This window comes from Sinohyriopsis cumingii, chromosome 1, assembly GCF_028554795.1.
Source record: "Sinohyriopsis cumingii isolate HCF-2022 chromosome 1, ASM2855479v2, whole genome shotgun sequence".
Classification (NCBI taxonomy): Eukaryota; Metazoa; Mollusca; class Bivalvia; order Unionida; family Unionidae; genus Sinohyriopsis; species Sinohyriopsis cumingii.
In genome coordinates this window covers 32,320,303-32,464,481 of record NC_142961.1, presented here as the reverse complement: position 1 = coordinate 32,464,481, position 144,179 = coordinate 32,320,303, and the positions used below count along the sequence as shown (strand labels likewise).

Below are 144,179 nucleotides of genomic sequence, written 5' to 3'. Positions count from 1 at the left end.
TCCTGTTCAATGTTGTTGTCTACAGTTCCTTGTAGAAACACAAGAAATAATCCTTCGGTTTTTGAAATCCCAAAAATATTTTTACGAAATGTCTTATTTCAAGAATTCTGTATGAGCACAACAAATATTTCCAGAGAAACGAATTAATCTTTTAGAATCCAAATAATCTGAAGAAAAATTAACATATAATTCAAAAACTGGCTACAACAGAAGGAAACGACTTGACATCAAGCGTTTTTAGGCCCAGACTGTGAGATCGATCTCTAAACATCACTATTTAATCTAAGTAATGCGCAATTTTGGAAATGTCTAATTGCAAAAAAGAGGATCACGTGATCATGTTTATATATAAAATATCACGTAGCCTCTGTATCCTTATTACTCCGAGAATAAAAGTTGTTTACTTCACTAAAAGCTATTTACAAGGCGAGGGTCATATATCCAAAATAGCCACGATCTCAACCTTAATATTCCCACAATAAAAATAAATTAAAAATAACTTGTTCGCGTGACTGTTACTAATTTTGAATTAAGGTCAAGAAACAGGTCAGCTTTATGTTTACAAAAATGAAGAGTCAATGTCAAACTATTTTCTGGAAAAAATACTATTTCCTAGTAAATGAAACTACATTATTTTGACATATAATGACATTAAAAAATAAACAGATTTTAAAGCTGACAAATAAATAAATAAGATATAAATTAAGTCAAATATAAACAACAGTGCTCCAAAAGTGGGAAAATGTTAAAGAAAACTAGTCGAGCCGATTCCGAGAAACGTTTGGCTGTATAACGGATTTGGGTACACTTCCTGCCGTAAGAAAATTATATTTTGCGTATACAGTTGGGACATTACGTTCACTCTTTGAAGAGTTTTTAAAGGAACCCTTCCTTAAGATTTTATCTCTGTTGGATAGAGGCGACCTAAGAAGGACGTCCTGACAAATTTCGTCGATAAGAATCATCGAAATTAGCGGGTTCCTATGGTTATTGGGTATGAAAACTCACGCAGAATGCGGACAGATTCGTTAAATATTTGTAATATTTAAACCCCTTCTAAAAGGAATTTGATTTCAACGCATCTTCAGCTATATCTAACCCGGCATCGTTGCCAACATGAGGAAAAGTTTCAAAAAATTCGACAGCCGATTTTGAGATTTTCTCGGTTAGAAAAAAAAGTTCGGTATCACACATGCCGTATATATATATATATATATATATATATATATATATATATATATATATATATATATATATATATATATATATATATATATATAAACCAACTTATGCTGTAAGAAGATTTTACATTACGTATACCATTGGGAAATTATGTACCCCCATTATAGAGTTTTGACATGGACCCTTCATTGATATTTTTTCTCTAGGAAATAGAGTCTACCTACAAAGGAAGTCCTGACGAATTTCGTAGAGACGAAATAGCAAAATAATGGGCGCCTTAGGGGGTACCGGGTATGAATAACACGCAAATGTGTATAAACTGTATCTCTAGTTTGTACTTATGGGACCCTTACTTAGAGGATGTTGATTTCAACACGTCTTATACTGTTTCGAAATAAGACCCCTTTCTAACAGCAGAAAATATGTAAAGAAAATTAGTCAAGCAGATTTCGAGAAGCTAAAGAAAGGAAGTCGAGCAGATTACATGCCGTTAAGATTATATACATGTGGGCCACATTACATCCACTCTTTACACAGTCTTGACATGAACCATCCATGGATATTTTATCTCTAGAAGATCGAGTCCACCTACGAAGGAAGTCCTGACGAATTTCGTGGAGATGAAACTGCGAATGAAGGGGCGCCTAAGGAGGTACCATCTGTGAAAAACACGCAAAATGTGGATCAAACTGAGCTAAAACTTGATCTAACTATAAAATGACTTAGAGGACTTTGATTTCATCTAGTTTGGAATCAGTTCCCATAGTAGGAAAAGTTTGTAGAGAATTTGTCGCATACAACACATACCGTTGGAAGATTTTATTCGATGTATACAGTTGAGACATCACGTCGTACCCTATTTACAATGGAGGAAGTCTACCTACCAAGGAAGTCCTAATGATTTCGTGAAGAGGAATTGGTGAAATAAGGATCATCTTGCGGGTGCAAGTATGAGAAACACGTATCAATTGTATCAATATATGTTTACTAACTGAACTTCTACTTATAAACTATTTATTTCAACGTCTCTTCGGGAATGCCTAGCTATGTATGTGTTCCAACTGTAGGAAATGTCTGATTAATATTTATTGAACCGATTTCACGAAATTGTCCGCTAGATCAAGGGGTTGGATACAATGCATGCATTAAGAAGATTTTTTAAATAAATTTTTTACATAGACACTTCTTTGACACTTAATCTCTATGGGTCAGCGTCGACCCACGACGAACTTGTTCGAGAGGAATCAGCGAATTAAGGGGCACCCTGTGAGTACCTGGTTTGAAAAACACACTCACTGTACATCTAATACAGGGATCTCAAACTCCAACCACCCTGATGGCCGCATTAGGGGATTATTCATGGCCCAAGGGCCGCACCATTTTTGTTATCTCTCATGACACCTTGTGACACTAATCATTTTGCGGGGCACAGGATACGGCCATGCGGGTCGCGTGTTTGAGAACCCTGATCTAATATATCAATAATTTGCTGTAATTTGACGACTACTTAGGGGATTTAGATTTCAACGCCTCTTGGACAGCATCTAGCTCGGGATCTGTTGCAACAGTAGCAAAACATAAAAATAATTTGTCGAGCCGCTGTCAAGAAATTCTCGCCTAGAGAAATGTGGCCGGTACAGCACATGCCGTTAGAATGTCTTATTTTACGTATCAAGTTGGGCCCTTACGTCCCCTCTTTAAGCATCTTTGACATGGGCCCTTCTTTGACACACACGCACACACATACATACATACATACATACATACATACATACATACATACATACATACATACATACATACATACATACATATATATATATAAGAGGATCTTTTTTCGGTACTAAAGATGAAACACCCACCTTAAGCATAGATTATCTCAATACTAATTGTACCCTTACTTAAGAGGATTTTGGTTTCGGTGTCTGTTGGACAGTATCTAGTTAGGGACGAATTTTAACAGTAGAAAACATTTAAATGAGAATTTTCTAGCTGATTACGATAGATAAGGAGCTCATTGTTGTTGTTGGCATCCGTTAGTCTCGAGAGACGATGGAACTGCGTCCATGAGAGATGTCCCGGTTGGTGGTTGTGCAGCGTCTGATGTGGCTAAGTAGTCCAGTGCGATAGTGGCAGTCCCTGCTACACTTGCTGCACCTGAAGGTTGCGTCTGGTGTTGGTTTTAGCTGCTTCTTCTTCCTTTGTGATCATCTTTCATCAGCTAGCAAGCGTTGCTTGTCCTCTCCGGCTTTCAGACCAGTGATGAGAACATGTCGCCAGCTTGATCTGTCTAGAGCGAGCTCTTCCCAGGTGTTGACATCGATATCAAGGGCTTTCATGTCATGCTTACAGACATACTTGAAGCAGAGATGTGGCCGTCCGATCGACCTTTTGCTAGAGGCGAGTTCCGAATAAAGAATGTCTTTGGGGATCCGTCCGTCATTTATCCGACGTACATGGCCCAGCCATCTGATGCGGCGTTGGCAGAGGAGTGTGATCATGCTGGGAATCTTGGCACGCTCGAACACCTCGTTGTTTGTTACTCGATCGCTCCAGGTGATCCGACGGAGGCATCGCATGTGAAAGACGCTCAGTCTTTTCTCTTGTGAGGCGTACAGAGTCCAGGTTTCACTGGCATACATGAGAGTGCTTAGCACGCATGCACATGGTCAGCATGCTGTTGTTCCACACTCTCTGCGACAACCTGGAGCGAGAGGCTGTTGGTCATGGTAGAGCCGAGGTACATGAACTGACTCACCACCTCAAGTTCGTAGTTGTTGATGATGGTGCTTGGGGGGGGGGGGGTCCGCGTCCTGAACCATCACGTTTGTTTTCTTTAGGCTTATGGTTAACCCAAACACATCGCATACTTTAGCAAAGCGGGCCATCAGGCGCTGCAGCTCAGCTTCTGTGTGGGTGGCTAGAGCAGCATCATCTAATAAAAGTATGTCCCTGATGGTTACTTCACGCACTTTGCTCTTTGCCTTCATTCGTGAAGGTTGAACAGTCTGCCGTCTGATCGTGTGTGCAGGTAAATCCCTTCTGTGGACGTCTCAAGGGCGTGCTTGAGCAGGACTGCGAAGAACATGCCGAAGAGCGTGGGGGCAAGGACACAACCCTGTTTAACTCCACTGCGGATTTCAAAGGGGTCGGATGCTGAACCATCATACTGCACTATGCCTTTCATGTCATTGTGGAAGGACTGGATCATGCTTAGCAGCTTTGGAGGGCAACTAATTTTCGCCAGGATTGTGAAGAGTCCGTCTATAAAGGACAGGAAGAGGGGTCTGTGTTGTTCTCTGCATTTTTCCTGCAGTTGCCTGACAGAGAAGATCATGTAGATTGTGGACCTCTCTGCGCGGAACCAGCACTGGGATTCTGGGTATACTCTGTCAGCAAGCGTCTGCAGTCTGTTCAGGATGTCGCGTGGGAAAACTTTACCCACGATGCTGAGAAGTGATATGCCCCTGTAGTTGTTGCAGTCGCTTCTGTCGCCTTTGTTCTTGTACAGGGTTATGATGTTAGCGTCTCAAATGTCCTGAGGCACTGCATCTTCGTCCCAGCACTGGCAGAGGAGGTCGTGCTTTTGTGTGAGCAGCACGCTACATCCGCACTTGATGAGTTCTGCTGTGATGCCATCCTTCCCTGGGGCTTTACCTTGGGACAGTTTCTCTAAGGCCTTCTTTAGTTCGTCTACAGTAGGTTTCTCGGCCAGTTCGGCCATGAGAGGGACATTTTCAATGGCGTTGAGGGCATCATTAATCACGTGGTTCTCTTTGGAGTACAGTTCGGAATAGTTATCCACCCAACGCTCCATCTGCTTGCCGTTGTTGTGGACGGTACCGCCTGTGGCAGACTTCAGTGGTGCTGTCAGTTTCTTCGTGGGACCCATTGCTTTCTTTATGCCATCGTACATGTCTCTGATGTTTCCAATATATGCTGCTGACTGGATACTCTGACAGAGCTGAAGCCAGTATTCATTGGCACACTGCCGTGCTAATATCTGCACTTTGCTTCTGGTAGACCTGTATGCCTGTAGTGTCCTCTGGCAGGGGGATCGCTTGTCCTGCAGGTGAGCACTGCGACGCTCTTCTATGGGTGGCATGAGTGTGGCAGAGTTAGCCTCAAACCAGCCATTGTTCTTTGATTTCTTCTTACCAAAGATCCCTGTGGCTTTGCTAAATACAGTCTCTCTGATGTGATCCCATCTTTCTTTGGCACTGCCGTTGATGGGTTCTGAGCCAAACGTCTTGGAAAGAGCATAGGTGAATTCCTCATCCTTGTCTGGATTGATGTCTTGCTCTCATCAATGCTTGGTTGACCCTCTTGCCTAGATCGGTGGATTTTCTTTGGCTGAAGCTTCATTTTGCAGCACACCAGGGAGTGGTCGATGTCGCAGTCAGCACTGTGGAAGGTACGGGTAAGAAGCACACCCTTCATGGCTGACCGTCTTGTAATGATCAAGTCCAGCTGGTGCCAGTGTTTAGACCGGGGATGCCTCCAAGACACTTTGTGCTGTGGCTTTGTCTGAAAGAATGAATTGGTGATGATGAGTTCGTGGGACGAGCACATCTCTAGAAGGCGCTGCCCTTTCTCATTCATCTTCCCAACGCCAAACTTGCCAAGACAGGAGGGCCAAGAGTCATGATCGGCACCCACCCGAGCATTGAAGTCGCCCAGCAAAATCAAGTTCTCTTCCTTGGGAATTTTCTCGATGAGCCAGTTTAACTCATAATAAAACTCATCCTTGGTATCTGTGGAGGATCTTAGTGTGGGAGCGTAAACACTGATCAGGTTGAGAGGCCCATTTGTGGTGTGGAGGCGGAGGGATAGCAGCCTTCCATTTCCTTGTTGGCAGGGTTCTATCATCCACAACAGAGGGTTCCTGACAACGAATCCGACACCGAACTCTCTGGCTTCATCTGCGCTCTTTCCTTGCCAAAAGAATGTGTAGTTGTTTTCTCTGAGGGACCCAGAATTTGGTAGTCGTGTCTCCTGTAGTGAGGCAATGTCGACCTGGAGCCTTGCAAGTTCGTCGTTGATGACTGAAGTCTTACGAACATCACTGATTGTCTGGAGATCACTTGAAAGCCCAGTCAGCATGGTCCGGACATTCAAGGTACCTAGCTTGAGGACTGAAGTCTTCTTTTTTTTTATTTTGTTATTCCTTGGTGCAGTAGTTGCAGTCCGCTTGTCAGGTACTCGCGTACCTTAAGCCTTACGCACCCAGCAAGGCAGGCGAACTGTGGCGGGACGGCACCTTATTGGCTGGGGGCTGCCCAGTTTGAGGCGGGCGGTAGCTGTCCAGTAAAACATGTTGGTCTCTCCCACCGTCAGAAGCAGCCCCTGGCTTCTGGCTCTACGCCAATCCAGCGGTGACTTATAACCGGTAAACTGCTGCTTCCCGTATTGTGTCGACGCTGTGGAGCGAAGTTGAAGTGTCCTCTCCAGGGCACAAGCCTGGGCAGGGTGATATGTAGAATCAACTGTTGCCCATGCAGCTGATTCCTCCTCTCCACGCAGCTGATGGATCCAAGGGAAAGGACAAGCTGATACGTCATGGCACCAGCTGCGTCGCAGGAGTTGCCGAGATGACACTGAAATCAATGCCAAGTCGCCTCAGGGACTCCGTCTCCGGATTTTCTGTTGGGGTTTACTCCCTTAGCCTTTTCCCCTGAGAGGGTATACTCGCAAGGCAGCGAAGGTTTGAAATCGGAGTTTACCTTCTCTTAGATGGGCGACCACCCAAGGTTAACGAGCCCCATCTGCCCGAAGCATCTGGTTTTGAAGCGCTAGAACCTCGCCTGTCATCCCTTCTCCAGTAAGTTTAAACAGGTTCCGCAACTCGTGAAGGCCTGGAGCTGGATTTGGTTGTCAGAGGCTCTATCAGATTCAAGCCATTGGGAGATTTCCCAAGACTTATAAAGAGGGAACTAATGGCTCACATGTACATAATCTTACGGCACGTGATCTGCTCGACTTCCTTTGTTTAGTCGCGAGTTTCTCGAAATCGGCTCGACGAATTTTCTTCAAATTTTTCTGCTGTTAGAAAGGGGTCTTATTTCGAAACAGTATAAGCGGCATCGAAATCAAAATTCGCCGAGTAAGGTTTCCATGAGTACAAACTATTGATACCGTTTATTAACATTTGCGTGTTTTTCATAGCCGGTAACCCCTATGGCGCCCCATATTTTGCTGATTTCCCCACAACTTCACAGCTGCACTCTTTCTCCTGCTTCCATTTCCGCAAAGTTTCGGTAGTATTTCACGCCTTGAAAATATATAACTCACTCACCTAGACAGGGAACTATTTTACCTGCGCATCCTCGGGCCAGTGAAATTATGCTTTTAGGCCACATTTCACCTATAACCTTCCACCATGTCTACCATTATATCAACAACACAAGACGTCTCCAGACAACGGAACCGTCCCTTCTCAATTACTCTATTGCACAATGTACATGTCAACCATCACGAATACTACACATGCACTCACATAATCGTTACATATGGTTAGGTTTTAATACGGCCTACTCATCTCCAGGGAAACTTATGGTGCTCTGACCTGCACTCACTTTAAAATAAAACCATCCATCCTGGAATCTCATAAACACTGCAGTCTGTGATGTTTTGCCCTAGCAATTGGCTATTTAGTCGGGCTGAGGACACCGACTTCCCAAATTATATTAGTAGAGGTTCAGTTAGCGCAAAAGTTTGATACAATCTATGAACATTTTAATCTTTTTTTTTTATACCCGGTACCCATCGTTGTTTCCTATTTACGATATTCGTCAGGACTTCCTTCGTGGGTGGACTCTGTCGTACAGATATAAAATATCAAGGAAGGTCCATTGTCAGAGCTCTCTAAAGAGGAGACGTAGAGGCCCGCACTACTATAATATTCTGATCGTATGTGTTGTCCTCGACCTCTTTTTATTTAACCACGAATTCGTTGAAATCGTCTCGACTAATTTTCTTCTAAGGTTTCCTACTGTTGGGATTGGTTACTCTTTACCGATTGTCAAACAGGGGTTGAAATCAAAATTCTCCGAGTAAGGGTTCAAGTATCGCAAAGTTTGGTTGCAATCGGTTCATACATTATAACGGTTTTAATAACTGCTGGTATCCGTAAAGACCCTCTTACGTTTTCCGCTTGCATTAGACAAACACAGTCAAAAATGCTTTTGGTAGTCAAAGATATATTTGTTTAGAAGATATTGTACCATAATAAATGTCTATGTCGTTTTATTAGTGAACTATATGAACCAGATATGGACTGAAGAGATAATTTACTAATGGTCTTTGTTACAACTATCATATATTCATCTCCGGATTCCAAGAAATCGGGTCGACGAATTTTCTTTAAACTTTTCATACAGTTGGAAGAGATCCCTAACTAGATATTCTCAGAGAGGCGTTGAAATCGATATATTCTAGTTTGGGGTTCAATAATAGCAATCTTTTCAATCGATCCAGATTGTGCGTCTTTTTCATACCCGGTGCCTACCGGTTGTCCCCTTTTTTTGCTGATTCCTCTCAATGATATTCATCAGGACTTCTTTCGTGGCTCGACACTACTGTCACGGAATGGTGTAAATGTTGTTAATTAAATACATGTACTCGGGTTTCGTTTCTTTTTCTCTGTACAACGATACCCGAGGGTGATTATAATATGGTCTATGTATTTCGAAATCGTGAGTACGATTCGTCCTGTGCCACACGTGCAAGGTGCCTTTAATAAAGAATAACGAAAATTCTAAAGGTATAAATACGTTACTACATGTAAAGGACCTTTACAATACTAATGGTTTTGTCAGCAAGCGGCCTGCTTAAAGGATTCGCACAACTCCAGCTGTAGGGGTAGGTAATGTTTTGGGTTTTAAGTGATAACTAGTGTATTACCATATTTGCCTTTGCATGTTTGTTATAGTTTCTTTACATACCATAATGCGTGCATTTTTTATTCTTGTTGCAACGTAGTGCAGGACTTACATTGGTAATGTAAAGCTACATTTTTTAAAAAAGAATTGTTTACTATTGTCTTATCAAGCAGGGTTAGGTTTACTATTGAACCTCTGTTTTGTAATTGCCATTATAATATAATCCTTTTAACTTACCATGTATAACGTCCTTACGTTATGTCTGTATCAAGTTTAGTACACTGTATCGGGTATATTTTCAGCTGAGTTTTGATGGTAGGAATATCCGGGGTGTCCGGTGTTGTCAGAGTGTAGAAACGTCCGTGTGTCCGGAGCGTTTAAGGTGCCGGAGCGTCTAATGTCTAGCGTCCGGAATGTCAAGAGTGACTAAGGTGACCCAGCTGTAGAGCCGTCAAAGGACAGGGGGTCCGGAGGGTCTAATATTTCAAGTGTCCGGAGGGTCTAATGTTTCAAGTGATCATAGTATTCCGAGGGTCCGGAGTCTATATTGGTTGTGAAATTGATTCGGAGGAGCTGTGGAGCGGATATGGTGCACGGGTGACGGAGTGCATCTCCACACATGTATTTTTAGCTATATGCTAATTTTGGGTTAGTAAGACCCAGTGTATTATTCAGGACTGGAAGGATAGATTGTATATCCGTTCTTGTTTAGTGACATAATTTCGCTACCTGAGCGAATACATTTTTTTTTTTACTATGTGTAAACGCTTACATTGTTTACTATTTGAGTGAACTATATTCATCTTTCCATTATTGAATCATTTGTGAAATCATTTATCCTGTGTTTTAGGGTTACTGACCTAAATTTATTTGTACATTTTTTTTCATCTTTGAAACTGTGCGTTTTTTGTTAAATAGATCCAATATTTGGATTATAAATACGCACATATCTTCATCATCCACTACTCATATAAATCGCCACATTAAACCATATATCTGTGTCGTCAAAACGTGTTCTGTTGTTAATCCGAAATATCCCACCCGGTTATCTTGTTACAAATGGTGTAAGAACGGGGGTTCCTCTAAATTCCTTGTTCGAAAGGGTTTAATGTACAGGGAATACTCTACATCGGATAGGAAGTTCTTGCAATTAATGGTTCCCCAGAAATTTAGGGCACATGTATTAAAGGTCGCGCACGAGTCGAGTATGGCAGGTCATTTAGGCGTAAAGAAAACAACGGATAGGGTATTAAGAGAATTTTATTGGCCTGGCGTCAATAGCGACATAGCGCGGTTCTGTCGCTCGTGCGACGTTTGCCAGAAGACGATCTCTAAGGGCAGGGTAGATAGATACTCCGTTCAAACGAGTAGCCATCGACATTGTAGGACCAATATTTCCGCATACAGATAGGAAAAACCGATACATCTTGACACTGGTAGATTACGCTACCAGATATCCAGAAGCCATAGCTTTGCCATCAATTGAAACCGAACGTGTAGCCGAAGCGCTCGTAGACATGTTCAGCAGGGTCGGAGTGCCCGAAGAGGTTCTTACGGATTGTGGAGCGCAATTCACCTCAGATCTTTTAGCAGCAGGGGGGGCGAATCCGACAACTTTTTAGACAAAATTTGATTGAGGTTTTAAAACGACAAATAGAGCCTTCCTTCGAAATCTCACTTTTCAAACAAAAAAAAAATATAAAGTCTCCGTTTGGCAAATGGAGAATTAGCGTTTTTTGCTCGAAAACGCTATATTTCGCGACAACATCTCGTTGGTTTTCCCGTGGTAATCATCGGGCGTCCCGCGTCGATGTCATTTCCCCCCCTGCTGCTAAGTAGTTATTTACAACTAACCGAATATTGGTCAAGTCCGATACGATATCGTGAGCAGGGGGGGGCGAATCCGACATTTTGTCCAATCGTTATTTTGCTTAATTATTACTTCTGCACTCAGCGGATCCGGTGTAGTCAGCGCCGGTAAAAAAAAAACGACGTCGGTCCATCTTACACGACGATGACGTCATTTGGTTTAATTAATCTTTCTGCGCGTCGATCCCAGCGTCGTCAGCGTCCGGTAAACACAGCGACGACCGCGTCGATGTCATTTCCCCCCCTGCTGCTAAGAAGTTATTTACAATGATCTTACAAACAGAGTGATCACTAACTCCTCCTCTTGTAGATCAATTAGGTTATTTGACTGATCGGTAAGTCTAAAATTAATTCTTGTTAAAAACCGATTATGGCATCGCATATAGACCGGATTAATCGGGCTCTCAACGATTAAGAATCCGGGAGGGGCTGTTGGTGAAAATGAATAAAGGATATACCCCTGTTGAGCTTGATTTGATTGCTTGGTATCTACCTGGTAACTCCCTTCGATAACATCGCACACTAGGTTGATTGCTATCACCGATGCGATATTTACGTTGTATGGAGCAATATGCCTACCACCATCTCCGTTATCGTGTTTGAGAATAGTTGATGGACCGAGAAAATCATTAAGAGACTTTCTTAGTTCTGGCGCGTTGTATCCTGGAAACTTGAAATCGGGTAAATCGGCTTCTGTGATATTATACTCGGTTAGGAATTTTTGTTTATTACCATCGCTGTTAGCGGATATTATTTTAACGATTCGTTCATTGATATATTCCATGTCTGATATAAGTTGATTTAACACCTCAACGTGTTTTCGTGCTTTTGTTTTCCGTAGTTGTTCTAGTTGCAATTGGTAATTACGATTAATCTCGATAAAAACACTAGCGATATTATTTAAATTAACTGTGAGTCTGGTGAACGATTCAGGAGTTTCCTTATACTGAAAATACCACTGTATGGTATTCCTGTCTTGAAATATAAACCAACTGGGTAATAACGTTCTTTTTATAATAGACAAATCATCCAGATAACTGGGATTAATTTCATGATACGATTGCGCATTCGTGTGCAAATCCGCGGAGATTCCATTAGGTGGATTCTCGGGCCAACCTAGTATGGTTCTTATTGAACTGTTATAAATATCAACCATATACCCCGGTGTGCTTATTTCAATCGTCGACGATAACGTCGGTTCATGAACCGTAAGAGCGATTTTTGATTCTTTTCCTGTGATCGATTTTATCCTGCGTTGAAATTCTTTATTGGTTTGTTCTACTTGGTATGACCCAGTTGGTATTGTAACCTCATTCCAGTCTGGGGTTCCATCGGGTTTATTTGTCCATGCAAAAACCAGCGAGTTATTAGGTTGTTGTCCGTTAAATGCTTCCGCTCGGATATTAGGCCAACTGTGATATATTCGCAATTTTGCCAGCGCTATTTCCTTCACTGGAACCGGTGATGGGAAGTTTACACTGAATTCTGGCTTCGTTGATGTTATCGATATCATATTTGTTTGTACCGGAGTGGTGTTCTCCGCGATCCGTTGAAGCAATTGCAACCCTTCGGGGTTCAGCGACATTATTATTATTTGTCGTTTCTAGTGTTTAATATTAACAACCTGCTTGTTTTCAGGAGGATGTTTTAAGCCCATTGAAGTTGTTTCAGGAGAATGTTTTAAGCCCATTGAAGTTGTTTCAATTACGTGGTTTCCAGCTTCCAGTTGAAAATCCTCGATTTTTGACATCGCGGAGTCATACAACTGGACCATCGGTGAGAATTCAACATCGGATATAAACGAATTATCTATCGCCAAAGAGATCAACCCGGATAATTTCGAGTACGCGTCGGATACTATTTGATGTTTTACTGTATACTCGTTGAGTTTTTTCTGATAACACGATGATATCTTTCTAGTGATTGCGTTGCCGACTCCAGCAATTGTTGTCGCCGCGGAGATAGCGATTGGAACAGCGATCGGGGCTATCATGGTCACCGTGGATAAAATAACACCGGTACCGGCTACTATACCTGACACCGAGTACACGACCGCGTCGATGGTGGTTATTTTTCGGCGGTATTTTTTTATTTTTATACGGTATTGTTCGGAAAGCGTTTTCAAATTCGCGGAGAATTCTTTTACGGTATTGAATCGATATTGATGTGACGTCGGTGATACCTCTGATTCAATTACCTTGGTGGTCATTTTTATTTTAAAAGAGCTAGTGTTTTTAATTACTTAGATCCGCTACAAATTCCACATACCATGTAATGTTTGCCCCGGTTAAATGTCTATCGACGGCATAAATTGTAAACAGTTCAGCTGCGTCCTTGTCTATAATTGTTGATATTGTATTGTTAAACCCGGATGAACTCGACGATAATATATTAAAATGCATCATTGAAACCAGTGTCAATCGATAAATACCCTTAACAATTGCGGTGATTTTTACTGTATTCTGTGTAGGAGTCCAAGCGAATGATCCATGCTGAATCGTGTATACTGTGTTGATAGTGTTTTCATGAGGGATTTTTATTTTTGTTACCTCCGGTTGTCTGTCTTTAATCGCTTTAATATCAAATCTGATTATTCCTATTTCCTGCCGATTCGCGTATATATTTTTTTTGTTCGCTTCAATATCAGTTTTGATTGTTCCTATTTCCTGTGTATGCGCGTCTACACTCTTTTTGTTCGCTGCAATATCAGTTTTGATTGTTCCTATTTCCTGTGTATGCGCGTCTACATTATTTATGATCGCTGTAACATCAAATTTGATTGTTCCTATTTCCCGTGTATGCACGTATAACCCCGCGTTGATCGTTTCAACATCAGTTTTGATTGTTTCTATTTCCTGTCCATACACAGTGATATCATTTATAGTTATTGTAATTTCATCCGGTTTGGTATTTTTTTTACCAAAGAATTTATCAATGGTGTTATCAGCCCTGTTAAAATTTTTTCGTAACGTGTAAAATTGGCCCGACAGCGTTGTAAACTCCGAAATAGTATTTTTTAACGAATTCGACACGGATATATAATTGTTGTCAAGTGTACTTATTTTTCCATTTATCGTCAAGATGGATTCACCTGATTTAAGTCGTCCGTCATCGGTATACAACGCGATAGTGTTCTCGGCGGCATCACGCTGTCGTATTAAAACGTCATCCAGCGACACATTACTGGATTTCAATTTACCCTGGCGGTCTTGAAATACAACTATTTCGCCCGGGTCAACACTGGTTAAATTTAACGTATCAGCGATTTCATCCTCGATTAGTTTTTTTATGTCATCGGTGGCGAGCGTTTCCGTGGGTTTTTTCAGCGCCGAAACCGGTCGTCCCCAGATATCAATCATTATTATTGTAAAAAAAAACAGTGTTTTTAATTAACCCGCCGGGCCTCTACGACCCCACTAGTGTATTCGTTTACAACCACATGAGGTGGTTTCCGCGATGATGAAATAGCCGCGAGTACGTTCAATACCTCACGGCCGCATATCGGTGGGTCACTTAATTGTTGTGTTGGCAGCGTGGAATAAAAAACCCGGGCTGAACACGCCCGGATATACCGCATGAACTCGTTTGGCGGGGCTAACCCGTATGAATCAAAATAGACGATCGCACGCGGATCAATTGCGTATGCAACCCAATGAGTTCCCGCTCCGGAGGATTTATCGAGGTTAATTATACCGGTTTCAATATTCCTTGGTTTTGTCGGTAATTGATCCCTCATAAAAACACCTCTGAAGTTTTTTATCGCTAACGCGTTTGCGGCATCTATTAAATCAAAATTAGACATAGGAGTTAATAAACGGTTCCCGGTAGTCTTAGACCCTTCCCCGAGTACCATGAATACGGGGTTCCCGGTAGTCTTAGACCCTTTCCTGCTACGGGTCGTTTTTTTTATAGCCTTTCCCGGTTGCCTTCTTCAATGCCATTCCCGCCGCGGTACCAACGGCTCCTAACGCCGCTGCCTTCGCCACTGCTGGGGCCGCCGCGGCAATCAACGCTGGAATCGCAGCTAACAGCGGAAATATCCCACCGGTCTTTTCCATGTTTTTAATCGCTGCGGCCGAAAAATCTATTTGAACACCCTTTTTATTCTTCATCGCATCATTGAAATGTTTTATTTGACGCGCCGTTAACGATATCTTATGATTACCACCTGTCATCTGTGACGGCTTCAGCGTTATTGTGGTTCCACATTGTTTAGCCGACTTTGATCGTAATTTCTTGACTTGACCATCGGTCAACTCTACGCCGACAACATTATACGACATTTTTATTGTAAACGCGTTTATGTTTTCAATTACATGTTTTCCACTGGTGCATCAACGATTCTCATTCGTCCACCAACACCTTCCAACAGCATTGATTTATCGCTGAGAATGACAGCAACCGCTCTATAATCGGCAATAACGCCGCGAGTTACATTAGCTCGGAAGTGTATATCAACGACGGATTGTCTTGTTAAATCAAGATGTTCCAGCGAAAAGTAATAGATCGGATATAGTTCTTTGAAATCATGTTGTGATATTTGCAAACCAGTGTCGACGTTTTGATCACGACTCATATACGACAGCAACCGATGGTACACGCGTGCAATATGGTTTTGACCGTAATTAAGTTGTATATCCTCAGATGGTTCCTGCTGGCCGTTTATTCTCAGCGAGACGTCAGTAACGCCTAATCGATCAAATATCATATGGCTGGATAGTTGATTATCAACTCTCGTCATATCCTGCAACGCAACAAATATATGACGCGGAGCCGAAATGCCTTGTTGTGATGCCAGGTTCCATGTGAATACACCATTGATATTTGATTGCTTAGTATCTGTTGTTGTTGTTAGCCAACTTAGTAATGATTTTCCTCCCTGCTCCATAAAGGATAGCAATCGTGCCTCTGTGGTAATGGATGGAGTCATTACTGGCATCCACAATAATATTTTAGTTAAAACGACTTTACCAGAGTCATTATTTGGATTCGCAAGATCCGCTGGAATTCTCCAAATTGCATTTCTATCATCACCTTTTCGCACAAGCACCACGGTATGCTTTGCTCCGTAGATAACTTTTCGCACGTTCCTACAAAATCCAAATAAATGATGCAATGGAATCGCGCATGAGAAAGATCTACGCGGTCCTGTTAACATTGATATGCGTGTTGCAGCTCCGATGTTAAAATTAGGATCGCTGTTTATAATCATATTCTCAACATCAGCATCAGCGTTATTAGCATTATTTCTTGGTCGTCTTACCACAAATTGCGAGTTTCCAGCAGTGTTTCTAGTATCCTTTGCAAACATCATAGATGGACCCGCTGATCTTGTATAATCGTCGGAATATCTTGCTAGCCCGATTATTGTTGTAGCCACATCAACATCGCGTTCTATAGACTCGATCTCTCTTCCATCAATGAGATATTTTGCGCTCTCAAATAGCGCCATTACGCCGTTATTGACTAAGCCAACTTTGGTACCATCTGGATACGGTGCTGGTACAGCAGGAGTATCGGCCTCTGTTACAAGTTCTCCTTCGATTTCAATAAACGCTTCACACGGTAAAAAATATTTACTGGTATCATGGACTTGAAGTTCAATTCGCGATCGTATGTTGGGTTGTACTGCATGATAGGAATAAAATTGATAATTACGGACGGAATCATCCTTGTGCACTGGTGCGTCCATATCAAACGCCGGGTCAGCTGTTCGTTTAAACATTTTATTTAATAATACGCTGATGCATCTAAATCATCGTCGTCGTTTTAAACCACTCCCCGCTATTATGTTTGCGATGTCATCTTGATTATTGTTTACCAACGACGCTAGTTTTTCTTCCACGGCGTTATTTATTACTTTACTGACATTTGCAGGCATCACTGTCGTTGATGGCATCACCGGTGGTTTTCGTGAAAATCCTTTGGATTTTACCAACGACATTAGTTTATCTCGTGCTGCAGAAAACGCCCTTCCGGCGACATCTCCAATAGCGCTGATTCCCTTATCACGAATAACATCAATGGCCTTCATTCCTAATTGTTTAGCTAACGGCGCTACTTTTGGAGCCATTCTTGTAAATAACCCCGCAATGGTGCTACCGAGACCGTCTCCGTACCACGCGCGGTATACGGGCAATCGTGAGTTTACCACGTAGACGCTGACTGGTTTATCATGGTTGTAGTGTATAATCATCTTTATTATAAAAAACACCAGTGTTTTCCAATTAGTGATTGATCACCTCCCTCCCCACTACCGAATCATAAATTTTGTCAAAAACATCGATTTTCTCTAAATGATTTCCTGGGGTTTTCATCGGCGGTAAAAATCCACGGTTTTTGTCAATTTTTGTCAATTTTTGTCGTTTTTTGTCGATTTTTTGTCGTTTTTGGTTGGTTTTTGCCGGTTTTTGGTAAAAAAAACATCGATTTTCTCTAAATGATTTCCTGGGGTTTTCACCCGTAAAAAACGACCAAAAAACGACCAAAAACGACAATTTTATAATTTTATAATTTTTTTAATCATCCACTAACTCGTCTATGAGCGCTCGATATACATTAATGTCCATGATACCACCGGCAAATAACCGCCTGCAAATATCAGCGGCCTCATTGATTATTTCCGGAGAGTTATTTCCGGCTCGTTTTCCTCCGATTAGTATTTCTAGCCGTGATATATCACTGAGAACACTACCAGGACAAGTAACGTCTTTACCAACAGAGTATCCTTTTCCGTGCTTTGGTCTTTCACTTTTTACTTTATTGTGGAACATTATATAAATATTATCACGCGGTGGTAATTCATTTTTATATTTACTTGCTAAATACACTATTCTTGTCCAGTCCTTTAACGACCTTATATTTTTCTCGTAGCCGCTATTGATATGCTCATCTCGTGTGTCCTTAGCAAAATTTGTAACAGTAAAATCAACTAATTCTTCGTAGCCGAGATTTCTAATTGTGTCTATTGTGCTCTTTTTAAGCACATTACGGGGTATATTCCCCTCTTTCTCTATTTCTTCCGGTATTTCTTCCGGTATTTCTTCCGGTATTTCTTCTTCTGGTTCTCTTGCGGTGGCGCCTAGTTCTTCTTCATCGGCTATTGTAACATAAGGTTCTTGTGGGTCCGTTATAGCGAGTGGTGGTGGCCTCCGTGTTGTAGCAACCGCTATTTTCGCAGGGAGTGTTTCCAGAGACTTTTTTGTTTGCTCGGTCTGAGCCGCTATCTTTTCAAGCGCACCGAGGACGGGCACAGTTGCCGCCGTAACATCTTTGGTCGCTTTAGTTACCGGAGCAAAGAGTTGTTCGCTTCCAACAGCAAAATCAGTTTGTAGTTGTTGCCGCGTTTGAAGTTGTTTTCGAACCCTGTCTCGTAACGGTATGAACTTTTTAAGCGCTGCTAGCCGCTCTCTGGCTAGCCGAGTAGTAAGTGATTCGCCTACCATTATTGCAATTGCTCCGTAATTTCTAATTTCCCGCCGAGTGTGGCGGGGATATGTCCCAGGGGCTCCACGGAGTTTTCATCTATAATCCTTCTAATGTTTTTAATTTTATTAGAGATTTCTCGACGTCGTTCAAAAGCCTGTCCGAGTTTTTTTCGTACTGTCTCAACGGCAGTGAATAGTCCAATAAATGCATTTACGTCATTGCCATACAAGTTTTCATTGATCGTATATTGTAATCGCTTTATAAAAGAATACTCGCGTGGCAAGGTATATCGACCTTTCTTTGATTGCTCATTAATAATTTCATAATCAGACAATATTTTTTGGTTATCAAGCTTATCAGATAATTCAATTCCTTGATTTTTTAATTTTAAAATCTCGGTTAATATATTATTGATGTCTTCGATATTCATATTCTTATAAAACATCTTATTTTTAAATAAAAAAAAAATGTTTTACAAAATGAACCCCGCGTATCAATCCCGAGGTGTGTTAACATTCGATGAAACCGTAGGATAATTCGTTTTCTTCCGGTATTTCTTCCGGAAGAGACAATTTATTGTAGCGTTCGCACTGTCATGGTGACTTCGTCACGGTGACCTTGTCACTCGCTGATTTCTGTTATATATGAAAATCGAATTCTGTTACCCGTCTTTTTTGAGATCGCTGTTTGATATACTCGCTCTGCAACAAATCGTATTGAGGCTCTACAAATATCAAAATATTTTCCTGCCTCATTCATCGACTGAAATATTTTTTCTTCGTGCGTTATTGTATCAAATGACTTTACGCTTTTTGCTTTCTTTGAAAACTTACCAGTTTGGCTTTTTTTGGTATTCTGACTTTGAGAGATAGCTTGCAAGTTTATAAGAGAATTATCAGTCTTATTATTATTAATATGATCAATCACAAGCCCATTTTCGATTAATCCGTTGAATGCTTCAAATACAATCCTGTGAACATAATACTTCGTCTTTCCGGCACCAAACACCAAATACCCGTGATTATTTACGGTGCCAACTGGTTTCTTCAGTCTACAATTTCTAACAACGCCATCGCGAGATGCCTCGTATTTAACGAACACAGGATGCGGCTGAAATTCTTGGTTCATTTGTATAATAATACTACTTGTCTAATTCATTATTTGGTTTAATTATAAACCTTGCAATGTAGTCCTGAGGAGTTTTGATGACGAAGTCTGCGGTGGGGTCAATGACGGCGTTTTTTATTCGTTTGTCATAATAGCGTTTTAACTCTCTGTATCGCTTTCCGCCACAATTGATACACAACTGCGATTTTCCTCTTACACCAACGTGGCAAACCAAGCACGGTAGGGGGCCAAGAGAACCATTACGAACGCTTTGTAAATGATACCCGCAGAATTCACCTCTACATGATTTATTGCACGGGGTTGTCGACCCAATCATCAACCATTTGCAGTGATTCATTATACTATATTCTTTCATTTAAATACTTGTTTTAATTATATGGAAGAGTTTGAGAGATTAGCAGCAATTAAGCCCTGGAAAAATATTAAGTTCAATCTCGATAGAGCCTTCAAGGACGCACCAAAAGCGTCAATAAACGATAGAACCCTGTTAAATAAAATACGCGATTGTATCAATGAATTCAAGCGTGATGGTGCATCTCATAGTTGGTCAACATTTCGAATTGATGGTGTTGTTGATGCTACCATGAACGACAAACGCGCAGCAACGATAATATCACAACTTGACGGTAAAAGGTATTTCTTCAGAGTAAAATTCATTGTCCGGGTGGAATCAGGTAATTGGATCATACGTGATAAATTTGAACCGGTTCTCAGCGATAAGAAAACAGTCATTGTTAGCCGCGACTCCAAGCCGGGGCTGTTAACCGGAGTTGACAGACCATACTATGAACGAGCGTATCCTGAAACAGCAGTTGTCTATGGAATATACCCGTTAAATAAGAAACCTGATATCGGAAAACTAGCGCCGATGAAACAGTCAACGGGGATAAATTGTGTAGCAGAACGAGTAATAGAGCATTTTACAAATGCGTGTCGAGGAAACAAATTGACTGATTTACGACGTAGTAAAATAAACCAATGGGAGGAGACAGTGCGCGAGCGAGGAGCAACCATCAGCGACATAGCGAAATTAGAAACGTCGCTGAGATTTCCAATAACCGTTACAACGATAACCGGTGAAGTATTATATGAATCAAAGTATAAATCAAATGGAGCCCCAATCAAAATTATTGATCATAACGAACACGCGTGGACGCCCGCGGTCACAATATTTCCACGGGATAGAACAGTAAAGTATATCCCGGGGGAATTCCTGGGAGAGGATGGTTTTCTCGCGGAGAGGAAACTATTTGATGCTATTGCCTGCTTGTGTAAAAACGACCCTGTATCAGTGTGGTTACTTCGAAGCACTGAAAACGACATGGATACCTTTGATCAGTTTGTAAGACCAAACGGTGAATTATATCGCACTGAAGCATTTCACAACAAGATGAAAAAAACCGCCATGGAATTTGAAGAGCATGATGAACAACTGCTAACAAATTGTTTTACGATTCCATCGGTTGCGGCTCATGTTGCAGCAAGGAAAAATGCGTGGAGACCAACGCGCAAGGAATTTCTACCGGATGTACAATCCAGTTGTTTGGAATATTATCACGGTGGACTATGGAACACTGAATACAACCGCGACGCTATGATTTCCGTTGATATGGTTGCCTGTTATCCAGCGAGTTTTCTCGGGTATGGATCCGCCGCTGAGTATTTCAAACGATTTGGACACCCCAGACATGAAATGACTCGTGTTGCTATTAACGGACCACTGCCTGATTTTGATTTAACCGGATTCGCTCGCATAGTATCATTTGAATTCGCGGGAGGACTTCATCGCTGTTGTTATATTTGGATCGGTAGACACATGGCTGAAAAGAAGTGGCTGCCAATAGCGCTGCTACGGTATATGATTGACTGTAGCATGCTTGTATCGTTGATTGTCAGCGACGCAATAATATCATATCGGGCGCAGACTGAAGTCTGGTTACCAGAACCAGAGCGTCTAGATAGCATAATTGACGAGTCCAGAGCACACATTGATGCCGACGAGGAATATATCATCGAATGGTCCAAAAAGATATTCAACCAACGAAACCGCGAGGCAAAAGATCTCGGTAGAAGAATAATCGGTAAGTTCACACAAGGTGGAAAAAACTGCGACTACAAACGATATTGCTCACGGCTGATTATAGATGACGCAGAATATGATTTCGTAATCAAGGACGCAGTGGCAAAAACTAGATACGTGAACTGCAAAACAGCTCTGCTGTCCAATGGAACAAAGTTGGGTACAGTTGTTTCCTACAGCGATGGAGACAGCCCCGCGTATCCACATTTGAGGGCGTCTATGCTGGGTTACGCCGCTATCAATTTATTCTCGATGATAAATAGATTTCCCGACACCGCGGTTAGAGTAGCCGTTGATTCATTTTATATAGACGTAAAGTACAAGGGAAACATAGCCGAGTTTACTAGTCCGGACGAGAATTGGGGTATATGGAGAATTAAAAACGAAATACGACGCGATTATTCCCCGTCAGCAAATGTCACCGTTGAAAACAATTACTTACGCGGTGATAATTTATCAGAATGGTCTAATGCACCACCGTGTTCTGATCCAATTTCTAGACACAAAACAGTTTATTTAAGCGGCTGTGGCGGGTCAGGAAAGACGACTCGGGCAATTGAATTATTTCGAACGCGGGCAAGTATAATCGTGCTTACACCGACCCATAGACTAGCGCGAGAGATAAAACAACGAAATGTTGACGCCGTTACTTATCACAGCTTTTTTCGATACAGCGGCGGTGAGTGGACTCCTGATCGAATGGGGGAAAAATTTATTCCTGAGGTTATCATCTGGGATGAGATATGTACTGTTTCGTTAGATACTTTACAAATGTTTCTTGAGTGGTTGCTGCGCGCGAATACAGCGGTAATCATGTGTGGCGACCATGGCCAACCACCACCATTTGTCGGCGAGGGTCCACATGATTGGTTAAAGGGTTTTGTGGACTATTATGAAGAAACCGATACTGATTACCGAGCACTTGATGAACAACTGCGCGAGGTTAAAAAATTAATCAGATTACAGCCGGATAGAGTTCAATGTGAAATAATCCGCGAGGTGATTCCGGAAACGCCGTTAAATGAATTCTGGGAAACATGGAGACCAAACGATTTGATTGTAGCGAGTAGAAAGATAGTCAGAGACACACTTCAGCGGAAGTTGTTTGCGTTGCATAAGGAAAAGTTTCCAACGCGCCCAGTGCCGTTATGTTATAGACCCGCGGACACACGGCGGCAGAACGTTGAAGTTGAAATCCCGGGCCCGACAGCGTCAGGGACAAAAAAACAAATTCTTGTGCTGAATGATATCGTGCTCGTTGATATCAGCGTCGTCGAGGACGCGCTACGTGCTGATAAATCCCCGTGGACGCTAGGATACGCAACGACAATACATTCCTCGCAGGGATTAACCATCACGGACACAATTGTTTGGATGGTTGATAATCGCATCGAATGGTCAAATCTAGTCTATCTTGCAGTGTCCAGAGTACGGAGGATGAATCAGCTTCGAAGAATTGTTATTGACGAAGCCAGTGACAACGATGACATTATTGATGCTAGCGTCATTGATAGAAAACTCTCGGGTTACCGCCAACAGGATAAAAAAAAAACAGCGGCGTTTTGATATTGATGCCGAATTAATAATTGCGTTACGACAACAACAGAATAATCACTGCGCGAGTTGCAATTGTGTAATGCGCTGGCGTTATTTGGATAAAGACGCTCGCCAATTTACCGTGGACAGGATCGATAACAGTCTCGGTCATGTCAAAAACAATGTGAGGTTGACCTGTCTTGAGTGCAATAGACGCAACGGCGCTAGTTAAGACCACGCGGGGGTAATTGAGTATCATCAGGTATCACTTGTAGTTGCTCGCGAGTAAATCCGCGCTGAGGAGCAGTTGAATCCAGTCTATAGATCGGTGGTCTACCAGTTGATCGTGTTATCGTTGATATGTTATGTGTGGTAACACTCCAAATAGGATCAGTAGCTCTTTTTTTACCGCCTTCAAGCTCTCCTGGTTCATACAGATATCTAACAGTGACATCGCCGAGAATCGGCTTGGAAACGCTATCTATTTTTGATCTTCCGGGTATGTACTCGTATTTAATCGCGTCGCTGGGCTTCATGTTGATTGCTCGGGTAATCTCGTTATTTAACGCTGCAATTACGCCTGGTAATCTTTTAACCCATTCACGAGATCGTTTTTCCTGGATGAATTCTTTCGCGTATTGATATCCAAATAACCGTTCAGCAAGAGTCCGATTGAATCGTTCAACAATTGCCTGATCACGATGTAGCGCAGTATGACCTCGTCGTATCGCGACGCTATGATGTTTCAGCGTTGATAAAACAGCGCCGCGAAATTCATTACCAGGATCAACTTGTAATAGATTTGGCCAGCGCAGAGGACCCCTTCGGTAAATCCTCTCAAACGCATCGGCTACTTCAGTTGCTGACTTTGTTTTTAACGGCTCCGCTTGTTTGTATCGACTCGCAACATCAACTACGGTTAGCGCGTATTTGTAACCGTTGTCATGCGGCAGAAATAGTATATCAGCTTGATGAACTTCATTAGGTACGGTAACATCAAAGTGTGAGAAGTTGATTTGTTTAGGTGGTGGTAGATAGATTTGCCATATAGCCTGTTTGGATAACCAATTAGCCGCAGTGGCCTTTGTTACCTTTGCAGCGCTTGCGAGTTTACCAATTGCGGCCTTCCCCTTCCAGTATCCTCTCGGAGAATAATAGATGGATTCCATGTTGTTATTATAAACGCTAGCGTTTTCAATTACCAGCGCGAGAAGCTCCGCTTCCAATCATTAATTTACCTTTCATAGACGATTTTACCAACCATGAAGCCAATTTTTCTTTGAATGATTTATCAGGAATAGCATTTAACGCGTGAATTAATTTTACATCCGCGATATGACGCTGTTGCAGATCGCTACTTTTGTAGTAAGCAACATCATGAGCATGACACGCCTTATCGATAGCGTTTATTGGATACTCACCGGGTCGCGGCTGATTTTGATCATCGAGTCTGATATCTAATCGTGTTCCGGGGCCACAGTAGCTATATCCTGGGAGGTGCTTTTCTCCTGGATACTTTGCCCACGGTGTTCCGGGGAGTTTTGATAACTTGGCTGCAATATCACCTCCTCGCTTTTTTTTAAAACATCCCCGGGTCTAATAGAAATAAATCTAAATTTCTTTGTACCGCATTGTACACACTTACCAGTAAGCGCCGATCTGTTATTTCTCGTTGTAACGGTTGTCATATCATTTGTGCCAGTACGCACTCTACACTTCACACAATATAGATCCATAATTTATGTATAGAGATATGAATATAATTGATTTTTCGGCGACTAAAACGAGAGAACCAGTTAAGCATGTTGCAGCGTTACCAAACTCGATCCGGATGATTATCATCGGACCATCTGGATCCGGCAAGACGCAATTGTTACTCAATTTAATAATGAGATGGATGAAGTGAGATAAGTTGTATTTAATCGCCCCTAGCGTAGATGATCAACGATGCTACGAGGTGTTGAAAGATTTTAACGAGAATGCATCAGCGATCGCTGAAAAAATGTTATCGAGTTTATTACAGATATCAATGATGCACCAGGTATTGATGATATTGATGGCGACGTTAACAATCTAGTCGTGTACGATGATGTTATGTTAGACAATCAAAAAAACCCAGCTAGGATATTTTCCAGAGGCAGGCATAAAAACACCGACGTGATATATGTCACTCAACGATACACTCAGATTCCAAAAGTAATCAGAGACAACTGTAATATTCTTGCTGTATTCAACGGCGTTGATACACACACGCTACGAAATATTTGGCAGACATGGTGCGGCGGTGACATGGACTTTAATGGTTTTCGAAACTTTTTTAGTCATGCTCAGTCGACCCCACATGGATTTGTAACGATAAATTTACATGATCCTCGGACACGATATCGTATCGGACTTGACCAAATATTCGGTTAAATTGTAACTAATTATCATTGTAAATAACTTCTTAGCAGCAGGGGGGGAAATGACATCGACGCGGTCGTCGCTGTGTTTACCGGACGCTGACGACGCTGGGATCGACGCGCAGAAAGATTAATTAAACCAAATGACGTCACCGTCGTGTAAGATGGACCGACGTCGTTTTTTTTTTACCGGCGCTGACTACACCGGATCCGCTGAGTGCAGAAGTAATAATTAAGCAAAATAACGATTGGACAAAATGTCGGATTCGCCCCCCCCCCCCCCGCTCACGATATCGTATCGGACTTGACCAATATTCGGTTAGTTGTAAATAACTACTTAGCAGCAGGGGGGGAAATGACATCGACGCGGGACGCCCGATGATTACCACGGGAAAACCAACGAGATGTTGTCGCGAAATATAGCGTTTTCGAGCAAAAAACGCTAAGTCTCCATTTGCCAAACGGAGACTTTATTTTTTTTTTGTTTGAAAAGTGAGATTTCGAAGGAAGGCTCTATTTGTCGTTTTAAAACCTCAATCAAATTTTGTCTAAAAAGTTGTCGGATTCGCCCCCCCCCCCCCCCTGCTGCTCTTTTGGCAGAAATTAGTAGGTTGTTGTCCCTTAAACAGTTACGCACAACACCTTACCATCCTATGTGCAATGGATTGGTCGAGAAATTCAACGGCACATTGAAGCAAATGTTGCGGAGAATGTGTGCGGAAAGACCGAAGGATTGGGATAGATATATGAACGCCCTTCTGTTCGCATATCGTGAGGTTCCTCAGGAAAGCTTGGGTTTCTCCCCGTTTGAACTATTGTACGGTAGGACAGTTCGTGGTCCTATGCGCATACTTCGTGAACTGTGGACAGACGAGGTCGCGGACGAAGAAGTTAAGACCACATACCATTACGTAGTTGATTTGCGCGAAAGATTAGAAAGTACTTGTCAAATGGCGCAAGACGAACTCGCGAAATCTAGTCGTAGGTACGCCAAGTACTACAACCGAGGAACTCGGAGTAAAAAATTTGACGTAGGCGATCAAGTGTTGGTGCTTCTACCAACGAATAACAACAAGCTGCTAGTCCAATGGAAAGGGCCATATGAAGTCAGACAGGTGAAAGGCGAAATGGATTATATCATTGATATGGAGGGGAAGTCCAAGACATTTCATGCCAATATGCTTAAACTCTACGTAGCGAGACCTGGACAAACGATTGATAAAGGGATTTTGAATGTAGTATGCGTTGCGGTGATAGAGGATAGGTCTGGTGACGAAGCGGAATTCGTCTCCAGCACAGAAATACCCCTTGAATACCCCATGGACGTTGGTAAGGAAAGTATTGACCAGATAAATGTATGCCCTGAGTTATCGGAGGGTCAACGTACACAGATTATGGAGGTTTTGTCCAAATATCCAGATGTGTTCACGGACAGACCAGGCTGTACGGGTCTAATTCGACACGAGATCAAATTGAATACCACTGAGCCTATCAGGATTAAAGGATATCCGATACCCTTTAATGCACGGGAGACAATCAGCGAAGAAGTGATGAAAATGTTAGACCAGGGAGTGATCGAACCTTCAAACTCCCCATACTCGTCCCCCGTGGTGTTAGTCAGAAAGAAAGACGGGACCAACCGGTTTTGCATCGACTTTCGGCAATTAAACAAGATCACCGTATTTGATGCAGAACCAATGCCAGATATGGAAAGTGTATTTTCAAAATTGGCAGGTCATAAATACATTTCCAAATTAGATCTAAGCAAGGGATATTGGCAGATACCCATCGCCGATAATGTCCGCGAGTTGACGGCATTCGCGACTCCCAAAGGACTGTTTCAATTTAAAGTTATGCCTTTCGGTTTAGTCAACGCCGGTGCGTCGTGCGTTCGTCTCATGCGCAAATTATTAAACGGAACGGAAAACGTCGACAGCTTCGTAGACGACATCTTTGTTTACACGCATACATGGGATGAACATGTTAAGGTATTACGGGATCTGTTCGATAGACTTCACATTGCAAACCTTTCAGTTAGGCCTACTAAGTGTAGCATAGGGTATTCCAGTCTGGAATGTTTGGGACATCGGGTAAGTGGACTAGGCCAGTTGCAACCTCATCCAGATAAAATAGGAGCAATCAGGGATGCCCCTAGACCAGAGACAAAAAAACAAGTAAGGTCTTTCCTAGGTCTAATCGGGTTCTACAGGAAATTCGTCCCCAACTTTTCGGCTATTGCCAGCCCATTAACGGATTTGACTAGGAAGGGGCAACCGAATAAAGTTTCATGGGGTGTATGCCAGGAAAAAGCGTTTAACACTCTAAAACACAAACTGGTAAGTGCACCAATTTTAAAGTTGCCGGAAATAGATAAACCTTTTGTACTGAGGACTGATGCGTCCGATACGGGTCTTGGGATCGTTTTGCTACAGGAGCAAGGGGGGATGAAATTGCCCATTGCTTATGCAAGTAGGAAATTGCTCCCTAGAGAGGAAAAGTACTCCGTGATTGAAAAGGAGTGCCTAGGTTTAGTATGGGGAATAGGGAAATTCCATACATATCTTTTTGGGAGGGAGTTTACCTTGCAAACGGACCATCAGCCGCTTTTATATTTGAATAAAGCAAAGGTCACCAATGCAAGATTGATGCGTTGGGCGTTGTCTTTGCAACCATACAGTTTTCGAATCGAGGCAATTCGAGGGTCAGAAAATGTGGGAGCTGATTTTTTAAGTAGGGTGTAATTAGCAAATCATTTCGTTCGGTCTGAAAATTGGAAGTTTTAATAATGATTCATTGTTCACATTCCGTGATTGTTCTAAAAGTGATACCACTTTTTTTTTAGGGGGGAGGTATTGTCACGGAATGGTGTAAATGTTGTTAATTAAATACATGTACTCGGGTTTCGTTTCTTTTTCTCTGTACAACGATACCCGAGGGTGATTATAATATGGTCTATGTATTTCGAAATCGTGAGTACGATTCGTCCTGTGCCACACGTGCAAGGTGCCTTTAATAAAGAATAACGAAAATTCTAAAGGTATAAATACGTTACTACATGTAAAGGACCTTTACAATACTAATGGTTTTGTCAGCAAGCGGCCTGCTTAAAGAATTCGCACAACTCCAGCTGTAGGGGTAGGTAATGTTTTGGGTTTTAAGTGATAACTAGTGTATTACCATATTTGCCTTTGCATGTTTGTTATAGTTTTCTTTACATACCATAATGCGTGCATTTTTTATTCTTGTTGCGACGTAGTGCAGGACTTACATTGGTAATGTAAAGCTACATTTTTTAAAAAAGAATTGTTTACTATTGTCTTATCAAGCAGGGTTAGGTTTACTATTGAACCTCTGTTTTGTAATTGCCATTATAATATAATCCTTTTAACTTACCATGTATAACGTCCTTACGTTATGTCTGTATCAAGTTTAGTACACTGTATCGGGTATATTTTCAGCTGAGTTTTGATGGTAGGAATATCCGGGGTGTCCGGTGTTGTCAGAGTGTAGAAACGTCCGTGTGTCCGGAGCGTTTAAGGTGCCGGAGCGTCTAATGTCTAGCGTCCGGAATGTCAAGAGTGACTAAGGTGACCCAGCTGTAGAGCCGTCAAAGGACAGGGGGTCCGGAGGGTCTAATATTTCAAGTGTCCGGAGGGTCTAATGTTTCAAGTGATCATAGTATTCCGAGGGTCCGGAGTCTATATTGGTTGTGAAATTGATTCGGAGGAGCTGTGGAGCGGATATGGTGCACGGGTGACGGAGTGCATCTCCACACATGTATTTTTAGCTGTATGCTAATTTTGGGTTAGTAAGACCCAGTGTATTATTCAGGACTGGAAGGATAGATTGTATATCCGTTCTTGTTTAGTGACATAATTTCGCTACCTGAGCGAATACATTTTTTTTTTTACTATGTGTAAACGCTTACATTGTTTACTATTTGAGTGAACTATATTCATCTTTCCATTATTGAATCATTTGTGAAATCATTTATCCTGTGTTTTAGGGTTACTGACCTAAATTTATTTGTACATTTTTTTTCATCTTTGAAACTGTGCGTTTTTTGTTAAATAGATCCAATATTTGGATTATAAATACGCACATATCTTCATCATCCACTACTCATATAAATCGCCACATTAAACCATATATCTGTGTCGTCAAAACGTGTTCTGTTGTTAATCCGAAATATCCCACCCGGTTATCTTGTTACAACTACCACCTAGAGATAAAATGTCAGTGAAAAGTCCATGTCAAAACTCTTTAAAGAGGAAACGTATTGGCCCACTTGTATAATTAAGATATCTGCTTGCCGCATTTGCTGTACCCACCCACCCCCTTTATGTAGCTCCAATTTCTGGAAATCGGTTAAACAAATTCTTTCAATGACTTTGGCTTATGTTGGAACAGATTCCTGAATAGAAACTGTTCATCAGAAGTTGCAATCGAAATCGTTTAGGTACGGGTTTAATTCACACTAAGTATTATTAGATTTGCCTCACACTGAGCGTGTTTCAAACACCTACCCGTATGTTTATTTACCCAGTTCCAAGGGCTTTAAGACAACATTCGATGTCAACTGAGGGCTTACTAAACCCGTTGATACTTGAAATAAATATTCTCTAAGCACATTATGACCACATAAGAGAATTCTCCAATTTCACACTTGTATGGTTTTTTGTAGTTTCACGTTTACTTGAGCCATTAGTAAGCTTTCGAACACAAATACTAATATTTCGCGCCATGCAAAACAGGACGCGACCCCTACATCTAACACAACTAATTAATCCTATTTCAAATTAGTATAATATCCTAACCCCTTCCTCCACATAGTCCGTGATTTGTCTCTAGTCAGCTATATATAGCTGGCACCAAAGAGCACTCTTATTTCTGTAACTGGGTTAGAATAACGCCAATGCAAGCCCTGAAGGGCTTTTAATCTTCAAGAAGTTGTAACCAATTATGGAACTATAAATAAATAATGAATACCCAGCTGGCTGTGAATAAGGAATCGGTAACCAAATGTAAGTATAAATAGTTGATTCGGGAATAAGTAACTGGTTACTTATTCCTTATTCAATCGGTACCTGGTTACTTATTCCTTATTCAATCGGGAATAAGGAATAAGTAACCAACTTGACGTCAATCTTCATTGACCAGTACAAAAGGATTTGACCTACATCATAACAAGCTGCGGCGGGGCTCCAAGAGGGACAGATCATATCTGATTCTTTAACAAGACCCCTCAGGACTCCTCCACATCCAACTCAAGCAAAACAAATATGATTGAATACAAAATTTCCATTTATCATCTTATATGAAGAATGTAGTAGAGGGATCAAAACAGGAGATCATCATGATCCCCAAAAGGGGCCTGCAGAGATCCTTCTGCTATAATAAATGGAAAAACAGTTTCCTGTAATTTAACTTAATTTCAAATTTGAAATTATAAATAAGGGCGGGATGCTATATGAGAGATCATATAAGTGACACCTGAAAGAGACTTTTTTTTATTCCCTCCCTTATATTTTAAATACATAAATACAAATGATTTAATTTTAGACCATTGTGACTTGAAGATTTATATATAAATAAAGACGAGGCATGGGATGGAAAATCATACGAGAAATGATTCCCTTACAGGGATTTCATCCGCTACCCTCTTCTTTATAATTAATACAATAAAATTGAATATAACCAAAAATAATGGAAATTTCCATTAAGATACTATTGATTAACCTTAAAATTATAACTTGATAATGAGATATCACAGTTTAATAGAACTTTCAAATTTGGAAAGTAATTAAAATAGACGAACAATGACAGAGTTCATCTCAGACGTTTATTAAAGTTTCTGATGATGGAATCTCTGCCACAGTTGTATAACCATCTTATTTCAAATTCAACTCACTAAAACGTCTCCATATAAATGAAGAAGCCTGATGTAATACCAGCGACGTCCAGACGGACTCAGACAGACTTTTTCCATCTGGACATAGATTCGAGAACCAATTATTTCATTACAGAGAATCCCGCTGTTTGTTGGCAGAAAACGCTCGATTCAACTCTAAATTGATCTGTCGCGCCATGCGGCAATTTTGCCCACGGGTCATTCCATGAAGATGGGTCCGAAGCAAAATTTTCCCAGTGGTATACACTGAAATCCGTTCTTGAGGAAAACAATACACAATTGAATGCATTTAACATACTAAGACCTATCACATGTATATACGTTCTACGAACGTAAACAATTTGACTCAACCGAAATAGGAATCTAATGAATATCTAATACTACATAATGTATACATGACGATTAGAAGTACAAAGTACTACGGTACATCAATCAAAACTTAATACATCTCAACTCCCTGTTTGATAAACGGGGAAGGGAGAATTACCACGAATTAAGATATACGCACTAAAATGTGCCAATGTTTTGAACTATAAAAAACCCTCACCTTTTAAAAAATCCAATAATATACAGTATGCTATGGCATACTATAAAACCCCCTACACCACATACAAACATACAAACATATATACACACTTATTATTCTTATATACTTACTTAAAGGAGACCAGAAACCAATGGAAATATAGAATAATAATAAAAGTACTATAGCAGAAAACCTTATTCTGAAGTATCATCTGCGACCGTAATGCCAATATTTAAATATTGGCCTATCTTCTAGGAGCTGAATTTCCGTGACCTCGTATGCAAAATTTCCGCGCCTATTCGGTTACTTTCGGGATGTGACGTCATAGTAGCGACTCCAGCAGCCCAAGTGGGAGTTGGCAGAGTAAAAGACAATACCGTTTTGCGTTGCTTACGGGTGTAATAGAACATTAAGAAAAGCCTGTTAACATTAAAAAAAAAAAATCTTTTCCGAAAGATAAAGGCATAATGAAAGAATGGGTACATTATTACAAACGAGTCGGGGGCCCCGAGTGGCCGAGTGGTCTAAAGCGCTCACCGTTACGGATCACTGCCATCTCACCTCTGTCTGCGTGGGTTCGAGTCTCGGATTCGGCCAATGTGGATATGTGAGAAAGCTTGTCAGTAGCTTCTCGAGGGTCGGTGGTTCTTTCCGGGGATTTCCCGGTTTCTTCCTCCACCATTAATACTGGCCGCCATGTATAGCCCATCGCGTGCTGAAAAATGGCGTTAAACCCTACAACAACAACAACAACAAACGAGTCGATTTCAAAGCAACACCATACAGCACTATGTGCTTGTTACATTTCTCAAAGGAATGTTACGAGAGGGATCATGAAAAAATAGCAGCTCAAAGATACGCAAATGCTAGGCATAGACTAAAAGTTGGCGCTGTTCCAGACATACCTTTGGACATTTTAAATCCTGGGAAAAGTGTTAAATGTGTGAGTTACGAAAACAGGCAGAAGGACGACTAAGTGACCATAAAATGCAAACAATCAATCCACACATCTTTTATCTAAAAACAGCAGTGCTTAAAACAAATCTGATAGCCCGACACCCTGGGCCCCTTCTGGTTTTAGTTCCGGCCCATCCTGTATTCAAAGTGAGGTGCCCGTCAGGCTTGTCGAAACAAAAATTGTTTGCCTGAGGAAACTTTGATTGCGCTGGTGAAATGGGTAAATGTATTTTCAAGATGTTGACATACATGCCTTAACACGGCACAATCTAAATCAAATCACCACTGTCCTAGGTTAAATTTAGATTTGATTTTAATCAAATGGAAACTTTTCTAAAAATAAGATTCTAAACCTGTCGTGTTTCGAGAAAACACAATTTTCAGTATTCTTATAAAAATTAAAAAAATAAAAAAAATGCATTGTATACATGTAGTATGCATAAACGGTAATCTGTTATAATTGGAACTGATATAAAACTATTCCTTGGGAAGTTTAAAAAGCAGCGATTAAAAAAAAAAGAGGTCAAAGTTTCACATTAACTGTCTGACAATAGAACGGGGGGGGGACTATTACCCCCCCCCTTGCCCCAATGTGCGACCGCCCATTTGACGTGCCTTTTCTCCCTGTGATACGCCTTATTATTCCCCCATGACAAGCCCCTTTTGCATATTCTGGTCAGTTCTGGCTAAATTGCAAAATAGCTAAAGTTTTGATTTAAGTACGCAAACGATAAAGCCGGTGTGACATATGAACATAATCCTTATGCTTGCATTGATCTTGTGAAAAAGACTGCCCTTCGGACATACTTCAAAGAAACCATGTTCGACAGTGTGTGTATGCTTAAGCACCAGCACTTGATTACCAAATAAACGATGCCTATTTTGTTGTTACTTACGATGCCATTGACTTAATTTTAACAGTTCAAATCTGCAGTCACAAGTTACCGTACTTGTGGCAACTGTTTTTCTCACGTTTTATGCCCCACCTTATTTCCTTAGGTATAAGTCTTAATGCATGTAACACTGTTTGCCGAATAAAATATTTATTCAGAATTAGTTCTTTAGGGCCACATATACTGCATGGTATATTTTGTTTTATTCCTTGTAATTTAATCATGATAATTAAACTTTTCATATACGGTGGAGGAATGTCAGGTGTTAACTGGCCGAGTTTCTTTGGTGGAAATGGAGATGCGATTTTGTTTGCAGAGAAAATTTCAAAGTGATCATTCATTTAAGCTAATTGGTGACAATTTTATTCTTTTAATATTTTTTAATACTATAGTACTGTTGTAGTTGTTTTAAAAAATCTGAAATTTACTTGTATAATGTTTAATCTTCACGTTCTATTTACTGAAGAAGAAAAAAAGAAAAAAAAACTGTTGTATGATATTAATTACTTCGTCTAGTGCCGGTTTAGACGCGTGTGCGTGTGGTTTGAGTTTTTAACGTAGCTTAAACAATTTTTCAGTCATATCGCTACGATGTCTGCAGTGTGGCAGTTTAGACTGTGGATTGCATACGTTATATTTAAAACTGGTTTGGGGTTGTTTTTTTCTTCTGACAAATGAAAATTGACAGACATAATGTAATAATCGGGACTTCGCTGCGCAAAATTGTGAGATATAACGAGATCGGGAGGTAGAAGAGGAAATACCCCCAAAATCGGGAGGTTTTTCTCCCGGCTTGAGAGTTGACAGGTATGAACCGTCCGGGCTTGTGGAATTTCATTCAGGACTTTAGTTTATTTAAGTCACCAGCCCGGGGCCGGTGCCTAACAAATTTCTTTTAGCACTTACCAGTACAGTACATAAACTATTATATCAAATTGCAGATTCAACTGTTGAATGTGCAACCCAAATGAGGTCTCCTGTCTGCCTCGCTCGCCAATGTTTATGTTTGTATTCGAGGACTAGCTAGTATAGCGTCACGGTACCACGTGATCTGTCGTCTCATCAAAACTCGGAAAAACTCGGCAATTTACGGAATCGTGGTATCTTCCACGCAATATAATCACTACCCGCTTACGATATTTAATTTATAAACATTGCAGTCGAATTAAAATCTGTAGAGAAATTACATACGTAAAAGGAAAATTTTGATTTCTAGTCTCCTTTAAGAAAAGACTGGAACCATTTGATATAGATAAGCCAATATAAAAAATACATACATGGAAAAAAAAAACATAATAAAAAATAAAATAAAAAAAGGAGAAAGGAGAACAAGATAATAAAATAATAATAAATGGGACTTAATGACTTTGGCAAAGTCAACTAAATAAAAAACATAATAAAAAGAAAAAAGGGGGAGGAAATTGGCCCATGACATTAACATGTCGCTGGGACAATAGTACGACCCTATATCGGAAGTCCAAACTTATGGAACTCTAACCTCTAAAAGTCCTAATGGAGGTCGGAAAATACATAAGATTTTGGCTTCATGGGATTTAAAAAAAACTTACAAATATGATGATAAAAAAGAAATTAACCCTGCAAAATTTATAATTGACATTATTGTTTTATACAATGAACATATACAGATGTATTATGGGAGGACAGGGTCAACCCACACTAAATACACTTTTAGATATAATCAGGGTGTCACTTACAAGTTCTAACCAGCTCTATGTGCTGTGATGGGGCTAAGATGTGTCAACAATAGGCCGCATGAAAACCCTTGGCGGGCCGCATGAATGCCCTTGGCGGGCCGCATGCGGCCCTAGGGCCATAGTTTGCCCACCTCTGCTTTAGATGAACAGTCAATAATGTTTTTGGTAGTGAAATATATCGTTGCGTAGAAGATATCTAACACTGATCAACGTCAAAATCATTTTAGACGTGTGACTGTAGGAACCAGATATGGACTGAAGAGGTAATCTTAAATGGACTTTGTTATAACTGTCATATATTGATCTCCGGATTCCTAGAAATGGGGCCGATGAATTTTCATTTAAATTTTTCTACAGCTGGAACACATCCAAAGAGGCGTTTAAATCAATATCCTCTAAGTAGGGGTTCAATAATTACAATATATTTTAATCGATCCAAAATGTACGTGTTTTTCATACCCGGTGCCCGTAGATTTTTCGCTGATTCCTCTCAAAGAAATTCGTCATGACTAATGTCCCCTAGAGATAATTTGTCAAGAAAGGTCAATGTGAAAACTATTTAAAGAGGCGATGTAATGACACCTGTATAAGTAAGATATAATCTTCTTGCGGCATGTGCTGTACTGAACCCAACCCCCTTATGGAGCAACAATTTCGAGAAATCGGCTCGACGAATTTTTATATCTCTAAATTTCGCTTCTGGTGGAACAGATCCCTAAATAGAAACTATCCATGAGACGCCGAAATAAAAATTGTCAAGTTACGGGTTTAATTCGTACTAAAGTGTTGATAAAATTGATCGAAACTGAGCGTGTTTTCAAACCCCTACTCATATGCTTGTTTTCCCCGTTCCAAGGACTTCAAGACAACAGTCGATGTCAAGTGATGGCTTCCTAAACTCGTAAATACTTGAAATCATTCTTCTCTAAGCACATTTTGACCAAACAAGAGAAATCTCAAATTTCACACTTGTATGTATTTTTTTTGTTGTGTTTTCACGCTTCCTTGAGTCATTAGTAAGCTTTGCGAATCCGAATAGTATTAATTCACGCGATGCAACACAAGACACGACCCAAACACCTAACACAACTAATTAATCATATCTCAAATTACTAAACGTGTATACTTACCGTCATAATCTCTTCCTACACATAGTCCGTGATCTTTCTTTATTAGGCCTAGCTACATACAGCTGGTACCAAACGAACACTCCTATTTATCCAGCTGTGTTGGAATAACAACCAATACATGCCCTGAAGAGCTTTCATCGGTAATAACTAAATGGTAAACAATTACATACTGAATTGGGAATAAGGAATAAATAGTTCACTGGATGTGAATTAGGAATAAGTATCCACATGTATGTGAAAACGGTTGAATCGGGAATAAGTAACTGGTTACTTATTCCTTATTGAATCGGGAATAAGGAATAAGGAATAAGTAACCAACTTGATTTCACTCTTGAAAGAGTCAAATGTATGATTTTTTTATAAAAAAAAGTCATAGCAGGATAAGCTGAGAAGATAAGGCTACCTGGGCCAAGGAGAGACAGGAAAAGGAGAACGAGAAGAAACAAAATGACCTAAACCGCCTGCTAAATGGATCAAGGTGCAGGAGAAATTAAGAAAGATGGATCATCCCTACTGGATTCCCTTTGAGGAAGAAAAAAAAAGAGTCAGGAAATATAAGCCTTCATGGAAGACATGTTGGAAGACATGGCGGCCAAAGAAGGAGAAGAAAAAGAAAATGAAAAGAAGAAACCACAACGGCCCTTTTCATGGTGGCCGAGTCATACCAAAGATTTACAAAAATGGTACTAACAGCTGCCTCGCTTGGCGCTCAGCATCAAGAGGTTAGTGTTAGGACTGGTCGGCCTGTGTCAGGATAATGTGACTGGGTGGGAAATCATGCTACATGTCTGCGGCATGATGCCCCAGTGCTAGACATCAATATAAACTGCCACATTGCAGACATCGTAGCGATATGACTGAATTTGTTTTAAAGCTACGTTAAAAATCCAAATCACACACACATACACACACACCTTTTCATGGTCATTCATATCTCTGGAAAAGAGATACTACTCAATCATTGTTATAGGTGTTTTGTCCCTGTGTGGTGTGCATGTGTTTGTTTGCTTGTCTATGTTGAAACAAAAACTTAAAATCTCTGTACCATTACCCTTCCCGTTTTACCGCTATAACCCCTATTGTCCCTATAAACTCTTCCGTCCTTAAAAATCCTTCTGTTCCTATAAATCCTTTTGTCCCTATAAACCCTTTTGTCACTATAAACCCATTTGTCCCCTTAGAGTCCCCCGCATGTAAACCCTATGGAGAAACTTCACATTGATTTTAGACCGCTCCCAGTGACCTAAGTGGTTAGAGCGTCCGTTCCGGACGCGGGCGGTCGCGGATTCGAACACCGAACAAGTCATACCAAAGACTTATAAAAATGTGATACTAGCACCTGCCTCGCTTGGCGCTCAGCATTAAGAGGTTAGTATTAGGACTGGTCTGCCTGGTGTCCGTTCTGGATGCCGTAGGTTGCGGGTCCGCACACCAGACAAGTCATACCCAGGAATTATAAATATAGTACTAGTAGTAGCAGCTGCCTCGCTAGGCGCTCAGCATTAAGAGGTTAGGGTTAGGACTGGTCGGCCTGGTGTCAGTATAATGTGACTGGGTGGGACACTATGCCACATCTTCGCGACATCATGTCCTAGTGCTAGATATCACTATAACTGTCATACTGCAGACATTTTAGCGATATGACTGAAATTGTTAGAGTCAGTTAAAAAAAAAAATAAAAATAAATACACACACACACACACAATGGATTTCCCATTCTCTCAAAACTGCCTTTGTATGCCAATTTTGACTCAAATAAATACTGCCCCAAATAATAACATTCTTCACATCATATTTGTTCTTTTATCGAACCATATATCATAATGGAGGTCACTCACTCGCACTTGCAACTTTATCATACACACATTCTCTCTCTCTCTCTCTCTCTCTCTCTCTCTCTCTCTCTCACACACACACACACACACACACACACACACACACACACACACACACACACATGCACAAGAACAACGTAATCAGGTCGAGACTTCACTTCGCCCCTTGAGAGGAGCTGCATACCCTCACGTGTACAAACATCGAGAAAATTCTGATTTATCCTCAACTGACAGGCCAACTTTTCAATGCAGTAAATAAAATGAATCGCCATACATACTAGCATTGAAATTCTTTAAATGTCAATACAGTACACACATTCTATAAATTAAACAAGACCGGATAGATCCGGGTGATCACTACAAACAGCTTTAAGTACTTCCTCAAGATAGGACACATGCGTTCTCTTAAAAGGGAAGACCGGCCTTTAGATTATCATTCTAACTGTTGTACCAATTTTCAGTACCATAAATAATAATACGATAATCAATATATAGGCCGAAATGAAATTACCAAGCGGCCGCAGCATGCTGGCCATGTCCGGTATTCCGAAAAGAACTAACCTGACTCTTTTCGTTCAAAACGACGTCGTACTAGAACATTTCCCTAGTGATAAAATGATTTGGATGTACGTGTTTTTATTCGAATCGACATTCCTAAGATTGCTTGAATATTTGTGCATTTACAAAAGTTTTGCAAAGTACGTTTTCTAAGACTGACATAAATTAAAACAAATATGTATACATAATAATACTGTATTGTATAGGTCGTAAATCAAGTTTACTTCATCCAGGATTCACCCAAAATCCATACAATATCCAATTTTCATAATCGAATTATTGCAAATGTTCGCATTTGAGTTTAAAAATGGAAATACATCTTTATTTATATATGAAAAATAAACAAATAATATTAATGCTGCATTTCTTTTATTTGTCTTATTCATTAGTGTGACAAATGACCTAAGACGTCTAATTGCATAGCACAAGTCTGGTCCACAGATTGATCGAGGATATATGGCCAACTTTTCTTCATACATCCTTACGATCACATGACATAGTTTTTATACCTTACATTTTCCCCTTAAATTCTTTGAGTTGATAATTGTACAACAAAACTATTCCAGGACTAAATGTAAAGAACAAAAATATAGCGGGGTGGGATAAACACACGTCAAAATTATTCAAATGTTTTATTTTCACGCATGCTTTTCGATTAAAATATCGGCTTACTGGCTCGTTCTAACATAGTGAAATTTATTGCAGCCGTATCGTGATATTTAATATAATCGATTAAATACTCTGAAAGGCATTTTCTGGATAATATGTTGTACACATAGCTTCTCGTTATGAAATGACAGCGCTTAGGAATCTTCGAACGTAATGCAATGAATATAAGGTCTCCATTTTGGCATTATATGGCAGAGCCCCAAAAGATTATTCTCATTCGTTTGGTGACCGATTTTGACATTTAGAATGTGTTTGCATAAATTTATTATTTTAAACACAGCGATAACACCCAAACTGTGCAACGAAGAAAACAACGGTGATCTATAACGGTTAACACGTTCGATTTATAACATTGCAAAAATAAAATATACACTTCCAGGTAGTTTATTATCCATTGGGTTTATCATGATTATCCAACTTCTTTTAAAATCATATCAACTGTAGTATTTATTGCAATGGTGTTCGTACCAATTTATGAGTTTAATTCAGTTTTGAATTATTCGAGGTCTCTTATATCTGATTTTGCTGAATCAATTTTATCCCATATGAATGTATAAAGTCTTCTTATCTTCTTGAATATTTTTAAAATCTGTTTCTGTTGACTCTTTTTTCCGTACCATAAACTGCAATTCGCTGATTATTTCATAAGCTACATCGTTTTATCGAATTCGTTTGTATCACTTCATACCATACCTATATTAACAGATATTCCTTGCCAGCGTATTTCTTAGGCTCGTTTTTATGCTTTAATTAAGTTCATTTTCGAGAGTTAATAAAGTCCGATTACTTAAGACTTTAATCTTGTCGTTGATAGCTATTACACTGTACAATTCTTTCGCCAACTGTTGAAGTTACGTACTGGAATTTTATATAGGATTCCTGATTTCTAAGATATCAATCTCTAAGGCAACATTTCTCCTCTGCTCAACGACGCCTACGTTTGATTCTTGTCGGGGTTTATCTCTAACATCCTGCAATGATTGTAAAATGGTGGTTAAGATATTTAGTCGTTCTACGAGTCTGGTTGATGTTTCATTTTAAATTTGTTCCATGGCTGTCAGCTTACTATTAACTGCGACTTTCAACATTTTGATTAATTATTTTAATTACAAAATTATTACAGATTAATTGGCAAAACCTCGTTAGCATTAAGGATGTTAGCACTGCATGGATCAAATTTGAAGATATGTTTACAACGTTTTCGATGAGAATAAAACCAAACAACAAAAACAAAAAGAAACATTGGTAACTATTTAAATTCTGGACAATAAATATCTATAGCAAAGATAAAAGTAATGTTATTGTCAGGGACATTTTTGACAAGTTAGAAATCAACTGCAGAGGGATGTTACAGTGGAAACAATGTTTTGTAAACAGAATAAAAATAACCCAAAGAAACAATGGCCACAGTTGAAGCCCCATGGTTACAGTTCTAAATCAAAAGATAATGATACAATTATACAATTATAATGATATTTTGATGGTGGCAACTAAGATAGTCCCCGTGATATTGCACAAAACAAAACAAACAACAAAAAACACCATGTTAATACCTTATTCAATGATATAACATCTCTCTTGGAGAAATTACCACAACCTTCAAATACACTCACAACAGATCCAACAATCTGAAGAAGTTTTTCAGGGTAAGAAATGTGCATACTAGCACTTTTTTGTTTCATCCTATGTGGATTTTGTTTACAAAGAATAGAACAACCGTAACCACGTAAAGTACGGGACATGACAAAAGCCCAGCATACTTGTGATCGCTTGCTTCAACCTATCCGTGAGGATTTTGTTTACAAAGAATAAACTTAACCACGTAAAATACGGGCCTTGACAATAGCCCAGCAAGGTTTATGATACATGTTTGCTATACCTTTCTGATCATATTAGGGTCTAAACGTCAAAAAGGTTTAAAAACTGAGATCAAACTTGACTTACAATAACGCCTCTGACACAGTGACTCAATAAATTCTCAAAACAAGCACCAATTAGGACCAGGCATTATGTCTGCTAAAACGTTTTATTCATTTCGAGAAAACAGACAACACATTGCCAATATTAACAGTACAAAATCCAGACCTTTAACGATACAATGTGGTGTACCTCAAGGTACAATTTTAGGATCTATTCATCTTTTTGCGTTATGTGAATATGATAACTAGCATAGGTGCTGATTTCAAGCTTTTTATATGCAGATGACAGTGGCGTCATGGTTTCATATCATGTTCCTGATTACATTTCAAAAAGCTTGGGACAGAACTGGAATCTTGCAATCTTTGGCCCATTTACAACAGACACTCATTACAGTGGAGTAAGACGGAATGCATCATATTTGGCTCCAGGCAAAAGATGTTTTAACAAATTCACTGAATTCACAATGACCGGCATTGGCCACATACTTGATTCTGTATTAAATATTTCGGTCTCCATACAGATAACTAACCTTTAGGTGAATGCATTATCAATAGTGTAATTAAAAAATTAAATGCTAGCTTAATGTTTCTCCTTTGACAAAATCAATGTTTAGCACTGAAAACTAAAAATCGTTATGTTATAATGCAGTGTAATTTTGACCACATTTGTATCCTACAGTATGCTGGAATTAGAAAAAAAAATCATCTAAAAAAGGAACACCAATTACCTCAGAATAAACTATATTTATAAGTAACTTGTACCCAGATCAAGGGTCAGACAATACATATTTGAATGTGTGGCAATTATAAAATTGATGGATATAATAAAACAGTAAAAATTAAATCATGCTCATAAACATTTTTCTGACAAAAGTCAATCTTATAAGAGCCAATGATTTGTGAAAATTAGTTTTTGTTGTGGGGTTTAACGGCATTTTTTCAGCACAAGATAGGCTATATATGGCGGCCAGTATTAATGGTGGAGAAAGAACCCGGGAAAAAACCGGAAATAACCACCGACCAACGAGAAGCTACTGGCAAGCTTTCTCATGTAGCCACATAGGCCGAAACCAGTGAAAATAAGTAATCACCACAGTTTTGCTATTAGGAGCAATATATTTAATTTTGTTACCCATGTATTACTAACATAGCCTCCACAAGTTTCTTTTATGACACCATAAATGAATGGAAAACATACCTAACTGCATCAAAAATATTTCAAAATATAGATCATTTCAAACAGGCTCTTAAGACATGTCTTGTAAAACAAAACACGAACACATAGTTCATTGACAGTTTACTAAAATGAATTATTTTAGTGATACTTTTTATTTCTGAGATCAGCTTTTAAATGTATACACTTAACTGTAATTTCTTGGCTTTATCAAATATATAATTTTAGTCTGGAAATGTACCCTGCCCCAAAAATTTTATTTTTGAGGATCCATTAAAAATAAGTTTTGTAAAAGTGTATGGGTCATGCTTAGCAAATTAGTTTTCATGTTATGGTATGTTTTGTTACTGTTTTTTCCAGGTCAATGAAAGTATGTATATGTTTGTATTAAAGTTATATTTTACTTGAATAATGTAATATGTCAATGTTATTTATTAGATGAATGAATGTATTACTACTTGTTATTTCCTGATCCAACTTCAATAAATAGTATTATTATCATGATTATTATTATTATTAAAGTGCTAATATGTATCTATACAAATAGCTGATCAGCTGTGTACTCATCAGCTGCATTAATAATTCAGTTCTCATTTAAGTCTAACTTACAGCTTATTGAAAAATGTAGAAAAGTTCTCTTTTTTTCACTCTTCTGTTTTAAAAGTAAACTCACTAGGACCTCATAAAGATATTTCCATTTAATTAAAGGCATTCCAAAAAACTACTTTTAAAATTCACCTTAAGAACTAGTATTTAATCTGTTTATTGTGTCTCTTTGTAACATGCTTGTTATCTCCATCAACATTCATTAAGTCATCATTCTTCAGTATATCTATAATATGTTTCAGTTTTGTCTATGACTGTAGATTGTAAGGGTCATTTGTAAAATAATAAAAAAGACATAGTACATAGCTAACCTTTGACCATGATTGTAGATTCTACTTTGAGATAACAATCCTTTGTAAACAAGATGTTTACTTGGAATTGAGTTCAGGACCTTGGTATTGTTTTTCCTTGGAAACTCTGTTGTCTGATTTTTGTCTTGTTTGTAATTTATAAGTAAGCTGTTTACAGATATCTGAGTTCAAGATCCAGCCTTATTTACAAAATTTAGAATGTTCTAGAAGCAAACGTTTGGCCCACATCTTGGTCAGTGTCACAGAATTGTATAAATCCCTTTGTTATTTATTAAAAACATGTACTTGGGTTTCGTTTTTTGTGTACAACGATGCCCAAGGTGATTTATGTATATTGTACAATATTTTGAAACAGTGAGTTTGGTTCATCCTATGCCGCACATGTGAAGAGCTCTCAGTGGGAAAAACCGATAATCATCAAGTGCACAGATGATGTTGGGTTACATCGTCTGTATAAATACCTCACCATACGACGAAAACATTACACTACGGAAATGTCTCGTCAGTGAGCAGCCTACTTAAGGACTTGCAGATCTCCAGCTGTAGAGGTATGCGAGTTATTTATTAATTTCTTATGTATATTATAGGTTATAACTATTGTACTACCACATTTATTTTTGAATATTATCTATGAATCTCTGGCTTGCATAGTATACTGCAAATATTTTCTATTCTTGTGACTTTACAGGAGATCCATGTTTGCAATAAAGTTGCATTTTTATTAAGAAACATTTTTTACTATAGGATTCTTATTGGACACAGTAGGTTCACTTCTGAACCTGTTTATTGCTTTGTAATGTTGTGCAAATAATGTAATTTGTATAGCTTATTGTATATAATGTCATTAGGTGTTATCGTAAATGCCCGTGTCATTCTTAGTACACAGTGTTAGATTTATTTTCAGCTGATCCGAGTTGACCGGGTAGCAGCTGTAGAGCTGACCATAGCAGCCATAAAGCTGATTGAACAGTGTTTTGTTGGTTGAGTAGCAGGTGATCCAATGTTGCTGACCAATTGGTGGGCATTGATTGCCTGATTGACCAAGTGATTGAATGGTGGTCGGTAAGTACCTGTAAAGCTGACTGCTTGATTGACCAGTGTGATTGATAGCCAAATATTCTATTAGCCATGGGCTAATTTTGGGGTTTGTTATACCCAGTGTTTTGGGACTGTATAGATATATTGTATGATACATTTTACTATTTGAGTAAAGTAAATCATTTTTCACTATCGGAGTGAATACATCAGTTTTACTATATGAGTGAAGTACATCATTTTTCACTATTTGAGTGAATACGTCATTTTAACTATATGAGTGAAGTACATCGCTTTTACTATTTAAGTGAAACTACTTCATTCTTTTTGTCGTGTGAAATTACTGTCAATCATTAACCTTTGTCCTTGTACTATGTAAGGTCATTTACTTGTATTCACATTTATGTTACATTATTAGGTTTGTACAGATTTATGTTAATTTGTCCAATATTAATCATAATTCTTTTTTTACTCGAGTCAATCATCAATAAACATTTTATTTTTGTCACCAACAAAAGTGTTCTGTTATAAATCCAAACCCAACCCAGTTATCTCTCTAAAATACATCTAAAAGAACACTCTTAATGAGATTGTTAAAACTTAAGCCAGATTTCTGGTCACTCCATGCAGTATGATACTTTGTAATTGTCAACACTGCAATACTTCATACACTGATGTTACTGCTCATATGCTTATTGCGTGTTAAAAAACAGAAAGAAATAAGGATCAATATATTTGGTCGCATATTATCAATAATTTTGATATTCTACTTGATGCATATCTTCATAATATATCTGACATATCTTCATAATATATCTGACATATCTTCATAATATATCTGACAAACATTTTTTTGACACTTACCATGGAAAGAATGTCCATACATATGTACAGAACGACCCTTAAGTCTACAAATGACCCTGAGGCCTACAAATGACCCTGAAGTCTACAAATGACCCTGAAGTCTACGAATACTGTATGTCAGCAGCAGTATTTTCTGCAGGAAGCTTAAATGGATTCTGCATCTGATCAGACTGTTTGCTTGTAAAAATATTTAAAAGGCTGACAAAATGATGATAAATCAATGAATATTATCTATCATTTTGCTTTGATGCAAGCAACCTTTAAAAAGTATGCTTACTCAGTTATGATAATTGTGCTAACAGCATACACCCAAGGTGATAAAAGGATGTTGCAGAACAAAGGCACACTGGCACTGTATTCTGAGAAAATTCCCTCTTTACTCAAGCCAGATTTAAGGTTTAAACAATTAACTATCCTGGATTTTTGTTGGAAACAAAAGGCTAATCCAACAATTATAATCAAAAGGAGAATGAATAATGTGTGGAAAACTATAATTCTGTGTTGGTCTGGAAGACAAAATCAAACTAGATCAATGATGATCTACATTCAGAATATTAACCTATATAATGGTCAGTCTTTAATAAATATATGATAGTTGTGTGAAATGTGCTGGTGATGTGCCTATGTGATTCTAATTATTCGTGTGAAATGTGCTGGTGATGCGCCTATGTGATTCTAATTATTCATACAGATTACGTAACTTTGTAGGATCTTTTATATCACTGAAAAAAGTACCTCTTGAGCGTGTGAAACTAAATAAAACAACAATGGGTGCATAGCTAAATTGTGATCTGGAAGAAGGAGATTTGGTGAAAACAATGAATAAAACAAAATGTCTGAAATGTTGGCAGGTATTTTGTGCCAAATAGTTCCAAAGTACCTCTAAACATATAAATCAGGTACAAAGGTTCACATGTATCTCTCATTTCAACGTGACGTAACAGTGATGAAATTAACAACACAAAGAATGAACAAAATTTATGAAATAATAATACATGTAATAATAATTGGACACATTCTCTTTATATACTTTGAATGAACATTTTTGATTAAAAGTACCATGACTGAAATAATATAAATGGCTAAAATTCATAATGAAATATAAATCTTTTAGCTGTTAGAACATTCATTATCAGTTGCAAGTACTCTGTATTTTGTGTGAAAATTGGATTCTAATGAGTGTAACACTCGAAGGCAGGCTAAAAATTTATACTTCTCTCTGTCTCTGGACTTGATGCAGAATCCTGCATGTCGTAAGAGGCAACTTATGGTGGAAACCTGTGTGTCAAGGGATACATCATGTGATTACTGAAAAGATTTTGGATGTATGAAGAAAGTGTGGTTCCTATAACAAGACTGACCCTGTATTTAGGAAAATGACCTTTTTTTGCCCTTATCATGGTTTTCTTATGCTTTATTTGTGTGATTTTAACATCTTTGCGATTCATCTACTGTCTCATGGTGTATATTAACTTCTGGTTGGTGATGATTTAAGTAAAGTTTTGCCTTTACCACTGCATCGCACGTAAGAGCCAGCAATGTGCTAATTTGCCATGAAACCACATACATAATTATGTTGCAGAATTCCAAATGAGGTTGAATATAAATAAGTTATAAAATATTATCCTGTGGTTTAAGGTTAGAAATTCTTTAACTTTTTATAGTAACCAGATATTCTTGGCCTTTTTTTTTATATTACTTATATGCTCTTACCATAACATACTGGTATCAACTTAACTCCTGAAAGTGCCGCATCATTAAAATGGTCGTGGAGAATATTAACCTCTCCCTCGACAACTCACTCACAATGGTGTCCACAAACATAGACCGCACTTTAAGCAAGGGCGCAAGTTACTTAGTTACCTCTAAAAATTGAAAAATTCCACTTAGACATCAAGAAAAGCATGGGGGCGGTAGAGGGGGCTAGGGAACTGGGCTGCTTAATTGCTGAATCTTCTTTTTACAATCACCTTGATAATAATTGTTAATAACATGCTTTTTAACTAACATTTATTTTCAAAATATCCAACATGTGAAAGATCATTCCAACTGGTTTCAACAACCATCACATGTACACGGAAACATCTGTGCATTATGTCACTGCTTTTTGTTTTGTTGATTAGTCTGCTTCCCGGAGTGGTATAATATAGTGCCAAAACTGGAGTGAAAGCAGCAGGGAACTTGACTCACTGTTGATACACCACCAAACAGGATTCCTTTTCTTCAAAAACTAGCAATATTTATTTCATGAGACAATTGTCTAAGTTGAAACTCAATGTTTGTGTTGTTCAATTAGTACAATACTGACATAGTGATATCATTGGAAGTAATAGTAAAACTTTTTATTGTCCTTGAGGATATCTCTAAGTGCCAGTTCTGGAATTCTCTGAAACTCGCTTTCCCACAATAGTCTATATCTATTTTGCTTGGTTGCCTTGCTATTTTTGATCATAGCTTTGAAAGAGTCGGTTAATTTATGGTAACTTAGTTATGTTACATACACAAAAACATTTATAACAGTGTTCAATTGATCAACTGAAGTGAGTTCACCCAACATATGACTGGGGCTTCTAGAATTTATGTATGTAGGATTTGCATGCCTTTAAACTTTTCTTATAATCCACCTCCTTTATTTGATTCCAAATAGGTAATTTACATGATATTAAAAAGGAGGCCAGCTTTTAATTCAGTGAAACAATATAACAAATAATTCTGCAAGCCAGTTATCAAAACACAGTTGGCACTTTATTAGGTTCTCAGAGACATGCTTGCAGAGATAGCTGTTACAGTAGTAGTTGTTGTTGTTGTAGGGTTTAACGCCATTTTTCAGCACACGAGAGGCTATACATGGTGGCCAGTATTATTGGTGGAGGAAGAACCCGGGAAATCCCCGGAAAGAACCACCGACCCTTGAGAAGCTACTGGCAAGCTTTCTCACATACCCACATTGGCCGAATCTGAGACTCGAACCTACGCAGACAGAGGTGAGATGGCAGTGATCTGTAACGGAGAGCGCTTTAGACCACTCAGCCACTCAGGGCCCCCACTGTTACAGCAGATTGACACATTTTACGTTAAATTACACACTGCATTTATGATTACACTTAACAGGAACAAGAAGATATAAATCAAACACAAATTTCACTTAATAAAATTTATTTAATTGGCATTTAAGTATTAATGTACTGACTCCACTAGGCATGACATTTTCATTTATAGAAATTTCCTCGAATATCTTTAATTACTGTGAACTAAGAATGTTGTTTGGAAAGAAAATGTAACCAACTGTATGACTTCTTATTAGGAGTTGATAATTTCAAAATGTTGATTAATATTTCCAGGTCCAATCTACTATTTTTGACCATAAAACGAGCAATATATCAATGTTTCAGTTACCAAGCTTGATCACAATTTTCTTCAAGTTCAAGAAATAAGGATCAATTTTTGGAGTATTTCTGGTTTTAAAAAATGGGATCCATGCCTGACCCCATGTCATTAGCAGGATCGCAAGTTATCAGGGCACAAGTTATCGAGGGAGTGGTGTATCTATAATTTTGCTACATATCTGATGTATGGTCATCAGCATCACTTTAGTTTTGGCTACATTAATGACCATTCCATTAAGTTTACAATATTCAGGGAGTTTTACAAGAGCATTATGTATTTTTTCTACGGTATTTTTAAATGAGCTAATATCATATAAGGTGGTGTCATCAGCATAGAAATCAATCTAAATATTTATTGTATGCAAATATAGACTATTTATAAACATAAATAAATAGTAGATAAAATGACCTTGGTTATAATAAGTTCCCCTTCTATTATTAATAAGTGCCCCTTTTACAAAAAAGTTCCCTTGTTTCATCTCTTCTTAAGAAATTCCTAGCTGAAGCACAAGTCTTGTATGCATTTTTGGTGATGGTGGGATTTACAACATCTTAACATTTTATCTTCTGCCCCATTGGTGGTTATTTGCTTTTGTTACAGCAATTTTCTCAAGTTGTTTGAATTTGACCCTTTCATAAGCAGCTTCTGCCTAGCACTAGTACCAAAATGGTGCTGACATCCCAGTAAACCCAATACATAAATGCATGCACTCACAAAACAACAATGCTGAGCAAGATACAATATATGATATTTATACATGAATTAAATATAACCAATATAAGACCAGGCCAGATCAATACCTCAGCTTCAACTTTTTTCACTTCATTCCACACAGCATCGCAAATTTATCCTATCTGTAACTCAGAAACATTTCCGGTCTGAATCATTAAATATAACTTCAAGTACCTAATTTGTTTTACACAAAGTATCTTAAATGTATTATGTACTATTAGCTACATATACTGACAATGACCTCAAAATTTACTGAGTTACTGATAAGATAAAATTGCAACACTGTGTGGATTTAAGCTATAATAACTTCTGGTTTCATAATTATTAATAGTATCAATATAAGCTATTTCAAATCGCCAGCAATAGGGAAATTACATCATTAATGCTACAATGCTTTTTGAGGGGAAGAAATATACAGAGAGATGCATATATATTCCATCACATTTTTCTTCTTGCACCTCATGATCAAAATAAAATATGGCTTGCTATAAAAGAGAGAGAGAGAGAGAACAGAGAGATATTCCAGCACTTCGTGTTTTTTTCCACCTTATCACCTAGTTTAGCCAAAGCTTTTGTCAAAGAGAGAAAAGAATAATAAATTAAAAATAGTCAATGCAAACTATGAAAATATATACCATACTCCTTCAGGGTTTACATATTCACAATAGTTATATCCATATAGACTTCATTTAGGTTAATTCCCAAAATGACCATTTTGCATGCTATCTAATTTTCTTTGCAAATATAACCTCTCCATTCCCAACAAATAAGATTATTTTTTTTTAAGGTGCATTTACTCTTACTGTACTCAGGCAGAAATTGTTTTTGATCTTTGCTCATGCTATAGGTTACTATAAATTGCTGTCAGTCCTATCAGCAAGTTCAAAAGATGTCACTGGCTGAGAAATTTACACGAGAAACCACCTGGTATTTCCTTTCATTATATGGTACCGTATCCATAATACCCATGGGTAGCAGCTTTCCATATTATTAGCCTAACTCATCTGATCCAGTCTGCCAAATCTTGACCTCAGACAGGTGTTATCTTGGAGTGACTGAATACAGCCGTAGCATATTTAATTAGCATGTAAATACCACTACAATGCCGCAATGGAAGTGATAACTAAAACTAGAAGGAACTGCTTACCTAGTATTAACTGATAATGGAATATGGTACTACACTTCTGAAAATGAGTAAGATCACAGTCATCAAGTAAACAATACAGATTACCATACAATGTATATTACTAATGCAGGCTGCTAAAACGCAGTTACATCTGATGCACATTCATTTTTTATACTGATGATCATGTAACTGTTTAAAATCCTTCTCAACGTGGGGTCCTATATATCTTCATGCATGATCTCTTCCCCAAAATGAAATATTTTATTACACATTATTTTTCATATCTTTTGGAGAATATTGTTTCCATACAAAAAATTATGTGACATACTAAAAAGTGATTAAGATGATAAAATCCATATATAAGTTGATTTGGACTATAAAATGAAGCCAAGCTAAGACTTTTTGGTAAAAAGTATCATCTTACAGGTTGGCAAATATGGAAGCAAAACTAATTAACAGGGTATGCCAGACTGAAGCTTGTCGCAGTCATGAAAAGTTTCCATATGATGCAACATCCTGTATCAACAGTACTGTCAAGTTTTGGAAAAGCACTTAAGAGTTTGCTACTAGGCACTGGTTATACCAGATACAGGTCACTGTAACAGCATGTATCATAGAAAGTCTGTTGGAGTAACAATATGCCTGACCTGTTACATTGCTACCTTACCTGCAACAAAATGGTAGCTTATATGGAATAGTGTTGTATCATTACCACAGAAAATTACAAATAATCAAAATAATGAATATTATATCTTAAATATCATTGAGTCTCCTGCCACAGTTTTGCACAATGTCCAGCATTCATCAACAGGTAATGAAGGTTTTCAATATTTTTATGAAACCCAGTATACAGTTACTGACCAAAGTGTACTATGAAGCATATAATGTTAATGGTTCTACGACAAGAAAATCACATACTTCATTATATCTACTGATTTTGGTGAAAATAATAATTGTGCTTTTTAGTTCAGAAAAACACATTCAAGTAGGGTCTTTAAAATATTTGATGGCATGTATATCATTTGAAAGCACAGCTTCATCTTTGTTGCTTGATAAATAACTGGTGACATTGCAATTGTCCAGAAAATGATTATGCAATTTTGCACTGATATCAGTCATAGGAGATCATTATTACTTATATGTTTGTCTTTAAAGTCATCCAGCACTCCAGTCCAGTATTATCATCAGAATAGGAAGTTACTAGATCTTGTCCCAAGTTCAGAAAGTCTTCCTTACTTCAACCAGTCTTCATGGTGATTGCATCAAATATTCTTCTGATACTCTGACAAATTGTCTGTGCTTGTTCCTGATTAATAATAATAATAATAATAATAATCATCATGATCATCATCATCATAATAATAATAATAATAATAATAATTCAATGGGACTCATGATCTAATGGCCTAAAACAATTTGTAGGAAAGAAGTCTGTTTCTTTAGAAATGCATGCATTTGTTCATGTTACTGTATCCCAAACTATATTTAGTGTGAAAAAATCTCATACTAAACCACTGTTAACGAACCCATGGATTCTGGAGATTGGTTCTGAAGAGACATATGGCTGACAAACAAACAAACCGCATTTGATACCAATTTGTAACAATTTCTTTAAGTTATATTGTACTGACTCTAGGTCTTACAATATATAACAGAAAGAAAGTGAAAGCAACAATTTAAAATCAACAAGCAATTTATTTCCCTACAATATAAAAGAATGACGACTTACAATAGTGTGAATTAAATTCCAATAATCCTAAAAGTCCTATCACAAGTCCATAAATATAGTATGTTCTGAACAAATTCCAATAGTGTTGAATATCCTGATATAAAACAATGATGCAATCCAGTATGTCTTTGAACCTAAAATAATGACCTAATCCAAAAGTCAATGAGCACCTTAGTAATTCCAATAAATATTTTAAATAAATAGTTCCTCTCCAATTATATCTGATGTCAACAACACAACTGTAAACTCTGATCACAATGGATTCCCAAAGACTGATCTCAAACAGGAATTAACTATTTGTTTATCAAAACCCAATTTATACACATTTTCACTTGGCCTATGTCATAAAAGAATGTTAAGCAATCCAACAGAAAAATATAGTCCAAACGTAAACAAGACTAGCCTTGAACTCAAATGTAATGCAAACATTATCTTAAAACTTACAATCATTGACAAAAGTTAGCAATGTAAACATTTGTTTACAACTTATAATCATGGACTAAGATTAAAAACACAATATATATTAAAAATACATAACAATAGTGTGTTCACAAATAAACATAGCTGTAAAACTTAAGTATTTGATCTTGAAGCTTGAACCCTGGTTGATTATGAAACTCATCTGACATATGGCTGAGATGAACCCACACACTAGCATTGATTAAGAGAAAAGCAATATATGCAACTGTGACTAAAGAGGACTCTGTGTGTGTGTGTGTGTGTGTGTGATACGAATTTTTTACGTAGCTTTAACAATTTTTCAGTCATATTGCTATGATGTCTGCTGTGTGGCAGTTTATAGCGATATCTAGCACTGGGTCATCATGCTGCAGACATGTAGCATGATGTCCCACCCAGTCACATTATCCTGACACCAGGCCGACCAGTCCTAACACTAACCTCTTCATGCTGAGTGCCAAGCAACGTAGCTGTTAGTACCAATTTTATACATTACAGAGGACTGGTTAAAATATTGCTTTTTATATTTATATTTTGATCCTGAGTCAAAGATCATGGAAGGATGGTTTTCAGACCCATCCAAGATACTGTCTGCATACACTCATATACCAAGTTTGATCAAGGTCCTTCACACTTCATTCTCACATGTACTGGTTAACAGAATAATGAAAGTTGCCAGACAGCAGCCCATCAAACAGACTTGACTGGCCTTAATTGATAATAATAATATTAATAATGATAATGATAATAATAATATTAATGAAAACAACAACAGAAATAATACACTGATAAACAAGTTTCTAGGGTCTACTTTGAGCATACTAAAATGGTAGGTACATGTATATGTTTGTGGGTCCCCTACCTCTCATCATATGAGAAGAGACAAAGAGAGAAAAAAAACCTATCATGGCAGCTATCTGTTGCTAATACATATGGATATGATTAATTTCTGTTAATAAATTATTTAAGCACAATTAAAAATATCAGAATATAGGTGTAAAGAAAATAACAAAAAATAACTGAATAATTTGTTAAGTAGATATATTCTAGTATCCTGATGCCAATGTAGATGTTATATTTACAGATGTTTTCTCCAGAGAATGGGATACAGGTTTATGATCTACACCATAAATATTATAAAAGGTGCACCACCAAAACAATGGTGATGACCATGGCAGAAGATGCAAACAGGAGGTACGTAAGTGAAGGTGCGCTGAAGGCTTGCCACATGAAAAGTACACCATATATTGTGGCCAAAGCTAGAAAGTGCTAATGATTCATGATACTACACAACAAAAGTGCAGTCAAATCAGATAACTATACCAAGGTTCTTCCAGTAGCATAACGTGCAGACAATACAAACTCCCAAAGATACAAGTACTGGACCAAATGGATAATGGTGCCACCCAGAAAGTGCACTAACTTGACAAAAGTGTAATGACACTCAGTACATTTTACAACATAATGTGCACTGGCTCTGGCCTTGATGTATATATATATATATATATATATATATATATATATATATATATATATATATATATATATGCTCCCAAGGATGTACACAGTATCAAAGCAGGCTCTAACATATCGTATAAAACCTATCATATAAAAAAGCAAGTTTCAAACATGTACAAACAACTGCATTCAAAGTTCAGTGTATCAATTTCAAAGTTCTCTGGAGATAATCACATCTGCCAACTAGACCTTAAATATTGCGTGAATATGGCAAGGATTTAAATTTACTAGCAGTGACACAAGGATCTTCAAAAATCTGAACCCTGAAAGACAGGGTTTTTCCTTTCATTCATTAAAAGATACACAATACATTTGAATCTGGCTCTGTTTTCAAGCTCAATTTCAGAATTTTTGCTCAAGTAGATTTTATCCCCCAAAAATCGCTTGACTACATGGTACTGTATATATTGACTTATAAGTCAAGTCTGAATACAAACTGCACAGACTCAAATCTGCCATCACATAATATGCCAGAAGATCTGGCGCTATGGAGATTGTTGGGCGTAAACAGTAGAACAAGTGACACAATGGTCTGTGAGCAGATTATGTAATGGCAGATCATGGTCTATGTTGTTTGCAGCTGACTCAATTTAAAAAGAATATATGGTATTATTCAGGTAGTTACTGAAATTTAATCACTGATGGGACCAATTAAGTATTTTTAGTGGTTTACATTTAAAGGTTTGTAATAGATATATACACTAATGGCAATTTCTTCTTTTATAAAAAGCTTATACAGTCTGACTAAACATCCCTGTTTGTTTGTACCCCCCTTCCAATTTACATGACAAAAATGTTTAATGAGAAAAAAAGTGCACAGAACTAAGTCAACTGAATCAATGATTTATAATTTCAAACCTGACTGTGACTAGAATGGCACTAATACTGGCATCAGCTACACCTTTCATGCTTAATGGACTTTACATATCAACAAGGCACCATACTGCGTAACCTATGGGCTAGTTTATTTCCATCATACAACATAATGATGTATTTTATCCTATTTGGTAACTGCCGGATAATTACGATAATTACCATAACACTGAGAGTTTGGAATTATATCCCTTTGCAGACATCAACATAGAAATGAAACCGCTTGTTAAATCCACGTGAAAGGCAAATATGTTGTCATTCTTTAATTTTGCTTGATTTAATATTTTAAATATCAGAAGCAGACGATATATCTATGCACATTTGTAGTGAACTCACCCCTTTGCTGAAAGTGGACTTGTCCAGGAACTGGAAATGGATCTTGAGCATATCCGTCTATTATATTCAAAACTTCTGTTAAGCATGAAACACACAGACAATGACGGTGTTAGGGCCACTCTACACACAGTCAGGTTAGAAATTATAAACCAATGAATGAATTGACTAAGTTCCTTGCACTTTTTATCACATTAAAGATTTCCATTACTGAAATCAGTTGGGGGGTACAAACAAATGGTTTGGTATAGTCAGACTATAGTTCATTATGCACCCACTTTTCCATGAAAAACAGCTAGAACTTTGAGCCTAGAAATTGAAACGTTTACAGGAGTGCTTATTTCAAATGATATGTATGAAATGAGTTTGATAAATTTATATCTTTTGCAAATCCTGGAAAACAAATTAACGAAATGATGTCCTTCATTAATTTCACTTGCAATGAGCACAAATGCATGATTATTTTGATCACATTAAAAAATCCTTAAATACAATATGTATCCAATAATAAAACCAATGTCTGATGATAAGGTCACCCCAATACCAACCCACATTTTGACAAAATTATGGAGATACATTAAATTTAGAAAGAATATCGTTGTCAAATGATAATCCCACCCCAAAAAAGTTTTGATAAATTTATTTGGCTGGCTACATGGTCATATCATAAAACAAAAAATGTGATATGCCAAATGTGTATTCAGTATGGCTTATAAATGAAAAGAACTGTATTACCTCAGATAAGCACTGGAATACATAGCACTGAAAAACTGTCTTGGTGACTTGCCCGATCTTAACAGCAATATTATGTTTTCCCATGGCATCATCATACTGAACCACCTGAGCTACTGTATGTAGCGGATGGCGTTGGAGATACTCCTTTAAGTAAATGAAAAATTACTTCAATGCAATACATCAGTTGTTTGTTTTTTAAAGGTAACTGTAACACAGTACTGATAATACCATGCCAATGAAATGGAAATACATGCCTCTTCCAAAGACACCGACATGGCCAACCTAGTCTGGCCCAGGCAGGTATCTAACCTATAAACCTAAGATTAAAAGACTGACTGTATCTAGCCTGCAGACTGCAATAATCATAAAATGTAACTTTTAAAAGTTGAATATTAAACTCTGATATAAAGCTCTAATGTTCATGTTAACATCAACACGGACTTATATTTATCAATCTGCTAAAAACACATTAAAAGTCCTATTACAGAAGTCAATGCTTATATTTTATGGTGTTTCTGATCAGAAGAACTTCTTGTGTAGATTTAATTATACATGTACATACACTTAAACTGCTTATCGGTGAAGTGATTCATGGATATGAATTGTATCAATATCTGTGTTACTGATACCAGTATTTATACAGACCCAGGAATTTTGATGCAAAAAACCTCATTTAAAATATCACTGTTCTTCTGTAATAAACTATCTTTAAATACATCTTTATGAATATATTTAGACGTTAAAAAATAACCTTGTGAACTTACTGTATACACATGCATAAAAGTCAAGTACAAGTCCAAACAACACAGACCCATATCTGCCATTACATAATGTGTTGGCAGATCTGGGCCTATTCAGTTTGTTATGAGTAATTAGTAGCAAAAAAACACAGACCCTGATCTGACAGTGAAATATGTGATGGCAGATCTGGGCCAATACAGTTTGTTAGGATTAATTAGAAGAACAAAATAACACAGACCTGATCTGCAAGTGCAGTATGTGATGGCAGACAGGGCCTATGTTTTTTTGTGGGTGTTGGACGCACTTATAAGTGGTCATATAAGGTAATCATTTTTAATAATAAATTTGGGAAAGAAACAAACAAAATACATGTTTCTGTCAAGCCCACTTTGTATTCTGTGTGAAAGAAAATAACATTAACATTATGCCTGATGTAAACAAGTCCTTCAATGAGACTGATGTTCTTCTGGCTGAAAAGAATATACAGGAGTCCAAAATTAGACGATTTATTCTTTATAAATGCTGACTATTGAAACCATCTAAAATCCTTCAGCAACAAAAACAGTTTTAAAATGGCAACAATGGCAGCTATATTGGATACATGACTGACATCAATTTCATTTAAGACCAAATAGACATCACAAAAAGTCTTTTGGTTAAAACTGTCATACAGTCCATAATAACTACTCTCTATATCAAGTCTGTGTTATATGCAAAGAATAAAATGCTCCCTTTGCTGCTGTACTTCATAAATTAAATTGTCAGCCAGGAGTTGTGAAATTTAGATTTGCTGGGCTTTGGTTGCTTTGCAGATGGTCCATCCTTTCCTAAATCACAGCTGCATTTCAACTTTTTTCTTTCATAAAATGAATCACAATTGCATACTATACCAACTAATAAAATAATCATGTTTTGCATTTTATATATGAAGAAAAATGAAACTTCAAAGAAACATCACCACTGATCACAAACTTATCAATAATCTTACAGGCAGTTTAAAAACTGTCATTAAAGCAATAAGGTGCAACACCTGAATTACCTATCTTCAAATGAATCCAGATGTTCCACTTTACCTATGCAATCAGCCTAATGGGCCCTCACACATATTGGACATGACATCAAATAGAAATTAACAGCCAGTAAAGTCATCTGTGAAATGATGGCTGTTTATCTATGACCTCCTTCCCTATTAATTGCCCGTTTGACAATAAGCTGTAAAAACCGTCCCACAGATAGCTCTACTGGTAAGCAAGACAGTTTGCTATTTATACATGGGTTAGTCATATACTGTACATGTCAATGACTCTCTCAAGGGTTTAGGAGTCAAAACCATGTTTCTTACATGATACACTGTGTCATGGCGGTATGATATAACCATCCATTAAAAAGAAGGGATCAGATTTTTGGATGACTATTACAGCAGTCATGCAAGAGGTCAGACCAGTACGACTTCTATTTAGGAATAAAAATTCTGGTGACAACCCCTATGTTGACATGACTTTCCATTTGAGATGAGAAGTGATAACAAGATTTTCAAGATGGCTGTAGTGGCAGCCAGAATGAATACAAGATTGACACAGTTTCATTTAGGACCAAAATGATATTGTAATAAGTCTTTTGGTGAAAAGCCCATTTTGATATGACCATCTTTCCACCAGAAGAAACAAAAACATTTTCAAGAGGACCACCATGGCAGCCATACTGGAGGTCAGATAAGTACCATCATCATTTAGGACAAACTAGATATAAAAAGGTCTTCAGAATCTGATGAAACTCTATGTCAATAGAACTTTTGAGTAGCAACAAGAAATAATGATTGTTGCAACCAAATTGGATGTCAGATCAACACCATTTTCATTCTGAACAAACCAAACATAATAAGAACATATATGGCCATCCTTTCAGTTCTTCCCTTTCTAGGCCTCTCCCCAACATATACTCTTTTCTCCAGTTGAGTTATATAGAAGCTGTCTCACATACCTTAGGAGACCAGAGATGGTCTCTCCAGAGTAAGGGGATGTTATCTTCCTCCACCTCTTACCTATTCTCCACAGGTGTTACGATCAGGTAACATATTTGAAGAAGAAACCAATTTTTTCTTGTAAAATGTTTCTTCAATAATACATGCTCAATTATATTACACATTCACCCTCTCAGCCTCCCTGCAGTTACATAGCAGGTGTGCCTTCAGCTCTTGTAGTAACTGAAGAATTCATGGGACCTGGAAACAATCCCTGTATTAAGAGGAGATCACTCTAACTGCCACCCTGGTATGCAAATAACTTTACGCTTTTCAGCTCAAATGTTTTAGCCGGGGAGGGCTAGATTTGCATCACAGTAGTAGTTATCCTAAGGTATTATGAATAGGCGACATACTTGATTTGGATTAGGATTTTTAACATAGCTTTAACAATTTTTCAGTCATATCACTACAATGTCTGCAGTGTGGCAGTTTATATTGATGTCTAGCACTGGGGCATCATGCCGCAGACATGTAGCATGATGTCCCACTCAATCACATTATCCTGACACCAGGCCGACCAGTTCTAACACTAACCTCTTAATGCTGACCTCCTAGCAAGGCAGCTGTTTGTACCATTTTTGAAAGTCTTTGGTATGACTCGGCCAGGGTTAAAACCCAAGACCTCCTGCTTCTGTGGCAGACGCTCTAACCACTAGGCCACTGGAGTGGTTTGACATATTTAAAGAAGAAAATAATGATACAACAAGGAAATGATAAGTGGCAGTATGGTAGGAATCCAAAACATGATCTGAAAACAAAACACTTGGCACAAATTACCAGTGTGAAAAATGGCCACAGTGACCTATATTTTTGTCATAATGTATTAGTAATTATAATGCATCTTCTTATTAAGTCATCTGATTCAGAAGGAAATAGGTCAAAGAAACTTATCAAAACTTTAATATAGATATTAACACTTTTGTGAACTCAAATTTTATTTGGTACTATATAGCAAGAATTGAGCTGATGTGCTCTTAAACCATTTACATATGTGCCTACCGAAAGTACCTACCTACCCATCCACCAAACTACCTACCTACATAAATAAATTATTAATTATAGGCAAATGTAGTCTAATTTTTTGTGAAAGATACACTATTTCTCTTTACAAATCTACAAAGAATGTACATGGCACTAACATGACTACAGAGCATGCAGATGTTTTAAATCTACAGGTTGCAGGGTCTATTTAAAGATGATCAATTGTGGAATTCATGCTGAATTCTCAAAAAATCATGCCCAAAACTCAAATGAATGCCAAAAATTGTGAATTATATTATATTTGCTAGCCATACCTAAACTTCTACATTAAATACCTCCAACAGACTTTCCAGTGGACAGTTCTTCAATATTTACCTGAACCTGTCTGATATGTGTTACTAGATGTATTTTCCATTAAGGTACTGATTACATGTAGGGTCTATATGTACCTGACAAAATACTGAATGAAACAAGATATTTTCCATATTATGTTATTGTTGTAATGTAACTTTATTTCCACATTAATCTTTGAATATGTACTATCAAACACTGGAGTTAAGAGTTACATCAGAATATATGTATAATAAATATTACACATTATTCAGAGCATTTGTGTTAAAAAAATACATGTCCTTATTTCTCAAGGATTATTGAGCAGGAAAACTGAGCAATTACTGTCCATTTAATTTTAAAGGAGCAAATCATTTCTTTTATTAGAAATTGTCAAATTTTAACTTGCAGAAGAATTCGGGGCCCTGAGTGGCTGAGTGGTCTAAAGCGCTCACCGTTACAGATCACTGCCATCTCACCTCTGTCTGCGTCGGTTCGAGTCTTGGATTCGGCTAATGTGGTTACGTGAGAAAGCTTGCCAGTAACTTCTTGTGGGTCGGTGGTTCTTTCCGGGGGGTGGGTTCTGGGTTCTTCCTCCCCCATTAATACTGGCCGCCATGTATAGCCTATCTTGTGCTGAAAAATGGCGTTAAACCCTACAACAACAACAACAGCAGAAGAATTCTGAAATTTTGCAAACAATCTATAACGGAAAAACCAGACATAAATAAAAAAAAAGACAGAAATGCCAAAGTAATTGGAAAATCAGCCATTTTGATATATCATTGTTTCCTTGTTTACCTCTTTGATGTGAAATAAAAAAAAATATCAAAAATACAGATACACATGGGTATTAGGATTACTGTACAATAATTGAAAACTGAAACAGCAACTACTATAATTCAATATTTTTGAAAGACAAATTGTTCAATGTTGGGTTTTTTTAAACTTTCTGATATAAGTAGTTTGTGCGAAGAACAAACTTTTTTGCTTTCATACTATTTATGAAAAGTAAATAAGTAATTAATCACCTTTATCATTACTGATTCTGAATATGAATTCAATTAATAAATGACAGAAAAAATTATATAGATGTAACAAAAGTCTCTGATAGTCAAAACTGTTTACATATTTAAGTATGCAGGGCATTTACAAATTTGATATTGATCAATATAAAGAACATAAATTTATTTATTGCTCTATTAATATAATTGTCTATTTAAATTAATAATTTAACTTAGTAATAGTACTGTTCTCATAATAATGCAAACGAATTAGTTATGAAAAGTGAAGGTACACATTATTACGAACTTTAGCTGGATTGATTGATAAGGGCCAAACAAAATTTTTTAAATTTCTTTTGAAGACAAATCTGATAAAATTATTTAAATAATTCAAAATTTAGAACTATGAAATAAATAACTGATAAAAATAAGAATTCAATGAATTACAGCCTTGGAATTAAAAAAAGTTACCAATTTATACAAAATTACATGGAGAAAAGGTTTAAATTATAACAATCCAACTTTAAGGTACTCAACTCACAACTAGTGTTTTTACAATGATGCACTGTTGCACTAAATAATTATACAAATAAATTATATTTACAGTAAATGTGTACAAATACAGCTTGCACAGCACTGAGTAATATCAGTACCATAATGGCAGAATGTTACATGATACACGGCAGTACCCCTTAAAATCATAACTAAAACGTCTAAATTTTTAAAGTTCCATCTTTTTTCGAATGGGGTTGGGGGGATTTCTAATACATTTTCAATTCTAGAATATACCCTCAGAGTTGGATTATACTGCAATCTGGCCAAAAATATGGTTTCTAACATCTATTTCAATTATTCTTGTGTAATGCACTAGCAGATCTGGTCTATGAGTTTGTTAGGAGTAATTGGTAAAACAAGCATCACAAACACTGATCTGCTGGTTTATTATGTGATGGCAGATCAGGGTACATTTTGCTTGCAGATGTACTTGACTTATAATGCTAAAACGTACAGGAATTCGAAACATTACCAAACTAAATAATATGCATATTTAAAATGTGTCAACTAAGATAGAATGATACAAACATGGACTGCCATACCTTTCCTTTGATGTCCAGGACCTGCAATCCATATTGTGACACACTCAGTTTCACTTTGCTATCCTCCTGCACCGAGCTGGGCAGCTTGCCATCAATCTGTATAAATGGACAATGAAATGTATGAATTGCATTTAAGTTTACAGCAAGAAATTCACTGGCTTTACAGTCAGCACACCTTAGGCTGCCACTGAGGCCCCAATCAAAACATGCTGATTGATGGCCACCCCACTTGTTGTACACAATTTTCCTGTGCCCTTTGAAGGAGTTGTCACATCAAAACAAAAAACACTTCATGTCCTGGATTGGATGACGAGTTTCTCTAAAGGGGTTCAAGTATACAAGGGCTGGTTCATTTGCATAAAACTGGAGCAGTTCAGTCCCTCCAAACTGTACCCCTCTAAATAAAATCCTGCTCCTGTACCTGGTTTTTGAAAATGTTAAGATTCTGTGCATCAGATAATTTCAAAGTGAGTGTTTCTGCTAAACTGAAATGGAAGTTTTTCCCTGCATACCACTGCCACAAATCACCATTGCTCTATTTTGAGACTTCCCAACTCAATAAAATGCCTCATGGAAACATTCTTATTCCTATCAGTTGCATATGTGTGTGTTGAAATTTATGCAGAATACAAAAGTGAATGTGCTTTTGTCTACTTTTTATCTGAAAAAGATAAAGAACTTTATTATCAGTAACATGTACATCAAAATATTCTCTTATCTGACAACAGTACCCCTTCCATAAGAGTGTTTGTCATACTCCACTCCTCTGTCATCAACCCTTATTTGATAAGAGTGACCCTACCATACAAGGTGCCCATCTGACTCCACTCCTCTGTAAGTTTCCTTATTTGATAAGAGTGACCCTACCATACAAGGTGCCCATCTGACTCCACTCCTCTGTAAGTTTCCTTATTTGATAACAGCACCCCTCTCATGGAGGTTGCAGGTTCCAGACATGATTTTGGTCTTCCATAATAAAAAAAACTGAAAAAATTGTAAGGAGGGGTTTGGGGGTCCTCCCTAAAGGGGTATCGAGGGGCTGTGCCCCTGATCATAAAAAACTGCTCCTGGTGCAACTCATAATCATAAAATAAACCAAAATAATCATTTAAAAAACTAATAAACTTACCAAAAATGTTCAACTTGACTTCAATAATTTCACAATATTTATAGTCACATGAATTTATTCTCCAATACTATTGATGCAGTTATTTCATGTGCATGTCAGTGTTCACATCGTAATTGTCACAATAATTTCTCAAATTTTGCAGCAAATATATTATACTTCTTTCTTTTCATAACAAATCTGGAAAATAAATACTCTAGTAGTAGTACATCAACCATATACAAATAATCCTATGCATTCACTTGTCTTTTTCTCCAATGGGCACAACCTGTTGATATGCCAGTCAAGCTCTTTTTGTGGAGCAGCTGAGGGGGCGAATCCCACAACTTTTAGAAGCCTCCAAATGCCAAAAAAAATCCTTTATAAAACACGTTGATGTTATAAACGTAATTGTCGCTGCGCTGTTGTTGTCATCGTCATGAGAAGGGACACCCGTTACAACTTCCAAACGCCGAAATGGAGGGCTCTAACACTACGCCGTTGTAAACATAATTGTTGCCGTTGTTGCTGCGCGTTGTTGTTGTCGCCACCTCTGCTGTTCTCTAGCTGAAAATCGTATCTAACCCAACTCGATACCATGTTCGAGGATCATGTAAGTTTATCGTTACAAATCCATGTGGTTTTGCCTGAGCACGACTAAAGAAATGTTTAAACTTATTTACATCCATATCACCACTGCACCAAGTCTGATGTATATTTCGTAATGTGTGTGTGTCAACGCCGTTGAACAGAGCAAGAATGTTACAGTTGTCCCTGATCACTTTTGGGATTTGTGTATATCGCTGGGTTACATAAATCACATCAGTGTTTTTATGTCTGCCGCGTGAAAATATCCTGGCAGGATTTGATTGTTTATCCAACATCACATCATCGTATACGGCTAAATTATTGATGCTCCCGTCAATATCATCAATACTTGGTGCTTCATCAATGTCAGTGATAAATTCAATAACATCATCACCGCCGCTTATCGATTTTGCATTCTCGCTAAAATCTTTTAACATGCTGTAGCATCGTTGATCGTCCACAGATGGAGCCACCAAATACAACTTATCCCACTTTATCCACTTCATCATCAAATTAAGTAACAACTGCGACTTACCACTCCCAGATGGGCCTATAATTATCATTCGAATTGAATTTGGTAGCACTGAGTTATGTTTGATTGGCTCTCGTCGTTTTGTAGCAGAAAGGTCAGTGATCTCCATTAGATATATTATAAAATAATATGGATTTATATTGTGTGAAATGTAGAACACGTACCCCAACTGCAGACATAACAACCACTACAACAAAAAATAATCGACAAGCACTTACAGGCAAGTGTGAACGATGCAGCACAAAAAAGTTTAAATTTATTCCGTCAGGTGGAGCGCCAAAACCAAAGCCAAAATCAGTGTCGAGTAAAAAAAAAAGGAGGTGATATTGCAGCCAAGTTAGGAAAATTACCAGGAACTCCGTGGGCTAAATACCCAGGAGAAAAACATCTCCCAGGATATAATTACTGTGGTCCTGGAACCCGACTTGATATCAGGCTTGATGCCTTAAATCAACCCAATCCAGGTGAGTACCCGATAAATGCTATCGATAGCGCATGCCATGTCCATGATGTAGCTTACCGAAGTAAGGATCTACAAGATAGGCATCTTGCGGATGTGAAATTAATTCACGCGTTAAAGCCATCACTGATAAATCTTTCAAAGAAAAGTTAGCTAGCTGGTTAATAAAATCTGCGATGAAATCTAAGCTTGTATTAGGCACTGGTAATTAATTATAATGAAGTCAATTTATTATTCCCCAAGAGGATACTGGAGAGGTAGCGCAGCAATCGACAAGCTTGCCAACACAGCAGCGGTTACGCGTGATACTGCTAAGAATTGGTTATCCAAGCAGGCAATATGGCAAATTTACCAACCACCGCCTAAACAAATTCACTCTGCACATTTCGATGTTAGTGTGCCAAATGAAGTTCATCAGGCTGATATATTATTTCTGCCACATGATACCATTCGTCATCGAACATACAAGTACGCGTTAACTGTAGTTGATGTTGCAAGTAGATACAAAGATGTGGAACCGTTAGCAACTAAAACAGCATCTGAGGTTGCTTCTGCGTTTTAACGAATTTATCAACAAGGTGGTCTACGATGGCCACAGCTGCTGCAAGTTGATCCTGGTAAAGAATTTCAAGGCGCAGTATTGTCGTTGATGAAGCAACATAACGTTACCATCAGACGAGGGCATACTGCAATTCATCGTGATCAGGCAATTGTTGAGCGATTTAATCGAACACTTGCTGAGCAGTTATTTGGATATCAATACGCGAAGGAATTCATTCAGGAGAAGAGATCTCGTGAATGGGTTGCAAGATTACCAAGCGTGATAGCTGCACTAAATAATGAAATTACTCGAACAACCAACATGAAACCTGCCGTCGCGATCACAAAAAAAAAATATAAACTTGCCACGGCGTAATTTCCCGATGCAGCCAGTGCTGGGTGATGTCACTGTGAGATATTTATATGAACCAGGCGAACTTGAAAAAGGTAAATGAAGAGCGACTGATCCTATCTGGAGTATTACCGCACACAAGATATCTAACCTAACTAGATCCACTGGTAGACCAGCAATCTACAGGCTGGATTCAACTGCTCCTCAACGTGGATTCACACGTGAGCAATTACAAGTAATTCCCGAGGACACACAATTACCACCCCAATCACTTAACTAGCACCACGACTTCGATTACATTCAAGACAGGTCAGCATCACATTATCGCGTGTATGACCAAGATTGTTATCTTTTCTGTCTACGGTAAATTGTTTTGGGTGTTTACTCGAATACTGCCACAACATTATACAATTACTGCTCGCACAGTGATTATTCTGCTGTTGTTTTAACGCGTTAATAAATTCAACATCAAGGTCGAAATCGTGATTATTTTTTTTGTCACTCTGTTTGTAACCAGCTAATTTTTTTCTTATTATGTCGCTGTTGTTTTCATTATTAATTTCATCAGCCATTGACTCATCCAAGACAATTCTTCGCAGTTGAGATATTCTTCTGACTCTGGACACAGCCAAGTAAACTAAATCTGACCACTCGATTCGATCATCAACGATCCAGACAGTTGTATCACTGATAGTCAGTCCTTGAGATGAATGTATCGTCGCTGCGTATCCTAGCGTCCACGGGGATTTACTTATGTGCAGTGCGTCTTTAGCAGCATCAATGTCAACTAACACAATATCATTCAATACTAAATTCTGTTTCTCAGTCTGTCCTGGTGTATCAACATCTATATTCTGTAACCGCGTATCAGCTGGTCTATAACACAGCGGCGCTGGCAACATTGGAAATTTATCCCGCTAATTGAAATAACTGCTGTTGAAGTGTGTCTCTGACTATCTTTCTACTTGCAACTATCAAATCGCTTGGTTTCCACGTTTTCCAAAAGTCGCTCATTGAAGTTTCAGGAATCATTTCGCTCATGATTTCACATTGAATTTTATTTGGTTGTAATCTGATTAATGTTTTAAATTCCTTCAATGTTGCATCAAGTGCTCTATGATCATCAGACACTTCTTCATAATAATCAACAAAATCTTTTAACCATAAATGTGGAGATGGACCAACAAAAGGTGGTGGCTGACCGTGATCGCTGCACATTATCACAGCTGTATTTTTTGTTAGCAGCCAATCCAGGAACAATTTTAATATATCTAATGACACTGTGCATATCTCATCCCAAATTATTTTCCCAGGAATATATTTTGTTCCCATTCGATCTGAAGTCCATTCACCACCGCTGTATTTGACAAAGCTGTGATAAGTGCAAGAATTGACTCCTCGTTGTTTCATCTCCCTGGCAAGTCTGTGTGTTGGTGTTAGCACCATCATATCTGAATTTCGAAATAATTCAATAGCTCGAGTTGTCTTACCAGACCCACCCGGTCCGTTAAAAAAAACGGTTTTGTGTCTAGTGTTTGGATCATTTACAGATGGTGCAGAAGACATTTCTGATAATTCTGATTTGCAATAATCATCCTTAATTTCAACATCAGCGGATTCACAATATCCATGTAACATTTCCTTTTTTATTCTCCACGAACTCCATGATTCATCATTGCTTGTAAAACGAGTCAGTGATTCTGAATATCTTTTACTTAAGTAAAATGAATCCGTTGCAACTCTAACTGCAGTGTCAGGAAATCGATTTATCATCGATAGCAAATTTATAGAAACATAAGCCAGCATCGAAGATCTTAAATGTGTATTGACCTGACTCTCCGCTAATATAACTTACAACTGTGCCCAACCTTCCCCCATCGGACAAGAGCGCGTCCTCCCGATTACAAAATATATTTCTTGCAGTGGCATCAGCAATTATAGAATTTAATTCAGCATCATCGATAATCAATCGTGAGTGATGTAGTTTATGATCATATGCACCACCTTGAGTAAATTTACCGATTATTCTTCTACCGAGATCTTTTGCTGTTTTTTCACTATTGCTGGGTTTAATCTTAAGAACTTTAGGAGCCTCACTGACAATGACATCCATGGGAGTATTTGGGCTCTCTCGTGCATACTCTTCAATGACTTCATCGAGACTGATACGCTTCAGTGTTGGCAACCAAACTGAAGTCTGCGGTCGATATGATATAATTGCTTCACTGACCGTCAATGAGACCAGTATTTGGCTGTCAAGCATATATCACAATAACACTATTGGTGCCCAATGCTTTCACTAAAGTATCTGCCAAACCAAACATAACAGCATGGATGAAGTTTTTTAGCAAATTCAAACGATGTCACACGAGCAAATCCTGCCAGGGAAAAATCGGGTAAAGGACCGTTTATAGCAACTCGTGTCATCGAGTTCGTGGGATGTCCAAATCTTTTAAAGTATTCGTTACACTCGCCCATCCCGAGAAAGCTTCCCGGATAACACGCAATCATATCAACTGATATCATCTCGCTGTAGTCATACTTGGTATTCCACAAACCGCTTTGTCCATACTCGACACAACTGAATTGTATGTCTTCGAGAAACTCACTTCGGGTTGGTCTCCACAAATTTCTTTCTCTGGCGGTGTGAGCAGCAACACTCGGAACCGTAAAACAATTAGTTAATAACTGCTCAGTGTTTTTAAAATCTTCGATTTTCATATATTTTTCTACGAGTTTTTTCATTTGTTGTTGCAGAGGTTCCATCTGGTATAAGTCACCATTAGGTTTTACAAATTGATCATACTCGCCATCTTTGGAACTTTTATACAACCACATCGACACAGGGTCGTTTTTGCTTATCTGTTTAATAAAATCAAATATATTTCCCTGATAATATTTTACAACAGGATCCCGCGGAAATATTGTAACTGCGTTAGTCCAAGCATGAGCGTTATGATCAATGATATTTATTGGAGCTCCTTATCGATCATATTTCAATTTGTATAATACTTCCTCTGTTATCGTTGTTACGGTTATGGGAAATCTTAATGCTTTTTCTAGCTCGGCAACATCGTTTATTGATGCTCCTGTATCCTTGACTCGCTCAGCCCACACTGATATCTTGGACTGTCTTAACGCAGTCAGACCGTTTCCGCACATCGCATTTTTAAAATGTTCCATTACTCACTCGGCTACACAATTCAGCCTTGACAATCTCATCGGGGTGAGTTTATCAATTTTGGTTTTTTTTATCGGATAGATTCCATAAATGACTGCAGTCACAGGATACGCTCGAGCGTAATATGGTTTATCAATCCCAGTCAGCATTCCTGGTTTGGAATCTTTACTTAGCAGAACAGTCTTTCCGCTGGCAAGGAAAGGGTCATTTTTGTCACGGATAATCCAAGTATCGGAATCTGCTTGCACAATAAATTTTATTTTGAAAAATATTTCTGACTACCTTGATGATTATCAAGGTAATCAATAATTGTTTTTGCTCGTGCATCATTCATTGTAGCAGAGTCAGCGACATTGACTTCATCAATGTTGGGTATAATTTTAAATGACGACCACACGTGAGATGCACCGTCGTTACGAAATTCTTTTTTGGCATTCCTGATAGTATCAAACAGATCAGTCAGGGCTCGTCTCCACGAGTCAGGGGTTAGTCTGTCAAGATCGAATCTGGAAGTTTTCCCAGTGCCAATGGCAGATAATCTTTCAAACTCCTCCATATTATATTTAAGACAAACATTTAAATAAGAAAATATTATATATAGAATGAACTGGTGCAAGTGGCTTCAAGTTGGATCCGTAATTCCTTGTAATAAATCCTGCAGAAAAGAATTCTGCGGGACACATTCCCAAAGCATCCGAAGGGGGAGTTTAGGACCAATACCGTGTCTGCGATGTGGTGCTGGGGTCAGGGGTAAAACACAGTTATGTGCAAGTTGCAGAGGAAAGAGATACCGTGAACTTAAAAGATATTATAACAAAAAAAATAACGACGTTGCGCTAAAATGCGAGCGCGATTATATAACTAAGTTTTCAGACAAATTATAAATTAGACAAATATATTATTATATAAATGAACCAAGAATTTGTCTCACATCCTATCATTGATAACTACGAAGCAAATTGTGAGGGAATAGTCAGACACTGCAGATTGAAAAAATCAGTTGGTGCTGTTAGTAACACTGGCTATCTTAGATTTACTGTTGGGAAAAAGAAGTATTTCTGTCATCGCTTCGTATTCGAGGTATTTAACGGAGTGATCCAAGACAATCTTGTGATCGATCACATCAACGGTGTGACAACCGACAATAGTTTATCCAATCTGAGGGTTGTCAAACAAAGCCAAAATTGTAGATCTGGTAATACTGGCTGTAGTAATAAGAGCGCCAAGAGAGTTGTATCCATAAACTTAGATATGAATGAAGAAATAATATTTCAATCGATGAACTCAGCTGGCAAATATTTTGATATTTGTGAACCCTCAGTATGAAAAGTTGCAGAAAATATATACAAGTCTGCCATCTCAAAAACATATAAATAAAGGATTGTTTTTCATTATTTACTTCACTAAAATCTGAGGATTTTTAATATAAAATGGGAGATAACTCCGTTAAGCATATCTCATGCAATTAGTTCCCTCCCTTTGTCAGTGTGATTGCACAACACTCCTTGAGATTGTGCAATACCCGAGCGGTATAACAATTAAGTCACAGTCTATAACACTTGATTGATTTGATACTGTCATGTCCGTGCTGTAACTGCCATCAATGACATCACACACAAGATTGACCGCGACCACTTCGGTTATATTTACGATGCCCGGGGATACATGTCGGCCGTCACCCGAAATACTATTGTTGTGTCTGAGGATAGTTGGTTCCGGCAGTGTTTTTCTGTATTGTGCGAGTATGTCATTGAAAAACTCGTCTATGAGATCTGTGACGGATTTCTTTAGCTCGGGTACGTTATATCCGGGGGGGGGGTTTAAAATTCGGTCCTCCTAGTCGCATAATAGATCGATAAACGGTTTCCATGTCGGATACAAGCTGATTTAATGTTTCAATTTGCTTAATAATTTCATTTTTTGCTGACGACGTATTAAAGAGATACTCAGTAAATAACTGACGTAACTTTTTTTGTTGTGTTTTATGCTCACGACTAATATCTTCAAAAGTAATTTTGATATCTTGCTCAAGATACGGTCACAACGGTGATCCATAATACCATTCCAATGGCGAACCATCCATGTTAACACGTATTCTGCTATTATCCAGTTTTGTATTTATGCCTTTCCATAACGGATTATTTTCATATTTTGGGATATAATCATGATACGATTTTTATCGGAGGTATAATCAGACTTCATAGGTTCACCAGGTAATGGTGGAGCTTCCAGTGGTGGATTTTTGGGCCATCCTAACACTGTTCTGATCGAACTATTGTATATATCCACGGCGTAGTCTGGGGTGTTTATTTCAATGGTAGAAGACAGCGTTGGCTCATGAACAGTTATTGCTATTTTGGATTCCTTTGTAATATTTTTTATTCGATGCTGTAATTCTTCATTGATTTCTTCGATTTGATAAGACCCGGTTGGTAACCCAATGACGTTCCAGTCTGGTGTATCATCGGGTTTATTTTTATATGCAAACACAAACGAATTATTTGCTGGTAATCCACCAAACTACGCTGACCTGATATTGGGCCAACTGTGATATACTCGTAATTGTGCTAATGCGATTTCACTTACTGGAATCGCAGTTGGAAAATTAATACTGAATTCTGGCTTAGTTGAGGTTACTGTTATTAAAGAAGTTCGCGCCGGGTTTGCATTTGTGACTATCTGTTGAAGTAATTCCGTTGACATTGTTATTTATCTGCCATTGCTTCAAATGACCAGTGTAGTCTTCATACACCTTTGCCATTTGTGCAAATTCGGAATCTGATATTGTTGTATCATCGAGACTGGATGATATCAGCGAAAACAATTTCCAGTAGGCGCTCGTGACCACGCTGTTTAACTTTTCATACTCGTGCAATTTTGTTAGCGCACATGAAGATATTTTTTTCGCGATAATATTAGCAACTCCTGCAATTGTCATTGATGCTGAAACTGTGATTGTGACCGCGATTGCAGTTGTCACTGGTGTTAACGCAGACGATAATACTCCTGTGGATGCAACTAACGCTGACACTGAATACACTATTGTGTCTAACACGATCACACGTCGCTTGTATTTTTTTACCTTTGCTGTGCATTCGTTGATGGTATTTTTTAACTCTGACTGCCATTCGCATACTTGATCATATCTGTATTGTTGCGCATCCAGTGTTGTCGTTGATGCTGCCTTCATTAGCGCCATTTTCTTATATTAAGCAGTAACCAATTGAGGCATTTCAGCTACAAATTCCAAACACCACCAGTAAGATGTTGCGGTTAATTTCTTGTCGGCGGATTCCAGCATAAATGTTTCTTCGGGTCCCTTATTTAATATGATAGTTACAACCCCGGAATACTTGTCGGTGGAATGTCGCCAGGGGTATGTTGTAAATATCTCAAATTTAGTGGCACTGAACACAGACAGTCTATACACTCCAGTGACAGTCGCTGTATATTTGATAGTATTATTTTGTCGAGACCATGTTGCAAATCCAGATGATACTGTGTATTTTATGTTGGTAATATGCCCGGCAGTTACTCCAGATGGGATTTTAATCAAACTGGTTTTGTTAACGATCTCAGGAATCCCACTTACGATATCTTGCTGTGTTTGTTTGATCGTGTCAATGTTGGTCTTGATATCAGAAAGTTTTATGTCAACAGTGTGCAGAGTACCAAAGAATTCCTCTGCGGCTTCATTAGTTTTTTTAAAGTTTCTTCGAAGTCTTGCAAACGCGTTTATGTGAACATCATACTCGGCTCGCAACGTGGATAATTTACCGTCAACGGTGTCAACATAATTTTTCGTTGTGGCATCTTCCGGGGATGTTGGATCTCTCAACACGGTTATTTTGTTACCGTTCATGCTGAGTTCACCTGTCATTGTATCACCGGTCTTTTTTACGCGTTCCCCTGCAGCTTTTTGCATATCATCTCGCAATGCCGCGATTGATATCAGCGAATCTCTGATTTTTCCGTTGTCAGTGAACACAGGGATGTTACCCGGAGTAGCTCCAATAACCCTACGAATTATTTCATGCCATTTGATATCACTGGTTTTTAGTTTTCCGTATCGGTCCTGAAAAATAACAACCTCATCTGGGTCTATCCCGGTCAGACTTAAAAGATTATCGATTTCATCTTTGGTCGCATATTTTGATAAATCTACATCAAAGCGCTTCACTTTTCTGTTGAGGAGAGATCTTCCGTAGATATCAACCATTATTTGATAGGAAACTGTTTAAATCAACCCGTGGTATACTCGTGCACGACTTTGTGAGGTGGTTTGGTCGACGATGATATCGTATCAAGAACATTCAATACTTGTTGACCACATATCGGAGGATCGGTCAGTGTTTGTGTTGGCAGCGTTGAGTACCAAACTTTCGCGGGGACGTCTTTTGTATATCGGAGAAATTCAACTGGCGGTGCTAACCCATATAAATCAAAATAGATAATTCCACGTGGATCGATCACGTAAGCAACCCAGTGAGTTCCTGGACCATCACTGTATTCAAGATTAATAATTCCTGTTTCTGGATTATTCAGTTGTTATGGTAGTTGGTCTCGCATAAAGACGCCTTTGAAATTTTTTATATTTAATTGTTTAACAGCATCGAGCAAATCGAAATTGGACATCGGAGTAAAAACACTTAGAAATGTTTTGGGTACCATGATGGTGGAGTTCCTGGAAGTCTTAACCTGCGTCCCTTTTTTTTGTATCCTTTCCCAGTGGCTTTCTTTAGTGCCATTCCAGCAGCGGTTCCAACAGCTCCTAACGCAGCGGCTTTAGCAACAGCTGGGGCAGCAGCAGCTATCAGTGCTGGTATTGCCGCGAGAAGAGGAAATATACCGCCGGTTTTAACCATGTTCTTGACAGCTGCAGGAGAGAAATCAAGCTGAGTCCCAGTTTTCGCTTGCTTCGCCTTATTAAAATGATTAAGTTGTGTTTTAGTCAGCAACAGTTTGTTTGGACCACCATTAGCGATTTGATCATGTTTTAGTGTTATTTTTGTCCCACATGTGCTCGCGTGTTTCGATTGTAATTTCTTGGCCTGACCAGGAGTCAGAGTGACATTAACGTGACTGTATGACATTTCTTATAACTTCATGATTGATCTAATTGCATTGCTTTTAGCAATGCTACAAGTTTTCCACTGGTGCATCAAGTAACATTGCTTTGTCACTGAGGATGACCGCGATTGCTCTAGCACCTCCAGGAATTTCCGGTGGACCAATTACTCTTGCTGGTACTCGAGCCAGGCAAGCCCAATTAACTATATCAATGACAGATTTTCTGAATAAATCCAAATGTTCCAACAAAAAGTAATAGATCGGATACAACGTTGTAAAATCACGCTGGGATATCTGCAACCCAGTGTCAACGTTTTGATCACGCCCATCATAAGACATCAATCGATAATACGCCCGCACAACATCATTTTGTTCAAAATTTAGATTAATGTCTTCAGCAGGTTCTTGATGTCCGTTTATTCTTAATGAAACTTCAGAAACTCCAAATGTGTCAAATATCATTGGACTTGCTTCTTGGTTATTTATTCTAGAATTTGCCTGAAACGCGATAAATATATGTCGCGCTGCTGATATTCCCTGTTGTGATCCCAACTGCCATGTAAACAATCCAGCAGCGTTAATAGAAGTGCTATCTGTTGTCATTGCTAACCATGATAACAACGATTTTCCACCTTGATCCATAAAAGAAAGTAACTGTTGTTCTTCAGTGACTGATGGAGTCATTGTTGGCATCCACAGAGATAGTTTTGTTAACACTACTTTACCAGGATCAACTCCATTAGCCCGCCATATTGCATCATTATCAGAGTTTTTTCTGACAAGCACTACAGTATGCCTGGCACCAAATATAACCCTTCGGACATTTCTACAAAATCCAAAAATATGAGATAGTGGAATAGCACAGGAAAACTCTTCGTTGCCGTTCAGCATTGCTCAACATAGGACATAAGATGAGAGTCATGTATGATCATCTTATTTAATTGTTATTTATCTAATCGCTGTCAACAAGTTCATCAATAAGTTCTCGGTAGATGTGAGCATCCATGATACCACCTTGGAATAATTGCTGACAGATATCAGCCGCTTCATTAATTATTTCTAGCGAGTTATTTCCAGCCCGCGCCCCTCCTAAGAGAACTTCTAACCGCGATACGTCATTGATAATATTGTTAGGGCAGGGGATAAAATCACCCCCCAAACCACTGCCAGTTGCGTCGACGTCGGGTGCATCGTAAAATACTTCTGGAGATTGTGGTCGTTTCTTGGTTTCTACATCTTTTACAAATTTTTTATACCCGGGATCTTCTGCGTCAACAGGCAAATTTTTTGAAGCAAAATATAATAAAGGAGTCCAATGTTCGGGTTTTATTTCTTTAACGTGTTGAGGTTTTAGATAATGTTTTCTAGAATCATAAGCATATGCAGCAATAGTGAGTAATTTATCCCGGTCAGTAAAAGTACTAAGAGCTTTATTGGTAAAAAATCCTACTGGTGTGGGTCGAGATTTTTTTTGCTGCATCGATGAAGTTTGCTCAGGCGGTGAATAGAGAGGTGGAGGATCTTGCGGTTGTCTACCTTCGTAAAGATCCCGCATTGCCTTTACAAGGCTTGAGTATCTTGGATCGTTAGATTTGACCGCTATTTTGTCGTAGTACACACGATACACCCATCTAACAAAACTGTCATCAGTTGCGGACTTATATTTCGGGCTTAAAACTTTGTTATATAAACCGTCTAATATCAATCCAGGTAATTTTTTTCTGGTGTTTTTTAGGAGTTTAATAAAACCCGGCTCAAATTTTGCAGTCAGTTCAACACTTTCTTTGGGTGCAGCAGCTTCGGCAACTTCAATGCCTTCTTCGGCGGTGGGCAGAGGTTGAGCTGCAGCTATATCAGTTGGAAGATCTTGTAAAAGTTTTTTTGTTTTTTTTAGTTCTTCTAGCAATTTTTTCAGTCTGCTCAGCAGTTTGTTTTAGCACTGAAAGAATACCTATTTCATCTCCCAATAAAGCTCTTACTGTGACCACTGCAGCTTTCTCAGTAGCTGTTGTAACGGGTTTAAATAACTGTTCCACACCTGTCGCAAATTCAACTTGTGCTTCTTGCCGCGCTTGTAATTTTTGTCTTACAGAATCTCTCACAGGAAGAAATTTTTTTATTGCTTCAAGTCGCTCTCGAGCTAGTCTAGCGGAATGTGCTTCTCCAATGTTGGCCATTATTGTTAACTTAAATTTTTAATTCACAGCAGCAGAGGGGCGACGACAACAACGCACAGCAACAACGGCGACAATTATGTTTACAACAGCGTAGGGTTAGAGCCCTCCATTTCGGCTTTTGGAAGTTGTAACGGGTGTCCCTTCTGATGACGACGACAACAACAGCGCAGTGACAATTACGTTTACAACGTCAACGTGTTTTATAAAGGATTTATTTCGGCGTTTGGAGGCTTCTAAAAGTTGTGGGATTTGCCCCCTCTGCTGCTTGTGGCTTTGGCAAAGATTTCTTTAGCCTTCCTTTTTTGTCACCACTGACATTTTTCGCTCAATGTGCAATCATTTTTTAACCTTCTCAATGACAGCCTTTTTCCTTTCAAGCTGGTGCTTGTACTGGCGACATGCAGTACGCATATTCTGACAGAGGGCTACATCTATTCTCTCATGCAAGAAATCTTTCTCCTCATAGTAATTAACTCACTTTTTCCAGATCCCTTCTGAGCTTCAATTTTTATATATGCAGCTTCTTTTGTAGGTGCTGTTCCAAACTTTCCAACCGTGATTACCGTAATTCAGATCTTTATTGCAGAGATCACAAAATGCCAGTCCTCTAGCATTCAGTTTTCTTATAAACTGACCAACTAAATTTCTGTCAAATTTTTGCTCCAGTCATTATCATTTCCATATGTTTTTTAAACCTTTATGTAAACTTTTCATGTCATGGTCTCTCTCAACAACTCGGGATGCCATGTTTTGCAAGCATGCTTCTTCTTTCCATTGCCATCAATTTCCATTACATGAAGATTCACTGGATAAATTTAAACCTTTGTCCAATCAGAATACTCTTTATGAGAGTCATGTGTTAACTAATATATGGAACAAACCATTTACAAGATTCGTTGCAGAATGGGACTGGACAGACCGTTTAAAAAAAAACGGATTGGAGGTGAGATAAAAAACATACTACCGGTATATCAAGAAAAATCTGATTCATTTCAGGAGAAAAGCAGAATTCCGCTTTAAAATGGAGACAAATCATGTCTGAGTTTTAGGACTGGTCATTCTAGTGTCTGGATAATGTGACTGGGTGGGGCATGATGCCATATGTCTGTGGCATGATGCCCCAGTCCTAGACATCACTATAAACTGTCACACTGCAGACATCATAGCAATATGACTCAAATTGTTAGAGATACGTTAAAATCAAAAAATACACATACTCCACTCCTTTGTAAGCTAGAAATGAATTCAAAGAACACAAATTATGAAATGCCCCCAAACCAATGATTGAAAGTTGAACTAAATGTTAAACTAAACTAGACATCAAGATGAATAGAAAAGGGTAACACAATCACTAGGTGATTGGGCATAAAAATTGTTGTTGTTGTTGTTGTTGTAGGGTTTAACGCCATTTTTCAGCACAAGATAGGCTATACATGGCAGCCAGTATAAGTGGTGGAGGAAGAACCCTGGAAAACCCCAGGAAGAACCACCGACCCATGAGAAGCTACTGGCAGGCTTTCTCACGTACCAACGTTAGCCAAGGCTGAGACTCAAATTCACACAGAGGTGAGATGGCAGTGATCCGTAACGGTGAGGGGCATAAAAATAACATATACTTGGAACACTACAACATGTGTTACAATAACTGACCATTTCTTTTAAAGAAATGTTGATAATAAAGTGTGTTTGCTAGGTATTTACCAAAGATTTATTATAATAAGAGCCCACTTATGCTTTCCTATTAAAACCATGACCTGTATTCTGGAAAGGTTTTGAGCATCTTTGTGAATTCAAACTAAAGCTATAAAAAAAAAATCAGATACAATTTTACACATGGAATATGTCTACTTGGTAAATTTAACATGCACTCGTGAAACTTGGAAAAATCTCAAGTTCTACAATTCTAATTTTAAGTTACAAAATGTCACCATTTGTGGACCTTAATAGCATTCTTCAGTTGACCATGTTCAAGCAGTAACATCTGGTGGAGACCAAACTTGTAATTCAAGGGAAATTCAGGCTTGCAAGGCAATTACATTTCAACTTTTTTGATAATGGAGTTTATCATTTGATGCCTTTGTGAGCATAATTACCAAGTCATTTAGTATTGAAATTTCAGCAAATAGGAGAAGCAGGTCAAAAGGGAAATGGAAACAAAATACTTGGGGATTTATATAATTACAACTCATATGATCAATAAACAGATGTATACGTGTACATGTAAAATTAATACTGCGAAACAAACTGATCCCAAACAACACTGAGAAAAGCCAAACTGATGTGAAACAGGAGATTTTTGGAGTGACGATGTCATATATACCACTAAGCATCCACGAAAGGTACATAATCAAGACTGCTTGAGAAACTGGCATAAATGTATACTTCACCATGGTGGATGTGTGAAATGTAGGTCAGTGACCTAGTTTTGATGTGATGATCTAGTACTCGATATAATGGATCCATAGGCAAAGCTAAATGATTGTACACTCAAAGTTGTAGGACATGCTGACTATTTGCCCAAGGAAAAAAGGTCACTAAAGCGTGAAATAAAAACCATGGTGATCTATTTATCAAGTTGGATTCACACTTAACTACAAGTGAGAGTGTCTGATCTATTCTTTAACTTTGAAAAGTCAATGGTAAAGATTGTCAATCATTATTTGTTTTCTTTTCATTATTAAAAGTTAAATAAATTCTATATTTTATATACCTGAATTATTTATCAAACCTCTGATCAAGTTTCAATTACACAAAACATAATACAACCAAATAAAAAATATCCTTTGTTTATTTCATATGAATTACTGAGTAATTAGAATTGTCAAAATTTAGGGCAACCAGACTGGGACCATCCCAATGGCAACCAAGATTTTTGAAAATATTTCTGCCCTTGCATGAAGCATAAGCTTAAACCTAAAACATTACCCACAAATTGCACACAAAATACCTGGACCAGGTACAGAAAAGTAATGAATAATGGCAGGCATGAATTACTTAACACACAAAAGCAAAATTCAAGTGCAGAGTTCCTCCTTACAAGCAGCAAAGAAAACATACATGTAAACTTTAACCTAAAACCTTTTCCTGCATAAATTGCAAAAATATGAGTAAAACTGGGTACAAAATAATTGTACAAGGTCTGTCACAAGTTATTTAACACACAGACATAAAATGTGATTTCATATTTCTTTCACATAACTATAAATAAAATACTTACATAAGCTTCATATAAGCCATAAATTAAAAGCTAAAACAAACTTTAACCTGCAGTCTATACAGAGGAAACCTTAATGCAAACTTTAACTTCAAACTCTGCCTGTAGTGCATATGAATATATTTCCTTTTTAATCTTGGAGCATAAGATGATTTTAAATCATGGCAAATAAATGTTCAAATTATTCTTCATACCAGTAAAAGCCACTGTTAACATTTTTCTGCCTATTTATTTTTCAAAAAAAATCCTGTATTTAACACTTGAAAGTTTGTTTTTTCTTCTATTTATTTTCTCCACATGTGTTCAAAGGTTTACTGAAACAATAAACATGCAAATCATAACAATTTACTAACTTCTAAAAACCTACAGAGTTTTACGGTTATTTACCTGTGCCTCTTCTATGTGGTCAATAAGCTGGGCCTCAGTGTCTCGCTGCTGAGAATTCCCCATATTAATATTTGGCACCATTCCAATGAAGTACACTTCAAACGTGACTTTTTGGTACAACACCCGCATGTCTATCACATCCTGCCCCTCCTTCAGACTGCTCAGATTCTCTGTGCTGGAGGTGCTCTGTGAAAGAAAAAATCAGCAACAAGCATTCAGATGTTGCCTTCAAATCTTCACTTTGCTCACAAGAAATTTTTTAGAGATATGAGTTTATCAAATCAATGGAGAACCTATTGGGCCTTCCAAGTTCTTGCCATTATTTCCATCAAGACTCTGTCTTCCTGTAATAGATAAGTTTTGTAGAATTCAGTTTCCAGTACAAATTTGAATCCTTTAAAAATTCTGAACACTGAATATTACTGAGAAACTACTTTTCTCATACAAAAAATGAATGCAAATTTCTACTTCTTCTCAAAAATGGACTTTTTAAAAAAAAATCAACAAATGTGCTCAAACAAACCGTATATTTTCTGTCAGAAGAAAAGCAAATTACTCTATAAATATATGTATACAGTGTAGTTCATACTGAATGTTTAGAAAGAGTAAAATTGACATGATGACAAGAATCAGAAGCAATGCATTTATAATGTCAACTATTTTACTGTGTACGGGTACTCATAATGGCGTATACAGTATTTGGTATTATGCTACACTTATTTAAAACATGTCAGCATCATTTAATGTATTGCACTTTATTACATGTATATGATCATTTTTTTCTCCATTAACTTTATACTGTTTGAAACGTGCAATATTTTTCAATACTACACTGCTTCATACTGCACAACGGTCTAAAAATAGTACATATTGTGTATTAGGAATTACTTTAAAAACAAACAATGTATGCTGATTTAGTAGACACTATAACTTTTGGTTTATTAGCTGTGTTTGCGGATGAACTAAACATGCTGTTTTGTCCATTTGAAAGTAGAGATAATAAAGTTAACAACGTGGATGAGTTCAATGAGTCACAAAAGAAACTTACAAACAAGCAAACAAATGAACATGATATTCGCATATGAATGTGAGAGATGTAGTAATTGAAAATCTGATTATTTAAACAGTTATTTCGGAGAAAATACTTTGCAAATAGAATGTTTCACACTTGAACCAGTGCTCTCTAGGGTCAATGGCATATAAAATTACACTGCGGCCAAGTGCTATCGCATATCTATCAGAGACATGCCATTTTACCAGTCAAAACAATAAATTCATGAAAAAAATGCAACTGAAGGTTCTGACATGAAACTGAGTGCTGAAGCAATAAGCCAAGATAATGACAAAGTCTTATTTCCACTGGATAAATGGATTATCACGCACCAGCTGCTTTGCAAATTTCCTCATTTAACTATTTTGAGATAGAAGCCATACAGGTCATAGCTGGGGTCCCACCAACAAAGAGCATGCAAGTGATAGGGCATAAAGTTACATCTTCTTTAGCTGGTAATAAGAATGGCAATAAATACTGGTAATAAGAATGGCAATAAATATACTTACATTTATGTGTCTTGAATTTCCTCAGAATGTACTTTCTTGATAATTTCAATTAAAAGAATTCATATTTTCCCCACATTATGATTCCCAATCAATCAGTGACAGAACATAAACACTGGTGTAATTGATTCAACTGCTCAAAAAATCTCATGTACTAATTGATTCAGCTGCTCAAATCACATGTACATGATACATAACTGATCCAACAAATCCAGTCCATCACAAGCAGAAAAGCAGAATTGAGTTGGATCTACAGAAAAATAAAGTCCATCCATTCCAGACCAGCTTGAAAAGTTGTTTCAATAAATATTCATTCACAATACAACTCAAATTTCAATTCTAAGTACACATGTAGACCAAAATGAGAATTTTTTAAAACCAATGTCAAGTGATTGACTATATTCAAAGGTCGCTTGCCGTTGTTATGTGCACATTAATATTGTTGCTGTGTATTGATGAATCTACATTTGTGTATTTATTTTTTCATAATTAAGCCTTAGGTACAAATATAAAATAAACAATAAAAAAAGGTCGTGGGCTCGATTCCCGGTCGAGTCATACCAAAGACTTATAAAAATAGTACTGACATCTGTCTCGCTTGAGACTCAGCATTAAGAGGTTAGTGTTAGGACTGGTCAGCCTGGTGTCAGGATAATGTGACTGGGTGGGACATCATGCTACATGTCTGCAGCATGATGCCCCAGTGCAAGACATCACTATAAACTGCTACACTGCTGACATAATAATGATATGACTGAAATTTTTTTAAAGCTATGTTAAAAATCCAAATCACACACACACAAAACAAAAAAGTCACAGGAAAATGGGCAGTTGCTTTATCTAGGCAAACTACAATAATAAAAAACCAATGGTTAGTGGGCTAAACTCTAGTCCTACATGTAAAACCTTGACGCCGATATTTATGTTTAGGGTGTCTGGGTCTTTCTGCCTTAGTCAGACTTTACTTACTCTGATGTCTTTTCTCTAATAAATTCAAATTTCACAAAAGAAATGGACCTGTTTTCAAGTTTCATTGGCCTACATTTCAGTTGGCTAGAATGCGATGGAAGCTGGGAATGCCAAAATCGGGTTAAGTTGAATAATACTTCTTTAATGAAAGGAATAAAAATATACTGCCAACAGACCAGATACCGCCAACGACCACTTAACGCCATCATATTTCTTACGCTCACGTGGTTTTTTTTTTTACATTCCTGCATGAAGATATAATTTTGCAAGGCCAGTTTCCTTCATTCCAGTGAAAAAAGATTTCCAGCTCTAAAGGTAAGAAAAATATTACTGGTGAAGTCAAGTGACCTAAATTTGATTATGTAAACATCATGAGGGGGGTTAACTTATTCCATAAATGTTACTTCCGTATGTACATAATCTCTATAACAAACAATTGGATATGGGGCCTCAGATCCATGCAGATGGCATTTCTATTGAAACAATGTAAAAAAATGTAATCACCCATAAATGTATCCTCCAAAGAATAAAATATCCACTTGAATGCTATTGTGTATAATAAACACACTAAAGGATCTCTCAAACTTAATTACTATGCCCACACCAACAAATGATGGAGTACAGTATACCTATACTTAGGTAACTCAGGTCATGAATAATTCCTAGTATAGGGGTCATCTCAAAATCTTCAATTAGAAAAGGGATGTAACCATAACAAAACACCAGCTTATTTTTCACTTTTGCTTCCCATTTATAATCACACACATACACTACAATTTATATAAATGTTGCTATTGTTTAATACTTATTTGATGAAAGTAAATGAATAAAATGCTGCATGGATTTGTCATCACAAAAATATCTCACCTTTGAATGAAATAGAATAGTGATTGATAGCCCACCACCCTCTCTCATTAAATTCTCTCTCTCTCTCTCTCTCTCTCTCTCTCTCTCTCTCTCTCTATATATATATATATATATATATATATATATATATAGTGTGATTTACAATTGATACACTACATTGAATGAATTAATAATTATTGTAGAAAACTGGCAAACAAAGTGTTTGCAGTATCTCCAAGAAGATCTATTGTCTACCGTCTTGTCTGTCAAGATGTTACAGCTCACCTGTAGTTAGGCCTCAAGAGAATACAATATTCCAAGGAAGACAATCGAAGATGCTATTTAAAACATGTCATTGGACCAAACATAATGCTGGTTGTAACAGAAGAAGATATGTTAGTATCATACATAAAGTATAAGCTACAGCAGGGGTTCCCGATGACAAGAGCTATCGATAGACAGTATATCATATCCATTATGAAGAAAAATACAAAAACATCTCTATTCAGCTCTGAGAAAGGTCCCTCAAATAAATGGTTTGGAAAGTTTTTCGGCTGACATCCAGAACTCAAAGAGAGAGACAGCCAGAACAACTTGATAGGGGGAGGTCACACATGTCCAATGAAAATGTCATGAAGTTTTTTTGCCCTTTTGATGGATACACAAAGAAATTTGGCTTAGAAAAGGACCCAGGCAGAATGTTTGGAACATCAGAGTTTGGATACATGGACAGCTATCTTATTCAAAGCTAAGTTTCCAGTAATTCTGTCATATGCAATTGATCATCTGTCCTCTCCAGCCAAAATTAAGGATAGTTTTAAGAAGTCTGGCCTTTATCTACTGAATCCGGATGCTACTGACAAAAAGCAATTTATGCCATCACAGTTCATCTACAAAGTCACCTCTATCCAGCTCCCATTGACATCATCTGAAACTGTCACATTAAAATCTCCAGATCGGAATACTTCCACATGTATAATAGCCAAACCGTCATCATCTGTATCCAATTATTCTTGTGACAAGTGTGGACCTTACTTAGGTGGTAATCCATCAGTGAAGGAAGGCATTATCCCAGAAGCTTTGTCAGAGCTTTTGCCCCAAGTGCCTGCAAAGCCCCAAACAGCAAAAATTTGCATCACTGAGGCAAGAGTGATAAGTAGTGATAAATTTTATCTGCAGCTTCTTCATAAAACTGAAGAAGAAAGAAGAAGAAAAGAAACTAAATGCGAGGAAAGAAAGAAGCAGAGAGAAGCAGAGAAAGAAAATAAAGGAAAATACCCGGAGAAGGGAAGAAAGTCATCAAGCACGAATAAAAGATGTATGTGAGACATGTAACGAGGCTGAACCACCTACCACTGATGAATAGCCAGATGTACACTGGATTTGCTGCAATTTATGCGAGAAATGGTACCACTGGCCTGTGTTGGATTAAAAGATAAGTTAGATGTTGATGAAACCTACTTTATCTGTACCTACTGCTCTACCAAATCAAATTAAATTGAAGGAAATGAACATTTAATACATGTTTTAATTGACAATTTTAATGTTCACTTGTTATTTTTTTAAACTTGTTTGTAAACTACTGGTGGAAAGAGAACCTTTGGAACATAGGATTTACAGGTATGTGCAACCTACAAAGTTATACAAACCCTTCTCTGTCTCTCTCTCTGTCTCTTTCTCTCTCTCTCTCTCTATATATATAGCTGTTTTAAGCCTTCCAATAACTGATACTGAAGATGTAATTTTTTAATGCTAAAGAAAAGTTTTTAAGAAGCTATATGGGCAAAGCAAATAATTACTGCTTTTCTTACATCAACTGTAAGTGGTCTATGCCATATCAACTATCAGTTTTAAATAAGATCTGGTTTTGATACAAACCCTATTATGGTGCAGGTCATCATTGTGATGCATGCGCAATTCATAATGTCAGCTTCTGTCAACACTACCAAGGTGATGACTATCAGTTGCTAATAGTTTGTGAAGTAGAATTTTCCATTTGAAGAAAGTGAATTCTGCGACATGAATTATGAATGCAGAAATAAATCATGTTTGAATTTCTAATCATGAATAATGGTACTGGTGATAACTGGTACTGTCACTGAGAAAGAAGGGACTCATTAGTAAGGGGCCCCAAGTGGCTGAGTGGTCTAAAGTGCTCACCGTTTCGGATCACTGCCATCTCACCTCTGTCTGCATGGGTTCGAGTCCAAGGCTCAGCTAGCGTTGGTACATGGGAAAGCCTGCCAGTAGCTTCTCGTGGGTCAGTGGTTCTTCCCTAGGTTTTCCAGGGTTCTTCCTCCACCAGTTATACTGGCCACCATGTATAACCTATCTTGTGCTGAAAAATGGCATTAAACCCTAGAACAACTAAAACAACAACAACAACAACTCATTAGTAGGGATACTTTACAATATGCTGTAAGGCATGACCAAGTTTTTCATTACATTATTCTGTTGACATATTTGCAAAATAGGTCGAGATTAATGAGATAGAATCACAAGTTTAAAATATTCCTGATTATTAAGAATGCTTTGAGAAACCCGGATAAAGTGGCAGTAACTGGTCCTTTGGCAGTATTAATATTGAAGAAAGTGTTTAGACAGCTTCGTTTCGTTCAAGATTCTTATAATCCTTTTAACCAATTTCGGTATTCCTGGCTTCCATTTGATTGTGTGGGAATTTTAATTTAGTAGGAAAAAGAAATCAGAGCAAGTAAGACCCGACTACAACATTACAACTTAAATTTGTAGAAAAGCGCCCATATGGGCTGCAAGTGTGTGAGATATTTATTGAAAATTTTACTATACAGCGCCGTTATTTGGGCAGGATGATCCAGACGCACAAAACATAATTATCAGCGACGAGGTCTTCCATGTAGGGCTAGGATGAACTCCTTCAATAGTCGCCAAAAAATAGCAGTCACTCTAGAGAGCATATTAGGCGACTCGTGGAGGAGCGGAGCTCGATGAATGATTGATTCATGAACTTGGAGACTTTGATTTTTAAATAAAACTAATTAATGTAAAGAAACTATTGCGTTGTGAGTTTCAGAGTTAACGCATGACTGCACGAGTTGACAATTTGTCTATCACAACTGAGAGTTCACGAAAATGGAGTGAACCTGATTTTGGCACTCTAACGCATTAATAATGTCACATTCTTCCTTTGAAAGTGAAATGCTCAAATCATTTGACTACAAAGTACTAACTGGGTTGCCTGTGCTTGTTACAGATTCACGACTGCCAGATTGGTGGCTTATTTTCGACTTTTTCCGAACTTGAAACATTTCGCAGCTGTCATCTGCTGTGGTCTGGTATACGGTTGAAATAAGTATATGTCGTTCGAAATACTAATGCCGAAACGGAAAAGGACGCATTTGTGACTGGTATTGTACGGAGCAAAACATTTCAGAAACAAAATACTGGATGAGAAAAGCCTGTTTTATGAATCATAAAACAATCTTTATTATTCATTACTTAGAGGACGCTTATTAGATTGTTTTTGTTTTGTTTGTTTGTTTGTTTATTTCGGGAAGATTAAGGGGCAGTTACGTTCAAGGATATTCGCTAGGCTGCCGTGTCCCTTCAATGCAAACTTCATTATGTTACTGTGTTTAGCGACTATGGTGCAGAGACTCACATGACAATCGTGCATCAAATCTGGAAAAGAAAGATTATTTGCACGACTACCATGTACATAATTCATGAAAAGCTATTCGTACGGTTGCTTGTACTTGATTGCAGTATATGTAGCAATGACAGGAGTAACTAGCCTAATCCACAAGGCAATCGGTCTCCCTAAACACAGTAATGTACAGTAATGGACGGTAATGGGCTGTAATGGACAGTAATGGGCAGTAATGGACAGTAATGGAGACGAAAATACTATAATGTAAGAGAAATTACAGGAATGGAGTAAATTACTGGAACTAGTTTTATAAGATTTATATGCAGAAATTGATTATTATTTTTGTTCCATCACGATTGTTATTTACAATTTTACATTCCAGACCACATGAATCACTATCCCTCTGACTTTATCATTCTTTCATCCCTCCCATTTAATTCTATGTATGTATGTCAACTGGTAAGTTGAAAAACTTATGTCCAATCCATTTTTGCTCTGTATACACACGTGATCTTCTGGGGGAATCAAATATGTATAACAAAACAAAATATATATGTTGGCACTTGTGAACGGTATATAATAATCTATGTTATCAAATAATAATAATAATAATAATAATAATAATAATAATAATAATATCCAATAGACATATATTCCTTATATAAGAAGGTTGCAGTCAAACCAAAAAACAATTTTCTATTCACCGTGTTAAATTTTGTGGACGTTTGTGATATCTTGGATGTTATCAGAATGGAAAAAGGAAAGAGAAGAAACAGTTTCCTTGCGGTGACTGTAAGAAAGCTGGTGAGTCGGGCTGTCTTGTATGTGAGCTATGTCATCTTTTGAATTGCTTATATATTATTTAGTTTCCATTTAATGATCGTTAATATATATCATTATTATTATATCATCACTGCAATTTTTTGAGCTGTCTGTACAATCATTCATTTGAATATGCAAATCTCCTGTTATCTGTGCTTAACATTAAACAGTATCTACATAAAATACATAATTGCCAATAAAATGTATCAGTTGTTGCCATTTATAATAAACAGAGTACTTCAATAATATGATTTCATATGTTAAAAGGAAAGATGAAAGAAGCGATTAGAATTATAAATAATATGTTCCCAAGCGTATATGTGTCCTGTTTATGTAATGTTAACATCACATGTAAAAATTAATTAATGATTAAGGAGTACATTTCTTAAATTCAGTTAAACTTGGTAAAGTAGATGTTTTTCAATATTAATTATATTTTATCATTAACTTTATTATCGGATTGATTATTGTATGTCACTGATCGCAAAATGATGATTTTTAGTCTTTAAATTAGCATTCTATCTTTCTGTCTTATAACTGAGTCTTTGACAAGAAAATTTGACCAATTCGATGTTATTTGTTGCCGATTGTATACCGGTATATATCTTGAAAATGGTCAATGTAATTTAGTAAAATCAATTTAAAAGAAGAAAATGTACTGAATGTCATAATAACATTTTGGGTGATGAATTCCATTACCTCGATAATACATGTTCTCTCTCTCTCTCTCTCTCTCTCTCTCTCTCTCTCTCTCTCTCTCGTAATGGTATTCATACATCTCAGCAACTTTACTGTCAGATGATACATGATAAACATATTAGGTATTTTACTGTAGTAATGAATTATGCTGTTTCTGTAAAAAAAAATGCAAATCATCCATGTCGTAATGAATCAAGCCTTTTTAAAATGATGTCGGTAATATGCTCCCTAAAATTATTGTTGAATTGTTGTTTTTAATCAGGCCGTCAAATAAATCATATTTTATCTTTCTCATAGAGTGTTATATTTAAACTCCCAAAACTATCCCCTGGAAATATTACAAGGAAAGAGTATCTATCTTCTCATTTATTCTTTCTGCATATCTATATTATGCATATTATTTTCAACATACTTGATTATTTTAAGAGTCCATATCACAAATTACTTTTGTATGTTTATGTCAAATCTTAAACCATCTGATATATCTAAATTAGATACACCCACCACCTTCCTAGAAATAATTGTATAAGCATCATAAAATAAAGTTATTAGTAGTAGTAGTAGTAGTAGTAGTAGTATTTTACATACATATAAACGTTAATAGTTTACCCATTTCAATGTGTTACTGCCGGCAGTTTGCATTTATACATTTTAATTCAGGTATGTGATTCTTGGTTCCACTCTACGTGCGAAGCGATAACAAGCAAAGACTTTAAGACCTGGTCTTCCATTGATGAGGGATACATCTGTCGTCAGTGTCGTTCGCTAGGAGGCAAATGTGATTACTTGATGGGTATCACACGACTTCAAAAAGTAATGAATTATTTTATAAGGATTTAATTGTTTATTTTCTAGGCTATTCGATAAGTTTCTCCCAAACATTTATAATGGTCCTATTATTAGACTTTTACTTATATAACCTCGATTTCAATTTCTTGCAACTTTTCAGGAGACCAAATATATTTTTGATTGTAATAATCTGTAATTTTAGGAATCTGTAAAGTTACTGAGACTTACTGAAATTTGATTTTTAGTCTACGTGTTTACTTACTTAAATATAGTTATATGTGTACATGTCTTGTATTTATTATTGTGGAGTACATGTTGGATTATTTCGTTTTAATCAATATATCTACTGTTTAAAAATGATAAAATTACCAGTATATTAAACATCTGGTTGACATGAACTATTTCATTTTTATTGGTACATTTATTAAATTTCATTTTGATCTTTAAATATATATCCTCTCAAGAAATTCGTGGTAGAAAACCTTTGTTTGAAATAGATATTCTACAAAACTATAAATGTTTATAATATTATATTTTCCTTTTTCTCATTACAACAGGCTGCTAAGAATGGACTTGAAAAACTCAAAGCTTCAGTTGAGCGGGAGGCTTTGTTGACTGATGAAAGTTACTGTTCTTGCGAGTATGCTGAACACCCCAGTTTACCAGTAGATGCAATTGCTGCTGACATCTTGTTCCGGTACCATACTGAGAAAGGAATACCATTAAGAACAACTGGGGACGGATACTGTCTTTTCAACGCCGTCTCAATCCTAAACACCCTTTTCGGTGACGAAGGAATTGCACAGGCCGATAATTCTGTAGTATTAGAAGCAAGAATAAAACATGCAACAGATGTCATTTCGGAAAAAGCGTTGGGTTTCCAGCCATACTTCGAAAAACGAATGCCACCAATACTGAAAGATCATGTTAACTATCCTGCGAGGGTAAAAAATGTTGACGCCCACTGGACAAATAATAATGCAGAGTCTGCGAATAATATCATGAAGACTGGAACCAACTGGAAGCAAAAAAATATATCCGATCTGATAGACGTACTACAATCAATTGTCAGTTACCAGTATAAAGACACCGAAAGATCATTGATTGGAAGCGGCAATTTCAAGCTGGCATCTAATTATATGCATCACAGAGTTTCTATTGACGTGTGGTGTCAAGAAACAGAACGAGAACCAATATTTAGAAAGTTTCTCAAAGACAAGGGTACAAATAAGTTAACAGTAAGGTCGACAAACAGTAAAATCACTATACCAAAGACACCTTCAGGAGGGAAAAAAAATCACCAGAGAAAAAGGATGAGATCTGAGCGGAGTCAAACTAGAACAAAATAAAAAAGGTGGACAGTATTAGTAAAGAATATATATATATATATATATATATATATATATATATATATATATATATATATATATATATATATATATATATATATATATATATATATATATATATATATATATATATATATATATATATATATATATATATATATATATATATATATATAGAGAGAGAGAGAGAGAGATAGATAGATAGATAGATAGATAGATAGATAGATAGATAGAGAGAGAGGGAGAGAGAGAGAGAGAGAGAGAGAGAGGGAGAGAGAGAGAGAGAGAGAGTTGTTCAACTTTTGGCAATATTTTAATTAAAGCGTATTATGTGCACTAATAAAACAATATCACAACTACATTTTGTTATTAATGATTTAAGTATTTAAGTCCGTATAATAAAAATTACAATATTTAATGTACATTACTATAATTTCTTTCGCAATATTCTATTTTTGTCCCCATTAATGTCCATTACAGCCCATTACTGTCCATTACTCTCCATTAGTGTACATGACTGTGTTTAGGGAGACCCGAAACAATCGCATATTTTGTATTGTGGACATCGAGTTCACCCATTTTAAATTAAAATCATCAGAAAATCATGGTCTTTACTCTTTATAATGTCGCCAGATTTTGGTTTCTAAGATTGCATTTGCAGTTTTTGAAAGTGACCACATTACTTAATAATTAGGTGGGGTTTTTAAGTATCATATACACTTTTGTTTCCATACAATCTACTATCATGTATACGTTAGTTTCCATACAATCTACTATCATGTATACTTTAGTTTCCATACAATCTACTATCATATATACTTTAGTTTCCATACAATCTACTATCATATACACTTTAGTTTCCATGCAATCTACTATCATATATACTTTAGTTTCCATACAATCTACTGTCACGTATACTTTAGTTTCCATACAATCTACTATCATGTATACTTTAGTTTCCATACAATCCACTATCATATATACTTTAGTTTCCATACAATCTACTGTCACGTATACTTTAGTTTCCATACAATCTACTATCATGTATACTTTAGTTTCCATACAATCTGCTATCATATATACTTTAGTTTCCATACAGTCTACTATCATATACGCTTTAGTTTCCATGCAATCTACTATCATATATACTTTAGTTTCCATACAATCTACTATCATGTATACTTTAGTTTCCATACAATCTACTAACATATATACTTTAGTTTCCATACAATCTACTATCATGTATACTTTAGTTTCCATACAATCTACTAATGTAAAGAGTAGGGAGGTTTGTTTTTCTTAGCAGAGAATCATATGAGGTAGCAAAATCTTGAAACACCAGCTTTAATGCCTTATAATGTATTTTATTCATTTTGTCCAAGTTATGTTTGCTACAGAAAGTCAAAATAAAGGGGCAGTAATTGAAGTTTGACATAATAAAGCATTTGTAGATTAGTAGCATAGTATTAGCTGACAAATAGTGACAGAGTCATTGAACTGCCTTGCTGCTTGTTGGCAGATCTTAGATATGTGGTTGATACAATTCAGTTGAGAATCAGTTATCTACTACAATGAGTTTCACAACGTCCTCGCGTGTTATTTCATTGTTTTCTGTAATTATGTTGGTTACTTTTCCCGCGTTTTTGCCAATAATAAGTGTTTAGAATTTCTGAGGGTTGGCTTGCATACCATTTTCCGCGAACCAGTCATTTAGTGTCTTGCTCTCAGTTTGTATTAAATTATTTGGATCTTTACACTGTTACACTCCTTAATAATGCAGTATGAAAGGTATTGGTTATTGGAGGGATGGAAGAGGGTCGAACCTTGTAAAAATTACAATACGTCTTTGGGCACCCTAATTCTCCCCCACCCCCATTAAATGATACTTGTAACGAGATCATATGTGTTCACTGGATGATTTAATGCCAGATCATTTAGAATCATGGGCGTACGAAAGAATTTTTCCAGCGAGGGTGGGTGAGTGGGTGGCAAAACCATTTTTCCCAGGCGGGAGAGGGGAATAAAAAGTAAAATCAAATATGCTTTTCATATACTGCCTGGTGGATTTTTTTGTAATGGAGGTCCCCTGCGGACGCCCATGTTCAAGGTATTTCCGACTCGTTCTTAGCGTATTCACTGGTCGCTAGGTATATCGTCTTTTATGCAATGGGTACACGGCAACAGGCCCGGCCCTAGGATGTGCAGGGCCCAAGTCAGCAAGCGATGAGCGGGGACCCCAAGCAAAATAACTGCATTGCGGACTTGATTTCCTGAAAGCGCGGGGCCCAAGACGGTTGCCTCGTTCGCTTTGCCCTAGAGCCGGACCTGCACGGCAACCGTAAAATTTTAAAATTCATTACATTGTCGCAGTACAAATGGACACCACCACACTTTCTTTCTTCTAATTTTATTTAACATAAGGTTGGTTGGTCCATCCATCCATCCATCTACCCACCCATCCATCCATCCATACAAAAAATCATCCAGTAAGGATGACCCATAAAAATGTACACAACATTTTTCCAATGTAGTCTAGAGGAATCGTGATTTTAGAACAATGTATATTTTCCAAATTTAAATTATAGTTTTAACTGATTTTTGTAATAATTTGGTGTCACACATTTAAAAGCTTATTTCAAAATCAAAAACTATCTCTAAAAACAACTAATTATAGTAAATATCATTATACTATGTTCTTTTGTGTGCTGTATTTTAACAGGTATGACTTAACAGCTGGTTTAAAAATCATTTTTTAAAATTTTGTTTTATCCAATTGGTTAATATAATCCGATCATTTATGGCAGCACAGAAGAAAGTCGTCGAGACGAACGCTATTAACACGTGTAGTAATAATTACATTTACTGCTCCTTGTGGCAAAAATGGTACCCTTATTTGAATTCAATTTCATTATATTAAGTGCATTTTATATTTGTTTTAGTTTTTAGCTTAAATGCAATAAGTTCAATTGCTATTATAAATAAATAGGGTTCAAGAGGATCTACCTGCCAACTACTTATCTCAAAATCAAAAGTGTGGATACATGTAATAATAATATAACTTTTAATTTATTGGAAAATACCCTAGACCAGTGAAAAAGAATTCTCCGAAGAAAAAAGAGTAGCTTCCAAAATGTCTCATTCGACTGAGTCGAAAGCTTTTTCAAAGTTTATCAATACGAAAATACCATATTCGTTTTATTCCTAAAGATGGTGGATCTGGTCATATAAAATTCTTATTTTTTCACGCAAAAAATCGTCCTTTCATAAAAACCTTTTGTCTGTCACTAATAATAAAAGGGAGGACTTTCTTGACCGTATTAGCAATAGATGCTAAAGTAATCTTGCAATCTTCATTAAATAGTGAGATTGGTCTCATTTGAAAAAAAAATGTCCTGTCTTTATCTTCTTTTGGAACACATGTAATGATTTTCTGGGACATAAATTCTGAAAAATGCTGCTTATCATATCCACTGTGTTTAGAGACCTAAAAAAAAACAAGGCTAGAGCTTTCCAAAAGGATTGAAAAATTCAACTATAAATGAGAACCAGGACTTGTTTCCTTTGTCATATTTCTTAGTGCTAAACTGCATTTCTAACACGATAACTTACATTCGTTATGTATCTTTGATTTAATTATATCTGATTTATTATATCTTTATTTCAATTTAATTGTTTGTAAGTTTTACATTTTTTTATTTTTAATTACATGATATTGTAATGTAAATTTATTCACTGGAGATAATGCTCCTTTTTAGAAAATAGTTTGACCTTGACTGCTAGTTTATAAACACCAGGTGTTGATCTAAATCTTGACCTTGTTTCAGAATTTGTAGCAATCTTCGTAAACAAGTTCTATTTATTTTTAAATGATTGGTTGTTTCCAAGGTCATGATGGGACCTTGTCTTTAAGATATAAATTATTTTTTTATTTTTTTTACTTCTTAGCGTAAAAATGATTGGTTTTCGTCAGAGTCACACTGGGTAAACGTGAGCTGTAACAAGTATTTGCTTCTACAAACTTCCAGAAGATGATCACGTGACCCTTGTTTACGTTTTAGAAAGCCCATATAACCCATGTTTTGGAGAATTAATTAGTAGAAGTTGGGCCGTTAAACTGTTCGTTGTATGTTGTGCTGTTTGGAGTTATTTCAGTATACTTGGTTTGGAGTTATTTCAAATTACTTGGATTCAAAAGGATTAATTCTATTATTTTTCTGGAAAATACTTGTGCTCATGTAATATTGTGGAACAAGAACAATTTTTTTTAATAAAAATTTATTCAGCTATCAGAATTCGGAGTGATAATTCTTATTTCTACAAGGAACTGTAGACTTCAACACTATAGATTGCAGCATATGTCATCGTCTTCCATCTTGGATTCTTCGTCGGGATTCGAACGTGAAATCAGTAGAACATTTTGTTATTAGGACTACTAAAATTTTATTCTCGGATTATTTGTGTTTAGGCTCGAATAAACAGTAACACAAGAAAGAGTGAAAACAGCAAGCCTTTAAAAATACAATAATTTATTTCCATGACAAAATTCTGTAAAAATGAAAAAAATATGAACTTACAATTTTATAGAATCAAATCCAAAAATGATCCGAGAATAAAATGTTATTCTCGGATTATTTTTGGATTTGATTTTATAAAACCGTAAGTTCATATATATATAATAACTGACAATAACGTGGAGAAATTTACATTCTGCCCAATTTTCATATATTGCTCAATTTTAGGCGATTGAATATAAAATAACTGCAGGATTAAAGAAGCAATGAATTAAATATTTGTTGTTAAGATTGATCTCTTAAAATAAATTATTAAAAAGAGCCCATTTTTAATCAGCTTTATTACCTTGTTACCACAAAGACCTCCCATATGCCTGGGAAAGTGTCATCCGAAGGAAAATGATTAAATAATAAGTTTGAGTACCGACAAAAGTTCCATATAGAGTGAATTATCCGGAGTGTGTAGACTATAAATAGCCGTTACAAAACCGGCATCGGAATTTGTGTATAGAGTTTGAAAGAAATATGTAAATGAAACCAGTACAGGTTAGTTATAAATTTCCGGTTGCTCGAGGACGGAGCGCAAGCCATTAAGTGGCGCATAATCCCTGGCAAAACAATCAAAAAAATCCCTTTATATTCTAATAAACAATACATTACTGTAGTTTATTTCAAACAACCGTTCTTCATGAAGATGGCGAACGCAGACGAGGTTTTCAAGATAGGAAAAAAGCTGGAGAAAATGATATCCAGTAACACCGCGGTGAGTATCCGTTGCGTTTTTTTTTTTTTAATCTGATCTTTCAGTGCACAAGATTTTATTATGCTTATTTTAGTATTTAAGCTTAATATCTTAATTCCTTGCAACTTTCTTAAAATGAGCAAGGTTTTACTTTGATTGTTTATGTAACAAGCATAGCATTACAGTTAGCTTAACCTAATGAATCCTTGATTCGAGGAGACGTTACGGCCATCTTCTGTATCAGGGGGAAATAACTCTTCGAAACAGACTCATTCTCGTAAAATCTACCACATATTATTGTTTGATAAGAATATAAAAGTTGAAATAAAGATGATTAACGAGCTTCGTCATAAAACCTGATATTAATTTGCCCGATTTGAAAAAATATTGAATGATAGAGATATAATAGTTTTTTGTGTTAATAAAAATAATAATAATAATAATAATAATAATAATAATAATAGTTTTATTTGTATGGGGTGATTCATTTAGTTTTGTGGAACTTATCAATGCTGTGACTCTCCATTATTTGCATATTTACATGAATGCATATAAACTTATTTAACACTCTTTATTCTTGTGTATTTTCTGTTGCTAAAGTGAAAGTATATTTTTAAGTATAGTACAGTGCATGCAGTTTCTGTTGTGCATGCTGACAAGCAAAATAAAATCATACTCATTACATTTGTATGTGACCACAGTATGTTAAGCAATTTATATAAGACCACACTAAAGCTGAGTTCGTTGCAACATTATTGATACAAGATAATTTGTCAACAGCAGTGAAGGTATTGATGTTAATATATCGGTGGGGGGGGGGGGACAAAAAATGTAATTACAAGAAGATTACCTTCTCATCCATTTTATCAGATAACAGTGTAATGAATTTATTGTTGTATTTTCCCTTATTTTCTTTGGAATACTATTCCAACTGACTGATCAGGAGTAGCGAAAACTTTCTTGAATAGCTCTGACACCAAACTAGAAAGAAGTAGGTAGGTTTCAAGAACAACACACTTGTATTAGAAAGTAGATTGGTGTAATTTGAGACTGTATACATTGCTAAAGCTGGGGATAATAATTTTAATTAAAAATACCAACCGACTTTCAAATAAATTATTTGAAGATGTATTGAATTTCCTTGAAGTGAAATTCACAGCAGTATTGCAAATTTTGTACCAACTAAAAACCTAAGAACAAAAAGGTATATAATGGATCACACAAGAAATCAAAAAGTTGATTAGAAAAAGACACTATCTGTTTGGTCCCATCCCTGAATCTGGATCTTTTTTTTAATATGAAACAAGTATGTTTGGTAATTTTTTACATAGTTAGTGATCTGGCTTTTTAACTGCCATCCCTCATCCTTCCAAAAACTTTTGTTGTAATTAATTTTCAGATGCCCCATTATAGCAGATAAAAAACATTAATAGAGTAAAGGTTTGTATATAATGTGAACCAAACTCAATGTTGAATCTAGACTTTATTATTGGTGCATTTTGTACATCATTGGCACACTGGTAACTGGTCAGCAGGCCAAATTGGTACACTGGCATTTCAACTAGAGAATACAATGTCTTGTTTTATTTTATTTTCCTATCATCATCACTTTTATGACATAAATAACCAAATGACGCAAAACAGCCACACAGATGTTTGTGGCACTTGTTCCAATATACTGTAGATAAGCATTTTGTGGGTCAGATCAAAACTTTGAATAGATTCAAATAATGAAGCAGATTTCTGATTATTTTGATGTGGAAGGTTGAAGAAATTGAAAGTAACCAAACCAGTAACCAAACCAGAAACTGTCACAAATATTAGCAGAGAAATATCGATGTAGCCCGAAGCCATGGCCAACATTGAGAAAAAAATCTGAAAGTGAATTTTCTGCCGAAGCGGTTCAATGATGACAGGTTTAGGTCATAGCTTATATATGATAAAATGTGGGAGTTTGCGGGTTTGCCCTGGCCAAGTCATACCAGAGCATACAAAAATGGTACTATAATCTGCCTTGCTTCATGCTCAGCATTAAGAGGTTATTTGTGTTGTTCAAATTATCAATTATAATTGATCATCATTTGGTTGAGCGAACCAATAAGATAATCAATTGTGAAACTCTATAAACGGTTGTGTGTAAAGGGAGACTACTTTTTAGTTGTATGCTAAGCACAAAGGTTGGTAAAACTCCAAGCCACTAAAGTTGATCTGAATTATTTAGTCCCTTCACAACTACAAGTATAAAACCATAGGATGTTCCATAGATGCAAAATTTCATAATTAGGAACATATAGTCATGATTACATGATCAAATTGTTAAATTGTTGAGTTAATAAATTTAAATATTTTGATGATTTGTTTAAGTTTAAATGTAAAATCCTTTGTAGTATTTGTAAACAATGACAAACAAGAAAACCACGTCCTTCTGTACTTTAAATTATAGACATTTCATATGAATGAAAAGATTTTGGGGGATTGTTACACTATTTCAGTTACATATGACTGATCAGACATAAAAAGTTGCTTTCATTTAATAAAGTTGTAGAACAGAAATAACACACAACACAGTAGAAAAAAATGTAATATTATTATCAGGTTAAAGTATACATGTCATTAAAAGAGACTACTCCTGTACAGTTATTAACATTTTGAACTCTTGATCAAAGATATAACTAGAACAAACAAAATTTAAATTTTGCTCTTAGTAACTGATTATAATTGATTATCAGTTGTTTAAGTTGAACTGATTATCGATTATGAAGTTCTGACCAATTCCCATCACTAGAGGTTAGTGTTAGGACTGAGCAGCCTAGTGTCAGGATAATGTGACTGGATGGGACATGATGCCACATGCCTGTAGCATGATGCCACGGTGCTTGACATCACTATAAACTGTCACACTGCAGGAATTGTAGCAGTATGACTCAAATTGTTAAAGCTACATTAAAAATTCAAAACACACATATATGATACAACCCTAAAAAACATAAAATGTTTGATCTGCGTCAACACTTGCAAAAGATGTCCATTTACCATCGATTATTCCAATTTTCAAAGGTCAACACCTTTAAGTCTGGAGATCACGTTATTGCATCATCAGACAAAATGGATGAAAAAACTCTTACGTATGGAAGGCAATCTAAGCAAAGGAGAGCATTTCAGTCTGTACTTTCCATGAAGTGAACTTGATGTTGAGAAACTTGATTGTCATAGACTGACTCACAGTATTTTTTCTTGTTTTAGTGCACAATAATTTGTGCAGTACACTTTAGTCAGTAAAACTAGTGCAGTATTGGTTCATTCATTTTGATCCTGTATATTTTAAATTGTCCCCCTCAAACTACATGGTGGGACCAATTTGGCATACATGACTCAGAACCTAGATTGAACACTGCAAACTTAGTTGTATAATTTTGTTCTTGTTTTTTGAAGTGAAGTTGCTTTTTGTAATTGTAGATCTTAAAAAGCATATATATTGACATTAATTTGATCTCTGGTGTAAAGATTACATTCATCAATAAAGCAGCATCCATTTTCTATTTTCTGTACATTGCAGAAATGTAACAATTCTTTTTTGTCATATTCGGTTTTGTAGGATTGTCTTCATGTTTTTTTTTCTTCATATCTGCCACTTTCATTATGCAAATGGTTTGCTGTTATAAGGATATTAGTACTGTACTGATATTTGTTTAATGATATGGTAGGAGAGATAAAAATACCTCACATTTAAAGTGTCATTGTTTGAAATAGAGCGCATTTTAGTGTTTAGATATTTATCTTTTTCCTTATTTATGCAAAATCATGAAGTATGGCTTTTGGATTATTGATTGGCATTTGTTGATACATGTACTGACATACCACCATTCCAGCTAGGCAGGTACATAAGGGCAAGGCACCATGCCCCCATCTCTGCATGCATCATTCCTTTTTTTGGTCATCTTTTTGCTACTTTCCCTAATTTCTTGTGTTAGATTGCCACCCCATTTTTGTGTAGTACTGTGTCCATTCAGATCAGCATGTGTGTTACTGAAGTTGCACAGTTCCGAATCAAGTATATGCCAGTAATATGGCATGCTAAAACCAGATTTTTGGACGGTCTTAACATATACAAAATCTAACATCAGATTACTTCTAGGGTTTATGAATTATATAAAGTCCAGAGGGAATTATACAGTTTTTAAAATCATGAATATGTAGTCAACTCATGCTCTATCCAGCTGCATCAAATGTAATAAGTTTCTGAAATTATTTTAAGAAACATATTTCAAAAAGTTTAGTAAAGTATAAACTTTGTAGCTTTTTATACCTTGATATGTATTGACTTTTGTAAATTGACACAGTAAAGTGCCTGCTCACAAGAATTTCATGTGCTTTGTACCCTTTTGGAGGACTAGGACCACACCCTTACAAATCAAGTTAGAACATTCCATGCTACTTTCTCCAGGTTTAGCTTTAATTTCTCAGAAATATAATAGTTGCATATCATGATAAAGAGGATACAATTCATTGAGCAGAAATACTTAAGTTTTTCAAAATATATCCATTGTCCACTGATATAAAGCAAATTTTATTTTTATTTTATGCTCAAGTGTATTGGCGTGCAAGATGTATTATGTATAACAGATTGAAGAAGAGATTTCTTACTGGATCCTGCATGATGTTAGTGGTTTGCCATTTATGCCCTGCTGTGTTTTGTACTTATTCACACAGAAAATTTAAACATTTACATGTCTCGTTCCAAATTCAAAGTAAAATAGCTTATAAAGAAGAAACAAAATAATTTGCACCGTGTTGGATTTGAATTTTTGTTGTCATTGATGGAAGATGGCCATATTTACCACTCGGCCACAAAAGCATCTAAGAATAACTTCAAAATTTCATAGTTATTTTAGCATTGACATGAGAGTGAAATTATATATCTTATTTCACTGCAGTGAATTATCACTATTATTTTACTTGGAAAATACGTAATTCAAGGCCTAGCATAAAATAAAAATTATTATCCTGTTTATAAAGGTTGGTATATCTGTTGATAAGTCAGAGGGGTTAAGTTCAAGTTTCTGTCAATTTAAGAACATAGAAACATATTCAAGTTCAGTGGGAAACAAGATCGGACAGTACAATAGGATTAGAACTGTACTTATTTACATCTCTTTAAAAGAGTTGCATAGCATGCAATGCAATAACTAAAGGGAACATAAATCTATCATAGATAATGACTAGCAATTTCTAATCAAAGAAAATTTGGCATGAAAGTTAATGTTAATAGTACTTACTGTACCATCTCTATAAAAAAAATTACATCAATTTCTTCTTCAGCTCTGTTACCTGATAGTTGTAAATCCAGCCCTCCCAGGCTACAACATTCTAGCTAAAAGTTATCTGCCCACCTAGATAGCAGTAAAAGTGACCTCCCCTTGATACTGGGGTTGGCACCAAGTCCAGCGAATACTAAAGTCATAACTTTCAGTCATATCGATTAGCACACTCTCTACAGGCAGAGAAGCCTCACAATCCACATATGAAAATTTTGGAAGTTTTCTATTTTAAAAGCATATATTAATCTCCAACTTTTTTATTCTTTCTTTCCTCTACAACAAAGTTTCTGGCTTTTCAGTGTCCTCATAGACTTAGGGTTTTTACTTAACTAGCAATTATTTTTATTATTAAAGCATATATATGATCTGACAATATTGTCCAAATCAAACTCCGGGAAAGCTTTGATTACATTCATGATTTATATCTGCATTGTCACCAATTTAACTGAAATACTTTTACAAGAAAAGAGGGTATCGTTTATTTGCCAATCAATCACGTGTGCTTACGTACACACACAGTAGAATATGCGTTCTTTGAATTCATGTCAGAGTAGCCTTCTGGGGGGTAGTATAATTACAATGATAAGGATTAAATGTTAATTAGTCACACTGGCTTCTACTTAAGCATAGCCTTAAGCAATTTTGCAGATTGGCCCAAGCTGACCAGAATATGAAAAGGAGGTTCATAATTGAGGCATGTCATGGGAGTGTGTTACATGGAGAAACAGAGTGACCTTGGAGAATTTCACTTGTATTTGACCTGGAAGTTCTAGTCTCTGAGAGCCCTGCTTGTCAGCAAGTTTCATTCCATTTGGATAAAGGTGTTGAAGCAGGCTCCTCTTGTGCTACCTATGAAGTAGCTAGAGAAGAAGCTCAAGGATGGCAGCTCACTAACATGCAGAACATCATGAGTGAGATAAGATGACTTCCAAGCTGTTGCTAAATACAGATTCTCTTAAAATGCCAAAGGTTTGAGAACAAAGTGAAGCGACATATCTTAGATAACGAGGCACTAAGTTGGGCATCATAAGCAAGCAGAGCCTAATGGCACTATGTGGGTTAGACTGATCATGGGAGTGCCCGTTTAAACGGGTTCATGAAACTGGGCAAAGCTCGTTCTTCTGGCGGCTGATACTGTATAATCGACTGTGGTCATTCCCCACATATTCAAAGATTGACAACCAGATTAGGCTGCACATGAAGAGCAGATGTCAGTCTGTCCATGGTCTAAATCCATAAGACAAAATATGGTCTAAATCCATAAGACAAAATATGGTCTAAATCTCTAAGACAAAATATTGCAGACAATATATACAGAAGTAGCGCAACACACATCCTGCTTTATGAGCATCAGTGTATATGTAGAGATGTACCCTATGATAATTACTTGTAAAAAGGTAGAGTATTGCAGCAGTACTATTATTATTTAGGAAATGGACAGTAAAATATTAATTTTAATAACTGTTACCTGTAGGAAATGCCAGAAGCCGGGCTATGCAAGTAAAATCACTGAAGCATAACTTATATTAACTATGAAGTGGACACTATGACTAAACTATGCATAGAAAACTTACCTGTATGTATCTGACAGAAGTGAATGTTACGCAGCAATTTTATATGAGTTTTCTATGTCACACACCAGATCTGCACCTATTTAAATATAGCTATTGCAGTGTAAAGGGATGCAATTGTGACCCATGGAGGTACTTCTCATTTTCCTTTCTATCCTTTTTAAAATGAAGGATTCCTGCATTTATGCCAGGGACTCTCAGAAATAGGCTGGGTACTCCCAAATTCGAGGTGTGAAGCATCCAGGACTCCTTATCCTCAAATTCTTTTGGGAGCCCTGGCAAGTCCTCTCATTGTTATCAGGTATTACTTGATGCATGAAGACTCAGCCTTGCAGGCTTCAACTCAAGACCTTTTCTACCTACTGCCAATGGAGTTCTGTCCACCACCCTCTACAACAACTGTCTGGTTTAAGTTTTGGCTACAGGTGATTAATGACTTGAAAGGAAGAATTTACTTTCAATATACTTCCATGGTTTGGTTGAGTTACTATCATCAGTCAGGTTGATGAAATCCTCAAACAAGCCACCAAGGTGACCGATTTCCCTCCCTCACAGTCACAGCTACAATGGAAGGATTATCAAAGCAATAAACAAAAGATCATAGGGACACAAACCACTGGAAAGCTGTCCTATTGAATCCACAGCGGTCAAGAACCTTAGTTCTCCAGAGCAAATGAAGAAAAGAGGCAGAGATAGGACAATCATTTCTGCCAAAGTGAGCTTTCCTATCTCAGAATGAATCATCTTCACACTGCCATTATCACAGATTTCAGTAGGGGGAAGACTCCAGTTGTTCACTGCTGAAAAGGACTAGATATACCACAATGATGTATGGACTGGGCAAGTGGTTTCATAGGGACTCAGTATCACTTACAGCACACCTCCTTTGTCCAGGGTTCCCTCAGCTTCAATGTGGCAGTCTTTTGCCCTCTCAACAACTGAAGTCTACTGACTCGATTCATTTGTACTCCTTGGTTCACAATGAAAACACCAAATCAAGTTCTAAATGCCATCCTGGAGGAAGACTAATCAATCAACGTGGACTTAGAAGATGTGTATTTTCATGTCCCTGTTCACATGGCTTTTAGATAGTTGCAAAGATTTGCTTACAAAGTCATGGTTTACCAGTTCATGGCACTCCCAGTTGGACTCGGCATTGTTTCCAGTGGATTCACTTGATTGATGGACCAGGAAATGACCCATATCCAGACTACCTCCATGGTGGCAACATCAACTACATGAAATACAGTCTAAAAAAAACATGTGATTTAAATCTTTTAGCAAGATATGATATCCCTTGCTTCTCAGCCTTGGTTATCTGACCTTGAACCATCTCAAAATTTTGTTCATCTATGTACAGAGATCAACACTCAATAAACAGAAATGTCTTGCTCAGCAATGAGCAATGAAAATCAGAACTGGGGTAGCTATCTTATATGGGGAAATCTAGGGAATTCCTTTGCCTGCTGGTTTTGCTCAATGTGGCAGCAGATCTTTTAGTCCTTGGTCGCCTATTTATGCACCCATTACAAATAATTATGACCTTGTGGCCAAGACTATGCCCATTGGACCAACTTCTCACAGTCTGCATAAATATGAGGTTCCACATCAGCAGATGGGGCAACCTCACTTGGTTCACATTGGATATACTTCTGCAGTACAACCTCTGGAGATCACAACCTGTACAGATGTGAACACAGAGCGTTGGGGGCACACTTCCATCCATCATTCTGGGAAGCCAGTGGAGCGTGGCATACTCATGATCATCATTTACATCTCAGTATTCTTGAGATAAAAGCCATTTTGAAACCTTTTCATTGGTGAGTGGGTTTGTATGAGAAGTGAGTTATCATTCTGTCTGACAACATAACTGTAAAGTATCTGCAACAGCAGGGTGGAACCAAGTCCACAGAGCTTTGTGTTTTGGTATTTTCTAAGTAACATCTTCAATGACAAATTGACATCCAAGTTCATATTCCAAGCCTACTAAAGACATTAGCTAATTCATTGTCTTTGTTTTAGAGAATCAAATAATACAAAGAGAACGGTCTATTCATCTCTTGGTTCACACTCAAATATGTGCTTGATAGGATCAACCAATGGCAGACCTATTTGTGAGAAGGTGGAGTGTACCTGCCAACTCCTGTTTCCAGAGGTAATACAGAAAGCATGAGAATCAGAGTATTGCCTTGTCCTCATTGCTCCTCTCAGAGGGGAAAAATGATAGATCAGTTACCTTATCAATCTCGCAACAGTAATCTCCAGGAAATCTAGACAGTTACTGATCTGCTCAAGCAACCATGATAGCAGATGTTTCATTCCAACCCAGAGTTGCTGAACCTGCATATCTGGATCTTGTGAAACAGGCCATCAGGAATAGACCATTCTCACAACCGTATGGAGAAATTGTTCAAGTGAGGTTGTCCTTTACATTAAAGGCATAAAAAGACAGAAAATCTTTACACATTGGTGTGCCCAAGAACACATTATACCACAGCAGGCATCAAAAGCTAACTTCCTGCTATGGCTGTTTGATGAGAAACAATTGGTACCAATCATAATCAAAGACCACTGATTGATGAGAAACAGTTGGTACCAGTCATAATTAAAGACTACAGTTTGATGAGAAATAGTTGGTACCAATCATAATTAAAGACTACTGTTTGATGAGAAACAGTTGATACCAATCATAATCAAAGACTACTGTTTGGTGAGAAACAGTTGGTACCAATCATAATTATAGATTACTGTTCCATGATCACTGATCATTCATCATGGAAGAGAGGATATCGGACAAAACAAAGACATATCTTATCATCTGTAAAACTTTGATTACACAAATGCATAGAAGCTGACACTTTGCCAAAAAGTGGAATCTATCATGGGTACAAACCTGGCTGAACAGGACACCATTGTAACCACTCTTAAGAGCCTCATCGGATCACTTCTCATATAAGACCTGCTTCCTTACTGCATCTGTCAGTGTTACTGAACTACATACAGTTTCAACAAAATGTGTCAGGATCACTCTTGATGGTCCCTGCATTCATTGCCAAGAACAGGCTTCCATTCATAGGGACTTTCGTAATAAAATTCCTGTCTCTCTGGACACTTCATCTCAAGTTCATGTACCCAGTGCAAGTTCTAAAGTGGTACTTAAGAAAGGATCGAGCCATTGACTATCAGGAGATCATGCATCTTCTTATCCCTGACAGGGGAAAATGATGACATATCAGTATATACAGCTTTGTCTTACAAAATGATGTTATTCATTCCACATATCAGAAATTAACCCCAGACACAATGAATTTGCTTTGCATCTCAAAGTTAGGGCAGTCACCACAAGCACTGCAATTTGAGCAAAACTGTTCTCTGTCATTATCCATGCTGTGGGATGAAGATTCAAGTCCACTTCTCCAGCTTTTGTCTCAGAGATCTTTCATCCTGAAAGGCTCAACTCAGTCTGGTGGGATCTATAGCTGTGTTGCAGAAGGTTACCTTCTCATGTTGTGTGACAGATCTTACCTATTCCCGTAAGAAATTATGACTGAGTAACATAATTGAAAAAGAAACATTCTGGGCCATGGCTTAGTTACATCCATATAGAGAGCATGCCATCTGCTCCAGTATTCAGGCAAGTGGGTGCCAATCCTGATATTAGTGGAAGATCACTCTAACTGCCACCTTGGTGGGCAGATACCTTTCAGCCAATAATGATATCAATGGGAGATCACTCTAACTACCACCTTGGTTAGCAGATACCTTTCAGCTTTTTAGCTAAAATGCTTTAGGCTGCGAGTGCTGGATTTGTAAGGTAGTTGAATTCTCCTAAGATGTTATTTTTGAGTAAGTGTTATTGAAGAAGCTTATTTTACTTGAAAAGTTTTATTTCTTGATTTACCTAATTAACATATGGTGATAAAAAGTGTAAGAAGTACAATGAAAAAGAGGCATCAACACAAGTCATTGTTCCACATATGTAAGACATATTTTTTCTTATCAGAAATAGAATGACATATATCTCTTGACTTCTTTCGCCAATTAATAGTAAGGAGTAAACACTCATGCATTCATGCATACACAAACACACTCACACACAAACACACAGAAGGCTGGTCAAGTCACAAGCCCAATGTCCTGGACTACTCATTTTCACTACTCATTTTAGAAGCCAGGCAAATAAAATTTTCCAAGTTGCTAGTCCAGAACAAGTGCTTTTTTCCTAATATTTAAAAAATTCAGGCAAGTCTATATTCTCATGCTTTAATCACTTTATTTACTTTTATCTGACCATTTACGCCTTCAGGGCATAATGAACAATTGATTCTACCCCTTTCCATGTATATATTTCCATCCTTATATCACACTTACCAGTTATGTAAGTCAAATGACCAGTCACATGCCCACTTTGTACTCTTGTGTTATTTTAATCATTTTAGAATAGTTTCATTATATTTTCATTATACCATTATTATATTTTCATCAATAATGAATTTTATGATTGGGACAGCTCGTTTGTGTAGGTGGCCAATAGAAAGTGCATGAGCAATGAATAGCCGAGAAAAGTGCAGGAAGAGTAAATGTTGCTTTTCTGTACATTGCAGTACTTACAACAATGAATTAATTAATCCTTCAAAACAGAAATTGTTACTTTTTCAGGACCACAGTTCTACAGTTGACTTGCTAAAGACCTTACAAGATATGCCCATGAATTTGGACGTCCTACAGGTATTTAACTTGTCATTAGGAGAGGGTTCAAGAGTTGTTGTGTGGTGGTTGCAGGTATCAAAATAGGTGTTCTTTTTGCCTAAACAGACAACCTTCTCAATTGTTATATACATGTACCACCATTTTTGTTGTTGCATACATTCTGTCCATAAGGTGGAGCTTTCATAATGTTGTCTTCATGACCATCCTTTCATACATGATTTTGTTTTCAATTGATAACTTTATGTTGCATACAGTACCTAAATGAAACTTTGCAGGTGGGTTGATCTTTAGGAGCCCCCCAAAAATGTTATTTTGAGGTTCAGGATATCAAAGGTCAAGGAGAATGGTTTCAGTACAAAATCATTAGTTCTTCTTTATGTACTGTCACTTAACTTTGGCCTATAGGAGATTTTAAAAAACTAACGATTTTGGGGTCAAAAGTCAGATATCAAGGTTACTATGACTAACCAAAGTCGGATATCAAGGTTACCGTGATTAACTGAAGTCAAATATCAAGGTTACTTTGACTACTAACGAAGGGGGCCCCGAGTGGCCGAGTGGTCTAAAGCACTTTCTGTTACGGATCACTGTCATCTCACCTCTGTCTGCGTGGGTTCGAGTCTCAGATTCGGCCAATGTGGGTATGTGAGAAAGCTTGCCAGTAGCTTCTCGTGGGTCGGTGGTTCTTTCTGGGGTTTTCCCGGGTTCTTCCTCCACCATTAATACTGGCTGTCATGTATAGCCTATCGTGTGCTGAAAAATGGCATTAAACCCTACAACAACAACAACAAAACTACTACTAACCAAAGTTGGTGCAAGAACATTCTGCTTCATATACCTGTATTAAATTTGCAGATGGTTGCATTATAGGCTACAAATAACTGTAATTATCAAAGAGTTTCAAAAGATCAGAATCACTCTTACTTACTAATTAAATTATATAGTCACTTCATTTCTGCTTGGCATACCTATTGCAAACTTTGCAGATGGATTGCCTTGTAAGATATAAAGAAACCTATTGGTATTGGAATCCAGATGTCAGACATCAAGGTCATGATCTGAGACAGAAAGTAAAATGATTTTGACACAGTTCTACTTATCTTCACCCAGACTTATTAGATATATTGTATTGGATCACACCAAGAAGCCTACTGAATAATTTTTCACCTGAAGGTGAGGTGTCAAGGTAATTCCAGTATGACAATGGGAAATACTTTTTTGCAGAAAAAAGTTCTTGTAAGATATAAAGAAAACTGTTGGTATTGGAATCCAGATGTCAGACATCAAGGTCATGATCTGAGACAGAAAGTAAAATGATTTTGACACAGTTCTACTTATCTTCACCCAGACTTATTAGACATATTATATTGGATCACACCAAGAAGCCTACTGAATAATTTTTCACCTGAAGATGAGGTGTCAAGGTCATTGCAGTATGACAATGGGAAATACTTTTTTGCAGAAAAAAGTTCTTTTGCCTTCACAAGTAGATTACGCTTGATACAAAAATAATAAGACAGGTAATATGTGGCAGACATACAACATATGAATTTTGGTTCTCATGTTTTTAGTTTGTTTTTATTTTCTTTGTGCTGAGTGTACAGGGCTTAAGATATTTTCATTAGCTTCTTGTCTTGCAGTTTAAGTGACTTGAAACTTTTACTCATCCTTCATCACCATTTACTCATCTTACACTATATGTGATACTGAATCTGCTTTAAAAAGATATGCAATTTGATAAGCATCTTGAAAAAGTGATTTGCCATTCTTCAACCATCACTTGAAAATATGAGCATAGAAGTGGAATATTTGATTCTTATAAAACAAGTCTTTCTGTGCCAACATAAAATACAATGTTGTTTCTGGACAGCTCAGTGTAAGAATGAGTTGGCTTTTGTGATACAGTAAATTCTATAATCCAGAGGAAACTTCCTTGCTTGGCTTTGCAACTAAGCTTCCTTTCTGCCAGACCAAGGATGAAACTAGGACCAAAGAGATTTCAAGGCAAAATCTTGTACAGTGGTCACTTTTTTATAAGGTCATCCCTTCTGTAGCAGGAAAGTGGCTTTACAAGATAGGGGGCCTTTCTAGAGAGGAATCACATGGATGTATGTAATAATTATATATAGAATATGAAATGCATACCAATAATTTCATGTTTAATTTTTTCATCCAAAAACCACAGGCATGTTATGAAATCAGTGCAATAAAACTTATATTAATGTGATTTAAAATAATTATGAATAATAATTAGTAGTGGTGCAAAATGACCTTGTCAGTAAAATCAAGTTTCTGACTAACTATCCATCCATTCCATTTTCTTACTTTTGTAGATGTACAACATTGAATGTTTATTTGAATCATTCTGTCAGCACTGATTAAAATACTCCCCAGCTTTTCATTTACTTGAATTGCTTTTCTTTTCCTTTCATACTGACAATGTCTAACAACAATTTCCACTAAGTGATTTCTTAATTTGTAGTTATTACAAAAATTGCTCTTTGTTTACAAAGGAAGTTAGTTTGTCACATGATTGCCTGGTTTTATTACAGTACCCTTGCAAATACATTTCATAATGTATGGCACAGAAGATTCAACAGCTAACATGCCGTTTTATTATCTGGTAACTGAATGTCACCCTGAGCTGAGATGAACAATACTGTGCTTCTCAGAAATGAGCTTTTGTCATCTTGATAATTATTGGTGGTAATAATAGTAATTACCAAAATCGCAATCCTAAATAAAAAACATCGGTAAGGATATTCAGATTACTTAAAACTTTGTATGGATTAAAATTATGTACTTTCCTGGCATGTGGGAACAATGTGTTGAAACGTCAGCAAATATTTATGAGATTTCTGTCTGTAAACCCCATTATGTGGCCAAACGTGAGGGTTACATGTGACAGTTTTTCACTAATATAGTAGCCACTGGCTGCAATGTAGGGGTACTTTAGTCAGGGTTTCCACAGGTCATTGGGGCAGGGACTTTCAAGAGGGAAACAACTGTTAAGGCATTCTCTCGAAGTCTTAATGTTGTTCACTTTGGACCTTTTAATATATGTATAGATTGATCAACCACAAGGTCAACAGAACATGGCCTCTTATTGGTATCATTAAGATCTTCACATAGGACTGTGGAGATGTGATTTTAATCAGATTCTGAAATGTTATTACATCAGCATTGTGATGGCACTGTCTGGCCAAATTGAGTTTAAACTGGGAAACAGATGCAATTCAAGCCAGCAACATTTGAGACAAATAGCAAATTGCTTCTAAAAGCTACTGGTCAGCTTTGGATATTGCTGGTTTAGTCAGCCAAACACACAACAATTTCCAGTGCTGGTGGTGGTGGCCCTGAGTGGTCTAAAGCGCTCTCTGTTACGAATCACTGCGATTTCACCTCTGTCTGCGTTGGTTCCAGTCAAGGATTCGGCCAATGTGGGTATGTGAGAAAGCTTGCCAGTAGCTTCTCATGGGTCATGGTTCTTTCCCAGGTTTTCCCAGGTTCTTCCTACACCATTAATACTGGCTGCCATGTATAGCCTATCGTGTGCTGAAAAATTGCGTTAAACACTACAACAACAACAATAACCAGTGCTGGTGGTAATATGAACCTTGGGGGAGAATCCATCCTTATTAATGAAACTAACTTGATGCTGCAAATAAATAAGTAAAAATGAAATTTTAGATAATTTTCAACAAAGCAGAAATATCAGTAATCACTGTCAGTGGAAATAACCCCAAAAATACACTGTAGGAAAAACTGAGGTCCTATTTTTAGGTCAGATATCTTGTTCCTCCTGTTGTATACTTGCATCAAAAATTAAAACTAACGCTCTTTTGTCATTTTTCCAGAAAACCAGAATTGGAATGACAGTCAATAACATAAGAAAAGCTTCTACCAAAGAGGAAAACATCACCCTAGCCAAGTCACTTATCAAAAGTTGGAAGAAGTTATTACCTGCTGGTGAGTTATATGTACATGTACCAAACTGTTTCCTTCTGTTTGGCATATATCAGATTTTTAAATTAGACAGTTTGCTTCTCTGTGGCCTATATCAGTTTGATTTTTAGATTGTTCAGTTACATGTTGTTTTGTCATAGAACAAACAGTGTCATAGTTGCCTGCCCCATGGACAAGTAGCTTTTATAATAACATGTTGGATCCCTGTTGAAAACAAAAGCTCAGAACTATAATGTTAACAATATTTTAGTTTTGATACCTTTCGATGACACATTTTTTAACAAAATAAATTGTACATTTGGTTTTATAGCTTGACATGTACTTTTTCAAAGCCGCTTGTCTGTAGGACAAATACTTCAGAATACTAGCATTCTGTTAAGCACATATCCTCATTAGGACAAGTACCTTAAAATACAAGAACTCTGTTAACATGTATCTTTATGCTTTCACATTTTGACTTTTGCCAGAATGTTTAGTCTTTTGAGTAGTTTGCTGAGGATGTGGATGACCCAGGTATGTGCATTAAGAAAGTATGTACATGGTTATAGAGTGAGAATCTTGATAGTTTGCAAACTAGGCCAGCGAGACCAACTTTCTGAAGTGGGTGGGTGAGGATGGACATCCAAGCCTTATGTCATTTGAATATATGTATGGTGTGTGTATGTATACATTGAAAGCATGGGGCTGTTGAAAATTTAACCACGTAGTTTGAGGATTTGCATGAAAGCACCTAAAAGTAATTGAAGATAATAGAATGATTCACATATTTATAACCACATTACCTTGTAACCCAGTGGGTGGAAATTACCAAACTTGAGGGTATGATATTGGGGTTTCTCTTTGGAAATGGTTCAGAGATCAGATACACAGATATTGCAGCTGAAGCGACATTTTTATCCACTTGCTGTAAGGCAGGCCAGAGTGTATAATGTTATGATATTGTCTGTAATCTGTGTCTATTCCCACTTTCATTTCTGTACAGTTCCCCACCATATACAGTTACCAAGCTTTGTAAGTAATGTAGCAAGGTGGAAACCCTGTTGGTTTCGAGCTCAAAAAGTCAAACATCACAGTCACAGAACTGAAAGAAGGAAAACTGTTTCTGCTCATTACCTACACTTGTATATCATACCCATTGAACAGTCTGTAAATTTCTTCCATTTGACATATTTGGGGGTCAAAAGATCAAAGACCAAGGTGATTGTGAATCTGAGAAGACAAATGGTTTTTGCGTAATATCTTGAGTGTTTTATCATCTACACTGAGCAAACTATGGATGCTTTGCATTTGAGACAAGAAAGATGCCTTTTTATTTTGGGTTAAAAATGTCAAAGTTTGAGGTCACTGGGATTGGGGAGGCGACCCAGATTAGGTTAGTGGTATTAACCTTGCAATCTATGAAGTGCTAAAAGACCATGTGGGTAGAAAATTTCCAGATATTATGGATAACCTTGGCAACCCAGTTTTGGGTCAAGACCCATGGGTTAAGAACGACTGCTCTAACTGAATCTCAAGTATTCTTTGTTCCTTGATTATTGGCAGCAGTTTGGATTGGATTTCTTAGCATCTAACCCCTGGGGCTTGAGCTGAGTGGGCTAACTTTGTACAATAATGGTACAATCTTGATTAAGTTTGCCTTTAGCTCAGGTTTGTTGGACACTATAAATACTGTTATACTTGGAATGATGAAACTTTATGAGGAGATGTATCTTTTCTTGTAATTGTCTTTGTCCATGATGCTGTCAGATGAGCTGCTCTTCTTCTGCAGGAATTTGTCAATGTTTTTCCTCAATTCAAATCTGTTATGGTTTAGGAAAGATGTGCACTCCTTTTGCATAAGGACACAGTAGAGAGAGCTAAATGACCATTCTCCAGTCTTCCACTCCTGGATTTTCCTTCGTATGAAAAAGGCAACATGTTTCAGCTGATTATCAACCTTTAAAGAAGTTTCTTCAAGAGGAGCTTTTCAAGATGGAGACCACAGCCTCAGTCAGAATGCCTTAAGGCTTGGTAACTCTTGGCTTGCCTTTGTCTTTCTGGGGACATCAAACTCTCCAGCGGACCTGGTTCCCATGGAAAGACTGCACCTGCATCCCTTTTGATTTCTCCTCCTGGCAAACTGGACATTGGATAGAGATCCCCTGGCAGCTCAGATTTCTCTAGGATCAGAATTTCACCACCACATGAATTGGTGGACAAATTGGGACATGTGTCTGACCAGAGTCCTGATGTACACTCCTGAACCCCACTTCAGGTTTGGGTTGGATTGCTCACTTGGAGCTGGAAGGGTTAGATTTTCAGGGTCCATGGTCCAAGGAAGAATCTGTCCTCAACATAAACAATTTGGAAACAAGGGTATTATATTTTACCAACTTACAATAGTGGATGTTTGTATCATAAGGGTCAGTGTATCTTTTTATACCTGTGTTTGTAGGCCATCAGCCTTTCTCCACACTGGCAAATTCAGCAATGTAATAATGACTGTTTATGTCTTACCAATATTAATATGGAGGTAGGGGGTTTGTAAAACTAATTTCAACAATATAATACTTACCTGTCACTTTTGCTATGTTCCCTCCTACCCCATGAGTAGTTAATGACCTTAAAATGGAGGATGATTACTGTGCATAGACCTGTGACATAGGTACCAGACTGTCTAGAACTTCTAGAATTTTTCATCTAAGGAGAGGATGCAATTTTTATATATGGACATGGGTAATTGCTGTCCCAGAAAGGTAGACAATGCAATAGTGACAGGTAAATATTGCTTTAACAGTGAACTTTAAATATTACTGTTTATACATTGTATATTGTGATATGCTACCCTTGAGAGGTTAACTGTATTGGAAATGTCAGTGAGTATAGGAATTTGAGTGGACTGCAGGCCGCATGCTTTTCATGTGCAGCCTCGCCTATATGGCTACCTAGGTAATTGTTAATGTATGAACTAGGTACAGTGGTCCCCGTCTGATAAGGCCACCCCTATTTCAGTAGGGAAGTGGCCTTAAAAGGAGGGTGGCCTTTCTAGTGGGGATCTTAAATGTGAATAGTAAATACATATGAAGAAAGTCACAACTTCATTTAATTCTGAAACATTTAATATTTTCATTTAAAAATCACATGCATGTTTTTAAACAGTGTGAAACAAACTATTAAATCATTTTCAAAAGAATGTTACAAATAACCATCAACATATTTTTAAAACTGTCTTTATAATAATATTACAGATCACACCATATTTCACCAGTGTACACTTTAACACAATACAGATGTTCCTAAGAATTCTTAGGCTTGAAAAATTTTTCCAGTGTCATTTGTTCCATGCTTTCCACAGCTTTTCTTTTGTCTTTTTTAAGAATGTCCTGTGTATTTGCAACTATGTCCACGAGTTCAACATTGTAGCAAGGCCATAATCCATCAGTTCTGTGGATGTAACCATGCAGTCAGCAGTGTAATGCACTGTTTGACTGGTTTTTGATTGTCACATGTTGTGGCAAAACACAGCAATTTTCCTCATCCTGATATGTTTCACTGGAAATTCTAGCACTGTCTAACATTAATGACTCCCAGTCATCACTAATTGTGTTCTCTGTATCTAATGCATCATCACATTGCACATAATCCTTAAGGGTTATTCCAGGTGGTATAAGAGGAAGATACTCCTCTTCATCCCAGTTTTCCTCCTCTGCCTCTGGTACATCCGAAACCTCTTGGAAAAACCCACATTTCCAAAAGCACTTTTGATTTGTCTCGGCTGTCACGACATACCATGCTGATGTCAGCCATTGGATTGCAACCAGCAGAGTCAACTTTTTATGTTGTCTTCGGTTCAGCTGATATATCATCGATCAGGAAAAAACATGTCTCAGCAGCTTTTTCCTGCAGTTCACTTTAACGGTCTCACTTAGCCCTGCATCCAGGGGCTGAAGTTTTGAAGTTGTATAAGGCTTGACATTTGACAAATCCAGTTTTGGATGTGCAGCAGTTATCGAGGAAAAGCAGGATCTTTCTGTTCTGCACTTTCATCTGCTGATTTATTATTTTTATATCCAGGACTCAAATATCTGGCCTGTCATCCATGCTTTTCTGTTTGCCTCATATGTAACTCAAATTTATCTGGCTATATCCCTTAAAGCACCTTGGATTTTGTGAATTTCCAATCACCATTGGCCTCAGTTTCTCATCAAAATAACTTGCACAGAGCAAAACTGTAAATATCTCCTTTGCCTTTTCCCCACCTTTACAAGTGCCCCCTTTTTTCGTACCAGCAACTTTGTTGGTAACATTCTATAAAAAAAACCCAGTCTCATCACAATTAAAAATATCCTTATTGTCATATCCCCTGCATATATCAGTCTTTTGCTCCAATCCTTGACAACTTCATTACCAACTTCAGCTGATTCTCCACTAAGGACAGAATACTTTATATTGTGTCAAGCTTGAAATCTGTGCAACCATCCATTACTTGCGGTAAAGTCATCATATTCCATTTCATCTGACAAAATTGTTGCCTTTTCTTTGATCAGTCATCCATTGAGTGGAATGTTCTTAGCACATGTAGTGCAAAACCATTCAAAAATCTTGCCATTCAAATCAGGGTACAAAAATCTCCTGGCTCTAACAATCTTCCTTTCTCTGTCCATTCCATCTTCCCATTTTCGCAGAATTGTTTCCTTATCTTTCATGATATTGTTTATTTGAATCTTTCCAACATAAGATTTTTCTGTAAGGATCCTTGAACTCTCCCCCTTTTCATTCAGTTGAATTACTTTCACTTTATCTTCTAAACTGATTTTTTCTTTTCTTTTCCTCGATGACATGTTGATCATTTTGCAATAACGTGTTCCTATATTGCCAACTACAAGACTGTTAAAACAATTTTTTGGCATTTAAACAAAATGCCATGTGTTTTTAAAGGAATTTGACCTTGTCACATGATTCATTTGTTGCAGTCCAGTACCTTACTGTTTTTACATTTCTTTACACTAAGTGAGAGAAGCCAAAATGGCTATAATACCATATTAAGGTCATGCAGATTTGATCTCAACAATAACATCTCACGGCAGTTAGATTTTATAATCTTGACAGTTATCATCAGTCGTAATAGCCACAAATTATCAGAGTGAACAAGTTCAACATCTTTCTAAGGGAAGCCATAAATGCTATCAAACCATTTTCCTGCTGCACTTTTCAGCTGTCACTGCTGTTATAATAATTGTAATCTTGACAATTATTAGAGTAGCTAAACCGGACATCTCATGATCCAGGGATGGTCCTGGCTTTTAAAAAGCTGTCGCCAAAACAATCGCCAACCTCAATATTTTGTCGCCAATTTTCAAAAAGTGTCGCCAGAACAAGTAGTGTACATTTTTCCAAGTGTTAATTTAGTCTATTAATGTAACAGGCAATGAAAATTACAAAAGACGAGTTAGTTAATACTTTAATTACAACAAGCATTAACAAAGTGTTCCATGAAGATTCGTTGCGATTTTAGGGCTGCCCACTTGTTGAATGCAGTTTCAAAGTCTAATTTTTCACATCTGTACATGTTGATTCTCATTAAATTCTCGAGAGATGAGATGAAGAGTTTATTTCTGATGTCAGTTTTTATGAGGTTCATCTTACTGATTCCACGTTCACAGTCTACAGTGCTGACAGGTGACACCAGTAGTCTCTCAGCAGTCGCAGATGCGCAAGGGTACGTTACCCTGGATCTCACTGCCAACTGAATCAAGTCCTTAACACCTCTATACACCATACCATTTCTGAGAACTTGAACCCTAGCATAAGCCACAAAGCCAGCCAACTCCTGACTAACCAATGCATTATCAACTTTAGTTGACATTTTAATAATAATAAAACCCTATGATTGTACATTGCAATGTAAGATAAGTGACATATAATGCGACCGTGGATTGCATGCATTCCGTAATTAAATGCCCCCCACCCCCCTTATGGCTAACTTCACAAAGCTTGTAGTGAATTGCTTTTTAAATCCCAAGAATGATCACTGAATGTTGTATACATTTTCTCGACAAGCAGAATAGGATCTCCATTCCCACGAATGAAACTTACACGAGTCAACACCTGGCAATATTGGACCGTATATATAAACATAAATTCACACCCAATTTAGGGATTCTTTCACTCTTGTATTTTGAGAAATAAATATTATTTTTGTATTTATACACAGTAGTCAGTACTTCAGAGGTTATCGGTTTTCTATGAAGGTTCAGCAAAACTATTGTATTGGCATATGTAAAAAAACAGAAGGATTAGCCATTCAGTTAATTGTATCTGTTCTATTCGCGTCTTCAGAAGTCAGTCAGTTGTAGGTATAGTTCGGTAACATGATGGACTGTATCACAGCATACAGTACTCGGCCCAGACGTCAGCATAAGCAGATTATAATGTAACAATGCACTATAAAGATGGGGTTGTCAATACGAACAAAGGAACGTTTGTGTAACAGATAGATTCCAATGCATTGCTTAGTCAAGTTTGTGGCTTCCTTTCGTTCTCCCTTTTGATTGATCCAGTCCAAATCTATGATTGTATGTACAAATTAAATAACCAAAAAGTCTTTCACCAAATAAATCGCCAGATGGGATATTTTTGTCGCCAATAAGGAAAAAAAATCGCAATTTGCGACATTGGCGAAGCCCAGGACGATCCCTGTGATCACACTGCAGTAAGGCTATTCGGATTACATGTACTTTTCGTATTGCTTAAAATTTGAGTCCTTCTCTGCTTTTTAGAATAAATGTAGCCCTCATGAGGGGTAAATGGTATAATATTAACCCTAGTGGTACATGTACTTTAGTCTTTCAGTAACAAAAACCTGACATTGGGAAACAGATATCGGATTCCTTAACACACTGTATGAATTAAATACTGGTTCTGGACACATATTAAAATAAAATGTGGTGACTTGTGAGGGATACTTTTTTCATTTTTGCACTAATATGCTCACCACTGGTCACATTAGAGGGGTGGCCTTTCTTGAGAGGTACTTTTGAACACAAACTCGTTGGTGCCAAGGGATTTTGGATGTAAGGAGTGGGTGGCCACTGGTCTCATGGGCCGTTCAAGAGGGGGACCACTGCTGGCTATCACTCCAACGCTGTTCAAAGCCTGTGACTTTCACCCAGTGAAATAGGGTAGACAGTGATGATATCTTTTCAAAGTTCAGCAGATTTTAAAGCCACAGTGCTGCCGTTACATGCAAAAAGTCGTTTATGCCAAATCTTCTGAATAATACTGAATCTTGAAAGATATTTGTCCTAAACATCATTGGGTTCCATTGCAACCAGATTACATCTATGTTTCATCACATTATGAGCCAACTAATTCTCCCTCAAACTAAGAAACCCTGCCATTTTTCACATGTGTACGAATTAATCTGATGTTGATCAGTGACATACTGTAGGTCAGCCGATTTCAGTCAGAAGCTGGAACACAAGATTTGATGACATCATAGTTGTAAACATAAGAAGCAAACACCACATAGTGTCAGATTGTCTTCAGCCCAAATTCACACTTCAAGGTATTCTGGTGCCACTGCTGATCACCAATATTCACCCGAGTCTTTTTTTTTTTGTTTTGTTGGTCTAATGTATGCTTTTTCTTCTCGGATCCATTAAAAGAGTAGGCTTGCCTCTCTTCATTCCCTCTCGAATCAGTTTGTACAGCATGTGCAAATGTTGTTGTTATTAGATTTAGTCACTAATGGAATTTATCGACTGTATTACGTCACTCCTTTGTAACTCTCCCAAAAAGTGACTTCATTGATTGAATTAAGGAGTGACACCTCTTAATTCTAAACTGAATAGTTGAATGTCATTTAAAACTTATCTTGATTATTTTTCAGAATGGTTTATGTCAGATATCTTTTTTAACAAATCATTTCCATCCTTCCAAACTTTAGTTAGATTGGAAGACCATTGAAATTTACGATATACAGCAGCATTGGGGCTTTAAGAACATAGATTTTATAAATATGTATACAAAAACAAAATTTCTAACTGGGTTTTTTCCAACTCAATATAGTACCTCTACTTTGATATCATTGAAGAAAATGTTCTTTATTGTTTTATGTCTTTTCTGCCCTGACAGGTAGCTAGCTTGGTAGATGGCTTAGTAAAAGGTTTCACTGTATGTCAGAACACTATTGGCTATATAGCTCCAATTAAACATTATAATTTTAACTTTTAAAAGGATCTCAAGTTGAAATTTAAATATAAAATATTGAAAACAAACTTTAGTTAAAAAAATAGGCCAAAATCACATTAGTCAGATTCTGTTTTCTGCTTGATAATATTTACAATGGCTACTATAGACTAGTAAAAGTAGAGGTGAGCTATGTAATCCATGATTATCCTCTGGTTTCAGATGGCCCAACTTCCAACTCCAGTAGCAAAGGGGGTTCAAAAAAGGAATCTAAAAATTCAGAAAAGAATGGAAGGGATGTGGACACATCAGAAGGAGAGAATTCAAATTCAAATTCCCAACCAGAAAAACTTGCAACTGCCACCACTTCTGTCTCCGATGTTGGTGATCCTGTGAGAATGAAATGCAGAGAGCTCATTATTAATGCTCTCAAACCAAATGGAGGTAATTACGAAAAAATGAATTTGCAAGAGGTATCTATTTTAAACCGATTTTTTACCTGTCTTTTATGTGGCAATTTAAAATAATCTCCAAGTGTACCAGCATGAGGGGATTATATAACAATGTGCAGCACTGAAGACAGGTATTTATCTTTTAAAATAGATACCTGTTTTTCAGGTCATTATTTTAATTGTAACATGACCAAAAAAAAATAATGCTTCTTTACGCTGATTTCCCACTGTTGATAGTACTACAGCATATAGGGTCCCTGATGGCCAAGTGGTCTAAGGTGCTCACCATTGCAGATCAATGACATCTCACCCCTGACCGCATGGGTTCGAGTCTCAACTCAGACAATGTGGGTATGTAAGAAAGCTTGCCAGTAGCTTCCTGTGGGCTGGTGGTTCTTTTGGGCTTTCCTGGCTTTTTCCTCCATTAAAACATACTGGCCACCGAATGTTTCTCCCCATATTCTATAAGAAAGACCAAATGGGTTCATGTTAGAATATACCATTTATACTTGGGTATAGCTGCAGATGATATAGATCCTGGTTTCCTGTCACATAATATGCCAGCAGATTAAGATTATTATACTGCATCATACAATTTGTCTCTTTCATTTTTCTATAGGGTTATTTTACAGATAAATTATATTGAAAAAAGGACATGCAAAAACATATTTGGGTAGAATCATGATATTCATTTTTGCTCTTAGAAAGCAAAAGTGAATGTGAAGATGCTTTACTCATTCTTACACCTTGAGTTAGCCCAGATGACATTTCCCATCCCAAACTGTCAGTGTCCCCCAAATGTTAACAAATTCCCAGAGTTTGATCATTATTGGGGGACATAGGCACATACAATATCCACATGACAGTTCAGCTTAGGTGCAGCACTTGTTAAAGTAAAATTTATATCACTAGCTTCTATTTTTGTTCTTCAAAAATACACACAATTTTCATATTTTTGTAACTGTCTTTAAAATTTTGAATAAGGTGTTTATGTGTGTAGTATTTCTGGATTTGCCATCATGGTAAAAACTATTAGTATGCTATTTCCATGGGCCATTTTATTCAGTTATTATACATACATTATGGTAAAAGCTATTAGTAGGCTATTTCCATGGGCCATTCTATTTGGTTATTATATATACATTATGTAAAAACTATTAGTATGCTATTTCCATGGGCCATTTTATTCAGTTATTATATATACATTATGTAAAAACTATTAGTAGGCTATTTCCATGGGCCATTCTATTTGGTTATTATATATACATTATGTAAAAACTATTAGTATGCTATTTCCATTGGCCATTTTATTCAGTTATTATATATACATTATGTAAAAACTATTAGTAGGCTATTTCCATGGGCCATTCTATTCAGTTATTGCTTTATATCAGAACAAGTTGAACCATTTGTAAGGACAATGACAATATGACTGTTAATGAAGAATATGTGGTGTTGTGTATTATGAATTTAAAAGTATTCTCCGTATGAAAAGAATAAAATGTTGTATTCAACAAAAATTAATTATTGTAATTGCAAAAACATAATGCCCTCAAATCTTAAGAAGGTTCTGAATCTTTTCAAGTCGTGCATTCTCTCCTAGAGGACCCTTTATTTACTAGATATTCCTGGCAGATTTCTTTTTTCTCAGTGGTAGTGTTGTAAAAGTCAAAAACTCGCTGACTGCCTAGCCATTAAATAATTGGATACTGGATATGTAGAATAGTTTATTTTCTGACAATTTTGCCTAGCTTTCTTCATTTAGAGTTTGTAATGAAATGCTTGTGGTCTAATAATTCTATACTCTGGTGTTTCAGGTGACTTCGAAACAAAGTATACGCCTGAAGAAGTTGGTCCACTACTTGAGGAATATATCCTAAGTCAGCTTTATAAAGAAAAAGATATTTTCTATATATAATTGCTTGTAAGTTGAGTCCAAAAGCAAATATCATAGACCCTGACCTGCCATTGCATAATGAGACAGCAAATTCAGATCCATGTTATTTGTTCTACTGATTACACATAACAAACTGCAGAGACCCAGATAATAATAATAATAGCAACATAGATTCTGTAAATCTTGGACAATAAATACAATGTATGTGAAAATAAGCATATTTTTGGTGCAGAAATAAGCTTAATATAGTATATTTAAAGATAAATAAAGTCTAGTCATGAAATTACATTTTCTTTAATATATTACCATTTCTGGCTTAGAATTTACCATAAATTTCTTTGTGGCCAGAGGGACTAGTCAACTGAGAAATTTACTTGTCCTGCTGAATCTTCACTAGTCCTTCCCACTAAACAGTATCAGACACGCGTTAAGGTGAACTAGGCATCACACTATTGAAGATATGAAAGCACTAGTCCAATAAAAAACTTACTGGCCTCGGGCTAGCCGAATACTGTTACTTTCAAGCTGCATTACTAAGGGCTGTTCCATTTAAACATACATGGTACTCAGGGAAGACAGTTTTTTAAAAATATATACCAGGGTACTTTGATTGCATAGAGTTCATATTAAAATGATAAGAAAATCTATGGATGAGTACCCCACTTTAAAAGTGCTTTTCCTGGGTCCTATGTATGTTTTAATGGAATAGCCCTTAGTAATGCAGCTTGAAAGTAACAGCCCTCATTGATTAGCATGACTATTTATCACTTTTTTAGTAATGGGTCCCAGAAAGTTGATTGGTTCACAGGCACAGTTGTTGTCTGCCATTTATTATTGGCTATTGGCTTGAAGTAAACAATAGAATAATAATATAACAGGAATCTTTTGTTTATATATTATACCTTTCCCAGAAGTTTTCTCCCCAAAAGAGGAACAAAATGTTTTTATTTGTCTACTACCATGTTGTTAGGGTTGTTATTAAAAAATATTACAAATACTATTTTAACTTAAATTTGTATTAATCTACTTTTAAGAGAGATTGTTTAATAACACCTGACAAATTAGGTGGGTGGGTGGATTTAATATACAAATGTTATTAAAAAAATTATATCAACCTAATATTATTTATTAGAGTGCACTATGAATTACAGGGAAAATGTTGAGGGTATTTTTAAGCTTAGGATTTTTAGGTATAAAAATTTTGGAATTAAAATACCAGGTCTTTGTACAAAGAAAGAAAATAAAAGAAATACATGGGATTTTCATGGGTCAGCAGAGGATACAATACAAAACCTGCAAACACCATTGTGTTACCTATATTCATTCATCTCATCCTGTCACATCTAGTTCCATCACAAAGATTTCATGGATTGAAATTAAATTTGGTGGGACACTTAACATTAAGAAAGCCTGATTCAGGTATGAGGTGTTGAGAAAACCTATTGATTGATTACTTGGATTTATGTTACGTGTTCCCAAAAGAAAACCTATTGATTTATTACTTGGATTTATGTTACGTGTTCCCAAAAGAAAACCTATGAAAAGTTTGATTTTTACTGTGTTCTAACAAAATATGGTGTTTTTGGCCACTGGCTTGCGCATCAATTTTGTTTCTAATTAATAACTTTTGATGAACTTTATAGATTGAATCAAATTCAGTATGAGGCATTACCTTAAGGAGACTTGTCAGGATATGTTTTCTTGCAAAATTGTATGGTATTATGAGCCCTGAAAACTGACCTTTAATTATGTTTCTGCTCATTAACTTTTTACAGCCAGGTAAAACCGGTTTATGAAACCTGTATGACTTGGACTTTTGCCCTTTAATTTTGTTCATATTGTCATAGTGTGTGGATATTAATTCTAAGTATATTTTTTGTTATCAACTGACATGCAAATTAAATGCTATAGAACTTCACAGTTAAGATAAACCTTAACCATTTGTACCCATATATCAAGAATTTAAAAACACAGACATGAAATACAAAAACAGAATTCGAAGTCGAATTGCCAACTTGAAGGATTCCAAAAATCCCAGACTGAGGGAGAATGTTTTGCTTGGGCTAATTACACCACAAAAACTTGCCAAGATGACTGCAGAGGTAAGTAAATGCTATTTATCAATGGTCAGTTCAGGTTTCAGTTCTCTTCAAAATTTTGGACCACCTATGTCAATAGTTTTAGATAACTCATCTGTTTTACTGGCACCATACATTTTTTAACAAACTGTAGGTAAGATGTTTTATTAATTATTAGTAAATTTGTGGGAGTTTTTTTTTTCTTCAGAGGGGTTAATTTTGAGATCAGCATATTAGTTGGTGAAAATGTAAATAGATGTTCAGTCAGAAAATGGTTTTATATATATATATATATATATATATATATATATATATATATATATATATATATATATATATACTTACTGGTATACATAACAGTAGAATGCAGAAATAGAGACAGTTTAGTTTTTCTTTAATCAATGTATAATTAATTAAATATTGTGAATTTGTCACTTAATGAAGCTTGTAAATAATCTTGAATCAGAATTTTTTAGTTATGTCTTACAGTGTTTACATGTTTGTGTTGTTTATTTTAAATAAAGATGTAAATGGCAAGAACTTGAAAGAATTTATAAAATTCATACTTTGTAATTCAGCAATGATATAGAATATGTCTCACTTAAATAATTTAACAACTTTGCATGTGGATGGCCATTTTTGGAATGGTCGTTAGTGGTTGAAAATACACATCAGGATTAGCTCTGATCATGTAAGCAGGACAGAAAAATTTTTTTGAATAATTTTTTGCCCAGAATTGAGATTTTCATGAAATTGCACAAAAGTCCAATTTATTCTGTCATATGTTGCGTAAAATCCTGGTAAGTGATAGAAAGTTAAAATGGTATAATTGCCCATTTAAATTTTGAAACTTTTCCTGGGCTGATAGGCAGTGGACCTTTTCACCTCCAGCAATATGAATAATGATTGTAAATGGTTTTGCTTAGTGCATATGCTTTGCTGGAGCACTCAGAAATACCTTAAACACCGACAGGCTCAAAGTCATTTGCAGAAGTACTTGAAAATGAGATGAAACTCTTGTGCTATGTTTCTTATGTTTCAGTGCCTTTTCCATTGCTCAGCATATATTTAAATTGTTCTTGTTGCATGTTATATATTCCTTTTCTGTTAAATTGCCAGGAAATGGCCAGTGATGAGATGAAGCATATATTTAAATTGTCCTTGTTGCATGCTATATATTCCTTTTCTGTTAAATTGCCAGGAAATGGCCAGTGATGAAATGAAGCATATATTTAAATTGTCCTTGTTGCATGTTATATATTCCTTTCTGTTAAATTGCCAGGAAATGGCCAGTGATGAGATGAAGCATCTGCGTGCCAAGTACACAAAAGAAGCCATTGATGATCACCAGATGGCTAAATCAGGGGGCACAGTCACTGATCTTTTCAAGTGTGGCAAATGCCGCAAAACGAATTGTACATATAATCAGGTGAGTTGATTAATGTTTGACAGTACTTATCACTTTAATGTTTCCCATCTTTCTAAAGAGTACTGTATTAAACAGGCTGTTGTTATTTATGGTTCTGTGCATTCATTTTGTGATTACTATGTTGGTATAGTCACATTAAGCAATGCTGGAATTGTTTTTGTTCAGAAAGCAAACATTTTACTGAGAAGCCTTCAAGGATTCCATCATTGACGGTTTAAATACACTCACTGGTTGGATATTGTTATGCTTTAGAAATTAGACCCTCTCAGTCTGTATGATTGTAATGCATGGAAGGGTTTGCCTGCCAAAAAAGAACTTGAAGCAGCTTGAGTTTGCTTAGCAGTGAATATAACATCTGTTTAATGTAGCTATTTAGTGTTCCTGTTAACTTTTAAAAAATATGGATTCATGGAATTTGTTGAGTTTGAACTCTGGACATCCCTAAATTTCTTTTCCAGATTCATTGCCCAGTTGTAGTATCTTAGAAGTATGACCACTAATTCCCAAACCAGCCCACTCAAGCTTGGGTAATAAAGGTGCTAAAACTCATTGACCTGCTTAGCAGAAGTAGGATAAGTATCGTCTCTCTTTAGGTTGAGGGATTGTTGTCAGATCCCACCCATATGTTATTTACTACTTCTGCTCAAGCAAGGAAGCAGGGGCCCTGAGTAGCTAGTGGTCTAAAGCGCTCTTCGTTACGGATCACTGCCATCTCACCTCGGTCTGCGTGGGTTCGAATCTTGGATTCGGCTAATATGGGTATGTGAGAAAGCTTGCCAGTTGCTTCTCGTGGGTCGGTGGTTCTTTCCGGGGTTTTCCTGGGTTCTTCCTCCACCATTAATACTGGCCGCCATGTATAGCCTATCGTGTGCTGAAAAATAGCGTTAAACCCTTCAACAACAACAACAACAAAAGCAAGGAAGCACACTCCTTTCTAAGACCTTGCAAAACTGAAATCTACAAGTGCCATTTCACTATCTGAATGTTTCTCAGGAGTTTTATCACACAGGAAGTATACTCCAGCTATAATTGTTTATGTTTCTCACTCGGCATTATTGACGAACAATTTATATTTAATTGTCTAACTTCCGTAAAGAATGTTTGTCCATTTTAATAGTCTGCTGAGGGTTCCATATTATTTGAGTCAATTAAATTACAGTACTTGACTTTGTCTATGAATTCTGTTAAGCATTTGTGTTATTACATGCATGTAATCTCCAATTACATCTTTTCTGTCATAATCCTCTTAACAGCAAGTTTACTATGGTGCTTGATTGATTTCGTGTGTGCATATCATTGTTCTGCTCTCATTATTTACAGTGTCAGTACAGTAGGCAGGATTCGGTGTGTGGGGTGTATTTCAGGTCATATATTAAATATATACTCACACTGGCCTTAGAAAGTATGATTGACCAACATTACTGCTTGTACAAAGAAAGAAAGAGTGAGGAATGTATAAAGAAGGATACATTCTTCAATTTTCACCACTGCTGTTGCCACTTCACTCTCCATCACTGCAGACAGTTCTGACATGGTAAGGCACCCCATCCAGACCAGCAATAGATAATAAAAAAATCAACACATATACCCTATACAAGCTACAATGATCATTCCCAAGATAGCCAGTGTGGGATTTGGGTATCAGATGCTACATGGCTGCAGATGAAACCAGCGATGACACAGTCTCAATATATGCCTTTAATAATATTGGGTACAGTGATATATTTTCTTGATGTACCCATTCCAGGATTCACCCAAACACCTGATCATTACGGTTCCAGCACTGGCTTTGACATGCATGCCAGTTATATCATATCACATGTTCAGAACCAGAATCAGATACAGTAATTGATTTTCCCAGCATACCCATTCCCATATTTATCACACAGTATATGTGCACCTGACCGTTGTAGTGACTGTACTGTGGCTGACCTAAATTCCCATCAAATCAAGTATTCAGTAGTGGAATCGGATACGGTGATCAATTTTCCCTATATACCCATTCCTAGGTTTCAAAATATAGATAGCACCTGGCACCCAGCCAAGACAGTTCCAGCTCTGTCTCCGGACTGTTTGAGATACACATAGTGAACACCTGGAGATAACTATTCCAGCATGTTCAGATTCCTATCATTTGTTCTTCATTACAAATGGGCTCTCCTCAGCTTTGTGAAGGTTCACACTCAAAAGCACCATCTTCCTTTTATTTATCCAATGATGTTCAGGTAAAACTCAGCCTACCATGCATCATTCGATGTATTATGGCTTCTGCCTACAGAGTTACGTTTGCCTTCACCATCTCTGAGTCCGAATAGATCAGCAGATAACATCTAAGAATTTTAGTGGTATGTGCATCAAGTTTTTAAATCTTAATTTGGGCATGCAGCTGCTTGGGGAAATGTCTTGGAATCACATTAGTGGTGTCTGCCATTCACTTCCCAATATTTATGTGCCCTTTGGGTCTCCTCACTTGCTCTCCTTATTTTGGGGCAGTTATTCTTGAGGCATATTTCTTCTAATTTCAGGCCATATGTGGTCCCATCTTAGTAAATGAGAGGACCATATTTGGCTTATGGTCAGCACCCCACTGCAGGGGTAGCCAGTACAGCATGCTGTGGTGCCCACCTTCCAAGAAGCAAATGGAGTCTTATCTCCTCAGGTATGCTCAATATACATTCATTTCCTGAAAGGCCATAGTGCATAACTTTCAATCATGGCAGGAGATGCAATCTGGAAAGGGAATTCACATTTTCATTCTGTCTGAAATAACATCTGAGTTCGATTATATCAGTATGCACAAGGAAAACAAGTCCCTGACGTCTGATTCCCAGGATATTCTCAGATGGTGTCATGGCTGACAAATCCACAATCAAGTCTATCAAAAGCTGGGTATCCTAGCAGAATTATTGTCCCATCAAATTGAGCAGATTCACATTCAGTATTTCTAGTTCCCTTGAATCAAATATGCACCTGTTGGAGTTGCCCTCTATTAAACATTTTGTGACAAGGTGGAATCAAGCTTCTGGTGGGTTTTTTTTTGTCCCAAATCAGTATGCTGGATCAGTTGACACCTTTTCCTTAAACTGGAATGGTCTCATAGTATATACTGTTCCTGTACCCTCTGTTGCCCAAGTGTTGCAAAATGTGATGGAACCTGAGTGCTATTTAATCCTGTTTAAACCCCTTCAGGTGGAAAAAAATGGATCACTGGGAATCTCAACTGGTATCTCCCTGCCTGCTCAAATATGAATGCAGGCCTTCCTTCCATTCAAAGAGATGCTCAACCTGCTTGCTTGGTTCATTTAAATCAGAAGATAGTGGTTCTCAGAAGAAGTGATGGACAAATTTGGTCTGGTTAGAATGCCCACCATTTTAAAAATGGGAGGAAGTAGTGCAAGTGAAAACCCATTCTTTCAAAAGCCTCAGTGCCACAATTAGCTGACTTCCTAATTCAGGATCTCCAAAGAGGAAGTGTTTGCTCCTATCGCTTTCAAAAGCTACCATTTCACCATCTTGGGTAGATTCCAACATCATGTTAGAGAGGATATATGCCAGAACAAAGACCTCTCTGACATTCTTGCAAAGTTTTACTGTCTTGACTGAAGGCTTTGATATATTGTTCAAAATGGACTCTTCATTGGTTCTGACATGGTTGAATAAAGCAACCTATTGAACCAATGTACAGAACCTCATTGACTTGCCTATATAACAAACCTGCTTCCAAGAAGTCTCAGAGAGATAAGTGCCTTGTCAGTCAGTATGAACTGTCAACAGTTCTGTCATGATGTTTCGAGGTCATTCATAGAACATGCTTTTGATTTTGGAGAATCAGTCCTTAGCCTTGAAATTTCTATCTTTCTTGACGTTTTGCCCTAAGGGCATCTACAGGAAACCATAAGGATTCTGAAGTGGGACCCAAGTGAACTGAGCTGATCAGACAAGGGATATCTCTCTTGTGTTTACCACTCAATTAATGGGACAGTATTTTCACTCATATCCGCTTTGTCATCCTGGATACAATGGTATCCTCTCCAGTTGTGAGGAATAACAGGACCAATTCACTTTTATGCACATTGGTTCATGAGGTTAGGGAGAGAGCCGTGCGAAAATATTAATTTTGTTTTTCGACACTAGACTGGACGGGAGCCTGATTGGATATAGTGGCATACTTATTTGACTAACCGTCCTGCTAAACAAACACTTTTCAAGCTGAAGGTTGGAGGGCAGAGACAGCATTCTCTCCTTTTTACCAAAGGACTCATTTTGACCTGCTGGGACCTGTAGCTGCATTTTGGGGTTATTCAGCTGCTTCCCTGTGACAAGATCAAGTTACAGCCTCAGGATTTGCAAGAGTGATATTTTTCTACAAGCCACATCAAGGCATATATATTTTCTAACTCTAACCCTTATGTCATACAAGATTTGAAATTATGACTTACATTAGGGAACTGGAGATTGAGCCTTCACTGGGGTGAGGGGATGTAACTCCCTCAACCTCATACCTATTCTCCTAATGTATTTGTGATTGGGAGACATATTTGAGGAAGTAACAAATTTTGAATACAATGTATTATTTTGAAAATATTTACCAGATTATAATACAGGCACATGCTTCCATCAATTACATTAAGACCTGATAGAGCATACTTATCCACTCCAGTTGTAATTGACTGACATAAGGACAGGATTTTATACCAGTTCCTCAGTCCAAGAGGAGATCAGTCTTGTCTCACATCCTCCCAGGTGGGCAGGATACTTTCAGTACTTTTGGTGCTTAAAAAAAACCACCATATTTGCTGTGTCACAGATTGGTTCTTTAATTCTCATTCACTTCATAATAGGATTCACAACTCACTTTGAGCCCAACAATATGTATAGATCCAGTCTGAGAAGAATGATACTGCAAAATGGTGGCTGATTGCCATTATTAGTAGCACAAACTCAGTATCTACACGTTTACTTCGCAAAGAGTAAATGGTGAGTTTTTTTATAGCTGTATGTCTTGTCTTTTGTATTATTCTAACATTACCATGCGAAAGCAATTATCATGTTACCTAATGAGCATAGTATAGTGCATATATGTGCATATGGCAGGCAATATATATGCATCTTGGGATGATAAGGCCCTCCATCAAACCAAATTGCCATGACCTACTTCCAACATTGTCGACGAAAATTTGTTTCTGTGCTCAAATTCTACTATCTTGTTTAACCTAATACTTCTAGAGTTGCAACATGGTTGCATTCTGGGATAAATGTACTGCAACCGGGTCAGAGGCATTTAACTGTATTTGCAGGTTTTGTCATATGCATCCATGGAAGGCAGATCATTTAATGTTATATTAATATCCATGTGTCTTTTAACAGTTTGGTTTCTGTGCAGTGACTTGAGTTCAGATTCATAAAACTTTATTAAAGAACAAAGTTGACATTACTGATTTTTGTGATACAAGGCCAAAGTTAAGGTCAACATGGCAAACTTGTGTATGTACAAAACACGAGTTCTGCTCCATATACATTTATCAAACTTGGCCTAAAATTGAACTCGGATTCCAATAACATTCCACCTATTGCCATGAGACTTGCAGTAGGTGTACATCCAAGGATGAACTTAATGCTCTGTGTTATAACTGAAAAACTGTGACATACCTTCCAGGCTTTTACGTACCATCTCTTAAAAAGACGTGTCACAGATGCTGTGTATCTTGTGAGTACATGCTTTCTAACAACCAGGGACAGCCCTAGGGAGTGACTAGGGTATTTGTGATGTAAAACTCTGCACTGAATTAACAGGAAAGCAGTATTCCTTTTCCCCTGTATTGCCAGGTATTGGGTCAGAGACTTTGAGAATGCATTCAGTTGTCATGTTGAGGAAGCCACAGTGTTGATTATGAAGTTTGGATATGTTGGTATTTTGCAGCAAGGTCCTGTCAGGCAGTGCTTTTATTACACCTAACTGTCAATAATTGTGTAATTAGGATCTTACAAAAAATACTTTTACATCAGTAATCCTAACCTTATACAGAAGCTACCATAAGATGTACACTTTAACAGGCTTTTTTCTCTTTCTCAAATTGATACAAACAAAAAAAACTTAAAAACATCAACCTTATATATTAATAAGGGCAAATTTTAATTAGAAAAACAGTCAGAAGTTATTTAATGATAGACATCACTGCATGCAGTGTGTTTCTCCTAGTCAGTGACTGAAATGTTCCCCACCCCCATCATAGCCACTTGGCCAGATTGCTTATACTGGACAAGAGTAACATAAAATCAGAATGTAATGATATGCAAGATTTATTCACACATTTACATTCATGTTATATAGGGTATGTGAGCAATAAAATATCTTTCAGACATTCAATTCAATATGGCTGTTTTAAATGGAATAATTAATGTTACAGAAAAAATATGTTGAAGAGGTCAAATTGGATGTTAAACCAAAACTGATTCCAGATTATATATCAGTTTGTCTATCAGGAAGAAGCATAGTATAAAATAATAAATAGCAACATATAGTACTTTGCACTTTTGGTCAGACCACTCTGGTGGTCTATTGGTTAGAGCATCCACCTTGGATGTGGGAAGTCGCAGGTTCAAACTCCGGATGAGTCATACCAAAAACTTATATAAAAATGGTACTAACAGTTGCCTTGCTAGGTGCTTAGCATTAAGACGTTAGTGTTAGGACTGATCGACCTGGTGTCAAGATAATGTGACTGGATGGGACATCTTGCAGTACATCTGCGTCATGATGCCCCAGTGTAGACATCACTCTCAAATGCCAAACTGCAGACATCACAGCTATGTGACTGAAAAATTGTTAAAGCTATGTTAAATCTCCACATCATACACACACACACACATTTCATCACAAATTTTAAAAAAGTGGATAAAAAAATATTTCTTTGTATAATGAACAAACAGTACTAATTTTACACCATCGCAGTTTTGACAGCTGCAGTACTACTGCTTTGGTCTTAAACTGTTACAGATAGTAAGTATGATAGTATATTTCACAAAAACTTTTTATACATTATTATTATTATTATTATTATTATTTTTATTAAGTTACAGTATGTCACTCTGGTGTCATGTTGATAATTTATCAGGTTTTTCTGATAGTTGCTCACATGTCCCAGTTCTGCCTGGACTTTTCCTGTTCTTGAGAGCATAGGATGATCTATGAACAACTCTTTGTCTATTGTGTTTTACAGTAGTTTCTTATCACTGCAGGTCCAGACCAGAAGTGCAGATGAACCTATGACGACATTTGTGCTTTGTAATGAGTGTGGAAACAGATGGAAGGTAAAAAATTTAAAATACTGTGTAACTTAAATAACTCCAGTGTTGATAACTTGAAAGCAAGCCATCACTCGGTTGACTCACTAATAAAGCATTCTCTTGTATGAGACTTTGGAAAAGTCAGAACAACCAAAAACTGTAACCAAACTTGTTTGTCCCACAGCCCTTGGAATGTTTTAGTTCTGCTCAGTGTTGTGTGTGTCTGCTCAGTGTTGTGTATGTGTGTGTGTTTATACTAAGTATGCATATTGACCAAAAACTCTATTATTTCATGGTCTACTGTGAATTCTTTGGTAAAGGTTTAATTTTGACTTTATTGGTGAATAAATCAGTCAGCACTAAAATTAGGTATCTCAAAGTATCTAAAGGTAACTTGTGTTTTAAATCTAATATGCACCAAATAATAGCACCACTAATTATTTCTTTTTAGAAAATCACCAAACTTTGCCATAGCATTTAGAAGCATCTTCACACTACAGTCTAAATATTTATGTAAAAGAAGCTGTGTTTATAATATGCTATTTACTTTTGCCTTAAAATATACTACTGCACTTTTATTCTTATTAAAGAAGATAATATTTGAGGGAAAGCTTCATCAGATCCTTAACCCACATTACAAATAGTGTGATTAGACCATGCAGCAGTGAGAAAGTGGAAATAAAGCATTTTTTAAGAACTGTAAGACAGTGAGTTTAGTGAAAACTGTGAACTCCCTATTTTCCTTGAGTGTCTGTTTGTTTGGATTTCATAGCTGCTTCAAAGCAAAAGTTTTAAGACCCAATGAATGATGATCCCACTGTGAAAACAGTATGACTTTTTACCCAATCCACAAATTTTAATACCAATGATAACGATGTTTCCAAACATTGAAAACTTCTACGCATAAAAATAAATGACCTGACAGTAACTCATGCTTTGACTTGATATAATCTAGTAGCCTGATCCATGATCATTATCTCATGAAGAAATATTTGCTTGAGAGATTTAACCATCAGGCTAAATAAATAACATGTATGACAATATATATTTCTTTGATAGTGATTAAATAAATGAAATTCCACTGGCAACATTGTCAGTGTTTACCGTTGCATAAATGGTCATTTTAAATTTATTTAAGTCGAGGTAAACAGAAAAATCGTCACTTAGATTAAAAAGAAAATACAAACCTGTAACTTCTTGTCTTGAATTTTGTTGCATGTGTATCTTTTTAGATCCTGTTCTTGATTAGTGACATAATTGTTAATTATGTACTTCTTTTGCCTCTGACATAACTGTTGATTATTCACAATTCACAACATATAACTCTTATTCCTCACAGTCCTTTCTGCACATTGGCTTTAAGAATCAAACATGAAAGGTAATGTGACATTTCATCCTAGCACAGTGGCTGTCAGTCAGCTAGCACATAACAGAAATTCCAGTAACTGATGATTGCTAAAGTTAACCAAAAGCAGGCATGTTCAACCCAACATCCTTGTCTGGATCCAGCCTGTGATCTAGATTTGTCTGCTTATTTAAATCATAGGGTGTGGCTTTAAAAATTGCTTGTCTGGCCCACACCCCGGAGGAACATGCCTGGCCTAAGGTATCTGTGTTGAGTATAAATAAATGGTTATATGGTGATGTAATTATGTGCCAAAGTACGATGTACTACTGCTACTGCATTTCATTTTCACTTATTGCTGATTGGATGTATCAGCTTTGTTTCTCTCAGTCGATAGGTGCAGACACAGCTACACTCATTAGTATACAGGATGATGGATTGTATAATAAGTTGCAGTAGAATAGCAGTTAGATTGTTTTGGTGGCTGATTTTTGCCCCACGCTTCCACTTAAAATCTTAATTTGATTCACGAAATCAATGTCCAGGAGCAAGTTCAGAATTTTATCTCTGGAGATTCAAATGGCAAACCTTCAGTTTGTCACTGAAAGGTGAACTCTTATTACTAGATAAAGGAGGAATTCAGCCAAATTCCCTCCACTGAATGACCATGATATTGTTTGTAGTATATTTTGTAAACATAATGGTGTTGTTTTTCTTGTTTCAGTTCTGCTGACAGATTTTTAGGAGAGAAGACGAAAGGAGAAAAGTGAAGTGTTATTTTAAACTTAATATTCATGGATACTTTATCTGTGGTTTGTAAACCATACAGAACATTTATGGTGTTCAGCATTGGGTTTTCTCGTAGACATAAGTCAAGAAAGAGACATTAAAGGAACATGTTTGATTACATTGTTTCCTTTTTTTCATATTGATGTTATATAGAGATTCAAGCCCTGTTTTTATTGTAATAATTTTTTTGTAAGTTCAGGATATCTTCATAATTCAGAAACTGAACAGTACACTTTTTTCCAGTTTATCTGCTACTCTGCAGTGCCAGACATTATAGGAATATTGAAATGTATTGAAAAATCTACAGTTGAGGAAGAAAATTTATGATGCATAGACAAAATAGATTTACAGATATATAGGTTTTCAAAACTATGATTGTCATACAGCAAACTAGGAAAAAAAATTATTGTTTGAGGCCAATTTGTCATCAGCATTTTGAATGAATATCATTATCATTGAAAGACACTTTACAAAGTCTAGATCTATTTGCCGCATTTCATTTTTCTTACATGTTGGTGAAAGTATTCTCCAGACTGTATTGATATCTGATAAAAGAATACTGGTGGTTGGGGCGGTGCAGATAAGCCTGTTTTTTTTTCTTTCTCCTAATGATAAAGGGATGCAGCCAGAATATACTTATTTTTACTGCAATCTGAAATGTACCTTGTGGGCAAGTATTTACAGCCATTATGATAATTCCAGTATGATAATTTATATAATAATAAAAAATCTAACAAAAAATTCATTTACAGATCAGAGCTGATGGTAAGCAGTATGGGAAATGATAAACTGTGGTTGCACTTTATTTTATGCTTGGTTTGCACAAAGACATCTACTTACTTGCCACTTTATTGAAATACCAGCATATATCACATGCATTCTGAGATTGTGAGCCCTGTGTTTATGGCTTTTGTTGACGTGCGAAAATGAAATGATTAAATAGTTCTTTTTATAAAGCTTAGATATTTCTATTACACCAGCATAGCTTGGCAACAGTTTATTCCAGCCCGCCATTATGAATTATCTCCCTTCATGAAATTTTATTGGTTGCAATGACTTAAAAGCAGTAGCACCTGATGAGTTGCCAAATCCTGGTTGGTCAATAAAAAAAACGTACTTTTGGCAATTTAATAAACATTTTAATGAACTGCAATTAATGCTTCTCACTTAGATACATTTACAAAAGATCCAGGTCTTCTAATTGCTGAACTGAACACATATTAACCTGGTTAAAGTAGATCTGTCACTGAAGGGTCGTTAAGTACTTGGTTTAAATGCAAGGTTGTCCAAGTCCACTTGCTGTATGTCCACCACTGTGGCCAATGCATTTTCTGTTTTTAAAAAATGCTTAAAAATGTCTTATGCTGCCTGTGCCCTAGAGTGGGTTTGAAACCTAATATTTTGGTACATGTATTGTAAAGCATATACTGGTGTAATAATGTGAGTCACTTAACTCAGTTTTAATTTTTAAAGAGCCTTCTTCACTAAGTAGTAAATTTTTCCTTTAAAAAATGCACATAAATAAAAGACAATAGATAAATACAATAATTTGTGCATAAGAATCCTGATTCAGTTTGCTTAACATCCTTTCTTCCCTTTCTTCCATACCAAGCCATGTCCAAAGCAGGCATGATACCGTCATTAAATCCATATCTTATATTACTTTTCTTTCTTTCTTCATAACTTTGAACAGTGTTTGAACTCGAACAACTTTGCCTTTTCAGTCCTAGTTTTTTCCCCATTGACAGCAGCTGCTAAAAGATGTTATAAAACTGTGCATAAACTAGATATTTAAGGATCTTCCATGTGACCTTATTACATAGTTTGGCTGTCAGAAGAACCCATTCACCTTTATGGAATAATCTTTTCTTTTTTTTTATCACGAAATTAAAATTATAGAAATTGCACAATACAGTCTATGGCTGTCATTATTTTTGTTTATACTCTCCTTGTATCACTGTAAAGTAATAAATTCTCTTACTTTTTTTTAATCCCATTCATCCTTCCCAATAAACCTTTTCCCAGATGTGACATAATTTCATCCATGTCAGCAAATCTTTGCCCTGATGTGACCTACATTCATGGTCTCTGTATGCACCTGCAACTAAGTTTTCCCCTTCCTTCTGCAGAAAATTTTGTTTGGACCCAAATGTAGGCTGATCTGTATCAGACACATGTACTAAATCTAAATTAATTCTGTTTGAAGTTTTTCAGTTTTTTACAAGCCAGACTAATATATTATGTAAAAGTTCATTTTCATTGGAAAGGCCCTCCGGTTGGAAGGGGCTTTATCATAGCTCTATCGTTATGACATATCCTTTTTCGTTTAACCTGAGCAAGGTGATAGTTAAGTCATAAAATGCATGTTATTCTCTTTTCCTTTTGACAATACAGAATTATTAATCATTAAGTGCATTGTTCTTATGGATACATTTGTTTTCATAATGTAAATTAGTAATTGCTTCTTGCTTTAGTATGAAGAACACACTTGGATCTTTGTTATGTCAATATGTCTGTGTCAGTTAATCATATAGAGTACGTTTATCATCATGAAAAAATTATTAAAACTTGTTTCAAAGTTCATTGTTTTCTTTGCTTGTGTGTTGTACATAAGACACAAACTGAATATTACTTCCTCTTTGCTCTGCTTGACCTAGATCAGAAGCACTTAACGTGTAAAGCCCTGTTGCCTATAATCCATTCATTAGCAAGGTTGTTGTTGCTACTTCTCCTAACCTTGAAGGATTGTCGACAATCTTGACACACATTAGTTTGTCCTAAATTACAATGATTCTGCTTGGACATCCAGTGTGACCACCATTGTTGCCATCTTCAGATCTTGAATATCCAATGTGACCACCACTGTTGCCATCTTAAGATCTTGGACATCCAATGTGACCACCATTGTTGCCATCTTCAGATCTTGGACATCCAGTGTGACTACCACTGTTGCCATCTTCAGATCTTGGGTAGCCAGTGTGACCACCACTGTTGCCATCTTCAGATCTTGGACATCCAGTGTGACTACCACTGTTGCCATCTTCAGATCTTGGACATCCAGTGTGACCACCACTGTTGCCATCATCAGATCTTTCTATTACTAACTGTCCCAAATGTCTCTATTTTGGAATTGTTGTGAATTCATTCAAGGACATTTTGGAATACATCATTGTGATACACCAAGACTGTAAAGGTGGCACTATACAGTTTCACATTTTGCATAGGGTTAGGATTTTAAAGAAAAAGAATGTCCCGGGCTTTCCTCACTAGTTATACTGGCTATTTAAAAAAGACCTTGTATATCTTAGGTATAATGCAAAGAACCTTTAATTCCCTTTATTTTGGTGTATGATTGATGGGTGTACTATGGGTTATAGAGTATTCAGCTTGGCCTTACTTCAAATGTGCACCTTTCAAAAAAGTGCTAGCTCTACTTGGTCATTTTCACTTCCTGAACTTCAGAGGTAAATTGTATAAAAAGAGCCTTTTTTTACATTTTATATATTTGGTAATTCATTCATTGCACTTTCAGAAGCTGGTATTGTCTAGTCTGGCAAAATTCATTTTCCCTATTTTAATAGCTGCTATGTATAGTGTACTTTAGACTAATTCAGACTGATTTTTTAACACAAGGGAGCAGTCATTTTAGTTAGCAGTGTGCTTAAATCATGTAAAATTTCCAAAAGTACAATATCCAAAAGAAATATCATCCACATTACATTAATGTAGCATAGAGGTATGCAAACATTCTCTCCACTGTGCATGTTTTAAATGCGAACTACTTCACCTTACATACGTCACTCTCTCAAAAGTACATATTATCTGGTGAGCGCCACCATAGCACATCATCTGTATTCCAGACTATTAGTACATCAGCACTTTCAATATTGGAATTCATTTGGAACACCACTGGGATTCATTCAGAATACTCTCTACTTTTGTACTTGTGATAGAGCATTTAGAACTATTTAGTTCACAATACTGAAAGTTCTTTTAAAATTTTGATTTTGTATTCTAAGACATAAAGTGTTTGTTGAATTTGACAAAACTTGTTGCTTTCTGCTCTTTTCTGTTGCTTACTTTAAGACCAAAGAGTTGTAACAATTTTAGCTCGCTGACATTGATTTAGTGAATAAATATAACAATGACAAAGACATGGGTAGTTCTTTATAAAAAGGAATATGTATTATCTTAGTTATACTGTCATGATTATTTGAAAACACATCACCGTCTTGATTCTTGAAGAATTTTTCATTGATAATGGATCTGGGATTCAGGTAGATTTTATATATTTTTGTTAATTTATTAACTCATTCGGCCCCAGAGGTTTTTGTCATTTTTGTCTGAAATGTGCGTAGGAACGAGATTTGGGGTGCTATTTCTGAACACATCGTAATACAGCGGTTTTCAACAGATTATCCATGAGAATAATGCCTAGTTGTATTAGAAACATCAATTTCCATTGGTTATTTTGCTTGCGCATGAGCAGAAGGGTAAAAGTTGGAGTTCTTTTTTTTTTTTTTTTTTTTTGTTTAATAGACCCATCATTTTCGTATGGAGACCGCAATTTATTCCAAATGCCCACCTTATCCTAGTTTTTGCAAAGGTTCACCTGTCTGTGTTCAGTTAAGACCGGTATGCCTTAGATCTGAGGCCAAAAGGTCTAAAATCCGGACACAAAATCGCATTCCGATCTCGAGCGAATTTTGGGTGAAAAAAAACCGGGTCCAAAAAATGAGCTTTTTCTCTCTGTATTTTGTAGTGCAACTAGAACTTCCAGATTATTTGATACCATTTTAGAGCTATATCTGTCTGCTTTTTTTCAATACCACCCACGTTGGTCAATCTTAAATGGCCTCGATGCTGCAGGGCTTTGAAGTAGGGTACAGCCTCATCACGCCTACAGACGGGATCGGGGCTGAATCGGTTAATAAATTGTATGTTCCATTTTTTATGACTGTGAATGGTGATTCTCAACAATGAAAAGATGAAGAGTGTTAAGGAACAGATTGACATAGATGGTGCTTCTAAAAGACGGTAATGTACTGTGGTAATCTAAGTATATGGGAAAGTGAAGAAATGGAGATTATCAGTTGCTTAAATTCAAAGATAAACGAGTTTGATGTTAAATCATGGTATAACTTAAGGAAATAAAGAATACTTTTTGAATTTTGTGTTTTTATGCTTCACTTTTATGATGACAGTGTGTGTAATTTTTATATTTTATGTATTAATGTATGGTCTTGCTATCACTACTCCCTATTTATGAATGGTCTTGCTGTCACTACTCTATTTATGAATGGTCTTGCTGTCACTACTCCCTATTAATGTATGGTCTTGCTGTCACTACTCCCTATTAATGTATGGTCTTGCTGTCACTACTCCCTATTAATGTATGGTCTTGCTGTCTCTAATCCCTATTAATGTATGGTCTTGCTGTCACTACTTACTATTAATGTATAATCTTGCTGTTAATAGTCCCTATTAATGTATGGTCTTGCTGTCACTACTCCCTATTTATGTATTGTCTTTCTGTCACTACTTCCTATTAATGTATGGTCTTTCTGTCACTACTCCCTATTGATGTATGGTCTTTTTATCACTGCTTCCTGTAAATGTATGGTCTTGCTGTCACTACTCCCTATTAATGTATGGTATTGCTGTCACTACTTAATATTAATGTATAATCTTGCTGTTAATACTCCCTATTAATGTATGGTCTTGCTGTCACTACTCCCTATTAATGTATGGTCTTGCTGTCACTATTCCCTATTAATGCATGGTCTTGCTGTCACTATTACCTATTAATGTATGGTCATTGTAAAATGTGGTTTCACTAAAGCACTTCTCATGATATGAGTTGGTCCTAAATGAATATAATACCGATGCGACCTCCCTGAATTTGAAAAATCTTTTAACAGTTATATCTCCTGAATGGTCATTACAATAACTTTTTAAAAAAATACTTTATTTCATTATGTAGTTATCGGGTATTCCTACATTAGTTCATATGACCATTGAAAACGTGAGCTTACGATCATTTATCCATCAACATTTGTTTGTTACCACTTTGGAAGACATGTTTTTGATACTATTTTGATCAAACTTGGAATATATGTTTATATTATCAAAGTCTTAGACGAGTTGTGTATATGGGTGAGGTCTATGTATATTAATGTCATGATCATGCCGCTGACAAAGCTTGTTAACAGTAATTTTATGTCGAGCAAACTTAGAATATATGCATAATGGGCAAGATGCACATGTATTGATGAGATATCTTGTATCTGACTGGCTGGACTAGTTTCCATTGAAGGAGATATACATCAAAAGAATTCTCCTTGTAAATATATGCAACTCAGATTTAAAACAGAAGATAAAACTGTAAATAAAATGTTAGAGAAATTGTATAATTGCAGGATAGCATAGACTGCGATGTTATAATGAATAATCAAACATTTACACAAAGACGTACGTTTGCAAGTTTTGGTGGTGGTGGTAGGGTAAATATTGACCATGCTCTCATTTTGAACATACTTATTGGAGAGAGATAAAAGGATAAACTGCCTGTTTTACAGTTTTTATCACTCTGATCTTTGCCACATTTCTAATTTGTAAATATTTGGAATCGGGTTTGATATGTTTTGGTGTAAAAGAGTTCTGACAGTTTAGTATTGCAATGATAAAGTCCCAAAACATCTTATTTATAATATGTTGTCAGACGCATTTTGCATTATGTTATCAAATTTAATATATTCAGTGTAAATACTCACAAACTTTTGACATTTTATGTTTTGAATATTTAGCTATTAATATAGATAATACAGTATGTTGTTTTTTTTTTCTGAGATATTTCCAGAATTAATTACCAAGGGTAGAGAATTTCATAGCCTTACAAAACACTGTACATTAAAGCGTTTTACTCTGTAGACCACAATTTAAAGCTTAATCTGTTTCCTTAACTTAAATATTAGTAAGTAATGCATTTCAAGGTAATATTACTTTGCTTTCACTTTCCTTGGCGCTAGCCCCTTGCCCAAGTGTCACGACCCTATGGTCTTGATCCACAAGTTTTGTACAATTCAACAAAATACTTAAATTCTTTAAGTTACAAAGTAAACATTTAATCTAATCCCAAATAATCCTAGCTGTTCTATCACAAGTCCAAAAGTATGGTGTTCTGAATGATTTCCAAGTCCTGAATATGGTGATGTGCCAATAGTCTAGAATGGGTTGATGTATCAGCAATCTTGATATCTCACAATATAATCCAGAATGTCATTGAGTGAATTCACAATAATCCCAAAATAGTGTTTAAGTTCAAACATTCAATGAGCACGTTGTGATTCCAGCAATAATTTCAATAAATGATTCCTCTCAAATTATATTGGAACACAACTAAAAGTTATTCTACAGAATGATATTAAAAAATAGTAATGAATAATTTGGTTTAATAGGACCTTATATAATAATTTAAGACAGTGACCAGAGTGAACCCCAGTCTGAAGCGCTAATCACTACCGCCGTTCGGAATGTTGTCATGCTTTTACTTTCTCTCCTTGTGGTTGAAATGTGTCTATTGGAGCTAAAGAGTTTCACAATTTCTGATGTCTGTCGGCATATTGTCATTCAATCATATCCATTTCTGTGCTAAATTTGACTTTTTCACCAAAGTCGTTGCACTTGTGTTTTTTTTTCTCACATTTAACTGTCACCTTTTTAAAGTTTATGTGCACCTGCTAATCGATTTTTTATAACATTTTTTTTTATCAAGACTGGTTTGTTCAGAAGAATACATTGAATAAGTGCCCAGTAGTAACAATATGGGTATAATTTGGGTTTTTGAACTATAATACTTGTGAATATAACAATTCAGTTAAACAATAGTTCTGTAGTTTTACCATGATTGATTTATTAACACATTTCCATATTTTTTAAGTCGATGTATTGGGGTTCTTAGGAAGCTTTCAGATGGTTTTAATGTATCAGTTTAAAAAGAGTAACAAAAAGAAGGGAACAAATGAATTTCAGCAAACTACTTTTGACTGTAGAGTGTCGTTTCCTCCAAGGCAATATTGTTAAGAATATATTTTCAATACCAATAAGTAGTAATATTCGATAAGAAGCCAGTCTCAATCATGCAGATTCAAACCTGTAAGAGTGCTCTCTCTTATATGAGCCAATCAAGTTGGGCCATGAAAATAAAACATTGAAAGATCGTCAGTACTCAGTTTTAAGTCGGATCCAACTGCAAACTGCACAGACCCGGATCTGTCATCGCATTATGGGCCAGCAGAACTAGGTCTATGCAGTTTGTTACTTGTTAGTAGAATAAACAATACAGACCCTGATCTCGAGAGCATCATGCAACTGCAGATCAGGGTCGATGTTGTTTGCAGATTGATCCGACTTGTAAGCGATTATAGACAGTATCGTATATTTTATCCTTTGCTGCAGATCTGGAATGGAGATGTTGTTGTAGGGTTTAACGCCATTTTTCAGCACACGATAGGCTATACATCGGGGCCAGTATTAATGGTGGAGGAAGAACCCGGGAAAACCCCAGAAAGAATCACCGACCCACGAGAAGCTACTGGCAAACTTTCTCACATACCCACATTAGCCGAATCCGAGACTCGAACCCACGCAGAGGTGAGATGGCAGTGATCCGTAACGGAGAGCGCTTTAGACCACTCGGCCACTCGGGGCCCCGGCATGGAGATGGAGTTTTACCTTTGTTTATAACAAATCGATTCAGTTTTGGGCCAAGGTCAGTCGCCTAAAGGGTCATACAACATTGTGTTTGGATGCTTCTTGTGAGTGCAATACCCTCCCGCCAAAGTAGGTCATTCGGACTACATTTCACGCTTCGGTAACTCTTATTTAGTGTTGCGTTTTAGTCGGTTCTCGTGTACTGTTGGCTACAAGGTCATACAACTTTGTTTTAGATGTGTCTTCTTGAGTGCAGTATTCT

General features: G+C 36.8%; 3 protein-coding genes across 4 annotated transcripts; 2 read left to right on the top strand and 1 right to left on the bottom strand.

Moving 5' to 3' along the window:
- Positions 1-46,571: 46,571 nt before the first annotated feature.
- Positions 46,572-86,976, bottom strand: LOC149806655 (integrin beta-1-binding protein 1-like). Its single transcript, XM_089956217.1, has 5 exons — positions 86,864-86,976; positions 80,283-80,468; positions 62,677-62,772; positions 56,501-56,644; positions 46,572-52,159 (listed from the first exon to the last, which is right to left on the bottom strand). The coding sequence occupies exons 1-5, from the start codon at positions 86,939-86,941 to the stop codon at positions 52,091-52,093; spliced, it is 573 nt and encodes a 190-aa protein (XP_089812343.1). The 5' UTR covers positions 86,942-86,976; the 3' UTR covers positions 46,572-52,090.
- Positions 86,977-89,457: 2,481 nt separating this feature from the next.
- Positions 89,458-95,722, top strand: LOC149806654 (uncharacterized). Its single transcript, XM_089951388.1, has 3 exons — positions 89,458-89,616; positions 90,150-90,830; positions 95,681-95,722. The coding sequence occupies exons 1-3, from the start codon at positions 89,593-89,595 to the stop codon at positions 95,720-95,722; spliced, it is 747 nt and encodes a 248-aa protein (XP_089807514.1). The 5' UTR covers positions 89,458-89,592.
- Positions 95,723-96,015: 293 nt separating this feature from the next.
- On the top strand, positions 96,016-137,788 carry LOC149806653 (transcription elongation factor A protein 1-like). 2 transcript variants are annotated; one of them, XM_089956195.1, is made up of 9 exons: positions 96,016-96,215; positions 107,743-107,811; positions 111,651-111,762; positions 120,151-120,372; positions 122,198-122,251; positions 124,225-124,379; positions 125,638-125,784; positions 133,024-133,095; positions 135,141-137,788. In XM_089956195.1, the coding sequence occupies exons 1-9, from the start codon at positions 96,141-96,143 to the stop codon at positions 135,147-135,149; spliced, it is 915 nt and encodes a 304-aa protein (XP_089812321.1). In that variant the 5' UTR covers positions 96,016-96,140; the 3' UTR covers positions 135,150-137,788. The 2 variants fall into 2 exon arrangements, with proteins under 2 accessions (XP_089812321.1, XP_089812330.1); XM_089956204.1 differs by lacking the exons at positions 125,638-125,784; positions 133,024-133,095; positions 135,141-137,788 and adding an exon at positions 125,475-125,585.
- Positions 137,789-144,179: the final 6,391 nt, after the last annotated feature.

Coding starts and splice junctions, on each gene's coding strand:
- LOC149806653 (XM_089956195.1), top strand. CDS start 96,141: ATGAAGATGGCGAACGCAGACGAGGTTTTCAAGATAGGAAAAAAGCTG. Junction 107,812..111,650: donor TGAATTTGGACGTCCTACAG/GTATTTAACTTG, acceptor TCATTTTTCCAG/AAAACCAGAATTGGAATGAC. Junction 124,380..125,637: donor TTGCCAAGATGACTGCAGAG/GTAAGTAAATGC, acceptor TTAAATTGCCAG/GAAATGGCCAGTGATGAGAT.
- LOC149806655 (XM_089956217.1), bottom strand. CDS start 86,941: ATGTTTCAAGTTCGGAAAAAGTCGAAAATAAGCCACCAATCTGGCAGT. Junction 80,469..86,863: donor TAACAAGCACAGGCAACCCA/GTTAGTACTTTG, acceptor TTTCTTTCACAG/AGCACCTCCAGCACAGAGAA. Junction 62,773..80,282: donor ACCACATAGAAGAGGCACAG/GTAAATAACCGT, acceptor CCATTTATACAG/ATTGATGGCAAGCTGCCCAG.
- LOC149806654 (XM_089951388.1), top strand. CDS start 89,593: ATGGGTATCACACGACTTCAAAAA. Junction 89,617..90,149: donor GTATCACACGACTTCAAAAA/GTAATGAATTAT, acceptor TCATTACAACAG/GCTGCTAAGAATGGACTTGA. Junction 90,831..95,680: donor AGGGTACAAATAAGTTAACA/GTAAGGTCGACA, acceptor GCTCAATTTTAG/GCGATTGAATATAAAATAAC.